General features: G+C 46.1%; 2 protein-coding genes and 1 non-coding gene across 6 annotated transcripts; 1 reads left to right on the plus strand and 2 right to left on the minus strand.

Moving 5' to 3' along the window:
• The first annotated feature begins 241 nt into the window (after positions 1-241).
• FBXO10 (F-box protein 10) lies at positions 242-103,171 on the plus strand. Of its 3 annotated transcripts, none has more exons than XM_016188566.2 (11): positions 242-414; positions 46,423-47,013; positions 54,707-55,540; positions 59,434-59,583; positions 72,161-72,297; positions 80,375-80,445; positions 84,717-84,869; positions 87,263-87,532; positions 92,815-93,128; positions 96,542-96,723; positions 101,234-103,171. In XM_016188566.2, the coding sequence occupies exons 2-11, from the start codon at positions 46,429-46,431 to the stop codon at positions 101,406-101,408; spliced, it is 2,871 nt and encodes a 956-aa protein (XP_016044052.1). In that variant the 5' UTR covers positions 242-414; positions 46,423-46,428; the 3' UTR covers positions 101,409-103,171. The 3 variants fall into 3 exon arrangements, with proteins under 3 accessions (XP_016044052.1, XP_060055137.1, XP_060055136.1); XM_060199153.1 differs by lacking the exon at positions 242-414 and adding an exon at positions 45,252-45,359; XM_060199154.1 differs by lacking the exon at positions 54,707-55,540 and having other exon boundaries at positions 307-414.
• TRNAP-AGG (transfer RNA proline (anticodon AGG)) lies at positions 78,143-78,214 on the minus strand. Its single transcript has one exon. It is a non-coding gene; the product is annotated as a tRNA-Pro (tRNA).
• A 9,145-nt stretch (positions 103,172-112,316) lies between the features above and the next one.
• POLR1E (RNA polymerase I subunit E) lies at positions 112,317-137,475 on the minus strand. 2 transcript variants are annotated; one of them, XM_060199166.1, is made up of 12 exons: positions 137,290-137,475; positions 136,634-136,737; positions 134,918-134,994; positions 133,532-133,617; positions 126,737-126,795; positions 124,798-124,942; positions 120,733-120,840; positions 120,041-120,137; positions 116,410-116,543; positions 115,388-115,469; positions 114,257-114,388; positions 112,317-112,793 (listed from the first exon to the last, which is right to left on the minus strand). In XM_060199166.1, the coding sequence occupies exons 1-12, from the start codon at positions 137,363-137,365 to the stop codon at positions 112,634-112,636; spliced, it is 1,260 nt and encodes a 419-aa protein (XP_060055149.1). In that variant the 5' UTR covers positions 137,366-137,475; the 3' UTR covers positions 112,317-112,633. The 2 variants fall into 2 exon arrangements, with proteins under 2 accessions (XP_060055149.1, XP_060055150.1); XM_060199167.1 differs by having other exon boundaries at positions 136,634-136,784; positions 137,290-137,423.
• Between the last annotated feature and the right edge of the window lie 5,356 nt (positions 137,476-142,831).

Consider the following 142,831-nt stretch of genomic DNA (forward strand, 5'->3'; position numbering starts at 1 on the left):
CCTGCTCGGACAGACAGCTCAGAAGGCTGGAAGCCTCCTACACTGACCCCAGCATTCCTCCCTGCAGTTTCCACCCACTGCATCTATTTCTGCCCCTTCTGCTGTGCAGTGCGCGCCCCCAGCCCATCGCCCCCTCCGCTCGCGTCTCGCAGGAGCTCTCTCCCCTCCCCTCCGCGTCCCGGGGGTCGCCCCCTGCCGCTCCTGCCCCTCTGCGGGGGTCGGGAAGCTCAGCCCCGCAGCCCGCCCGAGCTCCCGGCATCCCCCGCCTCGCAGGTCACGTGGCTCCGCCCGCCCCGCACCAGCCGGGCGACCGGCCACCCCCGGGCGGGGTTCGCGGGGCTCCACCCGCCCCTGGCCACGCACCGCAGTGCTCGCGGCTCGGCTGCCCCGGCGCCCCCGACAGCTGCCCGCGAGGTAAGAGGCGGCCGGCCGGCGGGGTCTGCGGACAGTCGTTCGGCCCGCGTCTCCGCGATGGCGGGAACCGGGCTGGGACTCGGCCCAGGGAGGGCTCGGGGTGTCGGGGTGTTTCCCCGGCCGGGCGGCCGTAGGGGTGGCGCTCGCTGCCCGCCCTCGGGCCGCCTGCGCACCCGCGCTCCCGCGCTCTGCGGGCACCTGGCGGCTGTGCCTCGGTTTCCCCGCCTGAGCCCCGGCCGGGAAGGTGCATCCCCGCGGGTGCCTGCGAGGGTGTTGGTGGAGTCCAAGAGGAAGAAGCAGACTCTTAGGATGGGGAGAGCGGGTGTCTGGGGGCCGGGCACCTATTAGGTGTCATCTGTATTTTGTGCAAACCGGCCAGCCTCTCGGAGACTCCTGATCTCTCCGTCATTTATGAGTAAAGGTGCCCTGCCCTCCCTCGTAAGTCTACAGTGAAGAACAGGTGGGAGGTAGGGGGAATAAAACATTTAAAGAGCTAGAACTCGGGGGTCAGTCTGACCTGGGTTCAAGTGCTAGTTTTTGCCACTTGCTGGCTGTGTCACCTTGAGCCACGTAGAACCTCTCGTGTTAAAACGCTCAAAGTGTGTCGTTATGTGGAAATCTGGGAAATGTTATGCATGTACAAACTATTGTATTTACTGTCGACTGTAAAACATTAGACCCCCCCCCCCATAAAGAAAGAAAGAGAGAAAGAAGGAATTAAAAATGTTAATAGTGATTTACTAGTGAGGTTGGTGTAAGGGTGGCGGGTGAAGGGCTTAGCACGCTGTCTGGCAGACAGTGCGGTTACTGTAAGCATGGTTAAGGAGTAAACTGCAGATGCCTTCTCACGAGGGGGCTGGAGTCAAATCACACTTCACTTTCTGTACATTCAGTCTTTTAAACAGTTCTGTTTTGGTTTCCTACAAAAGGAGCCAAGCGTGGGGCCCTTTGCCTTCTCCTTTTCAATTGGCATGTGAACCTGCTGTTCCTACCGAATGAGCCAAGCAGGATGGGAACATGAATTTGCTGGAGCAGATGGGTATCAGATTCCCTCTATAAGGAGAGAAAAGTGCCAGGCATGTGCTGCCACCAAAAAAAAAAAAAAAAACAGTACAGCCATTGACTGTCAGAGCAGGGAGATGCCTGGGAAGCCGGCTAATCCAGTTCTCTCCTTTTGCAAAGAGAGAAACTGGACTCAGGACCAGAAGACGTTGCTTTTTGCTTAGGACCCTACAGAATGTTGACACTGGGTGGAAAGAAAACACACCAGTTACTAGACATTGTGCCTTCCCTGAGTTCTAAGCTAATTGTTTGTTTGACAAGTTTTTAGAGACCACCTGCAGTGTGCTTCAACACCTACTAGGATCTGGACACTTTTAAATACATGCATATGCATTCTCAGGACATTGTATAATAACAGTAAGTTCCAGCTCCCAGCACGCTTGCTTGCTTCATAGCAGCTGCCTCAAGGGAAAGAAGCACACAGAGACACCTGAGTCAGAGACCTGAATCCCTCCATGCTCAGTTCCAGCAGTTCCAGAGCCCTTGTCACCAGTGAGACGTAAGAGATGGAGAAAATGCTGCTTTGTCAGGGCTTTTAGGAAACGATTTCACTCTGGCCTGGAACACTTGGATTTCTTTGTCTTTCTGGTTTCAGGCTTCTTACTTTTTTTAGAGTTCTGGAGGAGAAAAGATTAAAAAAACAACAACACCCTCACTATAGTGCCTTCATTTTTGGTTTCCATGGTTACAAGGGGAATTGCATTTTTATGATAGCACAGGTCGCTGTTAAGCAGTAGGTGGTCAGACAGACCCTCCTTCTCTGTGGGTTTCTGTTTTCTGGTGGTGATACTGTTTTGTTTTGTTTTGTTTCTAGTCGCAGTATATATTATCTCTTGCCTCCCTCCATCACTCCTTTTTCTTTCTCTTTCTGTCTTGCTCTCTCCCCTTTTCTTATTCTCACGCATGCACTGGTGGCAGGGCCAGGCAGAGTAGAAACCATGAAAACAGATTTTTAGAAAATCATATATAGGGGCCAGGCGGTGGTACACCTGGTTAAGAGCACACACTACAGTGTGCAGGGACATGGGTTCAAGCCCCTGGTCTCTGCCTTCAGGGGGAAAGCTTCAGGAGTGGTGAAGTAGAGCTGCAGGTGTCTTCCTTGTCTCTCCCCCTCTCTATTTCTTTCTCCCCTCACAATTTCTCTCTGTCTCTATCCAATAATAAATACATTAAATTGAAAAAAAAATCATACATTCACTGCAGACCACTGGGGAGGTTCGCAGCAGATGGAGCACAGGACTTGAACTCATGAACCCCTACGATGATCCCCAGCACCACATAGGCAGGAGTGCTCCTCAATGCGTAAGTCTTTAAAATCAGATCATTTGTAGACTCTAGCTTAGAGACTTCACAGTCTTGGAATAAACTGAGGGCATTGCCACATGGCACATCAGTGGGGCTCTGATGATGTAGATGGGGCGTCAGCAGGAGCTCTCTGGTAAGAGGGACAATGTTGGGCTGCCAAAAATAAGTCATATACTGAGGTGCTTTTCAAGGAGGATGCTTCCTTTACATATCTCAGTCACCCTGTAATAATAGATGGTAGAAAGAGCACTGTGTCCTTTCAGTGTGCCTTCATGAACCTTTTCTTGAGTCACCCGTCATGGCCTTTGTTTGAAATACCTGCTAATTTCTCTCATAACCCTCTTTCTGTTATCTTAGTGATATGTGTAGTATCCTGTTCATACACATGATGTTGGCTACATAAGGGTAGAGAGACATTGGAGTAAGATTTTGTCGATTTCACTTCATCACTGATTTTATTTCATTGTATTTTATTTTACTTATTAAGAGAGACCAGGAGGTCAGATGGTGGTGCACCCATTTAAGCAAACATATCAGCAAGTGCAAAGGCCTAGGTTCCATCCGCTGCTCCCCACCTGTAAGGGAGATGCTTCATGAGTGGTGAAGCAGGTCTGCAGGTGTCTGTCTTTCCCCTGCTCTGTCTTCCCTCCCCTCTCAATTTCTCTCTGTCCTGTCAAATAAAAATAGATGGAAAAAAGGAAAAATGGTCACCAGGAACAGTCAATTCATAGTGCAGGCACCGAGCCCCACTGATAACACTGGAGGCAAAGAGATAGAGGTATAGACAGACAGACACACACACACACACACACACACACACACACACACACACACACACACACACACCTTCGTGTGGTGCCAGGGCTGGAGCCCAGGGTCCCCTGCATATAAGATGCATATAAGGCATGAGCTCTGTCACTTAGCCACATGTCCTCTGTCCCTGTCTATTTTTTGCCTTTTTTTTTTTTTTGGTCTATTTTATTATTTTAAAACATGCTTATTTATTTGTTAATGAGAAAGGGAGAGGGAGAGAACCAGAGCATCACTCTGGCACATGGGATGCCAGGGGGTTGAAGTTGGGACAGTGCCACCTTCTGGGTCTCTTGTCTATTTTATTTTAGATGTTTAGCCTGTATGTGTCACTCATTTAATCAATGGGGTTCTTTTTTTTTTTTTTGCCTCCAGGGCTATCACTGGTGCTCAGTGCCTGCACTACGAATTCACTGCTCCTGGAGGCCATTTTTCCCATTTTGTTGCCCTTGTTGTGGTTGTTATTGTTATTGCTGTTATTGGATAGGACAGAGAGAAATCAAGAGAGGAGGGGAAGACAAAGGTGAGGAAAGACACCTGCAGACCTGCTTCACCGCTTGTGAAGTGACCCCCCCCCTCAGGTGGGGAGCTGGGGACTCAAACCAGGATCCTTACACTGGTCCTTGCACTTTGTGCTTTGCGCCCTGTGCGCTTAACCTGTTGGCGCTAGTGCCCGGCCCTCTCAATGGGGTTCTTTATTTTTGCAAATAATCTCCTAAGAGTTTTAATGTTCTTACTAGTGAGAATTCCTATGGCTCCTTTCACATCCAAGAATCCCAGAGGTTTAAACGGTGCAGAGAGGTCACCTTCCGCTCTCCAGAGGAGACAAAAGCACAGTCTGGGAAGTCCACCCACGTCGTTATTTGGTAGCGTTGTTATTTTTGTGTGGTAGTTACCGTTGTAGGGTGGTACTATTGAAGCACTGCCCTGCTCACTCCAAAGATGAGTAGTCACTGCAGCTTAAACACCCTTATTGGATCAGGTCCCAGTCAGCTTGGTTCCATGCCTGGATTCCAAGGTTAGAGTTTTTTCAGTTTATGTGCATATGTTTAGTCATTCTTCCCAAAGCACCACACTCTGGGCCACGTGCTTGACCTATTGCCAGTCTGGGTACCCCCTATAGAGTCCTATGGGGGGTACCCATATATATATATCATTCACCTATAGAGTTCTCTTTTTTTTTTTTTTTTTGAGGGGGGAGGCACATTTGGGGCAGGATCACCCTGGACCACCCAAGAGATTTTGGTTGTTTAAACCTTTTTTTAAAAAAAGTATTTTATTTATCTTATTTTTGAGAGAGATGCAGAACGAGAAAGACACACAGAGAAACACCAGAGCACTGCACAGCTATGGTTTATTGCGGTGTGAGGGACTGAACCTGAGACTTTGGAGCCCCAGGCACGAGAGCCTCTTTGCATAACCACTGTGTTGTCACTCCCCAGTTGGCGGAGGCCAGGTGGTGGTGCACCCAGTTAAGTGCACATATCACCGTGCACCAGGACTCAGGTTTGAGCCCTCTGCTCCCAACCTGCAAGGGGAATGCTTCACAAGTGATGAAGCAAGTCTGCAGGTGTCCCTTCCTTTCTCCCTCTCTATCCCCTCTCCCCCTCTCAATTTTCTGTCTTGTCAAATGAAAAAAAAAAAAAAATGGCTGCTGGGAGCCATGGATTCACTGTGCTGGCACCAAGCCCCAGCAATAACCCTGGTGTCAAAACAAACAAACCTTTATTGGAGTTCAACCCCTTTCCGTCTTCCTAACCCTAATCTAAGACCTTTCAGCAAATTGATTCTGCTGCCTCTCCAGGATTCTGCTTGCTGGGAATTCTCAATGAGAATTCATTAAGATTGCTCACTAAGGGCTTTGAGTGTCTGTTCACCCTTTTCTTCATGTGTAAAAGGGGTCCTCTGCTGACTCTTGACAAACCGTAGATCTGCTCACAGGAGGCTGTCTTTCCGTCTATACTACTGAGAAAAGTAGGCATTATTTATTGACGTTGTCTTAAGCATGTTCTCTGCTAGAGGTTGAGGGGAGAGGCAAGGTTTAAATTTTACATGAAGATTATTCCATCAATATTGATAAGAATCAAGCAGTAGTCAGTATGTTTCTTTGTTTCCCTTTAAGTTTTAAGAAATGGTGTGTTGGTATGCATGAGACCCCTTCTGTTTCATTTGGTTTAAATCCCCCCTGCTTAACACTATTCTATTTACATAACCACTGTTAATAAGTTCCACCCTCCCTCCAGGGCATTGGTGGTTCAGTGATAGGATTCTCGCCTGCTCTGCCCCCTCTTTGTCACACTCTGATTTTCACCAGTCACTTTTCTCTCCACCCTCTCTATGTCACATTCTGTTTCCACCCTACTTGGCAAGTATATATAAAGACAGCATTGTGAGTAGTACTGTACTTTACCTTGAGTTTAGCTCAGCTCGGCTTAGATTGTGCTGCGTCCTGCATGAATAAAGAGATACTGCCTACAGCTCAACCATGAGTCCCTGGTCGTCTGTTACCCGCCTGTGAAGCCAGCCCGGCGAAAACAACAATGGTGTATAAGAATAATGCAGGGGGGGGGGGGAGGGGAGCCAGGGTGGAGACACAAGGTCCATAGTTCAAGCCCCAGGTCCTCTTCTGCAGAGGGTGGAAACTTCACAATCAGTGAAGCAATATTGCAGGCCTGTCTGTCTGTCTGTCTGTCAATCTATCTATCTATCTATCTTTCTGCCAGAACACTGCTCAGCTCTGGTTTATGGTGGTGTGGGGGGATTGAACCTGGGACTTTGGAGCCTTAGGCATGAGAGTCTCTTTGCATAACCATCGTGCTATCTACACCCTGCCCGTGTCTCTGCCTCTCTATCTCCCTCTTCAATTTTTCTCTATCTCTACCCTAAAGAAATAATAAACATTAATAATAAAAATGCAGAGGGGGAAAACCCCCCCACAAATATTTTTTCCTAAGGGAAATGCACTTGTAACTACCACCCATGCCAAGAAATGGAGCATTTCCTGTACTTAGTAGCCCATCATTTCCAAATCACAGCCTCCTTCCCCAGAGAAAACACTGCCTTGTGTGGTCAGGAGGTGGTGCAGTGGATAAAGCACTGGACTCTCACATGTACCAGAGTAATGGCTCGTTTTTTCTCTCTCTCCTTCTTTCTCATTAATTAATAAATAAAATATTTTTCAAAAAACTGCCTTGACTATTGTGATAATGGCTTTTTTTTTTTTTTTTTTGCTTTCTTTGTGGTCTTGTCACCTTTATTTGCACCCCTGGACAATGTATTTTTTTAATATTTATTTATTTTTACCTTTTATTGCCCTTGTTTTTTATTGTTGTAGTTATTATTGTTGTTGTTATTGATTTTGTCATTGTTAGATAGGACAGAGAGAAATGGAGAGAGGAGGGGGGAGAGAAAGATAGACACCTGCAGACCTGCTTCACCACTTGTGAAGCGACTCCCCTGCAGGTGGGGAGCCGGGGGCTCGAACCGGGATCCTTATGCTGGTCCTTGAGCTTCCCGCCATGTGAACTTAACCTGCTGTGCTACCGCCCAACTCCCAACAATATATTTGTTTAAGGTTTATTTATTTGTTTATTATTTATGAGGGTGAGGGGAAGGGAGAGAGAAACAGAGGATCCCTCTGGCATATGCAATGCAGGGGACTAACTCAGGACCTCATGCTTGCAAATCTCGTGCTTTATCTACTGTGCCAACTCTTGGACTGCTTTGCTAGGTTTTTTTTTTTCCATGTCATATTTAGAAACATCCTGTGTGTATTTTGTTCTGCATCTTTTGACTGTCTTGTTTGCGAACTGCCTCCATCTGGTGACCTCACTTACCTGCATTGCTGATAGCGTTTCATTGGCTGATGGTGATACTGTGTATTTATCCATCTTGTAGATGAAGGTTAACTGTGTTGTTTAGAGTTGCTGACTACCGATCCCTGGCACCATACGGAAGTGTCACGGTGGCATGCAGAGGAAGCTCTGGTGTTCTGCTATCTCTCTTTCTCTCTCTAAATGAAAAATTGACACAGGCTTGGTGGCATTGCTCCCCTGACTCTGCAGAACAAATAAATAAACAAATGCAGGTTGGAAAAACTAAATCACTGAGCAGGGCTTGTGCTCTGCCATGCATGTGACCCAGGTTTAAGCCCTGGCACTACATAAGAGGGTGCCGTGGAACTGAGGGAAGATCTGGTGCTGTTCTCTCTCTCTCTCCCCCTTCTTCCCTCACCATTTGAGTGCAAAAGTGGCCTGGGAGCAGTGAAATTGTATATGTGCCATTTTTACTCACTTTTTTAAAAAAATATTTTATTTACTTAAAGAGAAAGGGAAGAACCAGACATCACTCTGGACCACTTTCATTTACTTTGATTGTTGGCTGAGTACAGAAATGCAGAAGTGAGAGAACTAGTGTCGGGTGGTTTAGTATGGAAACGTGGAAGCACACAGGACAGGAGAGATAGCGTAATGGTTATGCAAAAGACTCTTCTGTCTGAGATGCCAGAGTTCCCAGGTTCAATTTCCATAAGACAGAGGTGAGTAGTGTTCTGTTAAAAAAAAAAAAAAAAATTCTAAGAAGTGTGATCTGGAGACAGGAATGGAGGCATGCTGTTGGGATTTGGGCGAAACTGTGTTGATGCAGGAATGACACAGGCCTGCTTTTGTAAAAACAAAAACTCGTCCTTTCTCTCTCTCTTTTTTACAAGTTTGTTTTTTCCTCCAGGGTTATTCTTGGTTCTCAGTGCCTGCTTCTTCTTCTTCTTCTAGCGTTTGCCCTTCTTCCGTAGCCAGTCAACAGCGTCAGGTTGAGCCTGATGTAAAGTTTCGAGACCTCCTTTGAATCTGGAGAGGTGGCAGTCGTGGACTATGTGGGTCATAGTCTGTCTGGAGCCGCAGGGGCAGTTCGGGTCGTCTCTGGCTCCCCAGCGATGGAACATAGCGGCGCACTGGCCATGGCCTGTTCCATAGCGATTGAGGAGGGCCCGATCATAACGTGCTAGGTCAAAGCTGGGTTGACGCTTGCAGGGGTCTGTGATGAGGTGTTTGTTCTTTACCTCAGCTGACTGCCAACTCTGTTTCCAAGAGTCTGGAACAGAGAAGTTCAGTGTAGGCGTAGGGGACCAGATTGGGTGACGAGACGTCAAGCGTTGGACAGGGTGGGCGAAGATATCCGCGTATATTGGCAGGTCCGGTCGAGCGTAGACGTGGGAAATGAACTTAGATGATGCCGCATCCCGACGAATATCTGGCGGGGCGATGTTGCTAAGAACTGGCAGCCATGGAACCGGGGTGGAACGGATGGTTCCAGAAATGATCCTCATGGAGGAATATAATTTGGAATCGACCAAGTGGACATGGGGGCTACGGAACCATCCTGGGGCACAGTATTCTGCAGTGGAATAGCATAATGCCAGAGATGATGATCGTAGTGTGGAAGCGCTCGTGCCCCATGAGGAGCTGGCCAGTCTTGCAATGATGTGATTCCTCGCGCCCACCTTTGCTGCAGTTTTTATGAGATGTTTGTGAAATGACAGAGTGCGATCGAGAGTAACGCCAAGATAGACTGGCTGGGCTTCATGCCGGATTCTCGTATCGCCAAGCTGCACATTAAGCTCACGCGAGGCCGAGGCATGGTGTAGATGGAAAACAGATGATACCGTTTTTGCAGTGCTAGGGATTAGTCGCCATTTTTTACAGTAATCAGTGCCTGCACTATGAATCTACTCCTCCTGAAGGCTATTTTTGTCCCTTTTGTTGCCCTTGTTGTTTATCGTTGTTGTTTTTATTATTGTCATTGGATAGGACAGAGAGAAATGGAGGAGGGGAAGACAGAGAGGGAGAAAGATAGACACCTGCAGACCTGTTTCACCACTTGTGAAGCAACCTCCCTGCAAGTGGAGAGGCAGGGACTCGAACTGGGATCCTTACACTGGTCCTTTGCACCATATGCGCTTAACCCGCTGCACTACTGCCTGCTCTGCTTTTTTTGCCTCCAGGGTTATTGCCGGGGTTCAGTTCTTGCACCACGAATCCACTGCTTCTGGGGACCATTTTTCCCCTTTTGTTGCTCTTGTTTTATCATTGTTTTGTTTATTATTATTGTTGTTGTTGTTGGATAGGACAGAGAGAAATGGAAAGAGGTGGGGAAGACAGAGAGGGGGGAGAGAAACATAGACTCCTGCAGATCTGCTTCACCGCCTGTGAAGCAACCCCCCTGCAGGTGGGAGCCAGGAGCTCGAACCAGGATCCTTACAGCGGGTCCTTGCGGGTCCTTACGCTTTGCGCCACGTGCGCTTAACCCTCTGCGCTACAGCCCGACTCCCCCAGCCCCCTTCTGTACAAATTGATTTTAAAAATTTTATTTGATAGGACACAGAGAAATTAAGATGGGGGGCTAAAGAGGGAGAGAGACAGAGACACCTGCAGCCCTGCTTCACCCTTTGTGAAGCTTTCCCCTGCAGATGGGGACTGAACAATGTGTACTTTCAACTAGGTGCATCGCTGCCCAGCGCTTCCACAACCCTTTCTAAAAGGAACTTCTACGTCCATACCAATCCTGCTCATGCCGGGGTAGTTTCAGACAACCATGTTTCTTACCATAATGTGCTCTCCTCTCTGTCTACCCCTTCATCAGATTTTGCTAGACCAGGAATAGATATCAGACCTTAAAACAGGAATAGACCAGGAATAGATATCAGACCTTAAAAACAGCTCATAGGTGTATCAGGGATCAGGAATTCTGTCTTAGAAATTTGAACTGGGGTGGGGTTAGATAGTATAATGGTTATGCAAAGAGACTCCAAAGTCCCAGGTTCAATCCCCTGCACCATCATAAACCAGAGCTGAGCAATTATCTGGTAAAAAAAAAAGGGGGGGGAGGGGGCAGGTGGTAGCTCAGCTGGTTAAGCACACGTGGCGCTAAGCGCAAGAACCCGGGTAAAGATCCCGGTTGGAGCCCGGGGCTCCCCACCTGCAGGGGAGACGCTTCACGGGAGATGAAGCAGGTCTTCAGGTATCTGTCTTTCTCTCCCTCTCTCTGTCTTCCCCTTCTCTCTCCATTTCTCTCTGTCCTGCCCAACGACGACATCAATAATAAAACAACAATAGCAACAAAAGGGAAAATAAATAAAAATAAATTAAAAGGGGGGGGGCCTAGGGTAGATTGCATAATGGCTATGCAAAGAGATTCTCATGCCTGAGGCTCTGAAGTCCCAGGTTCAGTCCCTCGCACCACCATAAACCAGAGGTAAGCAGTGTTCTGGTGTTTCTCTCTGTGTCTTTCTCTCTCTGTATCTCTCTCAAAATTAAAAGAAAGAAAGAAAAGGGCAGAGGGTAGATAACATAATGGTTATGCAAAGAGACTTTCATGCCTGAGGCTCCAAAGCCCCAGGTTTAATCCCCTGCACCGCCATAGACCTGAATTGAGCAATTCTCTGGTAAAATAAAGGAAGGAAGGAAGGAAGGAAGGAAGGAAGAAAAAAAAGGAATGGGGGGGGTTGTACAGAGGAATACTTAGCTACAGAAATTGAATATTGTGTATATAGAGAATTATGGGATGTGGTCTTTGAGGAGCCGTGGACTAGCTGACTCTATGAAGAAGCAGAAGCCATGAGCTAGGAGAAAGTTTATAAATCAGAAGAGCAGGGAGGAGCCCAGCGGTGAGTGGCTGGCTGCTCATTGATGAGTGAAGATCAGCAGCCAAGGGCTTTGGGGGTACTGCGGACCCACCAGACCTTTTACTCCGCACTGGAGAGATCTAGCTGTGCTGGGACCCTAATTCCTGGACCGCCATCAAACCCCATGCCCATCACAGTCCATATCCTTCCCTTTGTCTGCACTTGCAGTCAAGACTCACTTGGAAAGATATTCAGAACTTGGGGGCTGGGGGAGAGCCTACATGAATGAGTTTCTGTTGCAGTCAGTGCTATTCCAGCTGTGCCATTTTGAAAAGAAAATGTATTCTTCCTTCCTATCGCCTCCATCTCCGAGTTCTGTTAACAGAGTTCCAATAAAGAACTCTACTCCCAGGGAGTCGGGCGGTAGTGCAGCGGGTTAAGCACACGAGGCGCAAAGCACAAGGACCGGCATAAGGATCCTGGTTCAAGCCCCCGGCTCCCCACCTGCAGGGGAGTCACTTCACAGGTGGTGAAGCAGGTCTGCAGGTGTCTGTCTTTCTCTCCCCCTTTGACTTCCCCTCCTCTCTCCATTTCTCTCTGTCCTATCCTACAATGATGACAATATTAACTACAACAACAGTGAAAAACAAGGGCAACAAAAGGGGAAAGAAATAATAATTAAAAAAAGAACTCTATTCCCAACTGGTGTGGTACAAGTGTCTACATTGTAGACCAAAAAGAGGAGCAGACACACACACACACACACACACACACACACACACACACACACACACACACACACACACACACACACATCTCCTTGTCCTTGCCTCAATACAGAAAACCCTAACATGGGCCAGGTGGTGGTGCACCTGGTTGAGCACACACGTTACAGTGCACAAGGACCCAGGTTCAAGCCCCCAGTCCCCACCTGCAGAGGGAAAGATTCTTGAGCAATGAAGCAGGGCTGCAGGTGTTTCTCTGTCTCTTCCTTTCTGTCCTGTCATCCCTCTTGATATCTGGCTGTTTCTACCCAATAAATAAAGATAATGTAAAAAAATTAAAATATTAGCTAGATGCAACCCCCCCCCCCCCAGAATGTGGGATGGTCCACTCAAGTACAAGATAGAAAGAAGAGAAAGGAGCATAGGGAAAGAGTTATAGGAGAGAGAGACTTCATCACCATTTGTTAATGTGTTTACTGTGTGCTCTGGACAGTGTTAAATGATTTCCATCTATTCTCTCATCTCCTCCTCACCGAGGAGTCCCTACGGTATTATTATCCTCACGTTTACAGATGTGGAAGCTGAGACAGGAGAGTTTGACTCCACTGGTTGTATAATTTCCAGTGTAAAGTAACAATCACCTGGTGTGGAATCGCCTCAAGCTGAGAGTGATTAAAGAGAAGCAGAGCGTGGCTGAGTAGGAGGCAGGAGGTAGTGGGAACAAGGCACTGATCCAGTCGGTCCCCAGACCAAATTGCCTGGGAGGAGGCTGCCCAAATATCTGGGTGGGCTGGGGTCAGCTGCTGCTGGAGGTCCATGTTCAGACTTTTTTTTTTTTTTTTTGCCTCCAGGGTTATCACTGGGGCTCGGTGGCTGCACTACAAATCCACTGCTCCTAGAGGCCATTTTTCCCATTTTGTTGCCCCTGTTGCCATTGTTGTTGTTGGATAGGACAGAGAGAAATGGAGAGAGGAGGGGAAGACAAAGAGGGGGAGAGAAAGACAGACACCTGCAGACCTGCTTCACTGCTGGTGAAGTGACCCCCCTGCAGGTGGGGAGCCGGGGGCTCGAACCGGGATACTTAAGCCAGTCCTTGTGCTTCACACCATGTGTGCTCAATCTAGTACACTACCACCCAGCCCCCCATATTTATACCTTATTATTTCTTTTTTCTCTCTTTCTTTCTTTCCTTTTTTTTTAAAAATTTTTTATTTAAGAAAGGATTAATGAACAAAAACATAAGGTAGGAGGGGTACAACTCCATACAATTCCCACCACCCAATCTCCATAACCCACCCCATCCCATGATAGCTTTCCCATTCTCTATCCCTCTGGGAGCATGGACCCAGGGTCATTGTGGGTTGCAGAAGGTAGAAGGTCTGGCTTCTGTAATTGCTTCCCCGCTGAACATGGGCGTTGACTGGTCGGTCCATACTCCCAGTCTGCCTCTCTCTTTCCCTAGTAAGGTGTGTCTCTGGGGAAGCTGAGCTCCAGGACACATTGGTGGGGTCTTCAGTCCAGGGAAGCCTGGCCAGCATCCTGGTGGCATCTGGAACCTGGTGATTGAAAAGAGAGTTAACATACGAAGCCAAACAATTTGTTGAGCAATCATGGATCCCAAGCTTGGAATAGTGGAGAGGAAGTGTTGGGGAGGTACTCACTGCAAACTCTAGTGTACTTTTGCTTTCAGGTATATATTTTGCAGTAGTTTATGGATACGTGTGCACATAAGCTCTCTCTCACAGAAACTGGTGTATATCTAGGTTATGGGACTTTGTTAGAAAGTGAACTACCTGAGATGAAATTAGAGTGTACTATAAAAGGAAAGGTCTCACCCGAGTAATGAAGCTGAAGGGTTGTCATTCCACACGTGAAGTCTCTGGACACAGTCTGAGGTGAAGCATGTTGAGGTGGCAATCGTTGCGTTGGTTAGGTTGTGATCGGCAGATGCAATATTATTTGGTTTGGATTGGGAGATGCATACGGGAAAGTGGGCCCTATCCAAGGGTTCCAGGACTGGGGGAAGTAGGGGCTCTATAGTGGAGATGTGATGTTCCTGCTGTCTTAGGGTTCAAAAAGACAATTTGATATGTGGACTCTCTCAAAAGCCTAGACCAAGTAGATTAGAAGCATCCAATAACACAGCTATATACAAGATACTGGATACTGTAGAGCAAACCATAACAAAAGGACTTTTCAAAGTTAACCCAATTAACAAATAATGTGATGATAACATTAACTATCGATTGTCTTTTTTTTTTTTTTTTTTTTTTTACCAGAGCACTGATCAGCTCTGGTTTATGGTGGAGAGGGGACTGAACCTGGGACTTCAGAGCCTCAGACATTAGAGTCTGTTTGCATAACCCTTATGCAATCTATCCCCGCCCTATACAAGGGATAACCCTGAAGGCAAAAAAACAACTTTTTGTGACCTTTTGTGTAAAGCAAATAAACTTTACAGATATGGAAAAAGAAAAAGTGCCCGTTTCCCTATTACCCTCAGCTACCCTAATGCATAATGATTACAGGATTAGATTCACTCCTATTTTATCATCTGTGAGTTTTTCTGTCTCTGATGGCTTTTTAGTTTTGTTTCTTTTAAAAATAATTATTTATTTATTTATTCTCTTTTTTTTTTTTTTGTCTCCAGGGTTATCACTGGGGCTCGGTGCCTACACTACGAATCCACTGCTTCTGGAGACTCTTTTTTCTTTTTTGTTGCCCTTGTTTATCGTTGTTGTTATTATTGTTATTATTATTGCTGTCATTGTTGGATAGGACAGAGAGAAATGGAGAGAGGAGGGGAAGACAGAGAGGGGGAGAGAAAGACAGACACCTGCAGACCTGCTTCACCGCCCGTGAAGCGACTCCCCTGCAGGTGGGGAGCCGGGGGCTCGAACCGGGATCCTTACGCCCGTCCCTGCGCTTTGCGCCACATGCGCTTAACCCACTGCGCCACCGCCCGACCCCCACGAGAGGCTTTTTGCTGCACCATCTTGCCATTTTCCCAGCCCGCCCCTTTTTGGTCTTTTTTTTTTCTAACCAGAGCACTGCTCATCTCTCATATGGTGGTTCAGGGTATTGAACCTGGGACTCTGAAGTCTTAGCCCGAAAGTCTTTTTTGCATAAGTATGCTATCTCCTCTGGCGTCTTGTCTGTAAGGGAGAAGTTCATTCCTTTATTGCTGCACAATCTAGACACCTCTAAACTTCAAGGGCGGGGGAGTTTACTGGGAAGCAGGCTGTTGTAGTAGAAAGAACAGGGACTTTGTACTCAGTCCACATAGGAACTCCAGCTGCGTTGCTAACAACTGAAAAAAAAAAAAAAAAGAAAGAAAAAACCAAAATAGCTGTCCCCTAGAATTGGAGATGATAAGAAGGCAGCTACTTCTTGGATTGTAGAAAGTGCTCATTGAGATGACATACAAAAACACACTGATTCATTGGGTTATCAGAAAAGTCATGACATAATTTTTCTACACAAAAATGCATCATGAGTTTTCTGATCTCAACATTCCCCTCAAGGTCACCCAGGGGACTTGTTAGAATCACAGTTAAAGCCCTGGGATGTCTTGAAATTCTCAACCCAGTGTACTTGCTAAATAAATCCCAATAATCAGGCAGTACAGTGAAGGAGGGAGAGAGGGTCTCTATGGCTGTGACCCACACTCAGAAAGTACCACATATGCGTAAGAACACAGGCTCCTGCAACCCAGGACGTCGGTACAGTGGGAGAGCTCTGGGCTTGCAGGCATGAAGTCCTGAATTTGGTCCCTGACATTATATATGCCAAAGTGATAACCACACCTCCTCCTTCTCTCCTCTATATGTATCTTGAAGTAAAGCAAATCTTTTTTTTTTTTTAATGCAGTATTGTGGCTTATCGCATCAGATTTCAAAGCTGAAAATAAGAAACAGCTGTTTATTTCTCATGCTAAAAAATGCTTGAGGTTTGAGGAAAAAAATTGCTTCAAACCCTGTTTTTTTTTTTGTCATCTTCATTTAAAAATTTGTGTGATTTTTTTTTTATTAATCTGGGTTCTTGAATGGTTTAAATATTTTATTTAAATGACAGAGATACAGAGAGAAAGGTGGGAGAGAGAGATACCAGAGCACTGCAGAGCTCTAGCTTATGGAGGTGCAGTGCTAGAGATTGAACATGGGATCTTACAGCCTTGGGCATGAGAGTCTTTTTATTTATTTATTTATTTCCCTTTTGTTGCCCTTGTTGTTTTTAACATTGTTGTGGTTATTGATGTCGTTGTTGTTGGATAGAACAGAGACGAATGGAGAGAGGAGAGGAAGACAGAGAGGGGGAGAGAAAGACAGACACCTGCAGACCTGCTTCACCGCTTGTGAAGCGACTCTCCTGCAGGTGGGGAGCCAGGGGCTCACCGGGATCCTTAGGCCGGTCCTTGCGCTTTGTGCCAAGTGCGCTTAACCTGCTGCACATTTTACATAACCATTATGCTTTCTCCCCAGCCCTGTGTAATTTTAAATATTGTGTGATTATATATATATGTCATTCATGGTTCAAAGTAGTTTACTCTCAGTGTAATTTCAAGCTAGAATTCACAAAATTCCAGGAAAATTTACTTTTGAGTTGAAGGAAGATTTCTTTTTTAATTTTTAAAATTTATTTTCCCTTTTGTTGCCCTTGTTTTTAATTGTTGTTTTAGTTATTATTGTTGTTGTTGATGTCATCATTGTTGGATAGGACAGAGAGAAATGGAGAGAGGAGGGGAAGACAGAGAGGGTAAGAGAGTAAGACACCTGCAGACCTGCTTCACCACCTGTGAAGAGACTCCCCTGCAGGTGGGGAGCTGGGGGCTCAAACCAGGGTCCTTACTCTGGTCCTTGTGCTTTGCGCCACGTGCGCTTGACCCGCTGCGCTACTGCCCGACTCGTTTGAAGGAAAATTTATCCCCCCCCCCATAGTTGCTCAATTAATAGATTGTAGTAGTGTAATGTTACAATATGGCGATTCAGGTCTGTGTTAATATGCTTCATAATGTAGGAGGAAAATGCCCTTTTACTCCTTTGTTAGTATTCAGGTACATTAGATCTTTTCATCCCCTTGCCTTTTTTTAATATTTAATATTTTAATATTTTCATTAATCTTAAAATATTTATTTATTCCCTTTTGTTGCTCTTGTCTTATTATTGTAGTTATTATTGTTGTTGTTATTAATACCATTGTTGTTGGATAGGACAGAGAGAAATGGAGAGAGGAGGGGAAGACAGAGAGGGGGAGAGAAAGATAGACACCTGCAGACCTGCCTTACCGCCTGTGAAGCGACTCTCCTGTAGGTGGGGAGCCTGGGCCTCGAACTAGGATACTTAAGTTGGTCCTTGCGCTTTGTGCCGCGTGCGTTTAACCCGCTGCGCTACCGCCCTCACTCCCGCCCCCCACCTCGTCTTTTATTGAGAGCAAAGTTCCCCCTGCTCCATACTGGTTGGCCTCTCCTAGGTGATTTGTACATATATAAACATGGCACAGGAAAGCAGTTACTGAGTCCTCCGCTCTTAAAATTAGCAGCAAGGGAGTGGCACAGGCCCTGCCAGAAGTTTGTTGAGTGCTTTTTATCTGGGTGATTTTGGCATAGGGTCTGGCTTTTTGTGCTGGGGCCCCTAACCCAAATTAACTGGAAAATACTGTTTGAGATCATCCAGACTGCCTTTGTTTCCGGCCCCTTCAGAATCCCTTCAGAAGCAACTTACTGTCTTAAGGCTGACTGAGCCTTGCTACCTAGGTCTTTTGCTGACAGTTTTCCCTCTGCCTGCAGTCACCTTTCTTCCATTCTCTCGATAGCCCAATCCTGCCCCTCCCTTAGCATCTAGCTCTTTTGTGAAGCTTGACATAGTGGTTAAGAACCCAGTCTTAGGGGGTGGGTGGGGGGGCTGGTTTTATTTTAGGTATTGTATTATTCTTTTAAACTCTGGGGCTCAAGGGAGTAGATAGCATAATGGTTATGCAAAGAGACTCTCATGCCTAAAGCTCTGAAGTCCCAGGTTCAATCCCCCCGCACCACCATAAACCAGAGCTGAGCAGTACTCTGGTTAAAAAAAAAAAAAAAAAGGGAGCAGGCGGTGGCACACCTGGTTAAGTGCCTACATTATAATGCACAAGGACCCAGGTTCAAGCCCCTGGTCCCCACCTGCAGGGGGAATGCTTCACGAGTGGTGAAGTAGTGCTGAAGGTGTCTCTCTGTCTCTCTCCCTGTCTATCTCCTCTCCTCTCAATTTTTCTCTGTCTCTATCCAAAAATAAATAAAAGAAAAAGAAAATTAAACTCTGGGGCTCAGTGCCTGCACTAGGTATTTACTGTTCCTGCTGGCCTTTTTTCCCCCCTTTTATTTGATAAGACAGAGAGAAATTGTTAGGGGTGAGGAAGACAGGGAAAGAGAGAGAGACCTGATATGTGGTAACTTGTGTGCTCCGTTAAGTGTGTCACCTCCCAGCCTCCCAACTGAGATGTGGATTTAAAGGGAGACTCTGCTGCTCTCTCGCAGAGTGATTGGAGTAAGTCGTTGGTCACGTCCACTCTCAGGCTTATTTCGTCATCTATAGCAATGAAAGCATCACTTTAAACCAGCACATCCCAAAAGGATGGTGTCAGTTTCTGACCTAGCAGGTCTATGAGGTGATGCCAAGAGCTGGTATTTCTAAACTGCTCCTAGTTCCTGGGAACAAAATTCTAAGTTGTAGGACTTTGGAGAGAGGTTGGGAGAAGATGAAATAATGCATGAAGAATGCTTATTAGGGGGCCTGGGTGGTGGCACACCACACGTGCACGCACTTAGTATGAAGCACAAGGACCCCCTCAAGGAACCCACCTCAACCCAGGCTCCCCACCTTCAGGGAGTTGCCTCATGAGTGATGAACAGGTCTGCAGGTGTCTATCTTTCTCTCCCCCTCTTGATCTTCCTCTCTCAATTTCTCTCTGTCCTATCCAAAAAATATTTGAAAAATGACTACAGGAGCAGTGGATTTGTAGTGCAGGCACCGACCCCCAGCAATAACCCGAAGCAAAAAAAAGAAGAAGAAATTAAATAGATTTAAGAAAAGAGAGTGTTTATTACTGTGTCCATGAAATAGTTGTGCTTCGTCAGTGGTAGCTGCTGCTGTTTTGCTTCTTCTGTTAATCTGATGATCTGATTACCCTGGCTGGAGGCCACATTTATATTCTTTAAACAAGAACTTTCTTTTATGGGACTAAGTGTGCTCATTCCTCCCCCCTCCCCCCTTGTACTGTGTTTTTTGGTTTGTTGTTTGTTTGGGTAGAAATACAGTTGTCTCCTACCAGAGGAGGGGAGGGCAGAAACTTTATCTGATTCCTAACTTCCTCTCAGTGCTTAACAGGCAGTCTCACACAACGGGAATGTTGAATACATACTGGGGTTTTATTTACTTGGATTTTTCTTTCTTTCTTTCTTTCTTTCTTTTCTTTTTTTCCACAAGGATCTGTGTCTCACAGTTGGGATTCTATAGTTAACAGTTCAGGTGGTCTCAGGTATACCATTTTTTTTTTCTTTTAAAAACTTAAGTAGTGATTTAATAATGATTAACAAGATTGTATCAGCTGTACTATGATACCTGATAATGGCGATGGCAAGTATCCATCCATTTAGTAAGTTCATTGAGCACCTGCTATGAAGCAGGCAGACTTCTAGGCACAAGACAAAACAGCGATACAAAGTTTCCGCACTTTTGTGTTTCCGTTTTACTCAGCGCAGGCACACAAGAAATAAAAACATATGTGGTCTGGGAGGTGGCGCAGTGGATAAAGCACTGGATTCTCAACCATGAGGTCCTGAGTTCGATCCCCGGCAGCACATGTACCAGAGTAACGTCTGGTTCTTTCTCTCCTCCTATCTTTCTCATGAATAAATACATAAATTCTTTTTAAAAAATTAGTAAACCTATAGGGCAGAGAATATGTCGAATTCACCACATCCTGCCTCACTTTTCACAGTCCCCTTAGTGCAGCATTTGTTCATTTGCTCTCTTTTTCTTCCCTTTTCTTTCAGATTTATTTATTAGTGGGACAGAGGAGAGAGAGAACCAGACCATCTTTCTGGCACATGTGATGCCAGGGATCAAATTCAGGACCTTATGCTTGAGAGACCTTAGGCCTCATCCACTTCACCACCTCCTGGGCTGCCATGTTATATTTCCTCATGTCTTCTTAGTCCACCCCACAAATCCACTCGCAGAAAAAAAGCATCAGTAAGAGACTGGGAAGGGAAGGGGCACAGCCAGTTGAGTGCACATGTTATCAGGCATGAGGACCCAGCTTTGAGACCCCAGTCCCCTCCGGCAGGGAGAAGCTTCACAAGTGGTGAACCAGGTCTGCAGGTGTTTCTCTTTTTCTCTCCTTCTCTACCCCCCCCCATTTCTTTCTGTTCTGTATAGTAAAGAGGAAAAGAAAGTGTGTGTGTGTGTGTGTGTGTGTGTGTGTGTGTATGTGTGAGAGAGAGAGAGAGAGAGAGAGAGAGAAGAAAAATGGCTACTAGGAGTGGTGGATAACCCTGGTGGCAAGAAAAAAAATCAGGAAGTTACACAGGTGTCATTAGAGATCTTACTACCAGTTACTGACAAACTAAAGGGCTCTCATAGAACCCACCTTTTCTTAGAACCCACCTCTTCTGACAGCAAAACAAAACCAAGTGGGAGCTCCACTTCCTGCATTTCCAGTGACCAGCAGTCAGTCCTACGTGTGCTGGCTACAGTTTTTTCTTTATCAAATGCTTTCCCATCCCATGCCCGTTAGATGCTCCCTGGCAAGGTCTCACTCATCAGACATCTCTCTCTTTGCTTTTTCTCTAGTGACCTCATTCCACACTGTGACTTTAAATGTCAGTCAGGTCTCTGTTCAAATGTCACGCCCTCAGAGACTTGTCTTGACAACACACACACACACACACACACACACACACACACAGTTTGTCTGCTTTTTTTTTTTTTTTTCCCCTCCGTGGCTATTGCTGGGACTCAGTGCCTACACTACGAATATAATGCTCCCGGTGGCCATTTTTTCCCATTTTGTTGCCTTTGTTACAGTTGTTATAGTTGTTGTTGTTGGATAAAATAGAGAGAAATCGAGAGGGGAGGGAAAAAGGAGAGACAGACACCTGCAGACCTGCTTCACCGCTTGTGAAGCAACCCCTCTGCAGGTAGGGAGCTGGGGGCTTGAACCGGTGTCCTTATGCCGGTCCTTGCATTTTGCACCATGTGCGCTTAACCCAGTACACTACCTCCCAGCCCCCACTTTATCTGTTTCTATTTAAATTTATTGTATACCTTTGAAGGACTTCTGTTTTTCTGCTTGTCAGCACGTGAAATAGTGCCCAGCACATAGTAGATAATCAACAAATATTTGTTGAATAAATGATATTTTTGAGATATTTATTTACTGAGAGAGAGAACACCAGAGCACTGCTCAGCTCAGACTTGTGGTGCTGAGGATGAAACCTGGAACCTCAGAGACTCAAGCATGAAAGTCTTTTCTTTTGCAGAAACATCATGCTGTCTCCGTAGCTGAAGGTTGTGTTGTTGTTGTTGTTTCTTATGGGGCACACTGGAGGGCAGCCATCATTCATCTGCTTACTGACGAGGAGAGGTGTAAGTAAAGATTTGCTTCAATTCTTGAGGCTAGGAAGCAGTAGAGCCTGCTTGTCTGGGGCCTGGGCTCAGGAGATTCACTTCCCAAGAGGGTGGCCTCTACCTTGCCCAGTGAAGCTAGGGCTACCAGATGCCTGGAGGCATGTGAGTACTCCAGTGGGCGTTTAAGACGCTACCACACAGAAACTGAGTGTCAGGCTCATGGGAACAAATCAAACAAGGAAGCAGCTTGGGGCCTCCCTAACCCTCCTGTCCCGAGCAAGTTCCCACTGTTGTTCTTGCCTTTCTTCACAGGCATCACACTCCAGGTGCACAGGCCCTGTGGGACATTCGTCACTTTTAATTCCATGGCTCAAGGCCCCAGTGGGGAAAAGGAAAGGCAAAACTTGAATGTATTATTATCTTTTAAAGTGTTACTTGGTTATAAGAATCCCTGTTGCTCCTGGGTTCCCTATGGATTAGCATAGATACAGTAAATAAAGCAAGTAGAACAAAAGGCACTGAGACATTTGAATAAAAGGAAATCCTTGTCTGAGTTTAGAGCATCCTGGAGGGGAGAATGGCCGACCTTGTCTTAGTCTCATTCCTGGCCATGGCACCTAGAGCTGAGGACACGGCCAAGTTTCCAGGAAGGCAAAGACTGAAGGATGCAAAAACTCTACTAAGAATCCTTCCTTCTTCTAGAGGCCTCCTACAAGACCATTTGCTTCTCACCGTTGGAGGGCTTTTTGGAACCCCAAGAAATCTGAAATCCCTGGGCTGGGCAGACAGCATAATGGTTATGCAAATAACTTTCATTCCTGAGGCTCCAAAGTCCCTTCAATCCCCAGCCCCACCATAAGCCAGAGCTGAGCAGTGCTCTGGTAGCTCTGTTTGTATCTTTCTCTCTGTGTCTCTTTTGTTAAAAATAAGTAATTCAGGGAGTTGGGTGGTATGTAGCGCAGTGGGTTAAGCACACGTGGCGGACCGGCACAAGGAGTCGCTTCACAGGCCCTGAAGCAGGTCTGCAGGTGTCTATCTTTCTCTCCCCCTCTCTGTCTTCCCTCCTCTCTCCATTTCTCTCTGTCCTGTCCAACAATGACAACATCAATGACAACAATAATAACTACAACAATAAAAAAAAAGGGCAACAAAAGGGAAAAATAAATAAAATATAAAAAATACTTTAAAAAGGCAAATCAAATATTAAAAAAAGAAAGCTGAAACCCCAGTAGTTTATGTTAGGCACATTTGCTTATCCTCTACCCTCTCTCCCCCAAGACCCACACATCATCCTCAGGGAAAGAAATCTACAGAGTTGTGTATCTTTGCCTCATTACTCACCCAACATACCTTTCCTAGGTGGATCTCTTTGGGGAAAAAAAAAATAGCACTAGGATCAGTAATATTTCACCTTAGGTAGGTCTTTCTTTGTCTCCCTTTCTGAAATAAAAAGAATGAAAAGTTGGTCCAGGAACAGTAAAACCATACATATGTGAGGCCCTGGTGCTATCCACCCCCCAAAGCTCTGTAACATCCTGAGAAAGTTATAGTAAACAGAGTTCAGGCTTCTGAGTTTGGCATTCAAAGCCTATAAGCAGAAATGTCCCATGTCAGAGCAGAATTTCTGATGACACCAGGCACATTCAGGTGGTGTGGCTTTAGCAAAGACTACAAAATCTCAGTGGTTCCTCGAGGTGGAATTGACACTCACTGGGGAAATAAGATTTAGATTTCTGCTTGAGACTGGGGAAAACACTGATTACTAGAGACTAGCCATGGGATAGGCGGTCTTAGGGTTTACAGAGGCTTTATAATACTGTCTTTCAGTTTCCGTGCTCTGAGTCAGGAATGGACAGGTTATGCAGTCATAACGAACAGTCCTTTAGTCTACGGCCTTAACCCAAAATCAAGGGATCATATTTCACCCATGGTGTGTGTGCATTTGGGGCTGGCAGAGGGACTCTGTTTATCCTCATCACTCAAGGACCAAAGTACCTGAGTAGCTGTCATCTCAAACGTTGCCAGTTGCTATGCTAGAGAGAAAAAGAAAAAAGGGAATTTTGGATGATTCTGCATAGATAGTGTAGCTCCAGGCAAAGGTAGCACACATCTCAAACCTCATTGCTTAGTGTAAGTCATGTGGCCTGACCCATCACAACAATCCTTCGGGGCTAGTCAGAATCTCTAGTCTGGAGCCAGCAAGATAGCTCACTGGTTAGTACACTTGCTTCGTTACGCACACGACTCAGGTTCCAGCTTGGTCCCGCACTGCAGAAGCTTTAGTGCTGTGGTGTCATCTTTCCCTCTATCTCTGAAAAAAGTCAGTTCAGAGTGTTAAAGCCTTGGCAATAACAGCAACAAAATTTTGTATCTGAGGAAACCAAAACCCAGAGTGACTTGTCCAGGTCTTTTATTATTATTATTTATTTATTTATTCCCTTTTGTTGCCCTTGTTTTTTATTATTGTAGTTATTATTGTTGTTGTTATTGATGTCATTGTTGTCTGATAGGACAGAGAGAAATGGAGAGAGGAGGGAAAGACAGATAGGGAGAGAAAGATAGAAACTTGCAGACCTGCTTCACTACTCCCCTGCAGGTGGGCAGCTGGGGGCTCGAAACGGGATCCTTACGCCGGTCCTTGCACTTTGTGCCACCTGCGCTTAACCCGCTGCGCTGCTGCCCGACTCCCTACATAGGTGTTTCTATATAGAAATGCAGCAAACTTGTGTAAGGGAAGAAGGATCCTTGAAACTGTTTATATTGCAACTTAATAGAAGGTTATGAATATGTTCATTATTCACCTAAAAAATTGGGATGAGGACATAATTGCAAATTGACCTCTGTTTATCCTTGCAATTAAACACGCAGTTATTCAGTATCTACTGTGTGTTTGATATTAGCTCATCTATTTGGTTCTTGCTTTCATCTCTTTAATTCAGTTGTGGCATCTATTGTTGGGCTGCTATGGTGACTGTGGCAACTCATCTGGGACAGAAGCTGGCAGTGCTGGATGCTGTGGGATGTCACATGAGGCACCCAACAGACTGGCTGAGTTGACTGCTGTTATGTAGTGTATTGAGTTCGAGTTGGTATCGAGGCAAGATGGAGTCGTCAGAGTCGATGGTTCTCACTTTGGGTAGTTGTGATCTGGGACTCTGACATTTCTCTTGAGCGTTGAATAGAGACCGTTAGCAATAAGTGAAGCAGGTCTGCAGGTAACAGTCTTTTTCTCCCTCTATCTCCTCTTCCTCTCAATTTCTCTATGTCCTATCTAATAAAAGAAATTAGGAAACGGGGTCGGGCGGTGGCACAGCGGGTTAAGTGCATGTGGTGCAAAGCGCAAGGACCGGCGTAAGGATCCCAGTTCAATCCCCCGGCTCCCCACCTGCAGGGGAGTCGCTTCACAGGCGGTGAAGCAGTTCTGCAGGTGTCTGTCTTTCTCTCCCCCTCTCTGTCTTCCCCTCCTCTCTCCATTTCTCTCTGTCCTATCCAACAACGAACAACATCAACAATGGCAATAATAATAACCACAACGAGGCTACAACAACAAGGGCAACAAAAGGGGAAAAAAAATGGCCTCCAGGAGTGGTGGATTCATGGTGCAGGCACCGAGCCCAGCAATAACCCTGGAGGAAAAAAAAAAAAAAAAAAAGAAATTAGGAAACAAGAAAAAAAAAAAGGCTTCCAGGAAAAGCGGATTTGTAGTGCTGGCAACAAGCCCCAGTGATGATCCTGCTGGCAAAAAAAAAAAAAAAGAGAGAGAGAGAGAGTGAGAGAGTGGAAAGTGTATGGGTCACAGTGTGATCAAAGGGAGCATTTAGTACATAGGAGGAAGAGATAATAGCTGACTTCGTTACTAGAAACAAACTCTGTGAAGGGTCAGGATTAGCTGCAAGAAAAGACACATGCAAAGTCAAGGAATTGAGAGAATCACGTCCAGGTCATCAAGACCTTAAGAAGAGGCATCAAAATAGCTGTTTTTATGACCTCATTGGTGAGGTGAGCCAAGAACATCGTTGAAGAGGACAGCCTGAGACAACTGCATTTAATCCGGTGGATTGGAGAACTGCCTTTGGGGCTCCTTCCTCAACTGAATGGTACTGTACTGAGAAGGGAGCATTCAGGAGTCATTTGAGGCATTTGGAAGGGTCTAGGTGGGGAGAAATTTGGGAGGGATGTGGAGTTTCACAATACGAGATGGTGAGAGAGCCTACGAGTTGTGCGAGAAGTAAATACAAAGAGCTACATTCATCTGCTCTGATTTACTTACTAGTGTCATTTTCTGAAAGAACCAACATCCTGGAAGACAGCAAAATCCCACTTATGTCACAGAACCCAAGACAAGGGGACCTGGCATTTTTTTTATCTTTTCTGTTGCCCTGGAAGTTTGGAAAGAGAAGGAGTAAATACCAGGTGTTGTGTCTTCAGAGATCAAAAATAGCCATCCACCTTGTGGTCCGGGAGGTGGTGCAGTGGATAAAGCATTGGACTCTCAAGCATGAGGTCCTGAGTTCAGTCCCGGCAGTGCAAGTAGCAGAGTGATGTCTGGTTCTTTCTCTCTCTCTCCTATCCCTCTCATTAATAAATAAATAAAATAAAAAATAGTCATCCTTGTCCCAAAAGAACTTATAGTCTAGTGCAGGAGGCAAAAGATCACAGAAAAGGGTTAGGAAAAGTGACTAAACCCCTGTAGAAATAAACATTTCTCTTTTTTTTTTCTTAAATTAAAAAAAATATTTATTCCCTGTTGTTTCCCTTGCTTTATTGTTATAGTTGTTATTGTTGTTATTGCTGTCGTCATTGTTGGATAGGACACAGAGAAATGGTGAGAGGAGGGGAAGACAGAGAGGGGGAGAGAAAGACAGACACCTGCAGACCTGCTTCACCGCCTGTGAAGTGACTCCCCTGCAGGTGGGGAACCGGAGGCTCGAACCGGGATCCTCATGCTTAACCTGCTGCGCATTTCTTGTACCTGGGTTGTGGGCTTGAAATATTACTTCCATTAAAGTAAACCAGAACAAAAATATATTTGACTGGGTTTTCCCCTTCTCCTCCTTCTCCTTCTTCCTTTTATTTTCTGTTGGGACTTTTGTGCCTCTGCAGTTCCACTGCTTCTGGTGGATTATCTCCCACCCCTGTCAATAGCAGGCAGAAAGGGAAAGACAGAAAGAGAAAGAAAGATACCATACACCGCTCCACCACTTGTGATGCTCCCCTGTGCCTGGCATTTCCGTGCAGTGCCATGGGCTCCAACCTGGGTTCTTCTGCATGGCCAGAGTGTGTACTTTACCAGGTCAGCTATCTCCTGGCTCCTGTTCAACTGATTTTTCAAACAAGTATAAAAGCAAGTCAGTGGAGAAAGGCCAGCCTTTTCAACCAGTGCTTGACCAAGAATAAAAATTAACATTACTTGTAAAAAAATGAATTTCAAACTAAATCTTAGACCTTAAAAAAAAATTAGCTCGGGAGTCGGGCAGTAGCACAGTGGGTTAAGCGCATGTGACGCAAAGCCCAAGGACCAGTTTAAGGATCCCGGTTCGAGCCCCCGGCTCCCCACCTGCAGGGGAGTCGCTTCACAGGCGGTGAAGCAGGTCTGCAGGTGTCTGTCTTTCTCTCCCCTTCTCTGTCTTCCCCTCCTCTCTCCATTTCTCTCTGTCCTATCCAGCAACAACAATAACAATAATAACTACAACAATAAAAAAACAACAAGGGCAACAGAAGGGAATAAATAAATAAACATTTTTTTTTAAATAGCTCAAAGAAAACAGGCTTAAATGCATGATGTAAAACCATGGAACTCTAAGAAGTGAAAAGGAAAGAAAAGAGAAAGGAAAAGATCTTCTCAGCTGATAGGTCGATGTAAAGGGTTCTTAGAGACTTGACACCAAAAACACGGTTCCTAACAGGAAAAAAAAAGTGTTCAAATTGTGACAGTAGTGTGGTACTGTCAGAAAGACTGACCAATAGATAAAGGAAATTGAATAAACAGCCCAGGAACAATGTTCAGTCCCTGCCACCACCTTAAGCCAGAGTTGAGCAGTGCTTGGTAAACAGTAAAAATAAATCCACATTACTGTCATTGGAGTTTTGATTAAGACACCAAAGTAACCCTATAGGGCAAGGTGACTCTTTCCAACAAATGGTGCTGGAAGAACTGGATATTCATTTAGAAAAGAAAGAAAAAGAAGGGGAGTCGGGCTGTAGCGCAACGGGTTAAGCGCACATGGCGCGAAGCACAAGGACTGGCCTAAGGACCCCGGTTGGAGCTCCCAGCTCCCCACCTGCAGGGGGGTCGCTTCACAAGCGGTGAAGCAGGTCTGCAGGTATCTGTCTTTCTCCCCCCCTCTCTGTCTTCCCCTCCTCTCTCCATTTCTCTCTGTCCTATCTAACAATGATGACATCAACAACAACTACAACAACAATAAAAAACAAGGGCAACAAAAGGGAAAATAAATTTAAAAATTTAAAAAAGAAAGGAGGAGGAGGAGGTGACAAAAGAGGAGGAAGTGAAAGAAGAGGAGGATGAGGATGATGACTGCTACTACTACTACAGCCATCTCCCCCAACCAAAACAAATTATATAATTCATCATGGAGCACAGATCATACTGTGAAAGTTAAAGTCACAAAACTTACAAGAGTTTGTTGAGGTAACTCGGTTTGTATATGTTTTAGAAGTACAGTTTCATGCCTCTTCAAAATATGTTCTCATACCACACTCATGACCCAAGTACCAATATCCACATTCCCTTTTATCATCCTGAACATGATTATGCTTAATTAATTATTTCCTTTTTGGGAAGGAGTGGAAATAGCACGACTCTAATTGCTATTATTTATTGTTTGTAAATAAAGCCAACATATGATAATCTTTTTTTTAGAATTTCTGTAAGAAATCTTTGCCCGGGAATAGGGCGATAGTGCAGCGGGTTAAACGCAGGTGGTGCAAAGCGCAAGGACCCGCCTAAGGATCCCGGTTCAAGCCCCCGGCTCCCCACCTGCAGGGGAGTCACTTCACAAGCGGTGAAGCAGGTCTGCAGGTGTCTATCTTTCTCTCCCCCTCTGTCTTCCCCTCCTCTCTCCATTTCTCTCTGTCCTGTCCAACAACAACAACAACAACAATAAAACAACAAGGGCAACAAAAGGAAATCAATAAATATTTTTTTAAAAATCTTTGCCCAAAATTTGTAGCAACTTAATTTTTTTTTAATCAAGAGACTATTCCATACTGAACTCTTCTCAAATTATAGCAAAGAGTTATAGTTAAATATGGTAATTGTAAATCATTTCTGTTCCTTGAGGGGTTAAGAGGGCTTATATTTATCCTCTTTCTAGAAGTTTGAGTTTGAATGAAACCTTTTGTGTCTTACCAACCTCAAAGTTCACTAGGAATGGAAGTTTAAATTTGCCCTGATAGCCTACAAAAGGAACTTCATAAAGAAAGAACTAAAAGTAGTTTTAAGCTGTATGGACTATGTCTAGTATTAATTGTAAATACATGTTTAGGTTCTTCTTTAAAAAATTTTCATGAAAGACCAGAGACCAAAGCATACCTCTCCAGCTTATTCATTGCTTGGGAGCAGTCCTGGGGTCTCACGTATGCAAGTGCTGTACTCAATCTGCTGAGCTGCCTCCTTGGCTATTAAACTTTATTATTATTATTATTATTATTATTATTTCATTTACTTTGAATAGAGACAGGTTTGAGAGGGAAATAGAAAGGGAGAGAAAAAGGGTACTTGTAACACTTGCTTCATTCTTCACAAAGCTTGCCCCTGCAGGTGGGACTGGGGACTTGAATGCCACTAAACATTTCTTTAATTGTTTTATTATCTTTGTTTATTTATTGGATAGAGACAGCCAGAAATCAAGAGGGAAGGGGGTGGTAGAGAAGGGAGAGAGACAGACACCCACAGTCTTGTTTCACTACTTGCAAAGCTTTCCCTCTACAGGTGGGGACCAGGGGCTTGAACCTGGGTCCTTGAGCATTGTAACATGTGTGCTCAACCAGATGCACCACCACTTGTCCCCCCCCCCCCTTTTTTTTTGCCTCCAGAGTTATTGCTGGGACTTGGTGCCTGCTCGATGAAGCTACTGCTCCTGGAGGTTATTTTTTACTGTTATCCTGAAGTAAATGATGTATTTGTTTTACTAGACGTATTCCAAGAAGATCAGAGGAATTGACTTCAAATCCATGTGGAATAATTTTCTAGTGTATTTCTTTCAGAATAGCCCAAAAGCTACCAAGGACATATAATAATAATAATAACAACAATATCATCATCATTATTATTATTGGACAGAGGCAGAAATGGAGAGCGAGAGACAGAGAGATACCTGCAGCTCTTATTTCACCACTCATAATGCTTTTCGCCTGCAGGTGGGGACCAGGGACTTGAACCCCAGCCCTTGAGCACCATAGTGTGTGCTCTTAACCAGGTGTGCCGCCACCTGGCCCCCAGACATAATCTTTAGACATCTGCATCTGTCAGTCCAGACTGGGTTGAACATCAGGGCAGCTAGGCTAAATTAAAGACACATGCGGGTTTTGGTGGTTCCTGTCCTACAGCTTCTGAGACTTTAGCACAATGTGAAACATGGTCAAATCTGTGAACTGAAGACGACCCACTGGGTAGCATGTGTACTCATTACAGGGCCCAGTGCTAAGTACATTGAAACCTAACAACAGCACAGCTAACACCTGCTATATATATGATGCATACACATAGCATACATGTGCACATACACACGTACATGGTCACATATACTTGATAGAGGCACTGCCTGGGCCAGGTGCCTAGGGGCCTGCAGAGCTGGCTGGTGAGCTCTGTGGGAGGGGGCCTTTCCCCGCATGACAGCTCAGCTGATGCCAGGACATGTAGTGAAAGCTCCAGACACTTGAAGCCCAGCTGGGGGCGGCCAGCTGGGGACCTCGGGTCTTTCCCTTTGCCCCTTGACGTGGCCTGGTTCCCCCACCCCCACCCCCATGCTCTGTGACGTGTCCCAGGACCGCCACCAGCACCGAGTGACCAGTGCGTCCGTGACTGGAGAGGAGTGGGGGAGCCAAAGAAAAGGGGGGGGGGGCTCCTGGTTTCCAGCTGGGGTCTCTATGGGCAATTTTCTCAGCCGGCTCTACCTCTTGCGCCAGCGCCCCTTACCTCGCCGGCGCCCTCCGCTTCCCCTCCCGCGCAGTGCGGGCCCTCCAGCCCGGGGCCACCCCGCAGCTCCGGCGCCCGCCCCCGGCCGCGGCCACGGGCCAGCCCGCGGGACTCGGGGGCCACTGCCTGCCACCTTTCACATCACACCTAAGAGGCGCTATCCTATTCGGCAGGACAAGAGCTACCCGGTGGGGCTCCTTCCAGCTGTGTGGGAGGCTCAACAGAAGCCTGTCCTTTCTGCCCAGAATTCAATGATGTGTGGACCCTCCAGAGGTGTCAAGATCCCCTCTCTAAGGAGAAGATCGAGGCTCCAGTGTTCTCTACCTGGGCTTGCAGGCAGGGCTGTGGAACAGCTACCAGCCAGTCATCTCCTCCCATTCCCTCCCTCAGAGGAAAGTGAGGCCAAGCTTCACCAGGAGTCCACACTGGCCAAGGCGCAGGAGGTTCCTGTGGCTGCCCAAGGTGGGGATGATGGAAACAGGAGCCCCACTGGGGGTAGGCATTTGCCATCCAGGGATATTTTCCCCTTTCCACAGACCATTGTAGTGTGGACCAGAGGCATCCTGCAAAAACGGTGGTCCCTGCTAGCCCATTCACATGCTAACTCTTTGCACCACCCCCTCTGCCCACACTTGGGTTCAATAATGATTAAACAGCAGACAGCCTCTCTCTCTCCTTTGTGGTTCTTTTTTTTTTTTTTTTTTTTTAATTTTTAAAAATATTTATTTATTCCCTTTTGTTGCCCTTGTTTTATTGTTGTAGTTGTTATTGTTGTTGGATAGGACGGAGAGCAATGGAGAGAGGAGGGGAGGACAGATAGGAGGAGAGAAAGACACCTGCAGACCTGCTTCACCACCTGTGAAGCGACTCCCTTGCAGGTGGGGAGCCGGGGGCTCAAACCGGGATCCTTCTGCCGGTCCTTGTGCTTCATGCCACGTGCGCTTAACCCGCTGAGCTACCGACCGACTCCCTCCTTTGTGGTTCTTATTACACTATCCCACGCCAGGACTTCTACAGCTTGAGCACAGCTCTAGAGGTAGCACCTTCACACCTGCCTTTGACAATGACACAGAAGCTGTGAGTACCACACCTCCTTCCACACAGTCACCTATCAGTCTCCTCCTGTCTCCACAGAAAACCACTTCCCGATTTACATGGTTGTTGCCAGCTCAGAGAACACACCATCTACTAGCAGGTTGCCTCAACCCATGCCTCTACCACCCTGCCTGTGAATGCAATCATCCCACCGATCAGTTCCCAAGCATGGGAACTACTAGCATGGACCATCCTTCAACCCATCTTTGGGACAACTTTCCCATGTCTAAGGAACCAGGAGTGAGCCTGTCACCACCACGTGAGAGCAGCATGGAAGAAGGAAAGCCCACAAGCAGTGTTGCGTCTCTTCTCTTTGTGTGTGGCTGTCTTCCTCTGTTCTTCTCATTCTAAAGAAAAGAAAGAAGAAGAAAAAGAAAATGAATCCACTGGGAGTGATAGAATTATGCAGGCACAAAGCTCCATTGAAAATCTCTGGCAGAAAAAAAAAAAATCCTTAAAATATTTTTCTGATGGGCTGGGGAGACAACATAATGGTTATGCAAAAGCCTTTCAAGCCTGAGGCTCTTCTTCTAGCGTTTGCCCTTCTTCCGTAGCCAGTCAACAGCTCAATCCCCAGCCCCACCATAAGCTAGAATTGAGCAGTGTTCTGGTCGTTCTCTCTTTCCCTCTGGATTTATACTTTCTCATTAAAATATAAACTAAATAAAATATTTAAAAATATATATATTTTTCTGAGACCTCAAATAAATCCCTCTCTCTGTTGTTACCAGTCATCTCTATCAGGAACAAAAATAGACCCCATTATGCTGTCTCCCAGCCCTTAAGTTTTTTTTATTGGATAGGACAGAGGAAAATTGAGAGGAGAGGGGAAGATAGACACCTGCAGACCTGCTTCACTGCTTGTGAAACATTCCCCCCTGCAGGTGGGGAGCCAGAGGCTGGAGCTGGGATCCTTATGCTTCACACTATGTGCATTGAACCCGTTGTACCACTGCCTGACACCCCCCCCCCATAGCATTCTTCAAGGACATAGAACAGTTCTGAACTTTTTTTTATATTTATTTATTATTTATTCCTTTTTGTTGTCCTTGTTGTTTTATTATTGTAGTTATTACTGATGTCATTGTTGTTGGATAGGACAGAGAGAAATGGAGAGAGGAGGGGAAGACAGAGAGGGGGAGAGAAAGATAGACACCTGCAGACCTGCTTCACCACCTGTGAAGCGACTTCTCTGCAGGTGGGGAGCCGGGGGTTTGAACCGGGATCCTTAAGCCAGTCCTTGAGCTTTGTACCATATGCACTTAATCCACATGCGCTTAATCCACTGCACTACCACTCAACTCCCAGTTCTGAACTTTTCAATGGGAGCTGGGCAGTGGCATCTGTGGTTGAGCTCAGTTATAACTATGTGAGAGGGACTGTAAGTCAAGCTCCCACTCCCCACCAGCAAAGGGGAAGCTTCACAAGTACTGACACAGTGCTGTAGGTGTCTCTTTTTTCTGTCCCTCTTTAGCTCCCCCTTCCCTCTCAATTTCTCTCTGTCTCTATTCAAAATAAATCTGCCGGGATAGCCTGAGGGTACTTCTTCCCGAGCTAGTGCTCTCTGGTTTGGAGAGAACTCAACTGGAGCCGATCTAGGCTGCTGCGTGGGAGAGGGATCAGGAACTCGTGCTGCACTAACTTCCGCAGGAGATACACTCTGGAACTCTCAGAGCAGGAAAGCAATTTCCAAGTGTCTTTAATCAGAAGAGCAGCTGTTTTTATACTCTCCAAGTAGGGTGGAAACAGGATGTGATATAGAGAGGGTGGAGAGAAAATTGACTGGTGAAAATCAGAGTGTGACAAGGAGGGGGCGGAACAGGCGAGAATCCTATCACTGAACCACCAATGTCCTGGAGGGAGTGCTTTATGTAAATGTAAAAGTGATTTATGTAAATAGACCAAATCTTTGAATGGGATCAGTAAATCCCTATATAGGCATATGGTTAAGCAGAAGCCAGGGGGAGGTGGCATACTACCCAACATCTCCCCTTTTTAACTATTTGCCATAGTATCAGGAGTGCAGGGCACTTTGTGAGGCAGGGAGACTGATAAGAGGCACACCTTTTTTGGGGTTCTACTGTCCCTCCTTGCTCAACCTCTCCGTGGAGAGAGAGACTAACAGGATTGACACACCCCTCAAGCTCAAGCCCTTCCAAGCTCAACCATATCCTCACAATTCCCCAACATCTTCCTCTTACTTAATGGCCATATATAACTGGGTCAATGTCTTTAAAAAGCTTCATCTCTGTCAGGGGAATAGCAGTGTAGGGGTGAACGGAAACCTGTTGGGAAGAAAGCAGAATGATAGTGTGTAAGTGTCTTCAAAAAGAACTAGCACAAGACAGGGAGGGACAAGTAAGAGTAGCAAGAGACAGAGTGAGCCTGATGGGTAGAGGAGTGGGGGCCTGATAAGCCGAGGGGCTAGAGGGGTGATCTGGCATTGCAAAATCCCGAGTCAGCTGGCGGAAAGTTCTATGAACTGCGACAGTCATTCTTCAAGAAGTCCAGCAGTATAAAAGGAGTGTCCAGCAAGTTCTATAGAAGCATCAGTCCAATGTCAACGGCCAGGAAATAAATGCCACACGTCTATCTTGATGGAGGAGGATGGCCACTGGAACTTTTCTTCTCTGAAGAGAGTGACCTGGAACCGCCAAAACATGGTGGGCAAAACAGAAGCAGGAAGAGCAGACACCAATGGTTGAAAGGCAGTAGGAAAGTCTTGTCCTTTGGAGTCTGTGAATCAGGTTCTCCAGATCGTGTCAGGTCACATCATGGGTTTTGGGGGATGGCTGTAATTGTGGGTGATGTCAGAGGTCAGGGGTCCAAGATGGATTTCTGGGGATTCTATATGAGCAGATGCTTCTTTATGCGAAGGCTTGTCATAGCTGTAGTCAATTACTTATGAAAAAAATTTGTAACAAATTAGAAGTTTACTACAATTGATAACTCAATGATTATAATTGGTTTAGGTATCTTTATAATTTCATGTAAAGGTCATCTTATGTGACCTCATGTAGCAGTCTATATAGCAAAATTTTCATACCGAATTTAAGTCACATATATTGATTCTTAACTATTTTTACATTGAGTTTTTAAGCAAACTCAGGTTACTAGAGTTAACACATTTTAGTGACTTTTTTTTTTTTTGGTACATTTACAATATCGGATTGATGCCAAATTTGTTGTGGATTAATTTCCACAAGATAGCTTACAGGACATTTTTGGGGGCCCTCCAAAAATGTCCTGTATAGAGGATTTGTATTTTAACTTAGGAGATGATGAATTGTCACATTGAATATTTAGAGTTTTAGCTTAAACACTCAGTTACTTAAATGAATTGATTTTACCTCTTCTCGTAAAAATGTAGCTTCGAAGTTACAATTTAACTGTTAAGTTAATGTTTAACAAACTTGAAACACGCATATTAAACATATAGTTTATAACACACAGGAGAAGAAAAACTTGTAAATAAGACATATTATTTCAAATGTGAATTTAGATCTACTGTCATAGTTGAACCATCTTTACTCACACAGTTTAAGACTAAACATTTCATATTGATATCAAGACTTAAAAAAGAAATCAAAAGGGGGAATGAACAATTTTTGGACTGTTTCTGGACATCTCCAGAAACCATGGCTGCGTCCAGCCGTTTTATATAAAGTCAGTTAACTTTTAGAGTACTCTGAGCACAATGGGTCATACAAAAATTTTGGTCACTCAACTCACTCAATTTTTTTTTTTCACTCACTCACTCACTCACTCACAAAACACAACTGGCCAGTCATAGCATAAGACATTCATTCGGGGGGGGGGGGAAAGAGTTCTGTGAATCAGATTTTTTTTTTTTGATTCTGCTATGCTGTATTTGGATCCTGGGGTGCATCCTGTAGCCAGTCCTCTTGCAGCCAGTCTTCTTGCAGTGTTTCTTGTTCTTCAGGGATATCAGCGCCATCATGTGGGTATTTCCAGACATGGCGGGCAGGAACCCAAACAGGCTTGGAGTAATTTTGTGGAAAAATACATGCGAAACCCCTCCCCATAGTCAACAGGGGGTCAGGTCCTTTCCAAATTTTATCAAGTGGGTCTTTCCATTTGACTTTAATAGCTGGGAGGGTGGGTGGTGTTTGCCAATGAAGAATTATAGGAGGTTGGTCTGAGTTTTTGTAAATATTAAAGAGATTTAATGTAGTTAAGGCTTTTGCCAGCTGGATATTATGGGGGTACATTTCCCCTTTTTCTTTATTTAATTGAGCCTTAAGAGTTTGATGGGCCCTCTCAACAATGCCTTGTCCCTGTGGATTATATGGAATGCCTGTAGTATGAGTAATGTTCCAGAGGGAACAAAAATCTTTAAATTGTTTGCTGGTAAAAGCAGGTCCATTATCCGTTTTAAGTTGAAGAGGTAAGCCCATTACAACAAAACAGGAGAGCATATGGCTTATAAGCTTTTTTGAGTTTTCTCCAGTCTGAGCTGTAGCCCACATAAACTTAGAGAAGGTATCAATTGAGACGAACACATATTTTTGTTTGCCAAAGTTAGGTATGTGGGTAACATCAATTTGCCAAAGAGCGTTGGCTTTTAAACCTCGAGGATTGACCCCCAGAGTCTGAATAGCAGGTGTTTTGATTAGACCTGCACAGGAGGAACATGTAGCAAGAATACGTTTTAACTGTGGCAGAGGAATATCAGGAAATTGAGCTCGAAGACCTTTAAGATTAACATGGGTTAGGGAATGAAAGTCAGCAGGATTAGAGACAGAGGCTAGGAGAATTCCTGTGGAGGCAAGGTGGTCGGCTGCAGCATTCCCTTCGGACAGGGGACCAGGAAGAGGGCTGTGGGAACGTAGGTGCTGAACATACAGTGGATGGGTTCGAGAACAGAGCATAGAGGCAATTTGAATTAAAAGAGGAGAAAGTGGGTTGTCATCAATTCTTACATAAGATCGAGCAAGCCATGGAAGTAAGTTAACAGTATACACACTGTCAGAAAAAAGGTTGAAGGATTCTGGTACAGCTTTTAATGCAAGGAAAACAGCATAAAGTTCTTTGTACTGAGGGGAATTATCAGGAAGTTCAGTAAAGAGAGGTTTGGGGTATTGCTGGTCTGGATAATATATAAGGGCAGCAGCTCCCTTTTTTCCACCATCAGTGAACACTGTAGGAGCAGAGGGGATGGGATCTCGAGAGAAAAGTTTAGGTACTAGTAGAGGCAACAGAGGTAAAGAAGCTATCAAATTATTAGAGGGAAAATGATTATCTAATTGTCCTGGAAAACCCATTAAACTTATGGCAAAACGAGAATGGTGGCATATGAGCCATTCTGTATCTGTGAGAGAAAAGGGAAGAATGATTGAATCTGGTTCCCTTCCTAAGACCTGAACCGATCTGTTTCTTCCTTGGCGAACCATAAATGCTAAGGCATCAATCTCGGTAAGGAGTCTTGGAGCTCCGCCTACTGGCGTATGAAGCCATTCGAGAACGCCATGTTTCTGCCACAATGCCCCCACTACCGTGGGGGTGGAGTTAAAGATTAGAAGATTTACTGGAGAGGAGGGGGAGAACCGAACGAGGTGCATGTCCTGGAGAGCCTGGTTAACTTTTTCCAGTGCCAAGGAGGCTTCGGGGGTTAACATACGCTTTGAGGAGGGCTGTTTGTTTCCTTTTAACAGATCGAACAGTGGTTGCAGGCGGCTTGTAGGCAGATAAAGATACTGCCTAAGCCAATTCAAATTTCCAAGAAAACTTTGTAAAGAAGCAAGAGTGAGATTAGAAGGAAAAGTAACACAAGGTTTTAAAGGACGAATCTGCGTTAGGGAAATCTCTGAGCCTAAGAAAGATATTGGAGGGATTAGCTGTATCTTCTCAGGAGCTACATTAAGTCCACTTCTCTTTAAGGCAGGGATTAGAAAATCATGTAGGGCGGAGAGATCTGTATCTAATTCTCCCCATATTAACACGTCATCCATATAATGAAAAACCTTAAGGCCCTTATGAATATATGGAAAAAGGGCAGATTTAACAACCTCTTGACAAATAGTAGGACTATTAGCCATGCCCTGGGGCAGTACCACCCATTCAAATCTATCGGCAGGGCTGGCATTATTAATAGAAGGAACAGAGAAAGCAAAACGTTTGCAATCTTGTGGGTGTAAGGGAATAGAGAAAAAACAATCCTATATATCAATAGCTATGATTGGAATTCCTGTGGGAATTGCGGAAGCAAGAGGCAAACCCCTTTGGGGGGAGCCCCAAACCTGCATGGTTTTATTAACTGCACGAAGATCTTGGAGGAGGCGCCATTTTCCTGAGCGCTTTTTAATCACAAAGACTGGAGTATTCCATGGGCTCCGAGAATGACGAAGGTGTCCCAAAGATAACTGCTCTTGGACGAGTTCTTTTAAAATTTCTAGCTTCTCCCTAGGCAAAGGCCACTGTTCCACCCAGACAGGCTCATTAGAAAGCCAATCTAAGCAGGGAGTTCTGTTACGAACAGTGGCAGTTAGTATTGGGGGTGCTGGTTGGGTCTAGCACTCTCACAGGAGTGAGTGTGGTGTCCTGCAGAGGTGTCTGAGGATATCACTACATCTAAAGATTCCAGCAAGTCTCTTCCCAATAAATTGGTGCTTATATCAGCTATTAAAGGCTGAAAGCATCCGGTAGTCCCTTCTGGATCTTCCCACACAAGGGAATCTCGTGTGCGGAATGCCTGAGTCAATCCTCCAACACCATGTAAGCGTGGTCCTGGGAGGAGTTCCCAACTCTGGGGAACCTCTGCTTGTCTTAATGTTGTCTTATCTGCTCCCGTGTCAATCAAACACTTAAAAGGAATATTACCAATCTTTACTGTCATAGTTGGGTGACCCTTTTCTAAAAAAGGGGTGGTCCATAAAATCTTAGGCTCCAAATTCGAGCTGTTCTCTTGCTCCAGCCGGTTATTTCTATGCTGGAAGTTCCCACATACCGCGGGTTCCTCCTTCTGCTCACCCTCTGTTACTGTTACTTGGCGTGGTGGGTGTAGTGATGGATTGGGTCCCAAGCTGGGCTTCTGTTTGTGGAAGAAGGGCACAGCACCAAGCGGGCGACCTGCTTCATTCCCTCTTGGGGGCGGGGCTAAGGGAAGCCCCACACCTAGTTTAAATCCCTGTTTACATTTGGCAGAGGTGTGCCATTCCTATGGAACCTTGACCAACAATCTCTCCTCCAGTGAAATCCTTTCTGGCATCTGGGACAAGGCATTCGTGGTCTCTGGTTCCCTGTCTGGAGGCGGGGTCGCCCTGACTGGAGGCGGGGTCGCGGTCTATTTTCTGGACATTGGTTACGCCAATGCCCTTGGCGACCGCACTGAAAGCAAGCCCCTTTTTGCTTATGTAAGGTAGCTGCATAGGCTTGTAACATAGGTCCTTGAAAAGAGCTTGATCTGAGATCCTGTGTAGCTACAATCCAAGTATCTGGGTGTTCGTTTTTAAGAGTGATACAGGCCTGTCGAAAATGTGGAAGCATTCCATCCCAGACTATGGATTCGCAGGAGGAGAAAACGAGCGTCAGGATTATAAATCTTCCTTTCCAAACTCGACTGGACCCTGGCAATGAATTTAGCGAGGGATTCATCAGGTTCTTGTTGAAGGGAGAGAATGGGGGCTGAGGCCACTCCCATGGGTGGTGTTAATCGCTCCCATGCTTTTAATGCACACAGGCGTACCTGATCAAAATACCCCGGTGGAAACTTGGCTTCCGCCTGTTGAATCCCTGTTTCTAATTGGCCTGTTCCGAACAATGCATCAAAATTCCCCTCTGGCTGATTTTGAATATTTTTCCGCGATTGTTGTAAACATTCGTCGCTAAAGAATGCCTCCCATTGCAGGAAGAGGGGGCCTGGGAGCGTAGCACGAGTTACATCCCTCCAAACTTGGGGGGTATTAAGGTTCTGAAGCAGGCCTTGTAAAATAGACCTGGTCCATGGGGCATGAATACCGTCACCCATGATCGCCTGGCGTAGTTCCTTCAGGTCTGTGGCAGAACATGGATACCAGGCCTGAGGTTTTTGTCTATTGGGGGCAACATTGACCGGAAATGTGTGGACTTGCTCTGATAAGTGTGTAGCTGTAGGAGGAGTCACCGAAGTGGAAGCTTCTGGACAAGTGGCCAAAGAAGTGGTTTTGGAGGCTACAGGAGAATTTGGACATGTGTCTGTCAAAACAGGGGTGGGCGAAGAAGCAGCCGTGGAGGCAGCAGGAGGTTCTGGACACGTGTCTGCCAAAATGGGGGTGGCCGAAGAAGTGGCTGTGGAGTCCAAAGGAGAATTCGGACACGTGTCTGCCAAAATAGGGGCCTCAGGGCAAGATGCAGAGGAATTAGGGTGGGTCAAGATCACGACAGGCCTTTGCTTCTTCTTGTTTTTAAGGTGCTGGTTAAGTTCTATGATCACTTCCTTTATCTCTTGGACCCCAGCCTCTAGGTCCTTAAGCCTTTTGAGAGGTTGCCCTATATATCCCTTAAAAGCTGCTATGATGATCAACAGGATATAAGGTGAAGCCCCGAGAAAAATGTCCCAGATATATAAAAATTGTATACTGGAAAAAGAATGCAGAATTTGGAAAAGATTTTCCATGGTGGAGAGATCTCAGGAAAACAATAAGAAAGAAAAAAAAATCACAGTGCCTTAACACAATATTGCAGATACCCAAAAGGTGTGTACTTATCTAAGATGTCTTCTTGTAAATCTGCTGCTTACGTGTCCCTGTTCTGGGCGCCAGATGCCGGGATAGCCTGAGGGTACTTCTTCCCGAGCTAGTGCTCTCTGGCTTGGAGAGAACTCAACTGGAGCCGATCTAGGCTGCTGCGTGGGAGAGGGATCAGGAACTCGTGCCGCACTAACTTCCGCAGGAGATACACTCTGGAACTCTCGGAGCAGGAAAGCAATTTCCAAGTGTCTTTAATCAGAAGAGCAGCTGTTTTTATACTCTCCAAGTAGGGTGGAAACAGGATGTGATACAGAGAGGGTGGAGAGAAAAGTGACTGGTGAAAATCAGAGTGTGACAAGGAGGGGGCGGAACAGGCGAGAATCCTATCACTGAACCACCAATGCCCTGGAGGGAGTGCTTTATGTAAATGTAAAAGTGATTTATGTAAATAGACCAAATCTTTGAATGGGATCAGTAAATCCCTATATATGCATATGGTTAAGCAGAAGCCAGGGGGAGGTGGCATACTACCCAACATAAATCGATAAAACAAAAACTAAAATATTTTTTAAATGTGTATGCAAAGCAGAACTTGGACTGGAGTTGGTGTATTGCACCAAAGTAAAAGACTCGGGAGTGGGGGGGGGGGGTTGTTATAAGATCCTGGACCATGATGGAGGAAGAGGACCTAGGTGGAGGGTTAGAATGTTATATGGAAAACTGAGGAATGTTACACATGTATAAACTACTGTATTTTACTGTTGACTGCAAACCATTAATCCCCCCAATAAGAAAAAACAAAAACAAAAAAAACGTGTGTATGGGGCCATAGATGACCCTGCATAGTCTTAACAATTCTGAGGTGAAAGAAAAGTATTGAGGTGTCATGTTCCCTGACTTTCCATGACAATGCATAGTGATCACATTAATTAGTACAAAGTGGTATTGGAACAAAACCAGGTACACAGACCAATGTGATAGAGAGCCCAGAAGCAAATCTACATATATATAGACATCTAAATTATGACAACAGTGCCAAGGTACTGGGAAAAGTGGACAGCCAGATGCAAAAAAAGAAAAGGGGGGGTGGACTAGATCCCTACCACTGTACACAAAAACAAATTCAAAATGGATCAAAGACTTCAATATTAAAACCAAAGCTATAAAAAACAGAAGAGTGGTCTGGGAGGTGGTGCAGTGATAAAGCTTTGGACTCTCAAGCATGAGGTCCTGAGTTTGATCTCTGGCAACACATGTGCCAGAGTGACGTCTGGTTCTTTCTCTCTTCTGTCTTTCTTATTAATAAATAAATAATAAATAAATAAAACGGTCAGGCATGAAATTCTTTTAAAAAAACATAGAAAAGAACACAAGTGGTATATGTACTCTGGAACCTTTGCAGTAGGGATGTATTTGGAGACTCAGCTCCCCTGACAAGGGAAACAAAAGCAAGAACAAATGAGACTACGTCAAATTAAAGTTTTATGTTTCAAGAGGAAACTATCACAAAAGTAAAAAATAAAAATAATAAAAAAGGCTGCCTGGCAACTGGGAGATACTTGCACAGCAAGGAGTTTGCATTCAAAATACATAAAGAAATCATACAATTCAACAGAAACAACCCACAGTGCTCTGAACTCTACATTTACTCCTGTGCTGCTTTTAGAAGACAGTGATCTAGCTATTACTGTAAAACCTAGTGAAGGCCAGAAGGCTGTGCTTGATATTTGAAGAGAAAGCACGGGAAAAGACCTTTTATTGAGAGAGTGAGGACAGTGTGGGATGAATGTTAAAGATGAGGATAGAGAAATAGACTAGCTCATGGCCTGTCATTGCTAGGCTTTATCTGGCAGTCACAAGGAGACACTAGGAAATTAAAAGAAATTTTTTTAAATATTTATTTATTTTCCCTTTTGTTGCCCTTGTTGTTTTATTGTTGTAGTTATTATTGTTGTTATTGATGCCGTCGTTGTTGGATAGGACAGAGAGAAGTGGAGAGAGGAGGGGAAGACAGAGAGGGGGAGAGAAAGATAGACACCTGCAGACCTGCTTCACCGCCTGCGAAGTGACTCCCCTGCAGGTGGGGAGCCGGGGGCTCGAACTGGGATCCTTACGCCTGGCCTTGTGCTTTGTGCCACCTGCGTTTAACCCACGGCGCTACCCCCGCCCCCACTCCCGACACTGGGAAATTTTAAGCTGACAAGTAGCACTGCTCGATCAATTTTAGAAACACCCCATGACAGCTGTATGTCAGATGGACTGGATGGAGGCGGAACTGGTTCCAGGGAGGCCATTTAAGAATCTCTTGTAGGAATTTAAGCTGAATATAGTGAGGCCATAAATAACACAGTGACAGAGAGGGCAGAGCAGGAAGGACTCCGTTGAGAGAACATAAGGAGTCAGAAACACAGGGCTTTACTGGGAGAAGAGAGGAGAGAGAAGATAAAGAGGTTTCTTTACCTGGAGCAGCTAAGTGGAAGATGGTGTTGCCTTGACTCGGGTGGTAGAGCACATAGTGACAAAAGGGGTGGGAGAAATGGTAATGTGCTATTTCTTTTTTAAATATTTATTTCCTTTTTGTTGTCTGTGTTTTTATTGTTGTTGTAGTTATTATTGTTGTCATCGTTGTTGGATAGGACAGAGAGAAATGGAGAGAGGAGGGGAAGACAGAGAGGGGGAGAGAAAGACACCTGCAGACCTGCTTCACCGCCTGTGAAGCGATTCCCCTGCAGGTGGGGAGCCGGGGCTCGAACCGGGATTCTTGCGTGGATCCTTGTGCTTTTCGACATGTGTGCTTAACCCGCTGCGCTACTGTCCGACCCCTGTTTTTTTGTTTTTTGTTTTTTCTCAGGCTAGGTATTTTAACTTCAGAGCACAGCCAGTTTTCTCAAGTGACTAGTCTTTCATGCTTCTACCAACAATGTAGAAAACTTGTTATTGCTTCACATCCTTGTTGCTTGGTTATTTTTAGCATTTTTTACCTTATTGGGTGGATTAATGGTTTGTAGTAGACCGTAAAATACAGTTGTTTGTACATGTGTAATATTTCACTTTTCCACATAATAATTCCACCCCCTTTAGGTCCTTCTTTGATTTTTAGTACTTTTAATCTTAGCCACTTTAATGTTTATGAACCATTAACATCTACCTCATTATAGTTTTTTTATCAATTTAATTTAATTGTTTTATTATTTATTTCCTTTTTGTTTTCATTGTTGTTGTAGTTATTATTATTGTTGTTGATGTCATTGTTGTTGGATAGAACAGAGAGAAATGGAGAGAGGAGGGGAAGACAGAGAGGGGGAGAGAAAGAGAGACACCTGCAGACCTGCTTCACTGCCCAGAAGCAACTCCCCTGCAGGTGGGGAGCCGGGGGCTCAAACTGGGATCCTTACGCTGGTCCTTGCGCATTGCGCCACATGTGCTTAACCCGCTGTGCTACCGCCCGACTCCCAGGTTTTTTGTTTTTTTTTTTTTTTTTACCGGAACACTGTTCAGCTCTTGTTTGTGGTGGTGGGAAGGATTGAACCTGGAACTTTGGAGCCTCCAGCATGAGAGTCTCTTTGCATAACCATTATGCTATCTACCCCACCCCCTCATTATAGTTTCCATGCAAAATAATAACAAATGCTCATGATAATGAACATCTCTTCATGAACTTGCTTCCTTCTTTCTATTATTATTATTACTATTAACTTTATTTATTGGATAGAGACAATCAGAATCTAAGAGGGGAGGGGGAGATAGAGAGGAAGAAAGACAGAGAGACACCTGCAGTCCTGCTCCACCATTTGTGAAGCTTCTCCCTGCAGGTGGAGACCAGGGGCTTGAACCCAGGTCTTGGTGTGTTGTAATGTGTGTGCTTAACCAGGTGTGCCACTGCCTGCCCCCCTCCTTCCTTCTTTCTTTGGCCACTGGGGCTTCACGCCTACACAATTCCACTACTCCTGGTGGACTCTTAATTTCTTTTTCTAAATACAGGGAGAAAGAGACAGAGTAAGAAGAGAGAAACCACAGCACTAGTCCGCTACTCAGGAAGCTCCCCCTGTCCATGGGGCTCCCATGTGGTGGTCAGGGCCTCAAACCTTCTTAAATGGTAGTGTTTCCTCTACTGAATGAATTGTCTCGTTGTTCCTCATTCATTTTCTTTGGCTTTCTCTTTCTCAGCTGCTTCTGTCTCTACTCATTCCCGCCTCACTCTGTTGCCATGGGTTTTATTCACCAGGTGGGAACCTGGCTGCCCGGAGTTCTGAATGCATGTATGCATATCCTTGTAGTGTCTGACCGCAGACAAGAGTCTCCCCTACCCTGTCCAGGTAGGAAACCCCCACAGAGAGATGCCGGCTAAGGGGGTGATTTCTGTGATTAGCTGGACGTTGCTCACTGGTTTACCTTTGATGTCAGGAGATGGTAAGGAGTTTTTTTTTTCTTTTTTAACCAGAGCACTGCTGAGCTCTGGCTTATGGTGGTGCAGGGGACTGAATCTGGGACTTTGGAGCCTCAGGCATGAGAGTCTGTTTGCATAACCATTATGCTATCTACCCTCCGCCCATAAGGAGTATTTTTTTATAAGCCATTTTTTAAATTTGCGATTAATAGTAGTATAAAAATGTTAAGATTACATATATATGTAGTTCCACATAGCCCACACCACCAAAGTTCTGGGCTCTCACCCTCCCAACAATAACCAGTGTATTTCTCAGAGTTTTAGAGACTCTCTACTTCTGTTTGATTTGTTTGCAGATTCGTGAGTTTCATTTCTCTCGACTCCACATACGAGTGAAGCCATCTAGTAGTTGTCCTTCACCTCTTTTGCCATCAACTCCAGTTCCAACCATTTTGTCTAAAGGACACAGTGTCATCTTTTTTGATCACAGAGTAGTAAGTAGTCCGTGGAGTCATATCTCATAACTTCCTTTTTTTTTTAATTTATTTATTTTGCCTCCTGGATTATCTCTGGAACTCAGTGCCTGCACTATGAATCCACTGCTCCTGGCAGCCTTTTTTTTTTCTTTTCGTTTTATTTGATAGGACAGAGAGAAATTGAGAGGGGTGTGGGTGGGAGATAGAGGGAGAGGGCAAGGTAGACATCTGCAGACCTGCTTCACCCTCTGTGAAGCATCCCTGCTGCAGGTGGGGAGCCAGGGGCTCGAACTGGGACCTTTGCGTGGGTCGTTGCACTTAGTATTATGTGCACTTAACTAGGTGTGCTGCCTCCTTGCTCCCTACCCCCCCAACTCCTTTTTTAAATTTATTTTATTTATTTTTATTACTGGATAGAGACAGAGATAAATTGAGAGAGGGAAAGAGACAGAGAGACATCTGCAGCCCTGCTTCCACCACTCATGAAGCTTTTCCCCTGCAGGTGGGGACCAGGGGCTTGAACCTGGGTCCTTGTATAATGCGTGCGCTTAACCAGGTGCGCCACCGCCTGCCCCCCGCCTTCCATAACTTCTTTAACCAGTTATCTGTCACTGGGTACTTAGGCTGTCTCCACTCCTGAGCTTTCGTGAATAATGCAGCTATGAACATAGGGGTGCTTATGCCCCCTTTGGATTAGTGTTTATCTGTATGTCCTTTGGGTAAATGCCTAAGTATTGCTGGGCCATGCCTACTTCCATTTTTTATTTGTTTAAGGACTCTCTAGACAGTCTTCCCAAGGGGCCGCTGTAGCACTTTGCATTCCCACCAGTAGTGTAACATCATCCCTTTTTCTCCACAACCCTGCCAGCACTCTTCATTTCCTGTTTTGTTGATGTAGGTCATTTTCACAGGTGTGAGATGGAGTCTCCGTGTACTTTGAACTTGCATCTCTCTAATCATAAGTGAAGTGGAGCATTTCTTCACATGTCTGTGGGTCACGGGCATTTCTGCTAAGGAATATGGTTAAGAGGGAAACTGTATGCTGAGTGGATAGAAACCTTGTTTCCCGTCTGCTTCCCAGGTGACTATGGAGGCTGGTGGGCTGCCCCTGGAGCTGTGGCGCATGATTTTGGGCTACTTGCACCTTCCGGACCTGGGCCGTTGCAGCCTGGTGTGCAGGGCCTGGCACGAGCTGATCCTCAGTCTCGACAGCACCCGCTGGAGGCAGCTGTGTCTGGGCTGCCCCGAGTGCCGCCACCCCAACTGGCCCAACCAGCCTGATGTGGAGCCCGAGTCGTGGAGGGAGGCCTTCAAGCAGCATTACCTTGCCTCCAAGACCTGGGCCAAGAATGCCTTGGACTTGGAGTCCTCCGTCTGCTTTTCCCTGTTTCGCCGAAGGCGGGAGCGGCGTACCCTCAGTGTTGGGCCAGGCCATGAGTTTGACAGCCTGGGCAGTGCCTTGGCCATGGCCAGCCTGTATGACCGGATCGTACTGTTCCCGGGTGTGTACGAGGAGCAAGGAGAGATCATCCTGAAGGTGCCTGTGGAGATTGTAGGTCACGGGAAGCTGGGCGAAGTGGCCCTGCTGGCCAGCATTGACCAGCACTGCTCCACCACACGCCTGTGCAACCTGGTCTGCATGCCTGCCTGGTTCTCCCCCTTCATGTTTAAGGTAGGTGAGTGTCCTCATCAGAAAAGTGGGCTTTCCAATCCTGAGCCTAGGATTTGGGGGTCTCTTCTCAGGGGACTGATGTCTCCTCTTTGTTATCCTTGAGAGTTTTGTCATTGTTCCTACACACACTGACATCTGAGATCTGTTCCAAGTGAGAAATAGGCAGAAGTATCAGCAGAGATCAACAGTCTGCTTGCTGTTTTCCGACAAGGTCGTTCATATTAGACAGCGAGCCTTAGACACAAGGCCAAAATTTCTGTGTACTTCTTCCTCCAAACTGGAGCACAACAAAAAAGCCAGGGTCCGGGAGCATGCCACATAGTGGCAGGAAGCAGAGGGCTTGTTGGCTGCTCCTGGCAGCATGCCCACACAGCCAAAGAGAAGACGCGTTGTGCAGACTCAGTGACCTTCTGCACTTGAATCCCACCCTGTGGAGGTCAAGGTAGGTCAGGCTTTTACTAGGAGTAGTTACTTCTCAAAGGACACTAGAAAGAAGGTCAATAAATACTAGTTAACTTGGTGGTGGGAGTGATGTGGAACTAATACCAATACCTCTTTTAACTTATAAGTCACTATGTCAGGAAGAAAAATGATGGTTAGCATTGGGAGAGCAGGGCACAGACCTTTGGTGGTGGGCATAGTGTGGAACTATGCACTGTAATCTTATAATCTTTAAACCATTATTAAATTACTAATAACTTAAAAAGAAAGAGAGAGAAAAAAAATACTATGATCAGTGTATGCCAGAACCTTACTTCTCCACAGCCCTACCCCACTAGGGAAAGATAGAAACGGGCTGGGGGTGTGGATCCACCTCCCCAATGCCTGTCCAGCCAAGAAGCAATTACAGAAGCCTACATGCTGAGCCCTATAAAGAATTTTGGTCCATAGTCCCAGAGTGGGAGAAGTGTTAGGGGAAGATGACCGGAAGTCTCTAAACTCCAATTCCATCAAGACCCAGAGAGAGAAGAAAAAAGGAAGGGGCGTTTGGGAGTAGCAATAGGTGTAAATGTGACTTAGAAAGGAGTAGAAGGCAGGGTAATATGGGGTCAGGCGGTAGCGCAGCGGGTTAAGCACATGCGGCGCCAAGGACCAGTGTAAGGATCCCGGTTCGAGCCCCCCCCCCCCAGCTCCCCACCTGCAGGGGAGTCGCTTCACAGGCAGTGAAGCAGGTCTGCAGGTGTCTATCTTTCTCTCCCCCTCTCTGTCTTCCCCTCCTCTCTCCATTTCTCTCTGTCCTAGCCAGCAATGAATGACATCAACAACAATAATAATGACAACAAGGCTACAACAACAAGGGCAACAAAAAACAAAAGGGGGAAAAATGGCCTCCAGGAGCAGTGGATTCATGGTGCAGGCACTGAGCCCCAGCAATAACCCTGGAGGCAAAAAAAAAAAAAAAGGCAGGATAATAGAATAAATGGGAAAATATACATAAATATAGATAGTTATAGAAATAATAGACCTTCCACCTTCTGCACCCCATAATGATCCTGGGTCCATACTCCCAGAGGGATAAAGAATAGGAAAACTATCAGGGGAGGGAATGGGATATGGAGATCTGGTACCCCTCTTATCCTATGGTCTTGTCAATATTTCCATTTTATAAATAAAATTATGTAAATAAAAAAAGAAATAATAGTCAGCCCCTATCTGTGACCTTGGGAGAACTACTGTAGTTTCCAGTGGAAGGAATGGGGACACAGAGCTCTGGTGGTGGGAACAGTATGGAATTATACCCCTGTTACCTCATAATTTTGTAAATCAACATTAAATCACTAATAAGAAAGAGAAAGAAACACTAGTTCAACATCTTCATTCCATTAATGCAGCATAAAAGTGATGTTTAAAAGAAACCATTTACTGACTTTGGTATCTCAGTCCAGAACAGTATGTAGCTTCTCCATTCCCTAAAAACTGATGGCAATACCTGCATTATGTAGTTAGTCCAGCAAAGTTATGTCGCCACCCATACTATCCCTAGCAACTTCACTGTCTCTTGTGTTTGTAGTGGTCATCCTACCACCAGGCATCCACAGTGCACCTAATGTGTTTTACAGTCAGTGCTTTACAGCCATTCTGAAGAATGGCCAGAGCATCTGCATAAGTGGCACACCAACGGTCTCTGTGCTACCAGTTAAGGAATAGGCAGAAGGATCAGTATTGATCAGCATTCTGCTTTATTAAGGGCCAGACTTCGTTAAGAGACAGAAGTAAAATCCAAAGCCTATACTCATGATCTAGGGGACTTTCCGCCTGTGACTTCATGTGGTCCACAAGTCTGTGGACTTTCATAGCTTGGAAATGCTGTGTGGCTTACTCAAGTGGGTAATCAGCAATTTTAGGAGGCAGATCCAATTTTTCTGGTTTTCTGAGCAGTTTTGGAATTAGATTTTGCTGGATTCCTTGGAATCGTAAAGGGCTGGTTTTAGAATGATTGAGAAGGACTAACGAGATCTTGCTGGGCTGCTCTGCAGACCCAAAAGGTTTTTGTTTGTTTGTTTGTTTGTTTGTTTTGAGATTCTTCACATTTCAAAAGACATTTGTTTATTTATTTATTTATTTATTTTTATTGCCACCAGAGTTATCTCTGGGGCTTGGTGCCTGCACAGCACCTGGAAGCTATTCTTTCCATATATATATATATATATATATATATATATATATATATATATATATATATATATATTTAACTCGACAGGAGAGAAATTGAAAGGGAAGGGGAGATAGAGAAGGGGACAGAAAGAGAGACACCTGCAGTGCTTTGGGAGGTGGCACAGTGAATAAAGCATTGGACTCTTAATCATGAGGTCCCAAGTTCAGTCCCTGGCAGCACAGGTACCAGAGTGATGTCTGATTCTTTCTCTTTATCCTCCTTTCTCATTAAATCTTTTTTTAAAAAGAAGGTAGGGGTAGATAGCATAATAGTTATGCAAAGATAGTCTCTTGCCTGAGGCTATGAAGTCCCAGCCAGGTTCTATCCCCCACAGCAACACAAGCCAGAGCTGAGCAGTGCTCTGGGAGAGAGAGGGAGAAGGAGAGGGAGAGGGAGAGGGAGAGGGAGAGGGAGAGGGAGAGGGAGAGGGAGAGGGAGAGGGAGAGGGAGAGGGAGAGGGAGAGGGAGAGGGAGAGAGACCGAGAGACCGACCTGCAGACCTGTAGACCTGTTTCACTGCTCATGAAATGTACCCCCTGCAGGTGGGGACTTGGGGCTAAGGCTCATAGTATTTTTATTATAATTTGAGAGAGAGAGAGAGAGAGCAGAGCACTGCTCAGCTCTGGCTTATGGTGGTGTTAGGAATTGAACCTGGGACCTCAGATGCTCAGGCATGAGACTGTTTCATATAACCATTTTGTTCTCTCCCCAGCCCAACACTCATTCTTAGAACAATGTTTCCTTCCCCACTCCCCCACATAAGTACGGGCGCGGATTCTTGAGGATGAGGTCTGGTCACATTCTTCTTGGTAGCCCACTGATTGGCTTGGTGCTCAGCAGATGGTGGTGCTTAGTCCATGGTTGTCTAGTATCTAATAAGGCACAGGAGTATAGGATGACAGAGGCCAGGCGATTTCACCGCAGCTTTCTGTGACTTTATTTATTTATTTATATTAATATATTTCTCTTTATTGAGGGGATTGATGATTTACAGTCAAATACAGTATTTTGTACATGTGTAACATTTCTCAGTTTCCCACATAATAATTCAACCCCTTCTACGTCCTCCTCTGCCATCCTGTTCCAGGACCTGAACCCTCCCCCCGGCACCTCAGAGTCTTTTACTTTGGTGCAATACACCAAACCCAGTCCAAGTTCTGCTTTGTGTTTTCTTATTTTTCAGCTCCTCTTTTTTATTATTAGTGATTTGATACTGATAGATAAGATTGTGGGATAAGAGGGGCACAGTTCACACAGCTCCCACCACCAGAGTGCCAAATCCAATCCCCTCCACTGGAAGTTTCCCTATTCTCTATGGAGTATGGACCAAAGATCTCTATGGGGCGCAGAAGGTCGGAGTTCTGGCTTCTGTAATTGCTTCTCTGTTGGGCATGGATGTTGATAGGTCCATCCATATCCTCAGTCTGTTTCTTCCTTCCCTAATTGCGTAGGGCTATGAGGAGGTTGGGGTTCCAGGACACATTGTGAAGTCATCTGCCCAGGGAAGGCAGGTTGGCATCATGGTAATATTTTTCAACTTCTGGCTGAGTGAGATCATCCCATATTCTTCCTTTTGCTTCTGACTTATCTCACTTAGCATGATTCCTTCAAGCTCTATCCAAGATGAGGTGAAGGAAGTGAAATCACCATTTTTAATAGCTGAGTAGTATTCCATTGTGTATATATACCACAACTTATTCAGCCACTCATCGGTTGTTGGACACCTGGGTTGCTTCCAAGTTTTGGCTATTACAAATTGTGCTGCTATGAACATAGGTGTACACAGATCTTTTTCGATGGGTGTGTTTGGTTCCTTAGGATATATGCCCAGGAGAGGAATTGCAGGCACATAGGGAAGGTCTACTTCTAGCCTTCTGAGTGTTCTAGCCTTCCAGACTGTTCTCCACAATGACTGGACCAATTGACATTCCCATCAGCAGTGCAGGAGGGTTCCTTTGTCCCCACAACCTCTCCAGCATTTGTTGTTGCTGTCATTTCTGATGCAAGACATTCTCACAGGAGTGACGTGGTATCTCATTGTTGTCTTCATTTTCTGTGACTTCTGAGGAGACCTCCTGGCAGTGGTTTTACATCTCCAGAGAGTTGTTGCTTATCTATGAAAAGGGCTAGCTAAGAGAAGATACCCTTAAATTGCAGTCAGAAATGAAGACAAGAATAACAACTTGGGGCCAGGTGGTGGCACACCTGGTTGAGCACACATGTTACAATGTGCAAGGACCCAGGTTTGAGCCCCCAGTCTCTCTACCTGCAGGGGGAAGCTTCACAAGTGTTGAAGCAGGTCTGCAGGTGTCTCTCTGTCACTCTCCCTCCTGATCGCCCCCTTCTCTTAATTTCTGACTGTCTCTGTCAAATAAATAAATAAATATAAAGGTAATAATAAAAGAATAACAGCAACTTGATTCACCTTAAGGAAGAACTTAGGTTACGTTCTGTGAGTTAACTTCTAGGACAAACTTTCAAGGGAGGTCACTGCTAATAGTTTAAGAAATTGGGGGTGGAGATCGACAACCATGAGGAAAACCATTAACCACCCTCCAATAAAATGGAAAAAAGTTGAGGTGGGGGCTGGAAAAAATAGTTCATTTGAATTTGTGCTGCTTTGTCATGTGCATGATCCAAGTTCAAGCCCAGCTTTTACCGTATCGAAGGCTTCCTTTGGTGCTATGGCACCAAAATTATTTTATTATAATAATTTTGTAATCGTAATATAATAATATTACTATTATTTACTGGATAGAGATAACTTGAGAGGGAAGGAGGGAAGAGAGGAAAAGAGACATCTGCAGCCCTGCTCTACCACTCAGGAAGCTCCCCCCACCTGTGGTGGGGACCGGGGACTTGATCTTGGGTCCTTGTGCACTCTAATATGTATACTTAGCCAGGTATGCCCACCACCTGGTCCCTCTGTCTATCTATCTGTCTGTCTGTCTGTGTATATATGTATGTCTCTATCTATCTAAAAAAAATTAAGGGATGCCTGGTCCAATGGACTCTTTTTTAATATTATTTATTTATTTATTCCCTTTGTTGCCCTTGTTGTTTCTTTTTATTGTTGTGGTTATTATTGTTGTTGATGTCATTGTTGGATAAAACAGAGAGAAATGGAGGGAGGAGGAGAAGACAGAGAGGGGGAGAGAAAGATAGACACCTGCAGACCTGCTTTACTGCCTGTGAAGTGACTCTTCTGCAGGTGGGGAGCCAGGGACTTGAACCAGGATCCTTATACCGGTCCTTGGGCTTTGCGCCACATGCTCTTAACCCGGTGTGCTACCGCCCGACTCCTGGTCCAATGGACTCTTTTTTTTTGTTTGTTTTTGTTTTAATATTTTATTTTATTTATTCCCTTTTGTTGCCCTTGTTTTAGTTATTATTGTTGTTGTCGTCGTTGTTGGATAGGACAGAGAGAAACGGAGAGAGGAGGGGAAGACAGAGAGGGGGAGAGAAAGATAGACACCTGCAGACCTGCTTCACCGCCTGTGAAGCGACTCCCCTGCAGGCGGGGAGCCGGGGTTCGAACTGGGATCCTGATGCCGGTCCTTGTGCTTTGCGCCACCTGCGCTTAACCCGCTGCGCTACAGCCCGACTCCCCAATGGACTCTTAAGACATCCCTCATGTTATGATTCAAATCCGTCTGACCAAATGTGGCGTGAAACCTATCAACAGTCATTATTAGAAATATGGAGCATAGACCCAAAGAGCTACAAGGCTCAGGTGAGCTGTGCCATTGAATGCAGTGCTCTCCTAGCCCACTCTGGAGGAATATTCACACCCAGCTTCGTGCTTAGCTCTGTGCCTTGTGCCCCCCCTTTTTTTTGGCTAGTAAGCTCCGTTCTGCAGACAAGGAAACTGAGGCTTAGAGAGATAAAGTCATTTATTCAAAGTAACATCCTTGATTTCTTCTTCCTTGCCCTCCTTCTTTTTCCTTCTTCCTTTACTCATCTTCTCACCCTGGTTTATAGTGGTGTAGGAGATTTGAACTTGGGACCTGGCATCCTCAAGCATGAAAGTCTTTTTTGCATAACCATTATGCTATCTCCCCAACCCAGATGATATCATTGAAAGACACAGAGATAGAAGGTATGCCAAGCATACTCCAGAGCCTATCTTAACCTCAGCTCAACACTGCCCAACCCTGACAGCATACCCTGTCCCGCTCTTTGGGGCTATGTCCTGCCTTCTCTTACTGTGTCCACACAAGCACAAGTTGCCAGACTTTCCCCACATCTGTAGCAAGACCTTCCCCACTGCCTGCCCTGCCCTGCCCCAGATGAAGCCCCTCCTGTTCTCCCTTTGGGGCCATCCCTCAAGATGTCTGCCTACCTCTGTCCTGGGTTTGAACTCCAGGCTGGTGCTCTGTGGTGTGTTACGAGAGAAGATTTGAATGAAGGAGAGAGTTGTGAAGGGGTGAGGCAAGAGAAAGGACGCATGATCTGGTACCTCAAGCTGAGATCCCCACCCTCTCCCTCCACAGGTGAGAGCTTACAGCCCAGCCCATTACCATGTTTGTGAATATTCACAGCTCTTTCCCGAGTATCTGCTCACCCCTAGAGTGAACCTCTCCTGCTTTGCCTCCTGTATTAATGTGTGTCAATTCCATTTTACCCAGCAGCCCTTGAGCATCCTTCTCCCCCTTCCCTACTGCCTCCCTGAAAAATATCTTCTTCTCAGTAATCACTTCCTGAGTATAGGAGCCTTTGCTGGAGACCTGAGGTTTTCAGAAAGGGTTCCGCTGCAGTGCGTGAACGTGTCTGTGGTACTGCATGTCCACTTCCAATCTCCTTTGGGAATGGAAGGAGGTACAGGCAGGCAACTCTGAACTGTCTTCGTCTGTGGCACAGCTGCTCGCTAGTTCCTGCTGGGACCAACTAACACATGCCTGGTGGGGAAGGGAATCGAGTCAGTAGGACAGATGACCTCCCTGTGCCCTGCCCTTCGTAAAGAGCAGTTAGGATGCTTACTGACTGGCAGAACAAGTCTCACCCTACTGGGTTCTTTCTCTCATTTTCACTTCCCAGACCTCATCGGGTCACGTCCAGTTTGACAACTGCAACTTTGAGAATGGTCACATCCAGGTCCACGGCCCAGGCACTTGCCAAGTGAAGTTTTGTACCTTCAAAAACACCCATGTCTTCTTGCACAACGTGCCCCTGTGTGTTCTGGAAAGTTGTGAGTTTGTGGGCAGCGAGAACAACTCTGTGACGGTTGAGGGCCACCCGTCGGCAGACAAGAACTGGGCCTACAAGTATCTGCTGGGGCTCATCAAGTCCTCTCCCAGCTTGCTCCCCACAGAGGACTCTGACGCTTTGCTGTCCCTGGACCTGGAGAGCAGGGACCAGGCCTGGAGCCCAAGGACTTGCGATATTGTGATCGAGGGCAGCCAGAGCCCAACCAGCCCAGCCTCTAGCTCCCCAAAGCCCGGCTCCAAGGCTAGCTCACAAGAGACAGAGGTGGGCAGCGATGGGGAGCGGGTGGCCCAGACCCCAGACAGTAGCGATGGAGGCCTGAGTCCCAGTGGTGAGGAAGAGGATGAGGACCAGCTCACATACAGGCTATCTTACCAAATCCAGGGCCCACGCCCTGTCCTGGGGGGCTCCTTCCTGGGCCCGCCACTACCAGGAGCATCCATTCAGCTGCCCAGCTGCTTAGTGCTGAACTCCTTGCGGCAGGAGCTGCAGAAGGACAAAGAGGCCATGGCACTGGCCAGCTCCGTGCAGGGCTGCCTCATCCGCAAGTGCCTCTTCCGGGATGGAAAGGGAGGTGTCTTCGTGTGTTCCTACGGCCGAGCCAAGATGGAAGGCAACATCTTCCGTAACCTGACTTATGCAGTGCGGTGTATACACAATAGCAAGGTGCCGTGCGATACTCTTCAGACTTGTGAGGCCTCATTGGGCCACCAGGCACATTTTTCCCCTTTATTGGGGGGATTAATTGTGTGCAGTCAACAGTAAAATACAGTAGTTTGTACATGTGTAACATTTCTCAGTTTTCCACATAACAGTGCAACCCCCTCTAGGCCCGCCTCTGCCACCATGTTCCTCACCCACACCCCAGAGTCTTTTACTTTGGTGCAATATCCAGGCACATTTTTCAGTTTTATTTACTTATTAATGAGACAGAGGAGGAGAGCAAGAGGACCAGAACACCACTCCGGCACATAGTTATGCTGGCAATTGAACCTGGGACCTCATGCATGAGAGTCAAGTGCTTTATCCACTGTGCCACCTCCCAGGCAGCAAAACAGAAACTTCTACTAGTGAAAGGTTCCTCTACAGGAAGGTTTTGATGAGAGCAGGTGTGTTCAGGGTGGTGTGACCATAGACCGTACAGGAAGGTTTTGATGGGTCTGTTTTGTGCTTTTGTTTTATTTTGTCAGAGGGCCTCGAGCATGTGTGGTTTCACAGCTCTGGGCTATTTCTTCATTCCAATAGGCAGAGAGAGGATAAGACCCCCTCTCAGTGCTTCCCACGGGCGCCACAGCTTCTCCCTGGGCCTGCGCTCCCGGCAAGGCATGTGTCCTTCCGTGAACCATCTCTCCAGCTCCTATTTTGCATTTTCTGAATTATCTTTTGCCAAGGCTAGAATCACATTTGCCTCAGATTCATCATCTGATTTGAACAGGGGGAAGCCATTCTTCCCATTTCACAGAGGAGAAAACAAGCCTCAAGAATGAAGGCATCTTGTTCAGAGACCTGTGGCAACCCAGAACTAGGACTGAAGCCCTGATCCTGCGCCATCTTTCACTATATCACACTGCCTCTCACACAAGATGCCCAGGTCCTAGTAGAACAAACAAGGGCTCTTTTTCTTTTTCTTTTCCTCTTTCTTTCTTTCTTTCTTTCTTTTTTTTTTTTTTTTTTTTGGCCTCCTGGGTTATCGCCGGGGCTCGGGGCCTGCACTACTAATCCACTGCTCCTGGAGGCCATTTTTTTTTTCCATTTTATTGAGAGGGGAGGGGAAGATAGAGAGGGGGGAGAGAAGGCAGGGGTAGATAGCATAATGGTTATGCAAAGAGACTCTCATGCCTCCAGAGTCCCAGGTTCAGCCCTCTGCACCACCATAAGCCAGAGCTGAGCAGTGCTCTGGTAAAAAATTTAAAGTGAGAGAGACACCTATAGACCTGCTTCACCGCTTGTGAAGAGACCCTCCCTCCCCTCCCTCCGTAGGTAGAGAGCCAGGGACTTGAACCAGAATCCTTGAGTAGGTCCTTGTGCTTCATACTGTGTGCATCTAACACAGTGTGCCATTTCCCAGCCCCTTCTTTTTTTGTATATATATAGAGATAGAAATTGAGAGGGGAAGGGGAGATAGAGAGGGATAGAGAGAGACACTACAGCACTGCTTCCCCACTCTTGAAGCTTCCCCCCATCAGGTGGGTATGAGGAGCCTTGCACATGGTCGTGTATGTCTGTGCTCTGCCAGGAACACTGCTCTACCTTCTATGATCAGGTTTTATCCTCGTGTAATATGGTTAGCAAAACACATAACTTACCACGCTGTGTTTATTAATAGATACTTAAAGCAATATAAATACATTCTAAGTTTCTTTTTTCATTCTAAGTTTTTTTTTAATCATTTAAAAAAATTTTTCTCTTTTGTTGCCCTTGGAGTTATTATTGTTGTTGATGATGTTGTTGGATAGGACAGAGAGAAATGGAGAGAGGAGGGGAATACAGGGAGAGAAAGACAAACACCTGCAAACCTGCTTCACTGCCTGTGAAGTGACCCCCCCTTGCAGGTGGGCAGCTGGGGGCTCAAACCGGGATCCTTACGCAGATCCTTGCGTTTGGTGCCACATGCTCTTAACCCGCTGCACTACTGCCCGATTTCCACATTCTAAGTTTTTAAACATGAAAATGACAAAGCATCCCCTTGCTATGCTGGGTGCTGGGCTATGGTTCTGTGTTTGAAGGGAGACTTCCTTATGCCGATACTTCTTGGTATTGCGAGAGATAGGAGAGAGAGAAAGAAAACCAGACATGACTCTGGTACATGTACTGCCAGGGACTGAAGTCAAGACCTCATGCCTGAGGGGCCAACACTTCATCCACTGGGCCACCTCCTGATCCACTAGATCAATAATTTTAATTATCCCTTAGTTTGGAGTCCCATTATTTTTTCCAGGATGCTACACCAAGAAAGACTCAAAATGAACCAGAACAGATCTTTGTTGTTGTTGTTGTTATTATTATTATTATTGACACTGAAGTTATTGCTGGGACTCAGTGCTGGCAGTACAAATCCACCAACTCTAGAAGCCATTTTCTTTCTTTCTTTTTCAGTTTCTTTCTTTCTTTCTACTTTATTGGATAGGACAGAGAGAAATTGAGTGGGATGGGGAGACAGAAAGAGAGAGAAAGATAGACACCTGCAGACCTGCTTCACCTCCTGTAAAGTGCCAGCCCCGGCTCTCAGCTCTTTGTCTTACAATGGGAAGGCAGGGGAAGAAGACCCTATGCCAGATACTTTCTCAGGCGTGTGAATGTCAGCACAGGCACCTGTACAAGTGCTGGGTCTAGAACTTGATGCCTTCCCGAGTAGCCACGCCCCGGCATCCCTGGGCAAGTCCTCAGGCAGCTCCCAGCTGTAGGGTTTAAGGCTACTAAATCCTAGCTTTTCTGAGGGTCCCTTCCATTCCACTCCTCAGTTGCTCTGCCTACATGTTGTGAGTATGAAGCACAGGGCCAAGCTTCCACTCAGGTCTAATCAGAGAATGGTTGTGAGGTAGGTGGGGAGCCTGTAGGGCAGAGCCAGGAAGGCTGTGAGGGAGCTCTGTCTCAGCCAGAGGCTGTGCTGGCTCTGACGCTCCCCAGTTGAGGAGCACAGACCAAATGGGAAGGAAAAGACTCAGCTGTTCTTTTAACCGCCAGGGTTTCACAATTACTTGATCCTACCACTCCTGGCAGGATTGACTTTTCTTTCAACGAGAGAGAGAGAGAGAGAGAGAGAGAGAGAGAGAGAGAGAGGAGAGGGAGAGAGAGAGACTGACCGAGACCACAGCACTGCTTCACTGCTCCAATGCTGGTGAAGCTTCTCCTGTGCTCCTATATGGTACCAGATTTCAAACCCAGGTCTTTGCATTAAAAAGTGTGAGTCTGTGAGGTGAGTTACACACACACAGACACACACCTAGATTTTTAAAAAAAACTTTATTTATTTATTGCCGAGAGAGAGGACACACCAAAGTTTCATTCTGGCACGTGATGCTGGGAATGGTCTCCATGCTTCTATGTCTAATGCTGTAGCCATGGTGCCACCTCCTGCCTGGGCCAGCCAAGTTTTTAGAGAAAATATGTAGCCAGGGAGATCTCTCTTTCTCTCTCTCTCTCTGTCTCTCTCTCTCTCTCTTTTTAAGATTTTTTAAACTTTATTTAATTTGATAGGACATAGAAAATTTGAGAGGGAAGGAGGTTGGAGAGGGAAAGACACCTGCAGCACTGCTTCACACTTGTGAAGCTTTCCTCCTGCAAGTGAGGACTGGGGGGGCTTGAACCTGGGTCCTTGTGCACTTAGCCAGGGGTGCCACCACCTGGCCCTCCAGAGAGGTATCTAGGTGGTAGAGCACAGAACTTGCGTGCAAGAGGCCCCAGGTTTATTGTTTATTCCCTGGCTTTGTATATGCCTGAACTGAGTGGTGTTTCTCTCTCTCTCTCTCTCTCTCTCTCTCTCTCTCTCACACACACACACACACACACACACACACACACTTGCGCATAAATACAAATGCTTTCTCTCTTCTGCTCAGATCGTCATGCTCAGGAACGACATTCACCGCTGCAGGGCGTCAGGCATCTTCCTGCGCTTGGAAGGCGGAGGTTTGATTGCCGGCAACAATATCTACCACAACGCAGAGGCTGGTGTAGACATCCGGAAAAAGTCCAACCCACTCATCCTGGTATGTCTGGTGTCTTCATGCATTTTTAGGGGGACTCTGGATTCCTAGAAACATTTCTGAGGATCCTGAGATACGTTTTGAGTGTATTTTACTTCCTGTTTGCTGTGGTTCCTGCCCTTTTCTCTGTGTGTCCCTCTGATACTAAGCTCCTCTTTCTCTGTGTAGAGACAGTCACTTGAACTAAATGACTTTTTTTTTAAAATTATCTTTATTTATTTGATAGAAACAGCCAGAATACAAGAGGGGAGGGGGATAATAGAGAGGGAGAGAGAGACAGAGAGACACCTGCAGCCCTGCTTCACCACTTGCAAAGCTTTGCCCCTGCAGGTGGGGACCGGGGGCTTGAACCTGGGTCCTTGTGCATTGTAACATGTGCACTCAACCAGGTGCGCCATCACCTGGCCCCCTTAAATGACTTTTTTAAAATATATATTTTGTTTAGTTTTTATTCATTGCATAGAGACAGAGAGAAATTGGGAGGGGATAGGGAGATAGAGAGGGAAAGAGACAGAGAGACCAGCAGCCCTGTTTACCACTCATGAAGCTTTCCCCCTGCAGGTGGGGACCAGAGGCTTGAATCTGGGTCCTTGCACACTGTAGTGTGTGCATTCAACCAGGTGTGCCACCTTCTGCCTCTAAACTAAATGAATTTCCTAAAGTCTAGTCAGTAAGAAATTGATGGGTGGGGGAGTAGGTAGCATAATGGTCATGCAAAGAAATTCTCATGCCTGAGGTTCCAAAGTCTCAGGTTCAGTCTTCTGCTCACCATAAGCCAGAGCTGAGCAGCGCTCTGGTATAAAAGTCAAATAAAAATAAAAATAGACTGAATTAGACAGAAATTTCTCTTTTTTTCCCTTTTGTTACCCTTTTTTTTTTTTTTGTAGTTATTATTGTTGTTGATGTCGCCGTTGTTGTTAGATAGGACAGAGAGAAATGGAGAGAGGAGGGGAAGACAGAGGGAAGAGAAAGACAGACACCTGCAGACCTGCTTCACCGCCTGTGAAGCGAACCCCCTGCAGGTGGGGAGCCGGGGGCTCGAACCGGGATCCTTACAACAGTTCTTGTTTTTTGTGCCACGTGTGCTTAACCCGCTGTGCTACCACCTGGGTCCCTAGACAAAAATTTCGTATCCTCAACCCAGATATGCTCTGGTTGGCTTTGAGGTGTGTGTGTGTGTGTGTGTGTGTGTGTGTGTGTGTGTGTGTGTGGTGTGTGTGTGTGTGTGTGTGGTGTGTGTGGTGTGTGTGTGTGTGGTGTGTGTGTGTGTGGTGTGTGTGGTGTGTGTGTGTGTGTGTGTGTGGTGTGTGTGTGTGTGTGTGTGGTGTGTGTGGTGTGTGTGTGTGTGGTGTGTGTGGTGTGTGTGTGTGTGTGTGGTGTGTGTGTGTGTGTGGTGTGTGTGGTGTGTGTGGTGTGTGTGTGTGTGTGGTGTGTGTGTGTGTGTTGTGTGTGGTGTGTGTGTGGTGTGTGTGTGGTGTGTGTGTGTGTGTGGTGTGTGTGTGTGTGGTGTGTGTGTGTGTGTGGTGTGTGTGTGTGTGTGGTGTGTGTGGTGTGTGTGTGTGTGGTGTGTGTTGTGTGTGGTGTGTGTGTGTGGTGTGTGTGTGTGTGTGTGTGGTGTGTGTGTGTGGTGTGTGTGTGTGTGGTGTGTGTGTGTGGTGTGTGTGTGTGTGGTGTGTGTGGTGTGTGTGGTGTGTGTGTGTGTGTCGTATGCTTTACATTGGTTTGTTCTAGCCCTCCCCTGCCAAGAGAATTGGGTCAGTCCTGTTAATTTCTCGGGCCTGCTTGGCCCCGCCCCAAGGAACCCCTAGAGAGGGGTTCCTGAGTGAGAGAGTTTCAGGGTTACAGAGTAAGAGGGAGTTCCACAGTGGAAGAGTTTCAGAGGGTTCCCCAGTACAGAGTTCCAGCTGTGAAGCTAGACCAGCCCGGCCAGCCAGAGCCTTCCGAAATTTTAACAACAAATGGCGCCCACGTGGACCTGACCTGCGCATCTCTCAGATAAGTAAAGACAATTTGGCTACCTACGCACTATGGCCTTCTCTTCTGCTTGTGAAGAGATCTCCAAAGGCCTCTGCTCTTTCTTCACGAGACTGTTTTGCTGTTTCTGGAACATTTATCTCTGGACCACTCTGGTTCCCACTCACTTGGGCGAACTCAGAACATCCAGCGGGAAGAGCCAGCGGGCGGGAGGCGAGGCGCGGAGCTGCCGTTTCCACCTGGTTAAACAGCCAGCCAGCCGGCTGCACCCAGACAACCCCGCGCACCATGCCCGCAGCCCCGCAGCCCCACAGCCCCGCAGCCCCGCAGCCCCGCAGCCCCGCAGCCCCGCAGCCCGCAGGAGGCTGAAGCCAGCACACAAGAGCCCCTGGAGCCCGAGGCCAACACGCAAGAGCCCGAGGCCAGCCCACAGGAGCCGGCTCTCCACCGCGTGGCGCAGGGCACTGGACTCGTGATCCCTCCACGCTGCTCGGCCACTGCGAACAGGGCAGCAGACATGGTAGGGCCATGGGGCAGGGCCGCAGCGGCCTATTATGGCCGCCACCCCTGGGCACCTAGGCCCACGCCTTCTACAAAACTGGCCTGCCTGCCCTCTTTCTATGAATTCTGGAACCATCCCGGGCCTCCTGGACCCCCGGGCTCCCTGCCGAAACTGGGCACACGAGGTCTCCAGCCGCCGGTCCGGTCTGAAGGCAGACAAGCTGGAGTACGCAGAGATTTGTGCAGAGATCGCAACCTGCAATTCCTAGAAGTGGAGCTGCGCGGGAAGCCACCTCCGAATGGTGACCCCCCCCAACCACTAAGACAGTACAGATTTAAATTCGTGTTTAAAATGACATGTCTTCGTAACAAAGGTTTCTCTCCTAGTGTATTAATGACCATGTTTATGTGTATGTTTAAAGTTTGGTAAACAATAGCTCTAAGGCTAAATTCTTACTAGTCAAAGTTAAATGAAAAAGGTTTTCAATATAATTCTCATAAAGATAAAATTAACTTACATTTAAAGTCTAAGGTAAAAATTAGTTAACAATCAATATATTTTAACTAAGTTAGTCTAAACAAAAGGTTAAATAGACTTGTTGATATGTAAAACTCTCCATTACCTTCTCTATTAGAAATGGTAGATTGCACAATGGCTATGCTAATTATTCTCATGCCTGAGGTTTCCTCTCCGGCCCACACCTAGGGTGTGTCTCCATCTTGAATGGGTGTAACAAAAGGTTAAAAGACGTTGTTGATATGTAAAAGTCTCAAATTCCTTCTCTATTAGAAACGTTGGATCGTGCAGTAGATATGCTAATAACAAGTTTTGTTTCATAGTAAGTAAGTTGCAGCCAGCTGCCTGTGGGACTCTAGGCCATTCCCCGCCCCCATGCAATTGCCCGTCGAGGCAAGTAGCCCCCCCAGAGGCAAGAAATGTTTTTTTTTTCAGATATGGCCCCCTCAGGCCTTCCCTTGGCAACATGCTGGTTTTTGTTATATATGTTTCTGTTCACCCCACACCCTTGATACTATAGTCATTTAGTTAAAAAGAAAAGGGGGAATTGTCGTATGCTTTACATTGGTTTGTTCTAGCCCTCCCCCGCCAAGAGAATTGGATCAGTCCTGTTAATTTCACGGGCCTGCTTGGCCCCGCCCCAAGGAACCCGGAGAGAGGGTTCCTGAGTTCCAGAGTTCGAGAGTTTCAGGGTTACAGAGTAAGAGAGAGTTCCAGTGTGCCAGAGTTTCAGAGGGTTCCCCAGTATGAGAGTTCCAGAGTTCCAGAGTAAGAGAGAGTTCCTGAGTTCGAAAGTAAGAGAGAGTGCTTGTGCCGCCGCAAAGAGACAGCAGAGTTCTGTTTGGTGATTAGTTTGTCTTAGTTTGTGAATCGTTGTTCCTGAATAAAGAAATACAGCTTCCCTGCCAGGCCGTTGTCTCCGCGTCTCTGTTACCCGCCCGTAAAGCAAGCCAGCCCGGCCAGAGCCTAAGAAATTTTAACAACATGTGTGTGTGTGTGGTGTGTGTGTGTGTGTGGTGTGTGTGTGTGTGTGTGTGGTGTGTGGTGTGTGTGGTGTGTGTGTGTGTGTGTGTGTGTGATGTGTGTGTGTGGTGTGTGTGTGTGTGTGTGTGGTGTGTGTGTGATGTGTGTGGTGTGTGTGTGTGTGGGTGTGTGCAGGTGTGTGTGTGTGGTGTGTGTGTGTGGTGTGTGTGTGTGTGATGTGTGTGTGTGTGTGTGTGGTGTGTGTGTGTGTGTGTGGTGTGTGTGTGTGTGTGGTGTGTGTGTGTGTGGGTGTGTGCGGGTGTGTGTGGTGTGTGTGTGTGTGGTGTGTGTGGTGTGTGTGGTGTGTGGTGTGTGTGTGGTTTGTGTGTGTGTGTGTGGTGTGTGTGTGTGATGTGTGTGGTGTGTGTGTGTGGGTGTGTGTGTGTGGGTGTGTGTGGTGTGTGTGGTGTGTGTGTTGTGTGTGTGTGTGTGGTGTGTGTGTGTGTGGTGTGTGTGTGTGGTGTGTGTGTGTGTGTGGTGTGTGTGTGGTGTGTGTGTGATGTGTATGTGTGTGGTGTGTGTGTGTGTGTGGTGTGTGTGTGTGTGGTGTGTGTGTGGTGTGTGTGGTGTGTGGTGTGTGTGTGTGGTATGTGTGTGTGTGTGGTGTGTGTGTGTGGTGTGTGTGTGTGTGTGGTGTGTGTGTGTGGTGTGTGTGTGTGGTGTGTGTGTGTGTGGTGTGTGTGGTGTGTGTGTGTGGTGTGTGTGTGTGTGTATTAGCAAAGCATTGCTCAGCTCTGGCTTATAGTGGTGCGGGGGATTGAGCCTGGGACTTTGGAGTCTCAGGCATAAGAATCTCTGCATAACCATTATGCTATCTACCCCTACCCATTGGTTTTTTGTTTTGTTTTGTTTGAATGGTTGGTTTTTATTTGTTTTAATCATCAGGATTATCAATGGACTCCATACTTGCATGATACCACTGTTCCCAGTGGCCATTTTTCCTTTCTTTTTTTTTTCTTTCTTCCTTTTGATAGTGAGAGACATAGAGGGTAAGAGGGAGAGAGAGACAAAGAAAGAGAACTGAAGCAGTACTCCACCATCCATAAGCTTCCCCCCTGCAGGGGGGATCAGGGACTCGAACATGTGTAGTTTACCAGGTAAACCACCACCAGACCTCCTATTATTTCCTATTTTTTTTCCCATGAAGATGTTGAGGCACAGATTGGCTAACATCTTGTCTAGAATCGCTAGTGACCTAGCTGGGATTTGAATCCAGGCAGTCTGACTTAAGGTTGATGTTCTCAGCCTATTCTATCTAGACTGTCCTTATAAGTGCAGGGAAAGGGGAAGCCCGGGGGCTGGGAGAGCCAGGGCGGTGGTGCACCTGGTTAAGCGCACATAGCACAAAGCTCAAGGATCCAGGTTTGAGCCCCTGGCTCCCAACATGCTGGGGGGAAGCTTCACAAGTGGCTAAGCAGATCTGCAGGTGTCTGTGTTTCTCTCCCCTACTATTTCCTCTCCCCTATCAAAAACAAAACCAGAAAAAGATAGCCACCAGGAGCAGTGGATTTGTAGTGCTGGCACCAAGCCCCAGTGATAACCATGGAAGAAGAAAAGAATAAAGAAAGAAAGAAAAGGGAAATTCCTGGGAGTCGGGCAGTAGTGCAGCGGGTTAAGCACATATGGCGTAAAATGCAAGGACCAGCTTAAGGATCCCAATTCGAGCCCCTGTCTCCCCACCTGCAGGGGAGTCGCTTCACGGGCGGTAAAGCAGGTCTGCAGGTGTCTATCTTTCTCTCCCCCTCTCTGTCTCCCCCTCCTCTCTCGATTTCTCTCTGTCCTATCCAACAACGACATCAATAACAACAATAATAACTAAAACAATAAAACAACATGGGCAACAAAAGGGAATAAATAAATATCAAAAAAATTAAAAACAGTTTAAAATAAAAGAAAAGGAAAATCCCTCACTGTATTTAAAAAGAAATGCCTAGCCAATGGCCTCCACCAACCCCTTCCTGTCACTTTATGCTGCCATGTAGCTGGTATTTTACACATGGCCTTAGCTTAAGGAATTATTGCCGCTGCTGCCAAAGAAAAGAGTTTTTCTTCCCAGAGAAAGAGGGGGACAGGCCACGTTAGCAGGTGGGGCGAGAAAAGAGGGTGGATGGGAGGGTATGATAGGATGGAAAAACCTTGCACACACACCTTCCTTCAAGCTTTTCAACCTAGTGAGGGACTTCTGCTGAGGCTTCCCTTGTGAGCCTGCCAGGTCTCCAGAGAAAATCTGGAAAGTGAGTAAAACTAGAAGAGCTGTGGCTGTGTGGAATATTTTAAAGCAAACTCAAACTTTGTTTCTGTGAAATCATTTTGGAAGAGACAACTAACTTCCTGGCATATGGATGAACTTGGATTTGGACTGCAAATGAACAGTTAGGGTGAAACAATGTTTGTTTTTTAACTTTTTAAATATTTATTTATTTATTTTCCCTTTTGTTTCCTTTGTTTTTTTTCTTTATTGGGGAATTAATGTTTTACATTCAACAGTAAATACAATAGTTTATACATGCATAACATTCCCCAGTTTCCCATTTAACAATACAACCCCCACTGTGTCATATATCATCCTTCATGTACCTGTATTCTCCCCACCCATCCACCCACCCCAGAGTCTTTTACTTTGGTGCGATATGCCAATTCCATTTCAGGTACTACTTGTGTTTTTGTTTCTGATCTTGTTTTTCAACTTCTCCCTGAGAGTGAGATCATCCCATATTAATCCTTCTGTTTCTGACTTATTTCACTTAACATGAATTTTTCAAGGTCCATCCAAGATCCGCTGAAAACGGTGAAGTCACCATTTTTTACAGCTGAGTAGTATTCCATTGTGTATATAGACCACAACTTGCTCAGCCACTCATCTGTTGTTGGACACCTGGGTTGCTTCCAGGTTTTGGCTATTACAAATTGTGCTGCCAAGAACCTATGTGTACACAGGTCTTTTTGGATGGATGTGTTGGGTTCCTTAGGCTATATCCCCAGGAGGGGAATTGCAGGGTCATAGGGTAGGTCCATTTCTAGCCTTCTGAAAGTTCTTCAGACTGTTCTCCACAGAGGTTGGACCAATTGACATTCGCACCAGCAGTGTAGGAGGGTTCCTTTGACCGCACACCCTCTCCAGCATTTGCTGCTGTTACCTTTTCTGATGTATGACATTCTCACAGGAGTGAAGTGGTATCTCATTGTTGTCTTGATTTGCATTTCTCTGACAATCAGAGACTTGGAGCATTTTTTCATGTGTTTCTCGGCCTTTTGGATCTCTTCTGTGGTGAATATTCTGTCCACGCCCTCCCCCCATTTTTGGATGGGGTTATTTGTTGTCTTGTTGTTGAGTTTGGCAAGCTCTTTATATATGTTAGTTATTAAACTCTTATCTGATGTATGGCATGTAAAGATCTTCTCCCATTCTGTGAGGGGTCTCTTGGTTTGGGTAGTGGTTTCTTTTGCTGTGAAGAAGCTTTTTAATTTGATGTAGTCCCATAGGTTTATACTTGCCTTAGTCTTCCTTGTAATTGGATTCGTTTCATTGAAGATGTCTTTAAAATGTATGCGGAAAAGAGTTCTGCCAATATTTTCCTCTAAGTATCTGATAGTTTCTGGTCTAACATCCAAGTCCTTGATCCACTTGGAATTTACTTTTGTATTTGGTGAAATACAGTGATTCAGTTTCATTCTTCTGCAAGTTTCAACCCATTGTTTCCAACACCATTTGTTGAAGAGACTCTGCTTTCCCCATGTAATAGTCTGGGCCCCTTTGTCAAAGATCAGATGTCCATAGGTGTGGGGCCTCATTTCTGGGCTCTCAATTCTATTCCACTGGTCAGTGTGTCTATTCATGTTCCAGTACCAAGCAGTTTTGATGACAATGGCCCTATAATACAGTTTGAAATCTGGGAGTGTGATGCCTCCGGTTCTGTTCTTTTTTCTCAAGATTGTTTTGTCATTTCTAGGTCTTTTCTGGTTCCATATAAACATTTGTAGCATTTTTTCTATTCTCCTAAAACATGTGCTTGGGATCTTGATGGGGATAGCATTAAATTTGTATATGGTTCTGGATAGTATATTCATTTTGATGATGTTAATTCTCCCAACCCATGAACATGGAATATCTTTCCACTTCTTTGTGTCTTTTTCAATTTCCTTGAATAGTGACTCATAATTTTCAGTATACAAGTCTTTCACTTCTTTGGTTAGATTTACTCCTAGATATTTTATTGTTTTTATTGCTATAGTAAAAGGAATTGATTTCTGGATTTCAATTTCTTCTAACTTAGTGTTTGCATAGAGGAATGCCACTGACTTTTGAATGTTAATTTTATAGCCTGACACCTTACTGTATTTCCTGATGATTTCCAAAAGCTTCTTGCTGGATTCCTTAGGTTTTTCTGTGTATACTATCATGTCATCTGCAAATAAGGAGAGTTTGACTTCTTCTCTTCCAATCCTTAAGTTCCTTGCTCCTGCCTGATTACTATGGCAAGAGCTTCCAACACTATGTTGAATAGTAATGGTGATAGTGGGCAGGTGATCCCTGTCTAGTACCTGATCTGAGTGGAAATGCTTCCAGTTTTTCACCATTGAGTATGATGTTGGCTGTAGGTTTGCTATATTTAGACTCCACTATCTTCAGGAATTTTCCATCTATTCTCTGAAGGTTTTGTAGAATTCATTTGTAAAATCATCTGGTCCAGGACTTTTATTTTTGGGGAGATTTTTGGTAACTATTTCAATTTCATTAGCTGTGACGGGCCTGTTCATGTTATCCACTTCCTCTTTACTTAGTTTTGGAAGTTGGTAGGTATCTAGGAAATCATCCATTTCTTCCAGGTTCTTTAGCTTGGTGGCGTATAGTTGTTCATAGAAGCCTTGCATGATATGTTGAATTTCTGCAGTGTCTGTTGTGATAAATCCTTTTTTATTTACTATCCGATTTATTTGGGTCTTCTCCCTTTTTTGTTTTGTGAGTCTGGCTAAAGGTTTGTCGATTTTGTTCACTCTTTCAAAGAACCAACATTTACTTTCGTTGATCTTTTGTATGGTTTTCCTATTCTCAATGTTATTTATTTCCGCCCTAACTTTAGTGATTTCTGTCCTTCTGGTTGCTTTAGGGTTCCTTTGTTATACTTCTTCTAGGTCTTTAAGATGTGCAATCAGGCTGTTAATTTGTGCTTTTTCTTGTTTCCTAATGTGTGCTTATATAGCTATGAATTCCCTTCTTAGTACTGCTTTAGCTGTGTCCCAAATATTTTGATAGCTTGTGTCTTCATTTTCATTGAATTCTCGAAACATTTTGATTTCTTCCTTGATTTCCTTTTTGACCCAGAAGTTGTTAAGAAGTGTACTGTTGAGCTTCCACATTTTGGGACTGTTACTAATCTTTTGTTGATTGTTAAGTGTTAGTTTAATTCCACTGTGGTCTGAGAAGATGCTTGGGATGATTTCAATGCTCTTGAATTTGCTGATGCTGTCTTTGTGGCCTAACATGTGGTCTATCCTTGAGAATGACCCAGGTGTATTTGAGTAAAATGTGTATTCCAGTTTCTTGGGATGAATGACTCTGAAAATGTCCAATAGTTCTAGTTTATCTATGTCTTCATTTAGCTCCATTATGTCTTTATAGATTTTCTGCCTGGATGATCTGTCAAGTTGAGAGAGTGGGGTGTTGAAGTCCCCTACTATGATTGTGTTGCTGTTAATATATTGCTGTAGCTCTTTCAGTAGAAGTTTGATGTATTTAGATGGCTTCTCATTGGGTGCATAGATGTTAATAATTGTTAAGTCCTCTTGATTGACTGACCCTCTGAGCATTAAGTGGTGTCCACTCCTATCTGTTTTAATCTTATCTATTTTAAAGTCTTTGTGGGCCATTGGCTTGTATGATAGTTTTCCATCCTTTCACTTTAAGTCTGTGTTTGTCTTGTTGAGTTATGTGGGTTTCCTGTAGACAGCATATTGTTGGGTTGTATTTTCTGATCCATCTTCCTACTCTGTGTCTTTTAATAGGTGAATTCAGGCCATTGACATTTATTGATATCATAGATTGAAGATATTTTGACGCCATTCTTGTAGAGCTTTAGAGTGTTTTGATATATATCCTATTTACAGTGGTCTGATTGTTTATAGGAGACCTTTCAGAAATTCTTTCAGGGAAGGCTTGGTGATAGTTGATTCCTTCAATTGTTGCTTGTCTGAGAAGGTTTTGATGCCTCCATCTAGTCTGAATGACAGTCTAGCAGGATACAGTATTCTTGGTTGAAAGCCTTTCTCATTGAGCACTCAATAGATATCTTGCCATTCTCTTCTGGCCTGTAGTGTTTGTAAGGAGAAATCTGCTAATCTGATGGGTTTTCCTCTGTAGGTGACTCTTTTTTTTTTCTCTTGCAGCCTTCAGGATCCTTTCTTTATCCTTATTCCTTTCCATTCTAAGTATGATATGTCTTGGTGTCTTTAAGTCTGGGTTAATTCTGTTTGGGACCCTCTGGGCTTCTTGAATCTTTATGTCTTTGATGTTGTTTAGAATAGAGAAGTTTTCAGCTATTATGGCCTGGATAATGCTTTCTTCCTCCCCTTCTCTTTCTTCCTCTGGTATGCCAATAATGCATATATTGTTTATTTTGAAGTCATCCAATAGGACTCTGTTGTTGTTTTCAGCATCTCTTAATCTCTTTGTGAGATCTCTTACTTCTTTTTTAGTTGTCTCTAATTCATCCTCAATCTTGCTACTTCTGTCTTCAGCCTCATTGATTCTATTCTCTCTGCCCTCTACTGTTTTCTGGAGTTCATCTGTTTTGTTGCCCTGTTCTGATACTGTTTTAGCTTGTTCAGCTAGTTGCGTTCTTACCTCAGCGATTTCAGCTTTCAGCTCTCTAATAACCTTGAGATAATTAGTATTTTCTTCCAGAGTCTCATTTATTGTTCCTGTATTTCTGATTACAATTCTTTCAAACTCTTTACTCACTCCTGTGATTATTTCCTTAGCTAGTGTTTGGATGTTGAACTCGTTATTTTTTGCTTCACCCTCTGGGGGACTTTTAGCTGGACTCTTGTCCTGGTTCAATTCTCCAATATTTCTTCTTGTTGTTTTAATCATTTTATATATTATGTTATGAGTTCCCTTTCTCAGTACTTTTCAAATTACTGATCACTATTGCCTGGATTGACTTGTGTCTAAGTAAGGTAATTAAAGGGTTCACAGTGGTGGAAGTTAACAGTTGTTTCAATAGTATTTTAATCCCTGAGTTGGAGCTCAGTGGTTTTTCCTCTGTAGGCTGTGGGAGCCTGAGGGCTTTTAAACTATCAATAGGCTTCTTACCTTAATCACTGACTCCTGACCAAGAGATAAGGCAGGGTGTGGCAGAGATAGTCTGGTGGTTATGCAAAGAGACTTTCACAGCTCCTCAGCTATGCCACTGAGGTATAGGTCTTCTCCTGAGTTTCCTGGTTAGATCTCTGTCCCCTGGTGTCCCTCCCTGTCGCTGCTCCAGATTCTGAGGGCAGTAGCAATGGAGACTCAGAGTTGCACTTGGTGAGTCTCTGGGGAGTCCTCTCCTCCCTTCAGCTGTCCCTTTGTTGGTGGAGCAGACTGGAAGTGGTGTCTCAACTGATAAACTGCTGGACTGTTAGCAGTCACTTAATCTCTCCCTGTGCTCCTCTCTCCTCTCTGTCACCAGCCACACGTGTTTGTACTTACCGGTGATTTAGTGGCTTCCTGTGGTCATTCGAGTTCTGTCTTGTTTCAGTCCCAGGTGGTCTCATTTGGTATTCCTAGTTGATCCGGGAGCGTTTTTGTTGTTGTCTATTGTTGTGGTAGTAGTTGTTGTTGTTATTGATGTTGTCGCTGTTGGATAGGACAGAGAGAAATGGAGAGAGGGGGAGAGAAAGACAGAGGGTGAGAGAAAGAGAGACACCTGCAGACCTGCTTCACCGCCTGTGAAGCGACTCCCCTGCAGGTGGGGAGCTGGGGGCTCGAACTGGTATTCTTGACGCCAGTCCTTGTGCTTTGTGCCACCTGCGCTTAACCCGCTGCACTACCACCTGACTCCTGAAACAATGTTATTCTTATTTAGCTTATTAGATAGAGACAGGAGTTGAGAGGGAAAACAGACAGACAGACAGACAGACACACACACACACACACACAGAGAAATCGAGAAAGACCTACAGCACTAATTCACTGCTTGTGACACTTCCCCCCTTTAGGTGGGGACTAGGGACTTGAACTTGGGTCCTTGCACATGGTAGGTACCATGTGCCCTCAATCAGTTGTGCCACTCCACCCCATATTCTGATCATTATTTGAGCAACTAACTGAGAGACAAAAGTCAGGTGTGCAGTCTGGCAGGGAAGAACAGGACAGTGCCATGAGCCCTTCATCATGTCACGGACCAGAGACTTCCCAGTGATGTGTTTTCTGTAGCATGTCTGCTCAGCCAGGCACACCACCCGGCCCCTTTGGGATGTGCTCTCTGTACCTCACATCTTGACCGGGCTGTGTAGGCATGGAGTGAGCACAGTACCTCTGCTGGTGTGTCTTACCTGTCTGTTATAGCATCTCTTTATTTGCAGTGTAACCAGATCCATCATGGCCTTCGCTCTGGAATAGTTGTCCTTGGCAATGGGAAAGGTGTCATCCGGAACAATCAGATCTTTTCCAACAAGGAGGCTGGTATTTATATCCTGTACCACGGGAATCCAGTTGTGAGGTATGCGCTGCTTTATCCACCCTGCTCAGCTCACATGGACTCCATTCTCCACATTCTACTCCCTATTCTTTTTTTTAAACTTTATTTATTTATTCCCTTTTGTTGCCCTTGTTGTTCTATTGTTGGAGTTATTGTTGTTGTTATTGATGTTGTTGTTGTCGGATAGGACAGAAAGAAATGGAGAAAGGAGGGGAAGACAGAGAAAGAAAGAGAAAGACAAACACCTACAGACCTGCTTCACCGCCTGTGTAGCGACTCCCCTGCAGGTGGGGAGCTGGGGGCTCGAACCAGGATCCTTAAGCCGGTCCCTGCGCTCTGCGCCACATGTGCTTAACCCAATGCGCCACTGCTCGATCCCCCCTTTTTTTTTTAAGATTTTATTTATTTATGAGAAAGATAGGAGGAGAGAGAAAGAACCAGACATCACTCTGGCACATGTGTTGCCGGGGATTGAACTTGGGACCTAATGCTTGAGAGTCCAGAGCTTTCTCACTGTGCCACCTCCCAGACCACTGAATCTACTCTTCTTGGTGACCAGTGTTTCTTTCCCTACTCCTCCTCTTCCTCCTTTTTCTTCTTATTCTTCTTCTTTTTTTTTTTTACTTTTTCACTTTTTCACTTGCTATTTTACTGGGTAGGGCAGAGAGAAATTGAGAGAGTCAGATAGAGAGAAAGATAGATATCTGCAGACCTGCTTCACTGCTCGTGAAATATCACCACTGCAGGCGGGTGGGGGCCTCAAACCCAGGTCCTTGCACATGGAGGCACATGTGCTCAGCCGGGTGTGTCACTGACCAGCCCCCCAGCGTGACCTTCTATATCCTCATGACAGCCTAGCCCTTCCATGCAGTACAGTGGGGATTTGAGTGAGGGGGAGGAAACAGAGAGAAAGCTTTGGGCCAGAAGACATTCTTAGACTAAGCTGAGGCAAGTGAAATTTATTCTCTTCAGATATTGGGGATTGAACTGAGGGCCTCATGTTTGAGGGTCCACACTTTATCCACTGTGCTACCTCCCTGGCTGCAAGCATCTATTATCTCAGTGCTATAGACAGCATACTAAGAACGATGAATTGTCACAGAATTCATCTTTCATCCTTTGTGGTATTGCCTTTACTAAAAGTCTGTGTTTGTATTATGCATGTTATTCACACAGTGCACGTGTAGGTGTGTGTGTGAGAAGAGCACAGGGATGTGGTAGGTGTGTCAGAGCCTACTACATCCCTGCGCTGTAATGTCTGGAGCAATGGTGACAAATGTGGGGTGTCTGGACAGAAGATGTCCAGGGACTTGACTAGAAGATCCACCTACAGAGGCAGCTTGTTGCTGGAGCTCAGAAAACCTCAAGTGCCAGGTACAGCAAATGGAAGGAATCCTGATCCTTCAGAATCATCCATGTCTTTGTCCTTGGGACCTCTGACTATTTGTTACCTTTTATTTTTTTAAAATTTTAGTTGCTTTTCCTTTTGTTGCCCTTGTTTTTATTGTTGTAGTTATTATTGTTGTCGTTGTTAAATAGGACAGAGAGAAATGGAGAGAGGAGGGGAAGACAGAGAGGGAAAGAAAGACAGACACCTGCAGACCTGTTTCACCACCTGTGAAGTGACTCCCCTGCAGGTGGGGAGCCAGGGGCTCGAACCCGGATCCTTACGTCGGTCCTTGCGCTTCACATCACGTGCACTTAACCTGCTGCGCTACTGCCTGACTCCCGACTGTTACCTTTTATAGCACAGGAGACTTTGCAGATGTGATTAAGCTGAGGACTTTGAGATAAGACAAGTGGCTTTGATTATCCACATGGGCCCAATCTGATCACAGTAGAAGGGGAGGCAGGAGGATCAGAATCAGAGCAGAGGAACTGACATCCAACGCAGTGGTCAGATTGGTGTGGCCATAGGCCAAGAAATCTGGACAGCCTCTTGAAGTTGAATAGACAGAAATTTTTTTCTCTTTTCCTCTCCTCTCCTCTCCTCTCCTCTCCTCTCCTCTCCTCTCCTCTCCTCTCCTCTCCTCTCCTCTCCTCTCCTCCCCACCCCTCTCCTCTCCTCTCCTCTCCTCTCCTCTCCTCTCCTCTCCTCTCCTCTCCTCCCCACCCCTCTCCTCTCCTCTCCTCTCCTCTCCTCTCCTCTCCTCTCCTCTCCTCTCCTCCCCACCCCTCTCCTCTCCTCCCCACCCCTCTCCTCTCCTCTCCTCTCCTCTCCTCGTTTCTCTTCTCCTCTCCTTTTTTATCCTCTCCTCTCCTCTCCCTTTTTCTCCTCGCCTCTCCTCTCTCCTTCCTTCCTTCCTTTCTTTCTCCAGGGTTATCGCTAGGGCTTGGTGCTTGCACTACAAATCCACTGCTCCTGTGGCCATTTTTTTTTTTTGGGGGGGAGGTGGATAGGATAGAGAGAAGTTGAGAGAGAAGGGGGAGATAGAGAGAGAAACAAAAGGATAGACACCTGCAGACCTGCTTCACCACTTATGAAGCTGCTCCCCTGCAGCTGGGGAGATGAGGGCTCGAACCCTGATCCTCGCACAGGTCCCTAACACTTTGTACTATGTGTTCTTAACCCAGCACACCACTGCCAGGCCCCTGTGGGTTTCTTTCTGTAGCCTTCATATCTGGGAAATAGCTCGGCAGGTAGAGTACAGGAACAGCGCTTGGTGCCTTTCTCCTCTTTGTCCGTCTCTTCCTCTTTCCTCTCTAAATATACAGAACTTTAAAATGGAGTTAGGGAAGCCCCTTGTAACATGCATACATGAGCACCTGATTCATTCCTTGGAGCCTCATAAAAAATAAACCTTTCTTTTTTTAATGATTTTAAAAATGTTCTGATTATCTTTATGTATTTGATAAAGACAATCAGAAATTGAGAGGGAAGGGGGAGATAGAGAGACAGAGAGACACCTGCAGCACTGCTTCACCACTTGTGAAGCTTTTTCTCTGCAGGTGGGGACCGGGGGCTTGAACCTGGGTCCTTGTGCATTGTTTTTATTTATTTATTTATTCCCTTTTGTTGCCCTTGTTTTATTGTTGTAGTTATTATTGTTGTTGTATTGATGCCATTGTTGTCTGATAGGACAGAGAGAAATGGAGAGAGGAGGGGAAGACAGAGAAGGGGAGAGAAAGACAGACACCTGCAGACCTGCTTCACTGCCTGTGAAGCGACTCCCCTGCAGGTGTGGAGCCGGGAGCTCAAACCAGGATCCTTACGCCGGTTCCTGCGCTTTGCGCCACACGCGCTTACTGCCCATTTTGTAACAGGTGTGCTCAATCAGGTGTGTCACCACCCGCACCCCTTTTTTATAGGGCTTTTTTTTTTTTTTTCCCCTTTTTGTTGCTCTTGTTTTATCGTTGTAGTTATTATTGTTGTTGTTGTTGTTACTGATGTTGTTGTTGGATAGGACAGAGAGAAATGGAGAGAGGGAGGGGAAGACAGAGAGGGGGAGAAAGATAGACACCTGCAGACCCGCTTCACCACTTGAAAAGTGACCCCCCCCCCGCAGGTGGGGAGCCGGGGGCTCAAACTGGGTTCCTGTGCCAGTCTTTGCACTGCACTACCGCCCAACCCCCAATAAACCTTTCTTTAGTCCTGTAAGTCCTTTAGATTCTAATCTCTTGAACTGGAAGATAATAAATTTGCATTGTTTCAAGTCGCTCACTATAGTGATTTGTTACAGAAACAATACACCAAGCTGGAAAATTTGAGTTTCTACCTGCTGAGAAACTGTTAGGGGGGTGTGGGTTGGGTGGTGGTGCACCCAGTTAAGTGAACATTAGTACTAAGCACAAGGACTTATACCAGGATCTGGGTTCAAGTTCCTGGCTCCCCACCTATGGGTGGATGCTTTACAAGTAGCAAAAGAAGTCTGCAGGTGTCTATCTTTCTCTCCTCCTCTCTATCTCCCCCTCCTCTCTCAATTTTTTTCTGTCCTATCCAATAAAATGAGAAAAAAAAAAAAAAAAAGGCCGTCAGGAGCAGTGGATTCAGAGTGCCAGTACTTCTTCTTCTAGCGTTTGCACTGAGCCGAAGCAATAATCCTGGAGGCAAAAAGAAAGAAACTGTTAAAGAGTTTGCACAAGGGGATCGGGCAGTAGTGCACTGGGTTAAGAAGCGCACATGGCATGAAGCACAAGGACCGGCACAAGGATCCCAGTTTGAGCCCCCGGCTCCCCACCTGCAGGGGAGTCGCTTCACAAGCGGTGAAACAGGTCTGCAGGTGTCTTGTCTATCTCTCCCCCTCTCTGTCTTCCCCTCCTCTCTCCATTTCTCTCTGTCCTATCCAACAACAATGACAGCAATAATAACAATAACGATAAGCAACAAGGACAGCAAAAGGGAAAAACCATCCTCCATTATCCAACAACGATGACATCAATAACAACAATAACTACAATGATAAAAAAAAACAACAAAGGGAACAAATAAATAAATAAAAATAAGAGAAAAAAAAAGGCCTCCAGGAGCAGTGGATTCATAGTGCCCGCACTGAGCCCCAGCGATAACCCTGGAGGCAAAAAACAAAACAAAACAAGGACTATTATTAGATTAAAATAGCTCACCTTGTACCAGGACCCAGGTTCAAGCCCCTAAACTTCACCTACATAGCAGGGGGAAACTTCACAAAAAAGTGAAGGAGTGTGACAGGTGTTTCTCTTTCTCTTTCCCTCTCTATTTCTCTGTTATACAAATTAAAAAGAAGAAGAAGAAGAAGAAGAAGGTGGCCTCTGGGAGTAGGAGTACTGGAGTGCTGCAGACACTGAAATCCAACAGTAACCCTGGTGGCAAAAAGTTTTTGACCATGGATTTAGGCTTTTTAAAAAGTCATTTTGAGAAAGTAGATCGTGCTTTTATTGTGTATTTCTTTGGGATGGAATGTGGGAGCTGGAGGAAGGCAGAGCGTGAGGTTTGACATCCCTAAAGTGAGCAACATCAGGCAACCCACTTTTTTTTTTTTTTTTGGCCCCGTGAAAGTTATATAACCTATTGAGTTCCTTTTTATTTTTACATTGTTTATTTGTTATTAATAGTGGGTTACAATTTTTTCATTTTTTTCATTTATTTATTCCCTTTTGTTGCCCTTGTTGTTTTATTGTTGTAGTTATTATTCTTGTTGTTATTGATGTCGTCGTTGTTGGATAGGACAGAGAGAAATGGAGAGAGGAGGGGAAGACAGAGAGGGGGAGAGAAAGAGAGACACCTGCAGACCTGCTTCACCGCCTGTGAAGCGACTCCCCTGCAGGTGGGGAGTCGGGGGCTTGAACCGGGGTCCAATCCTTGAGCTTTAGCGCCACCTGCGCTTAACCCACTGTGCTACTGCCTGACTCCCTACAGTATTTTTAAAAATATTTATTTACTTTCTTTTTGCTGCTCTTGTTTTTATTTTTGTTGTAGTTATTATTGTTGTTGATGTTGTTATTGTTGGATAGGACAGAAAGAAATGGAGAGAGGAGAGGAAGACAGAGGGGGAGAGAAAGACAGACACCTGCAGACCTGTTTCACCGCTTGTGAAGCGACTCCCCTGTAGGTGGGGAGCCAGGGGCTCGAACTGGGATCCTCACACTGGTCCTTGTGCTTTACGGTAGGTGTGCTTAACCCACTATGCTCAAGATCATTTTCTCCTAGTCTGAGACACCCTGCAAGGCTGTCTTTTCTGCCTGTTAAAATGCAACCCTTTGACTCCAGTCTTCTCACGCTCAGCAGCTGAGGCTAAGCCCTCATACTCAATTTAGCCTCCGAGGAAAGATTGGAGTGTACACAGTCCACAGCTGCTGGGGAGACTGGTCCTCTCCTTCAGTAAGGAGACCATCCTTGACTCTGCTTTTCAAAGGGCAGGTGAATGCAGAACAGGAAAAAGAAAAGCTAGGGCTCGTCCGGGATTTGAACCCGGGACCTCTCGCACCCTAAGCGAGAATCATACCCCTAGACCAACGAGCCACAGCTGCTTACTCCCGACTAGATGTGCCTTCTTTGCCACATCACTAGCAGCTGAAGCTTGTGGTTTCTGGAGGCAGCCTCTGGCTCCATCCAGACTGGCCAAGTGCCCCATTTGGCTGCTCTCCAGCAAACCTCAGCCACCTTGGAGCCACTCAGATGCTTGGGATTCCAGACAGAGCCACTCTGCCCCCTGCAGGCCAACTCCCCCCCCACCAGGGCTGCCAAGAGGAGACAGGGTGCTGCTGGGGGACCCGTTCCAGCAAGCCCCCTGCCCCAGGGAGCCCCAGGCCTGAGTGATTTTTCAGGACTGAATTCCTTTTAATGCTTTATTTATTGAGGACAGGAGATGGCTTACTTTCCTGTGTGAAGACCTGGGTTCGAGCCCCTTGGCCATTATATGGGACCACCTGCACGGGGGAGGCTTCAGGAGTAGTGAAGCAGTGTCTCTCTTCTCCTCTCTGTCTCTCACTGTGTCTAAAAAGGGAAAAAAAAAAAGGCTACCAGACATGGAGAGTGATGGAATTATGCAGGTACAGAGTCCCAACAATAACCCTGAAAGCAAAAAAATTAAAACACTAAAAAAAAAAAAAAATTACAGTTTATAGTTGCGCACCACACCCACCACCAAAGTCTGTGTCCCCACCCTCTCTCCACCCAGCGATAACCACCACAGTTCTCACAAGTTTTAGGAAGTTTGCTTGCCTGTGTGTGTGTTTCCCAGCGAGAGTCCTATAACCTAGTGAGTTTTTCTTTTTTGCCTTGGCTGCAAACAATGACAGGCTTCCAGCCGTGCTCATCTGCAGTGCATACCTTAGCCTTGGTTCTTGGTACAATGATCTGCCCCCTCTTTTCTAGATGTTTTCCTATACCTCCTCCATCTTGATTCTGCTCGCCCTATAAATACACACATGCATATCCTCTAAGTGGCTATTGATCCTTTCTGGGAATAAATCACATATGTACTGAAAACATACCAGTCACACATTTACTGCTCTAGTACAACACGCAGAAATGGGAGAGGGGTCACCTCCATCCCTCCCACACTGCATTTGACTGAACTCTGGAACCCCTAGACCCCTAGTAACCACCAGCTGACTGATTTGTTAACGTAGCAAAACAAACTCTTCAAATCTGTCTGTGGGAAAATAGGGTTTTGTTTGTTTGTTTGTTTGTTTGGAGGCTGGCACTTGCACGCGTGTGATTTCACCGTTTTGGAACAGTGTTCTCCTTCAGATAGAGAGAGAGAGACCAGTGTCGTCCGGTGCCATGGCATCTCTCCTATTATTGGGTGCTGGGGTTTGAACCTGAGTCACATTCATGGCTAGACACACGTCCTGTCTAGAGAGCTAGCTCTCCACCCCTGTATAGAGGCTTTTAAAAAAATATTTATTTATTTATTTTCCTTTTTGTTGCCCTTGTTGTTTTTATTGTTGTTGTGGTTATTATTATTGTTGTTGATGTCGTCGTTGTTGGATAGGACAGAGAGAAAATGGAGAGAGGAGGGGAAGACAGAGAGGGAGAGAAAGACACCTGCAGACCTGCTTCACCGCCTGTGAAGCGACTCCTCAGCAGGTGGGGAGCCAGGGGCTCGAACAGGGATCCTTGCGCTGGTCCTTGCGCTTTGCGCCACGTGCACTTAACCCACTGCGCTACCGCCGGACGCCCGGTGGCTTTTTTTTTTTTTTTAAAGAATTTATTTATTTATTCAGGAGAAAGATAGGAGGAGAGAAAGAACCAGCCATCACTCTGGTACATGTGTTGCCGCGGATCAAACTCAGGACCTCATGCTTGAGAGTCTAGTGCCTTAGTCATTGCACCACCTCCCGGACCACTGTATAGAGGCTTTTAACAGATACTTCTGCTCAAGCAGCTCCAAAGTACATAGTGTAGTTGCAGTTAACACTTGGCTTCCTTAGCAGTCTACTTAATTTGCTGACTTTTTCCTCCCGGGGGAAGTGGGCTATTTGACTCTTTCCTAGGAGATAGGTTCAGTCCCCTGCACCACCATAAACTAGAGCTGAGCAGTGCTCTGGTAAATAATAGTAATAATAAATTTAAATTTGAAAAGAAGAGGAAGGCATTCCCCTTGGATAGGCATTGTCTTTGGCATGTGACTGTGGCCTCGTCTCACCTCTTCGTCTTCTTTTCCTTCTATTTTAGTGGGAACCACATCTTCAAGGGCCGTGCAGCGGGCATAGCAGTGAATGAGAATGGCAAAGGTCTCATCACAGGTAGGATGGAGACCACCTTGGGACCAGCCAAGCACCAACAGCCACGCTAACATCTCAGCGTAACCCCTGAGCAGTCTTCCACCTTGACAGACTGACCTCGCCTACATGGCAGGAGGGCTCTTGAGGGCCCAGCAGGGTGATGCCTGCTCTTTTCCAGGACTTGCATAACACTGTGGAAACACAGATACCACAGACTGTCTGAATTCCTCCTCTGGGCTTTGATACTGGCCTGCTCTGGAGACCCATCTGCATTCTTCCCTGCCTGGCCCACTCCCCTGTCTCTTCTTCAGGGAAAGCTACCCTGACTACACTTTATTCTTTTGTTTATTTTCTTGGAATGGCCAGATTGCTTCACCATTCCTGAGCCAACTTCCATTTGTAGCCTGACTTTTTCAGATAGAGAGAGAGGGAGGAGAGACACCACAGCACCAATGCTTCCCACATGGCCATAGTACTCCCGTCCGGTGTAGCAAGGGCTCAAACCTAGGTCACAGACATGTTGAAGCAGGCACCCTTCCAGATGAGCTATCTAACGGACCCCCTGTGTTACACACTTTAAAAGCTTATATTATCCAATCCGCCTGCTTTGCAAGAAATATTACTTAACTTTGTACCAATCTGTTTAATGCCAGTTTCCTTTGCTGTATAAGGTGGCCAGTTCTATAAGGTAAAGGTTAGGGGGCCAGTGGTGGCATAACTGGTTAAGTGCACACACCACAGGGTAAAAGGACCCAGGTTCAAGCCCCTGGTCCCCACCTGCAGGGTGAAGCTTCACAAGTGGTGAAGCCAGACTTTAGGGGTCTCTCTATCTCCCCTTCCCCTTCCAATTTCTAACTATCTCTAACCAATAAATAATTAAAAAAAATAATTTTAAAAAATATAAAAAAAGGTTAAGTCTTTCTTGTACTTCAGTTTAGCCTCAGCACAGAATGAGTTCCATAATTGAATCTAGACTTTTTTATTCATCATTTATTGACCACATGCTGTATATAGAAGTTGGAATACAAAATGAACAAAACAGGGCCAGGCGGTGGTGCACTGGTTAAGCACACATATTACAGTGTGCAAGGACCCAGTTTCAAGCTCCGAGTCCCCACCTGCAAAGGGAAAAACCTTCACAAGTGGTGAAGCGGGGCTGCAGATGTCTCTCTGTCTCTTTTCTCTCTGTCTCCCCCTCTTCTCTCAATTTCTCCCTGTCTCTATCCAATAACAAACTGAGCAAAACAGACACCAGCCCTTGTCAGTCAAACTGACAGCCCTTGTCAGAAAACTGACTTCAAGGAAAAAAAGGTTTTTTTAATGGGGTTGGCAGATAACTCACTTGGTAGAGGGCACATTTTACTATGTTCAAGGGCCCAGGTTTGAACCCCTGGCTACCACATGGGAACATCTACCAAAAGAGGGGTAACTTTACAAGCAGAGGGTTAGAGCTTTGGGGGTCTCTCCTCTCCTTGTCTCTCTTTCTGTCTCTGTCTCTCACCTGCTACCTTAAAGAAAGAAAAAATGGTGGGGGGTGGATTCCATCAGAAATAATGGTATCTTTTTTTTTTAATTTTTATTTATTTATTTTCCCTTTTGTTGCCCTTGTCTTTTTTTATTGTTGTTGTAGTTATTATTGTTGTTGTTATTGATGTGGTTGTTATTGGATAGGACAGAGAGAAATGGAGAGAGGAGGGGAAGACAGAGGGGGGGAGAGAAAGATAGACACCTGCAGACCTGCTTCACCGCCTGTGAAGCGACTCCCCTGCAGGTGGGGAGCCAGGGACTGGAACCCGGATCCTTACGCTGGTCCTTGCGCTTTGCGCCACCTGCGCTTAACCCACTGCGCTACCGCCCGACTCTCGGAATAATGGTATCTTATAGTTTCCAGGTCCCAAGAAAATGTATGGCTGCAGAATAAAAAGATACAGATATTTTAAAATGTATTTCATTACACAGAGATGGGGGGAGGTTGGGTAGTGGTGCACCAGGTAGAATGTAAATGTTACAATGTGTAAGGACCTAGGTTCAAGCCCCCAGTCCCCACCTGCAGAGGGAAAGCTTTGTGAGTGGTGAAGTAGGGCTGCAGGCGTCTCTCCGTCTTTCCCTCTTCCTCTTAATTCCTGAATGTCTCTATCCAATTAATAAATTAAAATTACATATATGGGAGTCAGGCGGTAGGTAGCGCAGCAGGTTAAGCGCATGTGGCGCAAAGCACAAGGACCGGCGTTAAGGATCCCGGTTCCAGCCCTGGGCTCCCCACCTGGAGGGGAGGCGCTTCACAGGTGGTGAAGCAGGTCTGCAGGTATCTATCTTTCTCTCCCCTTCTCTGTCTTCCCCTCCTCTCTCCATTTCTCCTCTGTCCTATCCAACAACAATGACATCAATCACAACAACAATAATAACTACAACAACAATGAAAAACAAGGGTAACAAAAGGGAAAATAAATATAAAAAAAGATTTTTTTTAAAAAATTACATATATACTGGGAGTCGGGCGGTAACGCAGCGGGTTAAGCGCACGTGGCGCAAAGCGCAAGGACCGGCCTAAGGATCCCGGTTCGAGCCCCCGGCTCCCCACCTGCAGGGGAGTCGCTTCACAAGCGGTGAAGCAGGTCTGCAGGTGTCTGTCTTTCTCTCCCCCTCTCTGTCTTCCCTTCCTCTCTCCATTTCTCTCTGTCCTATCCAACAACGATGACAACAAGAATATCTACAACAATAAAACAACAACAAGGGCAACAAAAGGGAATAAATAAATAAATTTTTAAAAATTACATATATATAATAGAGATGGGCTGGAGGGGAGGCGACGAGAATAATCAGCATCACTCAAGCATATGCAGAGCCAGGGATTGAATGAATCTGAGAGCTTGTTGGTCCGCAGCTCTATAAATGTGCTCCCTCTGGGGCACAGGAACCAACATTTTAGAAGGGGGAGAAAATAAAGTGTACATACGTAAGCAAGAAAGGCATGTGCATGGGTGATGAATGCTCTACAAATAACTAAAAGTACACGATAGAGGGACTGTTCTAAGCATTTTAAGATTGTGGTCAAGGCAGCCTTTTCAGGAAGATGACATGTGAACCAGAACCTTGTTGTTAAAATTTGGCGGCTCTAGCCGGCCAGGCTAGCTTCACGGGCGGGTAACAGAGACGACCAGAGACATACGGCTGGGCAGGGAAGCTGTATTTCTTTATTCAGGAACAACGATTCATAAACTAAACCAAACTAATCACCAAACAGAACTCTGCTGCCTCTTTCCCCATGGCGGCGGTGCCAGCACTCTCTCTTACTCTGTAACTCTGGAACCCTCTCTCTGGAACCACAGAACCTGAATGATAGGAAAGAGCCTGGGAAAAGAACTAACCCCACCCGGGCTGCTCACAGGGGCAGGGCCTAGAGAGCAGGGAGGTGGCTAGTGTAAGCTGGGTGTTCAGCAGGTGGAAGGACGTGATGTGTGGCCACAAGCAGGAAGGGGCTGTGCCCCGGGGCCTTCTGAGCCACTGCTCTTGGTGCCAGAATCGGGCAGTCTGCCCTGCCCTATGACTTGCGATTCTTTTTTTTTTTTTTTTCCTCCAGGGTTATTGCTGGGGCTCGGTGCCTGCACTAGGAATCCACTGCTCCTGGAGGCCATGTTTTCCCTTTGGTTGCCCTTGTTGTTCCATTGTTGTTGTTGTTATTGATGTTGTCGTTAAAGACAGAGAGGGGGAGAGACAGACACCTGCAGACCTGCTTCACAGACTGTGAAGCGACTCCCCTGCAGGTGGGGAGCCAGGGGCTCGAACTGGGATCCTCGCTGGTCCTTGCGCTTCCTGCCACATGCACTTCACCCACTGTGCCACCACCACCAACTCCTCCTGGAAAGGTATCAGAGGAGGAGCCGGAGGCATTGTGTGGTCAGAGTCCGGAACTGAGGTGAGGGGACAGCTGGTACCTCTGAGGGTTGTCAGGGAGGGGACAGGCTGGAGTCTGCCTCTGAGCACACCTGGAATAGCTCCCCAGTGGTTAGTCCCTGTGGTCCAGGGACTGGCAAGTCTGTTTATGTTCAGTCAGCAGTCCTCAAGGCCACTGGTGACAGTGGGTTGGTTCTAGGGTCATAGGGTAGCACAAGACAGTCACAGAGCTTGAGAAAGCAAACAAGTTTATAAAATTGCGAACACTTGGCAAGATCCGGGACCCCAGCTGCTGACAGGGTAGGGTCTGTGTGTCCTTTCTTTCAGCTGTCTGAGCCCTCCTTTGCAGCACCGGGCATGTGCCTTGGGTATTGACCCTCTTCTGCCTTTCTCCACAGAGAACGTCATCCGGGAGAATCAGTGGGGAGGTGTGGACATCCGACGCGGAGGTGTCCCAGTGCTCAGGAGCAACCTCATCTGCTTTGGCTACTCAGATGGGATCGTCGTGGGAGATGAAGGCAAAGGGCTGATAGAAGGAAACACCATCTATGGTGAGGGGCCTGTTCCCAGGAAGAGGGGCCTGCGGACCCACCCAGTCAGGGAGGCAGGAAGTCCAGATTCTGTTGCCAGTTTGCAGCCCCTGAGAAAGTCACCATCTTTCCCTGGGTATCAGACACCTCGTCTAAAAACAGACTAGATCTGGCCTCATGGGACCAGCGAAGCAGAGAGCTTTTTCTGCAGTAAAAGAACCAAAAGCAGAAGAAGTCATATCTTATGTAAGGACAGGACCATTTAAGTTCTGGCACTTGGGCGTCCAGCTCCTCTTATCCTGTCTTTTGATTCAGAAAACTGGAAATATAATGGGGGGAAAATAGGGTAGTCATAGAAGGAAAATGGTTCTTACTATCTGCAGCTTTGGGTAAAGTCTTTTTTTTTTTTTGCCACATTGACTGGTGGCTGTTTTTTTTTTACTCCAGGGTTATTGCTGGGGCTTGGTGCCTGCATTATGAATCTACTGCTCCTGGAGGCCATTTTTTCCCTTTTGTTACCCTGGTTGTTTTACCATTGTTGTGGTTATTATTATTGTTGTTATTGATGTGTTGTTGTTGGATAGGACAGAGAGAAATGGAGAGAGGAGGGGAAGACAGAGGGGGGGAGAAAGATAGACACTTGCAGACCTGCTTCACCACCTGTGAAGTGATTCCCCTGCAGGTGGGGAGCCGGGGGCTCGAACCGGGATCCTTGCGCTTTGCGCCACGTGTGCTTAACCCACTGCGCTACCGCCCAAACCCCTGGGTGAAGTCTTAATCTCTGAGTCGTTGTCTCTGAAGATGATAACAGTATTAGTAATAATAGCTAATATGTACTCCAGCCCTTTTTATGTACTGTCATATTTAACCACCATGACACTGCCTTCTGAGGTAGGTACAATTACTAACTTCACTTCATTGTGTATGGGGGGGTACTTTTTTTTTTTTTGTCATTTGATTAGGGAGGTTATGATTTACAGGACAGTTGGTTGGTATGTATTTACCCTTTTTTTTTTTTTTTACCATTTCATTGGGGGGAAAATAATTCCACAGTACAGCTGTTGAGACATGGGTACCATTTCTCACCTTCCCATAAGTGCCTACAAAGCACCCCCATCCTAGGTCCTTTTCCCATCATGCACCAGGACCCACAGCTCCTCACACTCCCAAGTCCCCTACCTGCCCTCCCTCCCCAGCATCCTTTGCTTTGGTGCTTGCTTCTTTTTTTATGCAGCACTGTGTAGTCATTCAAGGCCCTTGTGCATGAAAGGTATGTGCTCCACTGTTCAGCCACCTCCTTGCCCCACTTTTTAAAATAGGTATGCGTGTGAGGGAGAAAGAAAGCCGCCAGAGCACTAGCTCACCCTCCATGGGATTCCCCCTACTTTGTCTTTGTTGCTCTCTCATGTTATACTAGGGGTTGAACCTAGGGCCTCATGCATGTAAGGGACACATGCCACCTCTGAGCCATGCCTCCCATGCTAGTCCTATTAGCCCATTTTAAAGTGAAGGAAACCAAGGCTTGTGGAGGGTTGGTTGCTTGTTTTGTGAAGAAAAAAAAAAAAAACCTGCCCCAGGTGGTACAGCTGGGATTCATGCTACCACTGCCTCCATCTGTGTGCAAGGAAGGCTGGGGCTGGATGAACCCCGAGAGCCTCTCTGGCGCTGTCATCATGGGCTCAGGCTCCTGATCCACACCCCCAGCAGTATCAGAGCACTCTCACTCCTGTGGAAAGGCGCTAGTTGTGGGATAGAACTGGTTGTCACTAGGGCGTCGGGCAGTGGCGCAGCGGGTTAAGTACAGGTGGCACAAAGCGCAAGGATTGGCGTAAGGATCCCAGTTCGAGCCCCCGGCTCCCCACCTGCAGGGGAGTCGCTTCACAGGCGGTGAAGCAGGTCTATAGGTGTCTATCTTTCTCTCCCTGTCTCTGTCTTTCCTTCCTCTCTCCATTTCTCTCTGTCCTATCCAACAATGAACAACATCAACAACAATAATAATAACCACAACAAGGGCAGCAAAAGGGGGGGGAATGGCCTCTAGGAGTAGTGGATTCATGGTGCAGGCACTGAGCCCCAGCAATAACCCTGGAGGCAACAAAAAAGAACTGGTTGTCACTCTTGCTCTTGTAGGAGGGAGAAGCCTGCAGCCAAAGCTACAAAGTGACTCTGGCTTATGGTGGTTCTGGGGATTGAACCCAAGACCTGAAAGCCTCAGGCATAAAAGTCTTTTTTGCATAACCACTGTGCTAGAGAGCAGCCCTGCTAAGGGGACTATGAGGAAAGGCTATGAGCAAATCAGACTGTCTCCCAGGCTGGTGCCTTCTGTGCCCCCCTCCTGGGGACAGTGGCTGCTGCAGTGGCTGCTGCCTCACCTGCCTCCCAGTGTCAGTGACCAGCTCCTTTCACTGTCCCAGCTAATAAGGGCTGTGGTGTGTGGATGATGTCATCCAGCCTGCCCCATGTCACCAGCAACCATGTCAGCTACAATGGCCTATATGGAGTGGCAGTGTTCAGCCAGAAAGACGGCTCCAGTGACTTCCCTGGAGGCCATGGGGCCCAGGAGAACTTCAGTGAGGATGGGGACGCCATCCTCTGGGAGACGGAGTTGGAGAAGGACGACGATCCACTGCGCCGGCCCGTCACCACCACCCTGGTTGAGTCGAACAGTATTAACCACAATGGAGGTGAGTGTGCCCCTCGCTGCCTCCCTGCTGTGTGTGGCGGATGAGAGGGGGTGTCGGGGTCTGTGCTCTTACTTGCACAGAATGACATTCCAGTCCCATCAGCCACTGAGCTGACTGACTCTCTAGTCCCCTGCATCCCAAGTCTCCTGCCCAATCTCCACCCCTTCCCACCGGCCCCCAACGCCCCCGCCTCCTGACACTGCTCACACTGTTTCTCTTGCCTGGAATTCCCTTTCTTCCATCCTCTGCCTGCTGCTCCTTCTGCCCCAGAAGAACCCGGCCCCACACCTGCCACACACATGTAGAAATTCTGCTTTGTTTGTTTGTTTGTTTGTTTGTTTACCAGAACACTGTTCAGCTCTGGCTTATGGTGGTGCAGGAGACTGAAACTTTGGAGCCTCAGACATGACAGTCTGTTTGCACAGCCCTTATGCTATCTCCCCTCTGCCCCATGTCTAATAAATTCTGAGACATTTTCTCACATCTAAGTGTCTGGTGGTAGGCATCTTGCAATTGGTGGCATATTAGTTTTTTGTTTGTTTGTTTGTTTGTTTTTGCCTCCAGGGTTATTCCTGGGGCTTGGTACCTGCACTACGAATCCACTGCTCCTGGAGGCCATTTTTCCCATTTTGTTGCCCTTGTTGTAGTTATCATTGTTGTCATAGCTGTCGTTGTTGTTGGATAGAAAAAGAGAAATGGAGACAAGAGGGGAAGACAGAGGGGGGAGAGAAAGATAGACACCTGCAGACCTGCTTCACCGCCTGCGAAGCGACTCCCCTGCAGGTGGGGAGCCGGGGGGCTTGAACCAGGATCCTTATGCTGGTCCTTGTGCTCTGCACCACGTGCACTTAACCCGCTGCACTACCACCCGACTCCCAGTTGTTTTTTTTTTTTTTAAGATTTACTTTGAAGATTCACTTATCTATTAATGAGAGAGAGAGAGGGTGTGAGAGTGAAAGCATCTCTCTGGCACTTTCGATGCTGGGGCTCAAACTCAAGACTAGTAAATTTTGCAAGTCCAGTGCTATACACACTGCACTGCCTTCCAGGCCGCGGCCTAAGGGATTTTGATTGGGCTTATTTGTATTTCTTAGAGATATAGAAAACAAAAGTGTGTTTTAAATCCATATTATCTTTTTAAAAAAATTTTCTCAAGTAGTCTGGGTGTTTTTGTTTGTTTGTATTTTTTATTTATTTTTGGGATGGAGACAGAGAAACTGAGAGGGAGGTGGGAGATAGAAATACTTGCAGCCCTGCTTCACTGCTCATGAAACTTCCCTTTTACCCCCAAGGTGGGGACCAGAGACTTGAACTTAGGTCTCTGCACATGGAAATGTGTGCACTGTATCAGTTGTGCCACTGTATCCTTGCACATAGTACTATGTGCACTAGCTGGGTATACAACCACCCAGCCTGTGATTTCTGACTTTCTCTCTCCAATAAAGATAATTTTTTGGGGAGTCGGGCTGTAGCGCAGCGGGTTAAGCGCAGGTGGCGCAAAGCACAAGGACCGGCATAAGGATCCCGGTTCGAACCCCGGCTCCCCACCTGCAGGGGAGTCGCTTCACAGGCGGTGAAGCAGGTCTGCAGGTGTCTAGCTTTCTCTCCCCCTCTCTGTCTTCCCCTCCTCTCTCCATTTCTCTCTGTCCTATCCAACAATGACAACAACAATAATAACTACAACAATAAAACAACAAGGGCAACAAAAGGGAATAAATAAATAAAATAAATATTAAAAAAAAGATAATTTAAAAAAATGCTGGGGGGGGCTTGGGCGGTAGCACAGCGGATTAAGTGCAAAGCACAGGGTTGACGCAAAGCACAAGGACTGGCATAAGGATCCCAGTTTGAGCCCCCAGCTCCCTACCTTCAGGGAGGTCGATTCACAAGTGGTGAAGCAGGTCTGCAGGTGTCTGTCTTTCTCTCTCCCTGTCTGTCTCCCCCTCCTCTCTTCATTTCTCTCTGTCCTATCCAGTTACAACAACATGAATGGCAACAATAACAATAATGACAACAACAAGGACAACAAAATGGGAAAGAATGGCCTCCAGGAGCAGTGGATTCTTAATGCAGGCACCAAATCCCAGCAGTAACCCTGGAGGCAAAGGGGGGAAAAATGCTAGAATTTCAGTGTGTATTAAATTGGGGAAAAAAATGAATATGAAATGCCTCTAACTCCAAGGCTCCCAAATTTGATCACCAGAACCACTGTTAAAAAGAAATTTGTGGAGGTCCGGGAGGTGGCGCAGTGAATAAAGCATCGGACTCTCAAGCATGAGGTCCTGAGTTCAATCCCCGGCAGCACATGTACCAGAGAGCTGCCTGGCTCTTTCTCTCCTCCTGTGTTTCTCATTAATAAATAAATAAAATCTTTTTTTTTAAAAAAAAAGAAAAGAAATTTGTGAGGGGAGTCAGGCGGTAGCGCAGCGGGTTAAGTGCAGGTGGCGCAAAGCGCAAGGACCGGCGGAAGGATCCCAGTTCAAGACCCCGGCTCCCCACCTGCAGGGGGAGTTGCTTCACAGGCCATGAAAGAGGTCTGCAGGTGTCTATCTTTCTCTCCCCCTCTGTTTTCCCCTCCTCTCTCCATTTCTCTCTATCCTATCCTAACAACGACAACTTCAGTAACAACAACAATAACTACAATAATAAAGCAACAAGGGCAACAAAAAGGGAATAAATAAATAAATAAATAAATAAATAAAAAGAAATTTGTGGGGGCCAGGTGGTGGTGCACCTGGTTAAGTGCACACATTACAGTGTGTAAGGACTTTGTTTCAAGCCTCTGGTCCCCACCTTCAGGGGAGAAGCTTCATGAGTGGTGGAGCAGGGCTGCAGGTGTCTATCTCTCTCCTTATCTCCCACTTCCCTCTCAATTTCTCTCTGTCTCTATCTAATAGTAAATAAATAAAATTTTTAAAAATTTCCTGTGTTCTGATATATATATATATATATATATATATATATATATATATATATATATTCCCATTTATTAATGAGAGGGATAGGAGGAGAGAGAAAGAAGCAGACATCACTCTGGCATCTGCTGCCGGGGATTGAACTCAGGAAACCTCATGCTTGAGAATCCAACGCTTCATCCACTGCACTACTTCCCGGACCACCTGATCAGCTTATTTCTTTGTGATGAGTAGAAGGCTGGGAAGAGCCAGCAGCCCCAGAAACTTTTCTAAGAAAGGGCTCTGCCTCTTCAAGCCCAGGTTTACTCCAGGCAATTCAGCTTTCTGTTAAAACAGATGACATCACATAAATCCACAGATAACTTGATTTCTTTTTTTAAATATTTTTTTAAATGTCAGCTCTACTGACTTTTCAAAAAAATATTTATTTATTTATTCCCTTGTGTTGCCCTTATTGAAATATTTATTTATTAAGAGGGATAGGAGGAGAGAGAGAAAGAACCAGACATCACTCTAGTACATGTGCTGCCAGGGATTGAACTCAGGACCTCACGCTGAGAGTCCAATACTCTATCCATTGCACCACCTCCCGGACCACAGAGAGCTTGATTTCTTTTTTGCTGTTCTCAGCCAAGTAGCAGAAACCCTAGGCAGATGCCACCAAAAGGCTCGAACTTACAGACTCATGGCTCCCTGTGTGGCCCTCGGCATTGGTCCTCCCCACAGCACTGCCCCGGGGCCTCTTGCTCTTGTGGTGAGTGAGTATCACTGGGGAGAGGGGTCCTCTTCCACACATCTGGTCCCCCTGCCATGCTTTTCTAACCAAGTCTCATGGCTCTAAGCCTGCTGACTTGGTTCCTTTTTTACCACAAACTTGACAGAGCATTTCTAGGGATGCACAACTCAAGACCATTTTTTTTTTTACAAAATGTCTGACACCTTTTTATTTTATTTATTTTTAAAAAATATTTATTTATTCCTTTTTGTTGTCCTTGTTGTTTTATTGTTGTAGTTATTATTATTGTTGTTATTGGTGTCATCATTGTTAGATAGGACAGAGAGGAATGAAGAGAGGAGGGAAAGACAGAGAGGGAGAGAGAAAGACAGACACCTGCAGACCTGCTTCACCGCCTGTGAAGCAACTCCCCTGCAGGTGGGTAGCCGGGGGCTCGAACCAGGATCATCACGCTGGTCCTTGCACTTTGCGAATAACCCGCTGCACTACTGGCCAACTCCCTCTGACGCCTTTTTAGATTCATATAATTTGCTGTATATTCAGAAATGACATTTGGGCGTGCAGGACAGCTCACCTGGATAGTGTGTCCACTTTGTCATATGCTTGACCCAGGTTCAAGTCCAGCCCCTCTGCACTGGAGGAAGTTTCCATGATGTGGTATATTCTCCCCCTCCCCCAGCTTTCTGTCTCCCCCTCCCTCTCTCTCTCTTTCTCCTCTCTCCCTTTTTCTCTTCTGTCTGGAAAAGCTGGCCCATAGCAGTGAAACTCCAACAATAACAACAGCAAATTATATAATTTCCCTTAGTGAATAATAGTAAGGAGGCAGATTCCAGCTCAGTATGGGGAAGAAAACAAAACAGCTTGTAAGCAGGGAACTGTCTAGGTAGAGGTGGGACAGGCGGCCTTCAGCAGGGAGTGAGTGCACACCCCAGGTGGAAGCCCAGGAACACTGAGAACTGTTCTTTTTGAATGACGTCCTTCATCAACCATGCCAGGGTGCTGACACCACAGCAGATATGCCGACCCAGGGGGAGAGACAGACCAGGTGACCAGCCTAAGGATGCTTCTCTCATCGCATGTCCCTGGCGTTGTTCACCAGGGACTTCATTCAGAGGGAGCAGGCTTTCCTTCTTGCTCCCGGGTCTCGCTCTAGGGCTGCCTCTTCTCCCCCACCCCTCTTTCCTGGGGTGTGCAATTCCAGGAAGCCTTCTCCTGCTAGGTATGTTCAGAGCTGACCCTAGGACCACCCTGTGCTTGCTTTTTTTTTTTTTTTTTGCCCCCAGGGCTATTGCCGGGCTCGGTGCCTGCACCACAAATCCACTGCTCCTGGAGACCATTTTTTCCCCTTTTGTTTTTATCATTGTTGTGGTTATTATTATTGTTGTTGTTGTGTTGTTGTTGGATAGGACAGAGAGAAATTGAGAGAGCAGGGCAGACAGGGGGGTAGAGAAAGAAAGACACCTGCAGACCTGCTTCACAGCCTGTGAAGCGACTCCCCTGCAGGTGGGGAGCCAGGGGCTCGAACCGGGATCCTTATGCCGTTCCTTGTGCTTCACACCACGTGCAGTTAACCTGCTGCGCTACTGCCCGACCCCCCACCCTGTGCTTTCTCTACCTGCCCCCTCCCCCAGCCTCAGGACTCTATGTCCAGAGCAGCGAGGCGCTGCAAGTCATCACCAACGTGATCCATGCTAACGGGGACCGAGGCATCACTGTGGCCCAGAGCAGCCAGCTCACCCGCGTGGCCAACAACAGCATCTCCTGCAACCGTCAGAGTGGCGTCAAGGTGGAGGCCCCGTGCAAGGTGGAGCTCCGGGGCAATGGGATCTATGACAACAGGGGCCACGGCGTCATCACCAAGGGTGACAGCACAGTTGTCATCGAAAATGACATCATTGGCAACCGGGGCAGTGGGCTACAGCTGCTGCCCAGCTCTGACACTAAGGTGTGTATATGTGTGTGCACGTGTGTGCGCGTGTGATCTGTGGTGCCAGCATCGATTGTGGCCCTGGGAGAGCTCTTGCCCCATCTCACTGAAATGAACATTATGGGGCTGGGCAGTGGTGCACTCGCTGAGCTGAGCACATACCTTACAGGCCCTAAGCCCCACCTGCAGGACAGAAGCTTCACAAGTAGTGGAGCAGGGCTACAGTCTCTCTCTCTCTCTCTCTCTCTCTCTCTCTCTCTCTCTCTCCCTCCCTCCCTCTCTCTCTCCCTCTACCTCTTCCTCTCTCTCTGCTTCTCTCTCTCACTCCCTCTACCTCTTCCTCTCTCTCTCTCTCTCTGTTTCTCCCTCTACCTCTTCCCTCTCAATTTCTCTCTGTCTTATCCAACAAAAGAGGAAAATATAAAGGAAAGAAACAGCTGCTAAAAATGGTGAATTTGTCCTGCAGGCGCTGAACCCCAGTGAAAACTCTGGTGGCAATAAAAAATAATAAAAATATACATCTTGGGGAAAAAAAAAAAGAGGGCAGAAGGTAGATAGTATAATGGTTATGCAAAGAGATTCTCATGCCTGAGGCTCCAAAGTCCCAGGTCCAATATCCCATACCACCATAAGCCAAAGCTGAATAGTGCTCTGGTAAAAAAAAAAAAAAAAAAAAAAAAAAAAAACTTAAACAATCATGCTTCAAAGAGACACCATTCCAGCTGTACCAAAAGAAAAATCACTGAGATCTTTCTTTTTATACCATCACCGAGAAGGAAAGGAATCAGTAACATTAAATTTTTTTTTTGTACTGTAATTTATTTGATAGAGACAGCCAGAAGTCAAGAGGGAAGGGGATGATAGGGAGAGACACCTGCAACACTGCTTCACCACTCAGAAAGTTTTCCCCCTGCAGGTGGGGACTGGGGGCTCAAACCCCACCCACCCCCAATCTTTGAGCATTGTAATACATGTGCTCTGCTCTAGCAGGTGCGCCACCACCCAGCCCCAGAACGAGAATCTGGAAAGCACAAGAGGAAGTCAGACACTTGTTTCTCTTATCTAAGAGAGAAGAGGAAAAAGGAAGGACATTCAGAAGTAGTAATAGGTATAGGTCTGACATAGGAAAAAAGCGAAGGCAGTGCCATAGAAGTAAATAAAGGGAGTCGGGCAGTAGCACAGTGAGTTAAGCGCATGTGGCGTGAAGCACAAGGATAGGCTTAAGGATCCTGGTTCGAGCCTCTAGCTCCCCACCTGCAGGGGGGTCCCTTCACAGGTGGTGAAGCAGGTCTGCAGGTGTCTATCTTTCTCTCCCTCTCTGTCTTCCCCTCCTCTCTCCATTTCTCTCTGTCCTAACAACTATGACATCAGTAACAATGACAATAATAACTACAACAACAATAAAAAAAAACAAGGGCAAAAAAAGGGAAAATAAATAAAATTTTTTAAAAAGAAGTGAATAAAAATAGAATATATAAAAATTAACCTGTATATAGTCAACCTGTCTCTGTCACCTTGGGAGAATTCTGGCAATTTCTCCTGGAGGGAGATGGTGACACAGAATTCTGGGGGTGGGAATGATGTGGAATTATACCCGTTATCATAATAATTTTGTAAACCACTTAAAAAAAAAAAACAGAGTTGGGCAGTAGCGCAGCAGGTTAAGCACATGTGGCGCAAAGCGCAAGGACTGGCATAAGGATCCTGGTTCAAGTCCCCGGCTCCCCACCTGCAGGGGAGTCACTTCACAGGTGGTGAAGTAGGTCTGCAGGTGTCTCTCTTTCTCTCCCCCCTCTGTCTTCCCCTCCTCTCTCCATTTTTCTCTGTCCTATCCAACAAGAGTGACATCAATAACAACAACAATAAAAAACAAGGGCAATAAAAAGGGAAAATAAATATTTACAAAAAAGAAAAATCAGCCTCAGAGATGCCGGCAGTGTTCCAGGCCTGTCCGCTCTGCTTCCCTCACAGGAGCATCTCAAACAACCTGGTCTGCAGCAGGTGCATAGTGAGGAAAGACATTTTGCTTCTAGGCAACACATGTCCTTATATACCCGGAATTCTCACCCATCCTCACCCTGACCCGCACCCTACAGTTTGGGTCTTCAGGACAAACCTCCCTCAGCCATTTCAAGTACTCCGAAGTCCCTGTCTGCACTTCCAAGGAGCTCGTCCCATCTGCACCTCGCAGAACACGGTCGCCACCTGAGCTCTGAGCTTCCTTTTTCTGCAGAACTTTGCTGTTGTGCTGAGTGGTGGCTAGGGCTTCAGTGTCAAGGCAGACAGACCTAATCCCTGCTCTTGGGAAATTACAATCCCAAAGCCTCTTTCTGTTTTAGGGCTTAGTACAGACAAAGTTTAAGTTTATTGGATAGAGATAGAGAAATTGAGAGGGGGAGTTGGAGACAGAGAGGGAGATAGAGGGTGGGGGTAGATAGTATAATGGCTATGTAAAGAAACTCTCACACCTGAGGCTCCAAAGTCCTGCGTTCAATCCCCCACACCACTGTAAACCAGAACTGAGCAGTGCTCTGGTTAAAAAAATTAAAAAAAAAAATAAGGAAGGAAAAGAAAAAAGGAGGAAAGAGAGAGAGTCCTTCAGGTGGGGACCAGGGGCTTGAACCTGAGGTCCTTGCATACTGTAGTGTGTGCGCTTCCCCGGGTGTGCCACTGGCCCCCAAGAGCCGCAGAGTACTGTGTGAGCAGCCTAAGGGAAAGAGGACTGTGTTTTGGGTCTCCACAGGGATGCCAATAGGCCTGGCTTCTAGCTCCACTTCCCTAGGCCTTTGCACTGTTTCTTTCTTTAATTTTTTTATATTTATTTATTCATTCCCTTTTTTGTTGCCCTTGTTGTTTTATTGTTATTATTATTGTTATTGATGTCATTGTTGTTGGATAGACAGAGAGAAATGGAGAGAGGAGGGGAAGACAGAGGGAGAGAGAAAGATAGACACCTGCAGACCTGCTTCACCACCTGTGAAAGAACTCCCCTGTAGGTGGGGAGCCAGGGGCTTGAACCGGGATCCTTACGCTGATCCTTGTGCTTTGCGCCACGTGCGCTGAACCCGCTGCACTACCGCCCGACTCCTGTACTTTCTTTTTCCCGGCACTGTCCTGCTTTGCACTTGGTGAGCTCCTACAGCTTACCCCTCTCCTCCTCCAAGAAGTCTTCCCTGACTTCCCATCCCTTTCAGCTGGTCCTGATGTCCCTTCCCTCAGTTCCTGTGGCTCAGTGTTGACTCACCAAGCATCTCTTGACCCCTTAGCTTTTGTTTGCCACACAGGTTATTGCTGGGGGCTCTGCACCTGGATAGCTACTCCTTCCAGCCCCCAGCCCTCGGAGCTTTTGTGATTCTGTCCCATGACTTCCCCACCAGCCTGGGATTCTCCAGGAGTCCCTGAGGTATAACAAGTTCTGGTCCCTGTCCCAGGTAATAAAGAACCGAATCCATTCGTTCCGGGCCTATGGCATTGCCGTGAGGGGCCGCGCCAAGGCCTTGGTGCAAGAAAACGTCATCTTCCAGGGCAAGACCAACAAAACCATCTTTCAGCAGATTTCAAACAACCAAGAATGCATCATGCAAAACAACAAGTTCTTGGTCTTCAAGAAAAAGTAAGTGCCAGGGGCCAGGTGGTGGCGCATCTGGTTAAGCGCACACATTATAGTGAGCAAGGACCCAGGTTCAAGCCCCTGGTCCCCACCTGAAGAGGGAAAGCTTCGTGAGTGGTGAAGCAGGGCTGCAGGTGTCTCTTTGTCTCTCTTCCTCTCTATCTCCTCCTCCCTTCCTCAATTTCTGTCTCTCTCCAATAATAAAATTTAATAAAATTAAAAAAAGAAAAAGTAAGTGCCTTACCATGCACAAGGACCTGGGTTCAAGTTCCTGCTCCCCATTTACGGTGTGTGGGGGTACGCTTCACAAATGGTGAGACAGATATGCATGTGTCTCTCTTTCTTCCTCTCTGCCTCCCTCTGCCCTCAGTTTCTCTCTATCCTATCCAATGAAATAGAAAGAAGAAGAAGGAAATAAAGAGGCCGCTAGGAGTGGTGAATTTGTAGTGCCAGCCCTGAGCCCCAGCAACAGCCCTGGTAGCAAATAAAAACATAAAAAAAAAAAAAAAAGGAAAGAAGGGGAAGAGAGAAAGAAATAGAAAGAAAGAAAAGAAAAGAAAAAAAGAGTCAGTGTCTTGTGATGGCCTGAACCAGTCTAGACACATGGTGAGGGCCTGGGGAAGCCGGGCCCATCGACTGCAGCTGCCTCTCCTCTCTCCTGTCCAGCAGCCTGCAGCACCAGTCAGGTAAAGCCCTGTGCTTGGGCTCTGCATCTTTTTTTTCCCCTTGCCTCCTGGGTTATTGCTGGGGTTCGGTGCCTGCACCACAAATCCGCTGACCCTGGAGGCCATTTTTTTCCCTTTTGTTGCCCTTGTTTTATCGCTATTGTGGTTCTTATTGTTGTTGTTCTTGATATTGTTGTTGGATAGGACAGAGAGAAACGGAGAGAGGAGGGGAAGACAGAGAGGGGGAGAGAAAGACAAAGACACCTGCAGACCTGCTTCACCGCCTGTGAAGTGACTCCCCTGCAGGTGGGAGGCCAGGGGCTCGAACTGGGATCCTTATGCTGGTCCCTGCGCTTTGCGCCACGTGCGCTTAACCCGCTGCGCTACCGCCCGACCCTCTTCTGCATCTTTTTTTATTCCTCTTTCTCCTGCCCCCCCTCTTTTTTTTTTTTTTTTTTTTTTAGTCAGAGCACTGCTAAACTCTAGCTTATGGTGGTGCTAAGGAATGAACCTGGGACTTTTGGTGTCCCAGGCATTAAGGACTTTTTTCATGACTACTCTGCCATCCCCCCAGCTCCTCACTCCTATATTTTTAATACCACTGTCCAGTTGTAGCAGCTTCCTGCCTCCTCTTCCTGGCCTTGGCCTCCGCATTCTGCCCTCCACCTTCTTCTGTAGCCTGTCTTAAGCATCCTGCCAGATCAATCTTTCTAAAGCAGAGCTCCACTGTAACAACAACAAAAAAAACAACTTTATTCATGAAAGAGAGCTACAGAGAGCAAGATACACACAGAGAAATACCAGAGTTCTGCTCAGCTCTGGCATATGGTGGTGCTGGGGATTGAAAGTGGCACTTTTAGTGCCTCAAGCATGGCAATCTTTTTGCATAATCACTGTGCTATCTCCCAAGCCCTAATCTCCACTTTCTGTAGTAATCTTTTCCACTTTTTATTGTATACACTCTCAGTAATAATTTTTAAAAAGTTCTAGAGCTGGAGAACTAGCTCAACATTCGAGCACAAGGCTTACATGGCCCTAGACTCAATTCCCAGCACCACTCACTGTATGCTAGAGCCGAACAGTGCTCTGTCTACCTACCTCATAAAAATGACGTAAATATTTAATATAAGGTCAGGAAAACAAAACCATTAATCATGTAACAGGTTTTCATGTCTGAGGTCCCGTGTTCAATCCTTGGTACCACCATAAGCCAGAATGGAAGAGTACTCTGGTTAATAAGGTTTTTTTTTTTTTTTTTTTTTTTTTGAGGTTAATTCTTTTTTTTTTTAATTATCTTATTTATAAAAAGGAAACACTGGGGAGTCGGGCTGTAGCGCAGCGGGTTAAGCACACGTGGTGCTAAGCGCAAGGACCGGCATAAGGATCCTGGTTCGAGCCCCCCGGCTCCCCACCTGCAGGGGAGTCGCTTCACAGGCGGTGAAGCAGGTCTGCAGGTGTCTCTCTTTCTCTCCCCGTCTTCCCTTCCTCTCTCTATTTCTCTCTGTCCTACTCAACAACAACAACATCAATAACTACAACAATAAAACAACAAGGGCAACAAAAAGGAAATTTTAAAAAATCCAAAAAAAAAAAAAGGAAACAGAACCATAGGATAGGAGGGGTACAACTCCACACAATTCCCACCACCAGAACTCCTTATCCCATCCCCTCCCCTGATGGCTTTCCTATTCTTTTTTTTTTTTTTGCTTTCACTTCATTTTTTTTTTTAAATAATTTATTTCTTTATTGGGGAATTAATGTTTTACATTCAACAGTAAATACAATAGTTTCTACATGCATAACATTCTCCAGATTTCCATTTAACAATACAACCCCCACTATGTCATTTATCATCCTTCATGGACCTGTATTCTCCCCACCCACCCACCCACCCCAGAGTCTTTTACTTTGGTGTAATACTCCAATTCCATTTCAGGTTCGACTTGTGTTTTCTTTTCTGGTCTTGTTTTTCAACTTCGGCCTGAGAGTAAGATCATCCCATATTCATCCTTCAGTTTCTGACTTATTTCACTCAACATGATTTTTTCAAGGTCCATCCAAGATCGGCTGAAAACGGTGAAGTCACCATTTTTTACAGCTGAGTAGTATTCCATTGTGTATATATACCACAGCTTGCTCAGCCACTCATCTGTTGTTGGACACCTGGGTTGCTTCCAGGTTTTGGATATTACAAATTGTGCTGCCAAGAACATATGTGTACACAGATCTTTTTGGATGGATGTGTTGGGTTCCTTAGGATATATCCCCAGGAGGGGAATTGCAGAGTCATAGGGTAGGTCCATTTCTAGCCTTCTGAGAGTTCTCCAGACTGTTCTCCACAGAGGTTGGACCAATTGACATTCCCACCAGCAGTGCAGGAGGGTTCCTTTGACCGCACACCCTCTCCAGCATTTTCTGCTGTTACCTTTTCTGATGTATGACATTCTCACAGGAGTGAAGTGATATCTCGTTGTCTTGATTTGCATTTCTCTGACAATCAGAGACTTGGAGCATTTTTTCATGTGTTTCTCGGCCTTTTGGATCTCTTCTGTGGTGAATATTCTGTCCAAGTCCTCCCCCCATTTTTGGATGGGGTTATTTGTTGTCTTGTTGTTGAGTCTGGCAAGCTCTTTATATATGTTGGTTCTTAAACTCTTATCTGATGTATGGCATGTAAAGATCTTCTCCCATTCTGTGAGGGGTCTCTTGGTTTGGGTAGTGGTTTCTTTTGCTGTGAAGAAGCTTTTTAATTTGATGTAGTCCCATAGGTTTATACTTGCCTTAGTCTTCCTTGTAATTGGATTCATTTCATTGAAAATGTCTTTAAAATTTATGCGGAAAAAAGTTCTGCCAATATTTTCCTCTAAGTATCTGATAGTTTCTGGTCTAACATCCAAGTCCTTGATCCACTTGGAATTTACTTTTGTATTTGGTGAAATACAGTGATTCAGTTTCATTCTTCTGCAAGTTTCAACCCATTGTTTCCAACACCATTTGTTGAAGAGACTCTGCTTTCCCCATGTAATAGTCTGGGCCCCTTTGTCAAAGATTAGATGTCCATAGGTATGGGGCCTCATTTCTGGGCTCTCAATTCTATTCCACTGGTCAGTGTGTCTGTTCATGTTCCAGTACCAAGCAGTTTTGATGACAATGGCCCTATAATACAGTTTGAAATCTGGGAGTGTGATGCCTCCGGTTCTGTTCTTTTTTCTCAAGATTGTTTTGGCAATTCTAGGTCTTTTCTGGTTCCAGATAAACATTTGTAGCATTTTTTCTATTCTCCTAAAACATGTGCTTGGGATCTTGATGGGGATATAGCTTTCCTATTCTTTATCCCTCTGGGAGTATGGACCCAAGGTCATTGTGGATGCAGAAGGTGGAAGGTCTGGCTTCTGTAATTGCTTTCCCACTGAACATGGGCATTGGCAGGTCAATCCATACTGCCAGCCTGCCTCTCTCTCCCTAGTGGGGTGGGGCTCTGGGGAAGTGGAGCTCCAGGACACATTGGTGGGATCATCTGTCCAGGGAAGTCTGGTTGGCATCATGGTAGCATCTGGGACCTGGTGGCGGTGATTTGGTGGGTCTCTGAAGTCGATTTAGTCCTGCCTTTCTGCGGTCCCAGGTGGTCTCCTCTGGTGTTCCTAGTTGACCCGGGAGAGGAGAGAAGAGAAACAGCTGCTGCTGCTCCATAGCCCCACCTCCGGAACCGGTTCATACATTTTTTTTTAAAAAAATCTATACTCGCTTTTAAAGACTTATGATCCAGTGGTTTTGACCAATTATAGGTTATCTAGCAAATGCTCTAGACTCACAAATTGTTCACTATTTTATTGTTCTTACCTCTCCAGGTCTGATACATGGCGCCTAGTGAACCCCCCAGCACGGCCTCACCTGGAAAACTCTCTCCGTGGCCCCTCTGTAGCCCACAGTGGGCAGAAGGTGGCGGCCATGGCCACCAGGATCACAGCCCGTGTGGAAGGTGGTTACCACAGCAACCGAAGCATCTTCTGCACCATCCTGTAAGGGTGGAGCTCCTTGAGGAGGAGCAGTCCAGGGATAGTCCAGAGGCTTGAGAAGCCACAACCCCGTGTTGTGCTGACAGACTCAGACTTTGACGGGTACTCAGCCAAGTTGGGGCAAGGCCTTTGGGATGGAGCGGTGCCCTCTGTCCTCTTACAACCCAAGAAAACAGGCTCTCAGGCTTCCTGGGGGCGGGGGGGGGGGGTAAGAACAAAGTACCTTGAAAACCCTTTGGCTCCACAACTGTCAGCAGAAAGGACCTTGGAAGTGATTGTCAAGGAGGAAAAAAAAAGAATAGAAGTTGGTGAGTTTTTAATCACTCGAGGTCTGGTGGACCTTGTGAAGAGCTGGGGAGAATCTGTGGTGAAGCCTGGGTCTGGGTTTTGTTTGAGTTCCAGGGCACTGCGGTTCACACGCACCACACCCAGACTCTCCTCAGGTAAGAAAGAGCAGACATGCTCTCGAGGAAGGGCAGAGAGGTGGGAAGAGACGGCTACTCCCAAATGTTCAGCTCTAGACCTCTCCAGACCTCTCCACTGACACCACCACACCCTCCCAGCTGCTTGTGGAGGGCTGAGAAGTTGAGTCTGGTTTCCTTGAGGACAGAGTTTTCTGAAATGTGGATGTGAACCTGTGAAGAAAGGAAGGAAGCTGTGACAAGAAATGTGCCTTGAACGGCGGCCCCAGGGCTGACGAGGGACATGCTCAAAGTACAGGGGCCCGTGGAGGCTTCCTGGGAGCGGCTGAGCTGTGCAGGGTGCACACAGCTCCACTCTGACCCTCTCGAAGCTCCCAGACTCAGGAGGACACTCACTCCACACCTGCTACCAGGACTCAGATCCCCCTGGGCACACCCACACCAGCTGCCCCTCTGGGGGCACCAGACTGGTGGGGACAGAGGTACCTGGGGGCCCTCATTGGTGTCCGTGGATACCCACCTGCCTTTACTGGCCCTACCATGGTTTCCCACTCTGTGCCTTGGCTCACGCTCTCCCCTCCCCTTGGCATGACCTCTGGCCATCTGCACATGCCCAAGCCACACCCTCTCTCCCAGGTCCAGCTGCCACACTGCCATGTCCATGCCACACCTCCCCTCCCCCAGGTGGCAATGCTCTCCCCTCTCTGAGCCTCCTCTGCCCCTTCTCTTCCCCATCTCAGGTACTAAGCACTTTCTGCCTTGCTTTACAGTTCTCCAGGTCCACCTCTGCCCCACTCACCTGCCTGGGAGCTGAGGGTTGGACCACATCTCACAGACTGTCTCCACTAGCCAGCCCAGGGCAGGAGCAGGGTTGACCTGGACAAGGAGAGGAACAGCAGCTCCCAAGGGCTTTTCTGAATTGTACTGTGAATGTGTCAAGGTTCCAGAGCCAGGCGGTCTCACACCCAACTGTTTGAGGAAGGAGGCTGGATGCAGGACCAGCTCCCTTCCCACTCGACTGTTCATGTGGGGCCTTCGCCAGCCTGTAGGGGTCGCTGTTGCGCACGCTGCGGATAGCTTCCCAGGCTGGCTGCTAAGGTCCTGGGTGCTGCTCTGTGGGTGGGAGGGGACGGAGGGAACCTGGAGCATTTTGGGCGCAAGAGCACCGGCCCCCTCCCATCCCCAGCACTGTCTTTTGCACTTCTCTAATGGCCTCGTTGTGAATCGCTGTAAAAATGCTGCCTTTATAATTTTGTAAAGAAATGACTTCCTGTGACTCAAACGCTTATGGGAATCTCAGCAATCAAAATAAAAGTTCTCTATTTTAAAAGAGGCAGTTTGGGGAGGCCTTTCCTTGGTCTGGGTTTGTGCTGCAGTTCCAGTCAGTTGGGAGGAGGCCCAGCACTGCTCCGCCTTCCCCAGGCACCAACTGCTTCACTGAAGAAGGCAGGAGCGGGGCAGAGGAGCAGCCTGTCCGTGCAGCTTGTTCCCACAGCTTCAGGTTCCAAGATTTTACCAGCATAGGGGGCTGGGCAGTGGTGCACCCGGTTAAATGCACTTATCATCTTGTGCAAGGACCCGGGTTCGAGCCCTCGATCCCACCTGCAGGGGGAACGCTTCACGAATGGTGGAGCAGGTCTACAGGTCTCTCTCTCCCTGAGACTTCTCTCCCGTCAATTTCTCTGTCCTGTTAAATAACAATAGAAAGGAAAGAAAAGGGGAGTTGGGCGGTAGCACAGTGGGTTAAGTACACGTGGTGCAAAGTGCAAGGACTGGCGTAAGGATCCCGGTTCAAAACCCTGGCTCCCTACCTGCAGGGGAGTCGCTTCACAAGGGGTGAAGCAGGTCTGCAGGTGTCTTATCTTGCTCTCCCTGTCTTCCCTTCCTCTCTTCATTTCTCTCTATCCGATCCAACAACAATGACATCAAGAACAACAATAAAACAACAAGGGCAAAAAAAAGGGGAAATAAATAAATATTTAAAAAAAGGAAAAAGTGGCTACCAGGAATGGAAGATTCGTAGTGCAGGCACTGAGCCCCAGTGATAACCCTGGTGGCAAAAAATAAATAATAAAATAAAAATGAATATCAGCACACATAGTTCCTGGTGTGTATGACTTTGGCCATCTGAAAAGGGGTTCGGATCCACAAGCACTCTGTCTCCTGACCCTCACTCACACTATCTTATAGTTCTGTTTTGTTGCATGAGGGCCTACACATGAGCGATGTGATTTGACGTGGCCAATGAACATGGACAGGTGTATTTAAGTGTCACTTCTGAGCAGAAAGTCAGAGAGTCAACAGGTTTGCACCATCCCTGCTGGCAGGCCAGCCAGTATCAGATGAGGCTGTTGCATGCTGTCTCTGGGTCCCAGCTACCTGGTGGCGGTTGTGTACCACAAGTAAAGAAACGTAGAAACCATACCTTTTGGGGCTGTTTGCACTTTGGCTTCATCAGCATAACCTTACATATTTTAAGAGTCTAGTGCCTTAGCCACTGTGCCATCTCCCCAACCACCCTCACACTGTAATATACCCCATGCCAGTAAAACCATCTGATATTCCATCGATGCTTATAGACACCGACTTGCTAAGCTCATTACCACAGCTCTCCTAGAAAGAACTGAAGTTCTGAGTGGAAATGCCTATGAAGGCCCAATAGATGAAACTTCACTATCAAATGTTAAGAGATTACAGCACGGGAGTCGGGCTGTAGCTCAGTGGGCTAAGCGCAGGTGGTGCAAAGCACAAGGACCAGCATAAGGATCCTGGTTCGAGACCCGGCTCCCCACCTGCAGGAGAGTCGCTTTACAGGTGGTGAAGCAGGTCTGCAGGTATCTGTCTTTCTCTCCCCCTTTGTCTTCCCCTCCTCTCTCCATTTCTCTCTGTCCTATCCAACAATGACAAATTAACTACAACAATAAAACACCAAGGGCAACAAAAGGGAATAAATAAATATTAAAAATAATAATAAAGTCATTTTAAAAAAAAAGAAATCACAGCACAAGAGGTGGTTGTACAGGTGTTAGATACTTGGGCTGTCGAATATGAGGCCCTGAGTTCAATCCCCAGCATCACATGTGCTCTCGTCTTCATATCAACATTGCTTTTTTTTTTTTTTTTTTTTTTTTTAGACAGCAGGGGTGTCTAGGGTTTCGGTTGCAGAAAAAGGAAGAGCTGGCACACCCAAAATGTGCACCACCCCTTCCAAGCTGTTTGGAGGCCAGTGTGGGAGCAGACAGCCACACCTCCAAGTAGCCTCTCCCTGCAGACCGGACGCCCCTATGGAACCTGTGCCATCTGACTGGATTTTCCTATAGCCACTTCTGTGTTCTCCTGCCCTGATGACTCTCTAAACTCAGCAGAGAGCAAAGTTCCCAAGTGTTGGAAGGTGGATGGACAGATGGAGGTGTATCATGGTGTATGTATGTACATCTAGCAAAAAGAAATGTGTGTCTTGAATCTATCTATTATTTGATAGAGAGAGAAATCAAGATGAAAGCAGACACTTGCAGCACTGCTTCACCACTTGCAAGCTTCTCCCCTGCAGATGGGGACTTAGGGCTTGAACACACATCCTTGCATGTTGTAATGTGCGCTCAGCGAGGTGCCACCACCTGGCCCCATGTATCTTGAATCTAAACATGAAACACCTGGCAAACCCAAGTGAAGACCTTACAAAGTAACTGACCTGGGCAGGGGAGATAGCATAATGGTTATGCAGAGACCTGTGCCTGAGACTTTGAAGTCCCAGGTTCAATCCTCCTCTGGTATCCTAAGCCAGAGCTGAGCAGTGCTCAAGAAAGTCAAGGGTTGCGGCCCATTTTAGATTAAACAAGAGCTAGGAGATGTAGTGGTCAGCAGAATTTGAATATGAACTGTGGGCTAGGTGACACAGAATTTTTTTTAAAACTTTTTTTTATATTTATTTTATTTTTTCCCTTTTGTTGCCCTTGTTGTTTTATTGTTGTAGTTATTATTGTTGTTGTTGGATAGGACAGAGAGAAATGGAGAGAGGGAGGGGAAGACAGAGAGGAGGAGAGAAAGACAGACACCTGCAGACCTGCTTCACCGCCTGTGAAGCGACTCCCCTGCAGGTGGGGAGCCGGGGTTCGAACCGGGATCCTTATGCCGGCCTTTGTGCTTTGCGCCACCTGCGCTTAGCCCGCTGTGCTACAGCCCGACTCCCTGTGACGCAGAGTTTTATTATCGTCCTGTATTCTACTTTTGATAAATGCATTGTGGCTGAAGAAAAGCCTCCAGGGTTTCCGCCGGGGCTCAGTGCCAGCACTATAAACCCACTGCTCCTGGTGGCCTTTTCTTTTCTTTCATTTTATTGGACGGACAGAGAGAAACTGAGACAGGATAGGGAAATCGAGGGGGAGAAAGACAGACAGACACCTGTAGACCTGCTTCACTGCTTATGATGCACCCCCCCTGCAGGTGGGGAGCTGGGGGCCCAAACCAGGATCCTTGAGCTGGTCCTTGTACTTCATACTATGTGCACGTAACCCGGTGCATCACTGCCTGACTCCCGAGACTCCTAATCCTTTTTTTAAAAACATTTATTTGTTCCCTTTTGTTGTCCCTTATTGTTATAATTATTGTTGTTGATGTCATTGTTGGATAGGACAGAGAGAAATGGAGAAAGAAGGGGAAGACAGAGAGGGGGAAAAGACAGACACCTGCAGACCTGCTTCACCACTTGTGAAGCAACTCCCCTGCAGGTGGGGAACCTGGGGGCTTGAACTGGGATCCTTAAGCCAGGCTCTTGTGCTTTGCGCATGTGTACCTAACCCACTGCGCTACCGCCCGACTCCCATCCTAATTCTTAACAAACATACACTGCATTACTCATAGATGAAAGGATGAAAGGGTATGCTACTTCTTAGAAATAGTACATACACATGTATGTACAACAAATAAATGAGACACTATATTAGCAGTTTGAGAATTTGGGTAAAGGACACACAGAAATTTGTTGTACAATTCTTGAATTTTTTTTTTTTACAAATAAAAAATTATATACAAATTAATTTCTTTATTTATTGGAAAGAAACAGCTAGAAATGAAAATGGGAGGTAGAGAGGGAGAGGGAGAGAGACCTACAACCCTGCTTCACCACTCACAAAGCTTCCTCCTGCAGGTGGAGACTGGGGCTTGAACCTGGGTCCTTGTGCACTGTAACATGTGCACTCAACCAGGCTGCGACCACCTGGCCTCTATATGAATCAATTTTTTAGATAAAACATTTTATTTTTATCTATTTAGTTATTTCCTGGTTCCAGTCTCTTCCCTCACCTCACAGGTTATCGCTGGGGCTCAGTGCCTGCACTACGAATCCACTACTCCTGGAGGCCATTTTTTGTTACCCTTGTTGTTATTGTTGTTTGATAGGCCAGAGAGAAATTGAGAAAGGAGAGGAAGACAGAGAGGGGGAGAGAAAGACACCTGCAGACCTGTTTCACCGCTTGTGAAGTGACCCCCCCTGCAGGTGGGGAGGGGGAGGGTTGAACTGGGATCCTTACACCAGCTCCTGCACTTAGTGCCATGTGCGCTTAACCTGCTGCCCTACTGCCCACCCCCGTTTTTTTTTTAATTGGACAAGAGAAATTGAGAGGGGAGAGACGATAGAAAGGGAGCGACAGATATCTGCAGCCCTGCTTCACCACTCATGAAGTGTTCCCCATCCAAGTGGGGACTGGGGTCTCGAACCTGGGTCCTTGTGAACTGTAATGTGTGTGCTTAACCAGGTGCACCACCACCTGGCCCCTTTATGTATTTATTATTGGGTAGAGACAGAGAAATTGAGAGGGGAGGAGATGGGGGGCAGGCGGGAGTGCACTGGGTTAGAAACAGTCTGAAGCACAGGACCGGCACTAGGATCTCGGTTCGAGCCCCCAGCTCCCCACCTGCAGGGGGTCACTTCATAAGCGGTGAAACACAGGTCTGCAGTTGTCTTTCTCTCCCCCTCTGTCTTTTCATCCTTTCTTCCTCTCCCTTCTCAATTTCTCTGTCCTATCCAAGAAAAACTGAAAAAAAATGGCCACACTGGAGGCAAAAAAAAAAAAAAGAGAGAAAGGGAGACACCTGCAGCCCTGCTTTACCACTTGTGAAGCTTTCCCCTTGCAGGTGGGGACCAGGAGCTTGAACCCTGGACCTAGCACACTGTAATGTGAGCACTTAACCAGGTAAGCCACTACCCAGCCCCAAGTCTCAACTTTCTTGAAAGAAAAAACTCGAGAAAAGAAAAAAAGAGAGCATTATGGAGTAGGGGAAAAACCTAACTTGGCAGGATGAAGGTTAAATGTATTAGTAAAGAAATATCTTTTAGGGAGTCAGGCTGTAGCACAACAGGTTAAGTGAAGGTGGCGCGAAGCGCAAGGACCAGCGTAAGGATCCCAGTTTGAGCCCCCAGCTCCCCACCTGCAGGGGAGTCGCTTCACAAGCGGTGAAGCAGGTCTGCAGGTGTCCGTCTTTCTCTCCCCCTCTGTCTTCCCTTCCTCTCTCCATTTCTCTCTGTCCTATCCAACAACGACATCAACAACAATAGCTACAACAACAATAAAAAAAATAGGAAAAGAAATGTCTTTTAGGGGCTGGGTAGTGGTGCAGCTGGTTAAATGCACACATTACAGTACACAAGAACCTGGGTTCAAGCTCCCGATTCTGCAGGGGTAAAGCTTCACAAGTGGTGAAGCAGAGCTGCAGGTGTCCATCTCTTCACTTCTCTCTCAATTTCTCTGTCTCTATCCAACAATAATAAAAATTAAAAAAATATATCTTTTAGAGAATGTGGGTCCATGCTCCAGAGAAGGGGAAATGTCAGGGAAAGATGACTAAAGGACTCCGAAATCCAATTCCATCAGGACCCAGAGAGAGATGAGGAAAAAAAGGACATTCAGAAGTAGTAATAGGTATAGGTGTGACTAAAAAAGGAAAAGAAGGCAGGACCATAGGAAAAAATGGGCAAAAAGATAGATGACAGACAGACAGTTATATAAGTAATAGTTCACCATTATCTGTGATCTTGGGAAAACCAATGCTGTTTCCAGTAGAGGGAATGTAGACACAGTACTCTGGTGGTGGGACCAGTGTGGAATTGCAAATCATTAATAATAATCATAATAATAAAAAAGAAAGGTAAGTCTTTTAGAAGTAGAATACAAAAAAAAAAAAAAAAAGCATGACAGCATCCTGTAAGTGTCCACTGTGTGAGTGAATGAAGTGTTCCCTGAAGGAGTCTCTCCTGTGACCCACTCCTTGGACACTGTTCAGAGGTGGCAGGAAGTTCCCGCCCTGTGACTCATTCCACAGACACAAGAATTACATGATCAAGTGCTGTGCTAGGTGCTTTCATCAAACTTCTGCACACTGTACAAGGGCCCCACTTTGAACCCCGTGACCAGCAAACCCCTTGATGAGCAGAGATCTCCTTTTTAGCCGTCCCCCCAGAGTACAGGCACTATATTTAATAAGGTACCCAGGACAACTATTTCCATTCTAGACTTCTTCCTCTCAGTGTTACCCCACGTTGCATAACTGAAGACAGGCTTACTCCCCTAGGACTGAGGAGATATCCAGAAAGGCCTGGTCACATGGGACACTCAGCTTTAAACTGGCAAAGCATCCGAATCTAAAGAGAATTCACGGACGCACATTCTAAACATAAGCATATTACAGACTGTTGTCCCAGAGACAGACTGGGAGTATTAACTTACCTGATGCAGAGCCGCACACTCAATTTTCTCTACGGCTTAAAGAAAGAAAACAAGAACCATGTAGGTTTCCTACTCCTATGCCCGCAGGGAGAACACAGTGCTATAAATGCCTGCCCCACAGGACCGGAGACAAGTAGCAATATACCACGGGAAAGCATGGCCTTGCCTCCAGAAAGGGCTCTGATAGAGGTCAGGTGGTGGCGCTCCTGGTTAAGTGCAAACATTATAGTGCGCAAGGACCTGGGTTCAAGTCCCTCTTGATCTCATCTCAATTTCTGTAACTGTCCAGTAATAAATAAATGGTTCTGATAATAGCAACTCAGAAATCGAACAAACATAAGGACCATTTGTCCCACATGAGTCACCCATGTCTTCCTTTTTTAAAAAAATGTTTATTTATTTATTTATTTCCTTTTGTTACCCTTGTTTTATTGTTGTAGTTGTTACTGATGTTGTCCGTTGTTGGATAGGACAGAGAGAAATGGAGAGAGGAGGGGAAGACAGAGAGGGGGAGAGAAAGATAGACACCTACAGACCTGCTTCACCGCCTATGAAGCGACTCCCCTGCAGGTGGGGAGCCAGGGGCTTGAACCGGGATCCTTACGCCAGTCCTTGCGCTTCGCGCCAACTGCGCTTAACCCACTGCGCTACCGGCCGACTCCTACCCATGTCTTCCTTAACAGATCACCCAGCTGCTGTAAAAATCATTTTGATGGGGGAGGGGGTGGCACTCAATTTGGAGCCAGGTAGTGGCGCACCTGGTTAAGCGCACACACTAGTGTGCAAGGATCCAGATGCAAGGCTAGTCCCCACCTACAGGGGAAAGCTTAACGAGTGGTGAAGCAGGGCTGCAGGTGTCTCTCTCCCCCCCCCCAAGTTGTCTCTGTCTCTATCTAATCATCAACCAACCGATCCATCAATTAGTAAGAGCTCAAGCCTATCCTCTATCTCTGTTCCTTGCTCTCAGCACTGCGGCCCCAAGACTCACTGCTTCACAAGAACCTTGAAGAGCGGAGCCTGGCATTCAATTAGCCACCTACCTCCCAAAGTCCGTGTTATAGTCTATTTCTCATATACCCTTCTGAACAGACTTCTTCACCCCCACAGACAGGTAGCTGGAGAGAGTTGGGCGGTAGCGCAGCGGGCTAAGCACACATGGCACAAAGCTCAAGGATGGGTGTAAGGATCCCAGTTCGAGCTCCCAGCTCCCCACATGCAGGGGAGTCGCTTCACAGGCAGTGAAGCAGGTCTGCAGGTGTCTGTCTCCCCCCCACCCCCGTCTTCCCCTCCTATTTTCTCTGTCCTATCCAACAACAACATCAGTAACAACAACATAACTACAACAATAAAAAACAACATGGGCAACAAAAGGAAAAATAAATAAATATAATAAAAAAATTTTTTTTTTAAAAGGTAGCTGGTAATCAGCATCCGTTCCTCTCCTGGAATGGCTTTCTGTACCTTGGTGGTAGAGAGCTGACACCTATTCCCAAGACTCTTGCTGCGAGGATTCCACAGGCAAGTTAGCTTCCTCCTCTCTCTCAATAGGAAGGAAGCAAGATGCTCAGCTTCTTTTTTTTTTTTTTTTACCCTCCAGGGTTATTGCCGGGGCTCAGTGCCTGCACCATGAATCCACTGCTCCTGGAGGCCATTTTTTTCCCTTTTGTTGCCCTTTTTTTTTTTTTAATCATTGCTGTGGTTATTATTGTTGTTGTTGCTGTCGTTGGATAGGACACAGAGAAATCAAGAGAGGAGACAGAGAGGGGGAGAGAAAGATAGACACCTGCAGACCTGCTTCACCACCTGTGAAGCGACTCCCCTGCAGGTGGGGATCTGGGGGCTCGAACCGGGATCCTTATGCCGGTTCTTGCACTTCACGCCACATGCGCTCAACCTGCTGCACTACCGCCTGACTCCCTGCTCAGCTTCATTTTTTGGCTGTGTGCTACCAAGCAAGAAGGTAGACATGTGGCATTAAAAGCATGGGGGGTTGAACTCATCATCCCAGGTTACCAGCATCATGAGTTCAAGAAGCATCTGTGGAACAGGAGATGCCTTCTGATGCCTATATGGCACCTCCTCTATGATCTTAAAGCCAAGCAGTTCCGGGGGCCGGGCGGTAGCGCAGCAGGTTAAGCGCACATGGCACGAAGCACAAGGACCAGAGTAAGGATCCCAGTTCGAGCTCCCGGCTCCCCACCTGAAGGGGGGAATCGCTTCATAATCAGTAAAGCAGGTCTGCAGGTGTCTTTCTCTCCCCCTCTCTGTCTTCCCCATCTCTCTCAATTTCTCTGTCCTATCCAACAACAATGGCAACAAGGGCAACAAAATGGGGAAAATGGCTTCCAGGAGCAGTGGATTTGTAGTGCAGGCACCGAGCCCCAGCAGTAATCCTGGAAACAAACAAAAAAAAAAAAAAAGTTCGTGTCAACCTCCTAGGTCCATTCTTATCACCCTTTGTGATTTTACAGTACTGTAAACCTGCATCAAACTCCTTTCTAAGATCTCTATAATAATTTATCTTCCATACTAAACTCTGATTCAGCCACCCCTCAAAAACTGTGGCTTTCAGAGCTGATCTCTGCCCTGTGTGTGGCTGGAGTCACAGCACCTGGGATAACCACTGCTTCCCCCCCTCCTCCAACTTTATTAGCTTACTTGGGGACACCTGCACACCGGTGACCTGAAGTGTCCTCTTCTGGCCTTATGGGACTGTGGCCTCCTTGTATGTATTTCCCCCATCTTCTCAGACATAAAGATGGCACTTCACAATTCTTTTTATTAGCCTTTATCCACTTGCATCAGTCTGGTGAGATTTCTTTTTTTACCTCATTTCCACAGGCATCAGCCTCCCACAGCCCCACATGTGAACCAAGAGCAGAAACGCGTCTCGTCTCTATTAACAGCAGCACTGCAGGAGGGCAGTACAGTCCATTTCCTGGGTCTGCTCCTGACAAGTATGCCAGAGATGCTGAATTCCGGCTCACACCCGTATCAGTGCAAGGCTTCTCTTCTCAACTTTTACAAATAGAATGGAAGGGGATGAGGGCCATCATTACAATATGGCCCAAAGTGATGTCTGAAAAGCTCTAGGTGATTCTCCTCCTCTTAGGCTGGCGCTCTGTGGTCTGTGCCAGAGGCAGTGGGGTGACTAGAGTGCCCAGTCTGTGATCCTCCTCCACGCCAACGGCCCGGGACACTCTCCTTTTAGAAATCTTTAGTCTCATGGCTCTTGCTATCTCAAGCATCCTAAGGAAAAAAAGCACACAAAAGTGAGTGAGTGTCTCCTCTATTAGGACTGCTCAGAGAGACCTGGCAAGAAGGAACAGCAGACTCTATTCACGGTCAGGATGACGAAATAAGTTTCCAAAGGAAACAACAGGAGCAAAGCCTGCATTAAAAAGAAAGGACAGACAGACAGATACACACACGCTTTCCAAAATTAACACCAGGAGCAAAGCCCCCATTAAAATCACACACACACACACACACACACACACACACACACACACACACACACACACACTTGCTCTCTCTCCTTCCAGAGTTGCATCAGAAAATATTCATACAGGTGATAGAAAACTAGGTTATCTCTACAAGTAGAACCTGAACTGGAGTTGGTGTCTTGCACCAAAGTAAAAGACTCTGGGGTGGGTGGGTGGTTGTGGGGGGAGAATACAGGTCCAAGGACGATGACAGAGGACCTAGTGGGGGTTGTATTGTTATATGGAAAACTGAGAAATTTTCTGCATGTACAAACTATTGTATTCACTGTTGAATGTAAAACATTAATTCCCCAATAAAGAAATTAAAAAAAAAAAACAAAACTAGGTTATCTGTTACTTCCTATAACCAGGATAGAGCACCTGCTAGATTTTATTTTATTTATTTTTTTAAATTTATTTATGAGAAAGATAGGCAGAGAGAAAAAGAACCAGACATCACTCTGGTACATGTGCTGCTGGGGATTGAACTCAGGACCTCATGGCTGAGAATCCAGTGCTTTATCCACTGCGCCACCTCCCGGACCACTGCAACCGTTAGATTTTACAGGCTACAAGTATGTTCGACTGCACTGTCTGTAGGAACACAATTATTGTGACTAGTTCTCAGAAATAACCCCTCCCTGAACTACTAGAGAGTTCAGGGGCTGGGTGGTGGCACATCTGCCTGAGCACATGTGTTACAACGCACAAGGACCCAGGTTTGAGCCCCTGGTCCCCACCTGCAAGGGGAAAGCTTCATGAGTGGTGAAGCAGCGTTGCAGGTGTCTCTGACTTATACTCTCTGTCACCCCCTTTCCTCTCAATTTCTGGCTGTCTCTATCCAATAAATATGTAAGGATAAAATAAAAATAAAAAGAGTTCAAGCAAGGGTGTTTCTGTTTTCTACTGGAACATCATCAGGGTTCTTGGATGACAGATGTACTGGAATCACGAAGTCAACAGACCCCCACAGTTCAAGATCTGAGGAAGCTCTACCCCTATTCAATCCTCAGGTGGGAAGACAGCATAGTGGTTTTGCAAAAACACTTTACAGCCTGAGGCTCCTGAGCTCACAGGTTCAATCCCCAGCACCACCATAAACCACAGATTAGTAGTGCTCTGGTAAAAAGAAATAAGAAACTGCCCTGCGGTGCCCAGGACCCTAGGCCCTGCTTCATGTTCTCCAGTGCTACAAGAAGCACATTCAGGCTTTTAACTCTGGCTCACCTTTTCTCACTGAGCTTCAAGTCCCTCTGTAACACCGTCAAGTCAATCTGGAAGTCATTTATATGCAAAGCGAGTATGACTATGTACGCGGTAATCTTTGCCTTCATAGAACCCGAAATTAAATTCCGTAAGCTGCAAAATCAGTAGCGGGAAAGAAGAGACAACATTAGATTTCAAGCTGATTTCTCAAAAGCAAGACAACAACACTGTCTTCCCATCTTGGGAAGAAGAGAAGGAACTCAAGCAACGCCCTGTTGTCATGGTGCCTAAGCCTTCACCCACAGTGAGCCAGGCCCAGTGTTCCCTTAGTGAAAACAGAGAAAACCACACTGTCCTTTCCAAGGCCTGGTTATGCCGTGTGTTGGCAATGACCGTCCGAGCCTGCTCCATGGATTTTACCAGAGCTACAATGGAAGAAGGCAGCCCAGCCGCACGGCTTAGGGGTTTACACTGGCCTCTCCTCTGTGACACTGCCTTTCCAGTTAGCTAGCTGTGTGGAGCCTTTGGGTGGGCTCCTCTCAAGAAGTATGTGAAGTGAAGTGGGGGCCGGGCGATAGTGCACCGGGTTAAGCACACATAGTATGAAGTGCAAGGACCTGCACAAGGATCCTGGGTCGAGCCCCCGGATCCCCATGTGCCGCACGGTGTGTGTGTGTGTGTGTGTGTGTGTGTGTGTGTGTGTGTGTGTGTGTGGTGTTACTTCGCAAGCTGTGAAGCAAGTCCATAGGTGTCTTTCTCTCCCCCTCTGTCTGCCCTTTCCCTCTCAGTTTCTCTCTGTCCTATCCAACAACGACAACAATGGAAAAAAGATGGCTACCAGAAGCAGTGGATTCGTACTATAGGGACCGAACCCTAGTAGTAACCCTGGAGGCAAAAAAGAAAAAGTGTGTGTGAAGTGAAGCATGGCTGTTATAGAACTTCTCAGGGCCTTTAGTGTACATTTCTGCAAGGGGATAGCTTATAAAATTATAAAATGTAGAATTTTTGAACTTACCTGGCCCCAGAACCCTTCCAAATGGCAGTCTTCTCTTCAGCACAGGAACTCAGTGTATATGAACATAATCCAGGCACCACCTCCCCACAGTATTTCTCATTTATAGACGGAAAAGCCCTCCAACTCAACCCACTGACCTGCCATTGTTGTAAGTCAGGCAGGTAAAGTGCTTCAGCAGTTTCGTGTTGATTATGTGTGGAACTTCAGGCCCCAGGGCACCTACAATACAAGGCTGAACTGAGTCATTTTCTCTCAAAACCCTCAGGCCACAGTGTTCATCCATCAGCTGAGAGGAGAGGTCCCCGTTGAGCCACTGTGATGAACAGAACCATGTGGCAAGAGAAGCAGACTCAGGAAGCTCAACAGTCATCTTACAAAGAAAATTCACCCTGCTGTGCTTTGGTGTGCAGATTGCACACAAACAAGAGACATCTGATGGGATGGTGACGAGAAAGGGAAACTAGACTTCAATGAGGCCTTGTTCTACGAAGAAGAATTCATAAGATGCTAGAATGTGCAATAGACTGGAAACCCTGGGGAGAAGAATGGAGCCGGGAATATGAAAATAACCGAGCACATACTGAAAACATGCATGTATTAGGGACCCAAACACAGCGTGCCAAGAAGCAAACCAACAACTGCATATACCTTGTGCCTCAAGCTACAGGTACCACAATGTGGGCTTTCAGGTCTGGATGTGACCGTGTGGCAGCTGCCATGGTAACGCCCCCCTCACCACTTCCCTGCCCCAGGTTGATGTGGGGGTGACCAGCACAAGCTGACACCGCTCTCCCAGCCAGAAATAAACTGACAACACAGACCCATCACTAGTAAGGCTAACCACCCGCCACCCGTGTGACTAATGTTGGTTTAACGGTCCCTTTAAACTTCCATTTGATTTGACTGGCTACTATGCTTCATGCAGAGGAGAAGCGGTGAATGTTAGCGCCCGTCATCACAGTCCAACCTGTCTCTTTTTAGCTGGGGAAGAATATGCTGAGACCTCTCAGCATGTCAACAAGAACAGCAGGAATCTTACTGTTACACTGTTAAAAATAAAGACTTACACAGATACGTCCTTGTCTCATAGCTGGTTTAAGAATTACAGGCAGATAATGAACTGGAAATAAATAGAGTAAAATGTCTCTCTTGGACTCACTTTTCCGCTTAATCACTTTCTGTGCTCGGAATTTGATGAGGGTATCCAGAAACCATATGCATCGGGCCTGGCGGTCTCGACTCTCCACATCTGATGGCAGAGACTTCAATGCTTCTATGACAAAGCAGCAGTGGCTGAAACAAGGGGTGGGAGGGGTGAGTGCACCGGGTAGAGAGTGGCTGTCTAGAGCTTCCCCTCCCAATAAGAATAGACACCCTGGCACCTTAAACGTGCAACATGGTGAAGGGCTCCCCCACCACTTCTACTAATAAAAGAAGTGCAGGAAGTCGGTGGCAGTGCAGTGGATTAAGCGCATGTGGTGCAAAGCGCAAGGACTGGCGTAGCAAGGACCGGCATGGCGCAAGGCTGGGCGTAAGGATCCTGGTTCGAGCCCCCGGCTTCCCACCTGCAGGGGAATTGCTTCACAGGTGGTGAAGCAGGTCTGCAGGTATCTATCTTTCTCTCCCCCTCCTCTCTCTATTTCTATCTGTCCTATCCAACAACGATGACAACAATAACTACAATAATAAAACAACAAGGGCAACAAAATGGAATAAATAAATATTAAAAAAAATTAGTAAAGTCATGGGCCCCTTGGAATATACTTAAAATAGACGTACTAGCTTTTTCCAAAATGGAGACCCCAAATCTCATCTGCTATATTCTTACCTTTTGGTTTCTGATTATTATACAATTTTTTCTGCTTTATATCTTAATGCTTTTTCAGCCACCAAGTTGCAGATGCTACCATGACGCCAAGCTGACTTCCCTGGGCAGACTACCTCACCAATGTGCCCTAGAACCCCATCTCTCCGGAGCCCTACCCCACTAGGAAAAGAGAGAGACAGGCTGGGGGTATGGATCCACCTGCCAATGCCCATGTTCAGCAAAGAAGCAATTACAGAAGTCAGACCTTCCACCTTCTGCACCCTATAATGACCCTGGGCCCATGCCCCCAGAGGGATAAAGAATAGGGAAGCTTCCAATGGAAGGGGTGGGATATGGAATTCTGGTGATGAGAACTGTATGGAACTGTACCCCTCTTATCCTATGGTCATGTTGATATCTTCTATTTTATAAATAAAATTTTAAAAATACAACAATAATGCAAGTCTTACATGAGAACATTTGCCAGCAGCTGTGTGGCACTGGGGCCTCGGGCATGTGTGATTTCACTGCTCCAGAACAATTTTTCATTCACAGAGAAGAACCACAGTACTGGAGGTATCCCCAGTGCCACTGCAGAGCTTCCCATGTGGTGCTAGGGCTCAAACCTGGGCCACACGCATGGCAGGCCCCCGGCCTGGTGGAGTGTTTCTTCGGCCCTCATGTAATTATACTGTTCACCACTATCAGAACTCTGGATGTGCAGAGGTAAAATGATTCTTGGGGATCCTCTCCTAGTGGCCTCACATGAGGAAAGACAGGAAGACTGAGGTTCAGAGAAGAAAGGTCACACAGTTTGTCATCCGGAGCTCAGAGACCCAGCCCTCCAGAGCCCATTCCTAAACCTACCTCTCAGCCTAGTTAGGTTAAGATGACTAGGAGCTGGCAACAAGTTCTTTATTGGAAATGGATCTCTGGTATTTTCCAAAACTTTAGATTTCACTGTACTCCGATAAAACTTCCAAACAGAAATCAGAGGCTAGGAATAGTTCAGCAGTAATGTGTATGTTTTGCATGTATGAAGTTCTGGGTTTAACCAATGACCAAAATTTAATTAATTAATTAATTAATTAAAGGAAACCAGAGGAACCAACCGAAGGGTGATGAATTTTTACTTTTCAGTAAGTGACTTTTTAATATTTATTTACTTATTTATTTCACCAGAGCATTATTCAGCTCTAGCTTATGGTATGGGGGATTGAACCTGGGACTTTGGAGCCTCAGGCATGAGACTCTTTGAATAACCACTATGTGATCTATCCCCAGCCATATGAATTTTTACTCTTGATACAAAATTATTAAAAGAAAAAAAAAAGTAAAAGTAAGAAGAGCTGTCTTGGGGGCTGGGCGGTAGTGCAGCTGGTTAAACACACATAGGGCGCAAGGCGCAAGGACCGGTATAAGGATCCGGTTCACGTCCCCAGCTCCCCACGTGCAGGGGGATCACTTCACAGGCAGTGAAGCAGGTCTGCAGGTGTCTATCTTTCTCTCCCCGTCTCCTCCACCTCTCTTCATTTCTCTCTGTACTATCCAATAAAAACGACAGCAATAACAATGATAATAATAACCATAACAACAATTAGGGGGGTGCTGCATCTGCCAGAATCATGTTCTGCTTATTTCTCCTTCCCCCCCCCCCCCAGAGCACTGCTCATCTCATCTCTGGCTTATGAAGGTGCAGAGGATTGAACTTGGACTTATTATGCTATCTACCCTCACCCTATTTCTCTATTAATAAATAAATCTTAATATAAAGCTAGGTATGTATGTGTATGTTACATAGACATACACTCTCATTCTGTCTTCCCTCATACAAATGAATATTAAGTGGCTCAGGGGAAGACACGGCAAGCCTGAAGTCCTGAGTTCAATTCCTGCTATTGCGTATACTAGAGTCATGCTCTAGTTCCCTATCCCTCTTTGTCTACCTCTCTCATTAATTGATTCTCAGGTCGAGGAGATAGTATAATGGTTATGCAAAGAAACTCTCATGCCTGAGACTCTGAAGTCCCAAGTTCAATCCCCCTCATCAATATAAACTAGAGTTGAACAGTGCTCTGGTAAAATAAACAAGCATACAATTTTACTTGTAAAAAAGTTCACTAAGGGATGGGTGGCAGCGTACCTGGTTAAGCATACACAATACAGTACATAAAGACCCAGGTTTGAGTCCTCAGTCCCCACCTGCATGGGAAAAGCTTCACAAGTGGTGAAGCAGGGCCGCAGGTGTCTCTCGGCCCTTCTCTATCTGCTCTCCTTCTCAATTTCTTTCTGTCCTACTGAATTAAATAAAGTTAATTTTTAAAAAAAAAAAGTTCACTAAGTATATCATCACATACAAACCATCACTTCAACTGGTCCCTACTCACAGGCCAGCTCTTGGGTCTCCTCAGGGATAATTAGTATCAGCTCCAGTATCAACATGGGCAGCTCCATTTCCAGGATAAGATGGTAAGACTTTACCGCCCACTGCACAGTCACAAAGTCCATGAACTCAGAAGTCAGCTCATTCCCCTATATATCACCCACAGCCTGAAGAAACAGGGCTGGAAGCCCAAACATTCTAGAAAACACTGGCCTGGGGGCCAGGCAGTGGCATGCATGGCTGAGTGCACGTTACCATGCACAGCTTCAAGCCTCCGCCCCCCACCTGAAGGGGGGATGCTTTACAAGCGGTAAACAGTTCTGCAGGTGTCTATCTCTCTCTCTACACACTCTCAATTTCTATCTGCCCTATCAAATAAAAATGGGGGGTGGGGTGGGGAATGGCCACTGGGAATGGTGATTTTGTGGTTTTAGCACCGAGCCCCAGCAGTAACTCTGGTGGCAGTAAAAAACAAACAAAAAAGAAAACAGAAGCTCATTTGTGTTTAAATGCTGAACAGACATGTCCCCACTGGCGCAAAGGTTCAATCACTGCTGTGTCACACCAGCTCTCCTCTAGACACCCCATCTGTTCACCTACCTATTTTCTTCGGTCATCTTCAGTATTTCTTCTGGCGTGACATTCCGGAAAGCTTCAGATGGACTCTGAAGAGCATCATACTCCGCCGGGAAAAGAACTAGTTACAGGTTAAGACAATCTGATCAAAATGAAAACATTCAACTAGTGCTGTCATCTCCCAGTGACCTTGTTTTAGAGACGGGAAAACAGTCTCAGACAGGGATGGCCACACAGCAAAGCAGGGGATTCCAACCCTCTGGACTCCCAGAGTTTAGACCTCCTTCCATGTCTGGATTTTTCTGCCTTCTGCTTTTTACTGCATGGTCACTACAGGTAGTTACCACCTGACTAGAGATACAAGTGGGGAGATTTCATGCCCTAGCTCTTCCTTTCCCTACATCACTCTGATCTATGCTTTGAGCAGAGGTCAACATAAAGGTCATATTCTGACTACTCAGTGACTGTCAGATGGAGCTGTGGATATCTGGCATTTTGCTCCCCAAGTGGTTTGCAGCCCAGGTACTGAGAGGTCATGGATGAGTACATCTCTCAGCTCGTGAGGCAGTCTAGACAATTTTCCAGCAAAGGCACTGATGCAGCCACAGAGGTCTGAATGTAGCTTCTGAGAACACTAGGGGAGCACCAAGACCCTCACAGAGTCTGGCTGTGTCACTGTAAGAAGTAAGCTGGTTTTCCTAAAGCAAGAAGGATACTGTCTTCAAACCTATACACATCCTCGGGCTTGTCTGCATCAGCGTGGCAAGGAGGAAGGTAGACGGAGTCATCTTGCAAGTCATCATGAATCGCATCACTGACCAGAGCTTTGAAGGAAAGAAAGACTCAGTGTCAGTATATGTCATCCTCTTTGTCCCAACACTCAGTGCAACCTCCGTGGTGTGAGATTATAACTGATTCACAAAGCATGATCTGAGAGCTTCTGTGCAAGTGCCCCAATACCCCAGCAGGCTGACAGATTCAGGACAAGGTGCAATCATGACATAAACCTAACTAACCAGCACCAGAGAGGGTAGACACAGCACTGGCATGCAAAAAAACCATGTACCAGTTAAGTATGCAACGAGATGAAATGAGAAAGGGGGAAATTGGGAGGGAGGGTTGACATAATAATGAAGATCCCCTGGAAGAAAAAGCATATTGGTGGTCCAGGAGATGGTACAGTAGATAAAAGCATTGGATTCTCAACCATAAGATCCTAAGTTCAATTCCCGGCAGCACATGTATCAGAGTGATCTCTGGTTCTTTCTCTCTCTCCTATATTTCTCATGCATATGTGTGTGTGTGTGTATATATGTATATGTATTTTTTTTTTTTTAAAGGGAGAGGCGGGCAGTAGCTCAGCAGGTTAAGTGCACATGGTACGAAGCACAAGAACTGACATAAAGATCCCAGTTTGAGCCCCCAGCTTCCCACCTGCAGGCCAGTAGCTTCACAAGCGGTGAAGCAGGTCTGCAGGTGTCTATCTTTCTTTTCCCTCTCTGTCTCCCCCATCTCTCTCGATTTCTCTCTGTCCTATCCAACAACAACATCAATGGCAACAATAAAGACAACAAGGCAACAAAATGGGCAAAATGGCCTCCAGGAGCAGTGATCCATAGTGCAGACACTGAGCCCCAGCAATGACCCTGGAGGCAAAAAAAAAAAAAAAAAAAAAGGAATGTAGTCAAGTAATACAGAAGACTGTGTGTGTGATCACATCCAGGACTTGCACGTGTGAGATTTTACTATTTGCAGGGTGGTTTTCTCATTCTTTCTATCTCAGAGAAAGACGAAGAAGACACTATAGCACTGCGAACTCTCGCCCACCCGGCTGTGGACCTCTCTTGTGCTGCAGGGACTGCAACCTAGACTGAGGCATGACAAGGCACACAACATGCCAGATGAGCTTTCTTCTGACCCAAAACTTTTTTTTTTTCCACTTTCTTTTCTCATGAATTTGTACATTGGCTTTTTTTTTTTTTTTTCCTTTTACTTTATCCTTGCTGAGCTCTGGTAGTACAGGCCTCTGGTAGTAACAACGACTAAAGCTGGGATCCTTGGCGCCTCAGCCATCCAAGTGTTTTGTATAACTACCATGCTATTCTCCCTAGCCTTGTTTTTTTAATTTTTCATACTGTGCACAAGTGCAAAAGAGGAGGTTAGGAGAAAGCGAGAAAGATGGGGGTGGGGGAGGGGAGGGGCAGTGGGGACAGAGGTCAGAGTACTACCCCTCCATTTTATACGACACTAGGGGTTAAACGTAGGACCTCACACAGGCCAGGCCTGTGTCCTATTGCTGAGACATCTATCTGTCCAAGTCTGGGTCTAGCACAACACTCCACCACTCCCAGAGGTCATTTCTTTCCTCCTCCTCCCTTCTTTCTTTCATTTGATATGACAGAAATTGAGATGGGAGGGATACATATATATGTGTGAGGAGGACCTGAAGCACAGCTTAATCGCCAGTAAAGCCCCGACCCTCGCAGGTGGGGGCCAGGAGCGTAAACATGGGTCCCTGTACAAGGTAATGTATACCTCAACCAGGTGCATCACTGTCTGGCCCCCAAAGATGACTTTAAAAATATTTATTTAGGGGGTCGGGCAGTAGCGTACCAGGCTAAGCGCACATGGTGAAGCGCAAGGACCGGCGTAAGGATCCCGGTTCGAGCCCCCAGCCCCCCCCCACCTGCAGGTGAAGCAAGTCTGCAGGTGTCTGTCTTTCTTTCCCCTTCTCTGTCTTCCCCTCCTCTCTTGATTTCTCTCTGTCCTATCCAACAACAACAACAATAATAATGACAATGATAAACAAGGGCAACAAAGGGGAAAAATAGCCTCCAGGAGCAATGGACTCGTAGCGCAGGCACCAAACCCCAGCAATAACCCTGGAGGCAAATATATACATATATTGGGGGGGGGCCTGGGGAGGCAGTATATTGGATAAGCATTAGACTTTCATGCCTGAGGCTCTGAGGTTCTGAGGTCCCAGGTTCAATCCCCAGTACCACCATAAGCCAGAGCTGAGCAGTGCTCTGGTCTTTCTCTGTGTATCTTCCTCTTTATCAGTCTCTCTGATTTTAAATAAAATAAAGTAAAAAATATATGTATGCTTTTGTGTAAGAGAAAGAGAGATCAGGACACTGCTCAGCTATTTCCCCAACCCTCAAAGATGACTTGTTAAATCATCTTACAAAAGGGAAAGATGGCGTAGAGACCTGGGAAAACTTTAATTAGGTCAGTATCATTTTTTGTGTGTGTGTGGGGGGGAATCACGTAAGATTTAAATGTGGAAAAAAAATGAAATAAGTATAAAAGTAGTAGAAGAAAGTGTCGGAAAATATTTATTATATACATGGGGCATGCGAAGATTTTTTTCTAAAAATCATTAAAATATCAATGTAACAGAAAAACTGTTATTGTAAAACTCTTTGTTTGTCTAGTACATGTGAATATTATATATATATATATATATATATATATATATATATATATATATATATAGTTAATATTATTTTATTATTTTTACCAGAGCACTGCTCACCTCTGGCTGATGGTAGTGTGGGAGATTGAATGCAGGTCTTCAGAGCCTCAGGCGTGAGTCTCTTTGCATAACCATTATGTGATCAACCCCCCCACCCAATGCATACATTTTGAAGTAATACAACTAAACACTCAAACTATAAAGAATTTAGGACCAGAAGGGTAGAAGAAGGCACTGAATCCCCAGTGAAACACTTTCTCTAGAGGTTCAGTTTACTACTACCACATCCTTTTTGACTAAAGCTTCCTGGAGTCAAAGACTCGAGTCTTCTCCCTCCTCTCTGCTGTACAGGCTCTGACTCTGGCTCCACACTCACAGTATACACGTAAGTAACCCCATGCCTGCCTCTCTTTTTTTTTCCCCTCCAGAGTTATTGCTGGGGCTTGGTGCCAACAATACAAACCCACTGTTCCTGATGGCCATTCCGCCCCCCTCCCCCTTTTTTAACTGGATAGGACAGAGAGAAATTGAGGAGGGAGCTAGAGAAAGAGAAAGGTAGATACCTGCAGACCTGCTTCACTGCACGTGAAGCAACCCCCCTGCAGGTGGAGAACTGGGGGCTCAAACCAGGATCCTGGAGGGTCCCTGCACTTCGTACGAAGTGCGCTTAACCCAGGGCATCACCGCCCTGCCCCTCTTCTTCTTTTTACTTTTTTCAAATAGGAAGAGAAAGACAGAAAGGCAGAAGGAGAGAAATGAAAATACTGGGGATGCGTGGCAGCACACCTGGTTAAGTGCCGTGGACAAGGACCAGGGTTTAATTACCCCCAGTCCCCACCTGCAAGGAGAAAGTTTCATATATAGAGAAGCAGGGCTGCAGGTGTCTCTCTCTCCATCTCTCTCAATTTCTCTCTGTCCTATCAAGATAGATAGATAGATAGATAGACAGACAGACAGACAGACAGACAGATACCACAGCGCCAAAGCTTCCTTCAGTGCCATACGGGCCAGGCTCAAACCTGGTTCACACACCTGGTAAAGCAGTGCCCGTGCAAGGAAGCAATTTCGCCAGCCCACCCCAGCCCACCCCATGCCTGTCTCTTCCACTTAACCTCGAGCTCACTGAGGCGAGGGCAAGCTCTGATGTTTCTTACTTTTTCCAGAGTCTGTCCCCAAGAAGGCCCTCAGTGTGAGGTGGAGAGAATGAAGCCCTAAGGTCCATCCCTTTCATCTGTGAGGCTGATACCAGAACCAGAAGAAGCTGTATTCACACCCAGTTCTAAGCCAAAGTCCAGCCACTCACCAGTCACGCCCTTTGTATCAATGATGGCCTCTGCAGCTTTAGCTACTGCACGATTCAAAGATTCGCTGCCAACACTGTTCATTCTCCTCGAGTTCAGGGCCCGCTTCTGTTTGGTGGTACCGAAGGCTTCAATGCACGAGTCCATCTGTGCATGAGACAAACTTGGTTACCGAGGACATACGGGGCACTGCTAATCCCAGCTGTGTGAAGACGTAGGAAATTACAGGGCACTGTCAGCCCCTCCAATTCATCTTCACCTGTAAGTCAGGCTAAGCCATGCCTAGCTACCTTAAAGGCTTGTTGTAAGAGTCAGATGATAGAAACAGATTTGGAGTGTTGCTTTATCATGTGCTACAAGGTTATTCATCAAAAAAGAAAAAATCTGGGGGTCTGGGTGGTGGCACACCTGGTTGAGTGCACATGTTACAATGTGAAAGGCCCCAGGTTTGAGTCGCCAGTCCCCACCTGCAGGGGGAAGCTTCACAAGTGGTGAAGCAGGGCTGCAGGTGTCTGTCTCTCTTCCTGTCTATCCCTCCCCCTTCCCTGTTGATTTCTGGCTGTCTCTATCCAATAAATAAAGATAATAAAAAGTAACATAAAATAAAAACCAAATCCGCAGTGTCTCCATTCAGAAAAGGAGACAAGCTGAAAGACTAAGTACCATAAAATCTGTGGCACACAGCTGTGTTCAGGAGTCTCCCATCCTCCGCTCAGACCAAAGACAGACTCTTCACTCTCCCCCCGAAGCTGAAGGGAGTCTCACGTCTCTCTCCTCAGCATGTGGCTCCAGGCAGCACTCCAGAGTCAACTATTTTGCCATTCTGGGGTGGCATGACCTTTGTAGAAACTTTCTGCACTGAAATCCTAAAATTTATTTTGTTTTAATGGGAAAGCCTCCATGCTACAGTTGATATTTTTCCCTTCTTACAACAGTACTTTAAAATATAAACCTAAATCAGAAAAGCAAGGTCATGCCCAGAGAACCAGAGCCCAGCACTGCAAAATGCTGTACACAGCTGCAGAACTGGACTTCTTTCTTTTTTTAATTTATAAATACTTTATTCCCTTTTGTTGCCCTTGTTTTATTGTTGTTGTTCTTGATGTCGTCGTTGTTGGATAGGACAGAGAGAAATGGAGAGAGGAAGGGAGACAGAAAGACACCTGCAGACCTGTTTCACCGCCTGTGTAGCGATGCCCCTGCAGGTGGGGAGCGGGGGGCTCGAACCGGGATCCTTATGCCGGTCCTTGCGCTTTGCGCGACGTGCGCTAAACCTGCTGCGCTACCACCCGACTCCCCAGAACTGGACTTCTAACCACTACAGACATAAGTTCTCTGGAGACACAGAGGTGAGCAGGGAGCAACCAGGGAGACCCCTCGTGCCCATATGGTTCATTTTACTGATTAAGAAATCCAAGCTCTCGGGAGTCGGGCGGTAGCGCAATGGGTTAAGCACACCTCGCGCAAAGCGCAAGGACAGGCATAAGGATCCCGGTTCAAACCCCCCGCTCCCCACCTGCAGGGGAGTCACTTCATAAGTGGTAAGGCAGGTCTGTAGGTGTCTTTCCCCCCTCTCTGTCTTCCCCTCCTCTCTCCATTTCTGTCCTATCCAACACCGACAGCATCAATTAATAATTACTACAACAATTAAAAAAAACAATGGCAACAAAAGTGAATAAATATAATAAAATTAAATTAAAAAAAAAAAAAAAAAAGAAACCCAAGCTCTCAAAGGGACTAGCTTTCATGGCTGGTAAAAAAAAAAAAAAAAAAAAAAAAACCTCACTTGAAGTGTGCTGCTTTGCCATGTGGGGCCAGGTTCAAGCTTGGCCCCACAACACTGAAGAAAGCTTCAGTGCTGTGTGATTTCTCTATGAGAGAGAAAAAGAAAGAAAGAAAAATGCTTGCTCAGACCCCATATCTCAGTTCTGTCATACTTACTTTTTCTCTGAAAGTTTTGGTCTGACTTGCCACTGTCAACTCATTCTCAGTTAACTCATCTATTAGAACAAAAAACAAAAGCAGTTAGGAGTAAGGAAGCAAACTGCCTCGTCTACAAATACAAATAGTATTTACTCAATACTTGTTTTTTCATTTAATCTTTTTTTTTTGGCTCCAGGGTTACTGCTGGGGCTTGGTGCCTGCACCATGAATCCACTGCTCCTGGAGAGGGTTTTTTGTTTTTTTTTCTTAATAAAAGAGTTTATTTATTAATTGATGAAGAAGATAGGAGAAAGAAAGAACCAGACATCATCTGGTACATGTGCTGCCAGGGTCTGAACTCAGGACCTCACACTTGAGAAACAATGCTTTACATACTGCACCACCTCCTGGACTATGAGACTATTTATTTTTTAATATTTATTTAATTTATTTATTCATTCCCTTTTGTTGTCCTTGTTGTTTTATTGTTGTAGTTATTATTGTTGTTGTTGGATAGGACAGAGAGAAATGAAGAGAGGAGGGGAAGACAGAGAGGAGGAGAGAAAGACAGATACCTGCAGACCTGCTTCACCACCTGTGAAGCTACTCCCCTGCAGGTGGGGAGCCGGGGTTCGAACCGGGATCCTTATGCCGGTCCTTGTGCTTTGCGCCACCTGCGCTTAACCCGCTGCGCTACAGCCCTACTCCAATACTATTTTTTTCCCCTTTTGTTGTCCTTGTTGTTTTATCCTTGTTGTGGTTATTATTATTGCTGTCATTGATGTTGCTGTTGTTGGATAGGATAGAGAGAAAGATAAGACACCTGCAGACTTGCTTCACCACTTATGAAGCAACCCCCCTGCAGGTGGGGAGCCAGGAGCTTGAACCAGGGTCCTTATGCCGGTCCTTGAATTTCACATCATGTGCGCTTAACCTGCTGCTCTACCAACCGACCCCCCATTTAATCATATTTTTTAAAATATTTTATTTATATATTACTGGATAGAGAGAGAGAAATTGAGAGGGGATGGGGAGACAGAGAGGGAAAGAAACAGAGACACCTGCAGCCCTGCTTCACCGCTCATGAAACTTTTCCCCTGCAGGTGGGGACCAGGGGCTTGAATATTGTAATGTGTGTGTTTGACCAGGTGCACCACCACCTGGCCCCTTTTTCATTTAATCTTAACCAAAAAAAAAGACTTCTGTTTAATGAAGCTTCCCTCGGGCAGTTGCTCCCATGTGGTGGCTGGGAGCTCAAGCCTGGGTCCTGTGCACGGTAAAGGATATGTTCTACTGGGTAGAACATAGCTCCCTGCCATTTACCTGCCCCCCCAAAGATTCCTTACTACAGTTCTTGCCAGAGTGAATACCGTAAACATATAGTATGTAACTTTAGTAGACAGAGGTCTTGAAAACTAAATTAAGGAGTCAATTAAAGAAGCCATCTGGGGCCGGGTGGTGATACACCTGGTTAAGCGCACGCATTACAGTGCGCAAGGACCCGGGTTCAAGCCCCCAGTTCCCACCTGCAGGGGGAAAGCTTTGCAAGTGATGAATCAGGCTGCAGGTGTCTGTGTCTCTCTCCCTCTCTATAGCCGCCTTCCCTCTTGATTTCTGGCTGTCTCTATCCAATAAATAAAGATAATAAAAGATTTTTAAAAAGAGCAGGGGTAGATAGCATAATGATTATGCAAACAGACTCTCATACCTGAGGCCCCATCAAGTCCCAGGTTTAATCCCCTGCACCACCATAAGCCAGAGCTGAGCAGTGCTCTGGTTATTTAAAAAAAAAAAAAAAGGCATCTAATTCAATCCATTCATTTTATAAATCAAGAAAATGAGGGTGCCGGATGAAGAAACTTGCCCCAGTACACTCCTAGCAAAATGTAGACATATAAATCAGTAGCTAATTAATAGGAGAGGGGGAAATCAACTGCATGTCTCAAAGTTTCTCAAAAGACAAACTGAATCTTTTTAATATATAGGCTATGTATTTGATATGCGGACTCTCTCAAAAGCCTAGACCAAGTAGATTAGAAGCTTCCAATAGCACAGCTATATACAAGATACTGGGTACTGTACAGCAAACCATAACAAAGGGACTTTTCAAAGTTAACCCAATTAACAAATAATGTGATGATAATATTAACTATCGATTGTCTTTTTGAACCCTAAGACAGCAGGAAGCTCACATCTCCACTATAGAGCCCCTACTTCCCCCAGTCCTGGAACCCTTGGATAGGGCCCACTTTCCCATATGCGTCTCCCAATCCATACCAAATAATATTGCATCCGCCGATCACAACCTAACCAAAGCAACGATTGCCACCTCAACATGCTTCACCTCAGACTGTGTCCAGAGACTTCACGTGTGGAATGACAACCCTTCAGCTTCATTACTCGGGTGAGACCTTTCCTTTTATAGTACACTCTAATTTCATCTCAGGTAGTTCACTTTCTAACAAAGTCCCATAACCTAGATATACACCAGTTTCTGTGAGAGAGAGCTTATGTGCACACGTATCCATAAACTACTGCAAAATATATACCTGAAAGCAGAAGTACACTAGAGTTTGCAGTGAGTACCTCCCTAACACTTCCTCTCCACTATTCCAAGCTTGGGATCCATGATTGCTCAACAAATTGTTTGGCTTCATATGTTAACTCTCTTTTCAATCACCAGGTTCCAGATGCCACCAGGATGCTGGCTAGGCTTCCCTGGATTGAAGACCCCACCAATGTGTCCTGGAGCTCAGCTTCCCCAGAGACACACCCTACTAGGGAAAGAGAGAGGCAGACTGGGGGTATGGACCGACCAGTCAACGCCCATGTTCAGCGGGGAAGCAATTACAGAAGCCAGACCTTCTACCTTCTGCAACCCTCAACGACCCTGGGTCCATGCTCCCAGAGGGATAGAGAATGGGAAAGCTACCATGGGAGGGGGTGGGTTATGGGGATTGGGTGATGGGAATTGTGTGGAGTTGTACCCCTCCTACCTTATGCTTTTGTTCACTAATCCTTTCTTAAATAAAAAATTAAAAAAAAAAAAAACTTGCCCCAGGTAGTTCACCAGATAGTGGTGAAGATTGGATTAGTAACCAAGCCACTATACATAGCCCAGGTTTAAGCCAGGACCCTGCTGCATTGAAGGGAGCTTTGGGTGTGTTAACCTCTCTCTCTCTACCTACTTCTATGTAAACAAAAAAGAAAAGACAAACCAAGACTTTGCAACCTTTTTTTTTTTTTTTTTTAAATCAGAGCACTGCTCAGCTCTGGTTTACGACGGTGCAGGGGATTGAACCTAGGACTATGGCACACCAGGCATCAGAGTCTGTTTGTATAACCATTATGCTATCTGCCCCCACCCGACCTTGCAACCTTTTGTAAAAGACCTGAAAGGAGAGGCCCCAGTGATGGCACGGCAGATGAGGCGTTGGGCTGTCAAGTATGATGCCCTGATTTCAGTCCCCAGCACTGCATCTGCCAGAGTAACGCTCTGGGTCACGCCCTCTCATGAATACTTGCTGAAAAGCCAAAACAAAACAACTGTGAGAGAAGACACACAGGTGCGATGTGTATTGTCTACATGCCACTCACACATGAATCTCCCACAGCAGTCAAGGGGCAGGAGAGCACCTGCTGGACAGCGGCACCAGCTCAGAGGAGCGACCTTGGTGGAGTTTAAGTCCTGGTATGTGTATCAGTTTCTGACAAATTCAGCGCCATGGCACTTCTGTCATCAATGGGAAAAAAAGAAAAGATACCTACCCCCAGGGGTCTGCTACTGAAGTAAGTAATGTAGTGCCCTGAGAGTTCTTAGAACAGTGCCTTGCACAAAGGACCCAAACATCTGTTTTTGAGTAAATATGTGTATATATGCTGCTTAGAATAAGCCAGTCTTTATGTGTCTTTTTCCATGTGAAAACAAGTACTCACTTAATCAACAAATTAGTGAATTATTTATTCATGCGTTGCCTCCTTGAAAGTTAGAAGAAAATTTGGAGAATAATTTAAATATAATTACATTGGTTTTTAAGGCAGGGAATCCTTAAGCAAGGAACTAGGCCTCTAGGAAACTCAAAGGTGAATTCTGAAGAGTCTTTTAAACTATATGTGAAAAGCCCTCCTAGATTTGTGCGTGTTTATGTATTTCGGAAAGTCAGAGCAGGTTCTTCTCAGATTCCCAAATGGGACAGGACTACTGTTTTGAAGAAATAAAGTAAGAGTTATTAGATAATCCCTCTGGAGGTTGTCAGCAGATTCCTAACCACACTTTCTATTCTAATGCCCTCACTAGTTAGTCAGAGTCCTTACTTAAGATTTAGGAAACAGGAGTCTGAGAAGTGAAAATACAATCTATCATTTCAGAAGACCCCCCCTTAGCTGCCAAAACAGAGAGGCAGTATAATCTCTTCCACTGGATTAGGAACAAAAGAGATGATCCTCAATTTATACAATGTGGAGATTTCACCAATATGAAAATTACTGTCCCGCCCAATTCAACTGGCATCACTTACCAGACTGCAAAACCTCTACTCCAACTAAAATGGTTAAGAATTAAGAAAAGGTGGGAGCCGGGCGGGCAATAGTGCAGCAGGTTAAGCACAGGTGGCACAAAGCACAAGGACTGGCTTAAGGATCCCGGTTCGAGCCCCTAGCTCCCCACCTGCAGGGGAGTCGCTTCACAGGCGGTGAAGCAGGTCTGCAGGTGTCTATCTTTCTCTCCACCTCTGTCTTCCCCTCCTCTCTCCATTTCGCTCTGTCCTATCCAACAAAAACATCAATAATAACTACAACAGCAGAACAACAAGGGCAACAAAAGGGAATAAATAAATAAATAAATATTCAAAAAAAAGAATTAAGAAAGGGTGACTGGGGAAGTGACTTAACTGGTAGATCGACTTTCCTGTCTGAGGTTCCTGGTTTCACCCCTAGAACCACGTGCTAGAGTGGTGCTCTGACTTGTCTCCCTCCCCCTCACGTGAAACTCTCTCTCATACGTAATAACCGGATCTTTAAAAATTATTAAGAGGGTTAGTGAAACAGCTGTCTTGGACAGCATACTGCTTTGCTAGGTGTACAATTCAGGTTTGAACCCAGTCTCTACCATATGGAAGGAAGCTTTGGTGCTGTGACCTCTTTCACTCTCTCCCTCTCTTGTCTCTATCTAAAAATAACAATAAAGAAAGGTGTCCAGTGGCAAAGAATATTATAATGCCCTCTAATATTCTGCTGTTTATTACTCATCCTGCTTAAATGACAGTTCGTTTCTGGGGGCCACACCCAGTTGAGCGCACACATTACCACAAGCAAGGACCTGGGTTTAAACCCCTGTGTCCCATCTGGGAGATGGGGGAGGAAGAGGAGGGGGGAAGCTTCATGAGTGGTGAAGCAGGTCTGCAAGTGTCTATCTTGCTCTTTCCCTTTCTGTTCTCCCATCACTCTCAATTTCTCTCTGCCCTATCAGGGAGGAAAAAAAAAAAAGGAAGGAAGGAAGGACAGTTGAGTTTCTGATTTATAAACACTGTGTGATGAGACCTGTATCTGTCTTGTTTACTGCTACATTCACAGCTACTCATTTGTACCCAGTACACAGTCACTAATAAATATTTATTCATAAAAAAAAAATTTAAACCTTTTCAAATAAAAACAATAAACCTGGTGGTCCGGGAGGTGGCACAGTGAATATAGAGCATTGGATTCTCAAGCATGAGGTCCTGAGTTCAATTCCCCAGCAGCACATGTACCAGAGTGATGTCTGGTTCTTTCTCTCTCTCCTCCTATCTTTCTCATAAATAAATAAATTCTTTAAAAAAAAAAAAAACCTGGTTGAAACTTATTAAAATATAACTACAGGGGGCCGAGCGGTAGCACAATGGGTAAGGCGCACATGGTAGGAAGCACAAGCATCCGCCTAAGGATCCCGGTTCGAGCCCGTGGCTCCCCACCTGCAGGGGAGTCGCTTCACAGGCGGTGAGGCAGGTCTGTAGGTGTCTGTCTTTCTCTCCCCCGTCTTCCCTTCCCCTCTCGATTTCTCTCTGCTCTGCCCCACGACAACAGCAATGGCAACAATAACAACAACAAGGACAACAAAAATGGAGAAAATGGCCTCCAGCAGCAGTGCAGGCACTGAATCACAGCAATAACCCTGGTGGCAAAATAATAAATAATAATAAAATAAAAAGTAACTACAAAATGTATTTTACTAATCAAACACTCAAACCAACTCATCCAATATGCCTAAAATATGTTCCTTTTTTTTAAAAAGAAAAGATGCATTTTAGGGGGCCAGGCGGTGGCGCACCCTGTTGAGCACACATAGTACTAATCGCAAGGGCCTGGGTTCGAGCCCCACCTCCCCACCTGAATCAGGGGCACTTCACGAGCGGTGAAGCAGGTCTGCAGGTGTTTATCTCTTTCTGTCCCTGCCCTCTCAGTTTCACTTTTACTGAAAAAAAAATGCGGAAAAAAGCTAAAGGAAAAATTGCCTCTGGGAGCAGTGGATTCGTAGAGCCAGCACCGAGCCCAAGCAATAACTCTAGAGGCAAAAGAAAAAAGATAAACTTCATTTCTAATGCTAGAGAGGAGCGAGAGAACCAGAGAACCACTTTGGTACCTGTGATGCTGGAGATGAAACTCAGGACCCCATGCCTATATATTCAGAGCTGCACTAAATGCATCACCGTGTGTGTGTGTGTGTGTGTGTGTGTGTGTGTGTGTTTGACCTGAGATTAAAGCTGGGACCTACAGTCCTCAGGTACGAAAGCTTGTTGCATAACCCACTCATGACAGCCTTCATCACTGGGACCTCACCTGAGAACAGTGGCTGCATGCTGAACAATTCAGCGTCGTACACTTCCATTTGGCCAGAGGTTTTATTCAGAATTCCCACAAAGTGCCTGAATAAGGAAGAAATAACACAGTGATTCAAAAGATAGTCTGCACTTCATTTTCCCTGTTTAAAAGTCCTCAACTTTCATGTCTGCCCCCATATACCTAAAGAACACATCCCTTGCTACTGAGTAAGAATCTTCTTCTTCTAGCGTTTGCCCACTGAGTAAGAATACTCCTTTACGACAGCTATTTTCCACACACGGAAGGAAAAGGACAGAAAAAGGCATAATGAAAAAGGCATATGGTGGCCTGGTCCTAGTAACTGATCCTCTGGACTCTTTCCAGGTGATGTAAAACACTATTGGGGCATATAGATATCTAAGAAATGGAGCAGAGAAATAAGTTGGCCAGGTAGGGTGTGTCCTTTGGATTATTACTTGTTTGTTTACTTGTTTATTTATTTTTACAACAGAGCACTGCTCAACTCTGGTTTATGGTATGCAGGGGGATTGAACCTGAAGCCTTGGGTATAAAAGTCAGTTAGCATATCCACTATGCTATCAATCAAACACTGACCCTACCCCCTAGCCCCCGGGTGTAGCCCAGGTTTGAGCCTTGACAGGAGGTACTGTGGTGCAGGAGGAAAACACATAAGCTTTATGGAGGCAAAGATAGATAAAAGCCTGCTAAGTCTGAGAAGACCAATCTCAACTAGAAAAATCTTTGTAAAGGGATCATGCTGTGCTCACATTAATCGAATAAACCCCTAAAAGGGTCATTCAGTGGGGACTCTCAAAAGGCTTTATTTGTGATCCATTGTTAAGTAATAGTATGTGGAAACTGTCTGCATTATGCCGAGCCCAAACAGAGACAGTTCAGGCTGTGCAATCTTTATTACACAGAGGCAGAGACAGAAGGTCAAGGACAGAGTTGTCCAAGTGGCACCATCAATGAGCAGCAGCGCTGGGTGGAAACCCTAAGACTGTGTCTCTCAGCTCAGAACCCTGACAATACCAAATCCTTATCTGCTAGTTAGTTCCAATGGGACACTTCAGGCAAACTATGGCTTACTGATCACACATTTCAAATTAGTAGAAACTGTCTTATTACTTTTGGGTAATAAGACAGTTACAAAGGATATTAGTCATTAATGAGAATTTTAGGAGACTCAACAAATATGTCATCTTTCCTGTTATGGAATGTCACAGGATTACTGGGAGAGGTCCCTTGAACTGGCAACAGAGACCAGCTAACCGCCTCTAGATTTCCTCCCACTACCCCCAAAATAAAGAGTGAGAACAGCAGTCCTAGTTCTAACGTTAATGCTAACCCTCTACTTTCCACAGTCCCTTCTCCCAGTATTACCTGCACAGAGTGTTGCATTTGAGGGCTCCAGCCCCAAAGTTGTTCCCCACGTAGGAAAGTCTGTCTGTTTCAGCTGCCTAAAATGCAGAGGGTAAAATGCATTTATAACCAATGCTGAAAGGCACAAAGCTTCTCATCTCCCTCTTCTTTTTTCACATTTACAAAATGTTTTAGAGTCCAGAACCACAGTGGGTTAGAAATGCAGACTCTCCAAACGATGATCCAGCCCCCAAATCTCTACATGAATCTGAGCTGTCTTTGGGGGAAAGGCAAGAGGACTTTTGAAAGGGGAGCCCAGATAATTCTGTCTTCTAGATAGTTTGAAATGTTTCTAGGGGAGTTGTAGCACAATAGAGAGGCCCTGTGTGAGAGATGGTTAGGTCTTCTCTTCCAAAGAACATGAATAGAACAACTGTTGAGTACAAAAACTCTGTTCTGAAACTGTTCTCTATGACCACCTGGAGCCAGTGGTTTTGTATTCTTTAGGTCAGCTCCTCGCAGTGCTTGCTAATCCTCCAGCAGAGACCCTCAGACTCTCTTCCTCCTCTCCTTATTTAGGGAACAGGGAGATTATGAGCTTTGAAGCCCAGCCCAGGGGTGAAGGAGACAGTGCTGCGTCAGGTATGAAAGACGGGAGAAGGGTGAAAGGCACGCGCTGCTGCCTGACGGCCACTGTTGATGGCTCACCCTTTTGCAAAAGAATAAATACCTTGGGAGTCGGGCTGTAGTGCAGCGGGCTAAGCATAGGTGGCGCAAAGCACAAGGACCGGCATAAGAATCCCGGTTCAAACCCCGGCTCCCCACCTGCAGGGGAGTCGCTTCACAGGCGGTGAAGCAGGTCTGCAGGTGTCTATCTTTCTCTCCTCCTCTCTCCATTTCTCTCTGTCCTATGCAACAACGACAACAACAATAATAACTACAACAATAAAACAAGGGCAACAAAAGGGAATAAATATATAAAAAAAAAATTTTAAAAAAAAGAATACCTTGCCTCAACTCATTTTCTGCCTTGACAAGTAATTTTAATTGGATGTTATTTATAACACCCAAGCTCCCAGCACTTCTAGGCATGCAAAATGTGGTTCCAGAGGCAATCTGTGGCACCCAAAGTCCAAGCCCTTCTTTGGTCCTCTCTGCCCACTGTCACTGATGGCTTTTATATGCCTGTAGGATCATGAAAAGGGCTTAATTTATCCCTCAGTCACACTCCTCTACTTGTCCCAGCTACCCCCTTCACCTAGAATGTTAAACCTCAGCTGTCAAAACCTCCCTCCTTTACCAGGGCTCAGCTCCAAAGCACCCTCCACCAGCAAGGCACTGCAGTAATCAGAGCCATCTTCCACTGAGTTCCCTGGTCCAAAATGTCAAAGGGCTTAGTTTGAAAAAACCCTGCTCTAGACCACGAGCTCCCTCCAAGGAGCCAAGTCTCATTTAGTTGTTTCCTTGGCAGCCTGTAGCAGATCAGGCAATGGCAGGTACTCAACAATTAACACTGTTGAAGGACCAAATGAGTAGTAAAAGGCTGCTGTTTCACCAAAACTACAAAACTCAACAGTTTTTCTGCGCAGTTGTTCCAAGCTGCTGAGACAGAGTGCTTCTGAGGCCCATTCATTGCTGCCCTGGCTCTCCCCTCACTTCCTCCCACCCCATCACGCCCAAGGGGCCGCCTCAGGCCTCAAAAGAGGAGTTAAATGGCCTGTGTGGTGCAACGCTTACCAGGATACGCTGAGTCCTCTTCCTGGGGTTGGTGGAGTCGTTGTTCTTGTACAAGGTAAAGCGCATGTTGCCTGGATTTTGCAGCCTCCCATTGGAGAACTGGACTGTAAGATTACAGGCCAAGAATGACATGCGAGCAGAAAGTGTCAGGCTACGGCGGGGAGGAACTGGACTGTCATTGGGAGGGAGCAACTGCAGGCACGAGGATGGCCAGGACGCCCAGGTCCTAAACTCAAGGGAGACTGAAGGAGGGAGGACCTGGTGCAGTTGGGAAGACGGGATGGGGAAGCAGGGGGAACTCTTGGGAGGGGATGTGACAACAAGGAATAACAAGAAGGAAATTGGGGGTTGCAGAGGTCATCTAGCGAGGCAGAAGGAAACTCTTCCAGGTGAAGACAAAGTAATGGGGCGGGGGTAGATAGCATAATAGTTATGCAAAGAGAGAGGAGGAAATGGGACAGATGAGACACCTGGAGATGACAGAGACGTGGTGACAATAAGATAGGGTGACAGAAGCGCCCTGGCCGCGCCCCAAGGAGAGGCGGAGACTGGAGGGGTCTGGGTGCAGGGGGAAGGGGACAGGGTGGGGGTGGGGACGAAGGACCACAGAGATACCCAGGCGGAAGGGAATCATGATCTGGCTCCGCAGTCTTTACCCAGCACAGCTCTCTGGTTCTCGTCGGGCTCTCCGCAGTACTGCCACCTCGCTCTCGGCAACTCCTCCGATGCCATCTAGCCCGTTCGGCAGCCAAATCCAGGAGTTAACATACACGCCGGGAGTACCTTTGCCTGCAGACACGCGGGCGCGCACAGAGCAGGCGGAAGGGGCGGGTACCGAGGGGCGTGGTCTCTACGGGCCCCGCCCCGCGCACGCGGAGACTAGCGGTTCCGGCCCAGAACAGCGCCCCGCCCAGCGACTTCCCACCGACTCTGCGCCCCGCCCCTCAGCGAAGCTGGGCGTGGTCTCTGTCCACTCCTTGCCCCGCCCCCTTCGCTCGCGCGATTCTTGGTGCGTGTGGGGCACCAGGGTCCCGAGCTCTTACCGGTCTCCCTGTGTTTAGTATTTACCACCACCACCGGACTAAGAGGCTATGTTTTTAAAAAATATTTTTATTTGTTTATTATTGGATAGAGACAGAAAAATTGAGGGAGGAGAAAGTAGAGAAGGGAAGAGACAGAGACACCTGCAACCCTGCTTCATTCACCATTTGTGAAACTTTCCCGCTGCAAGTGGGGACCCGGGGCTTGAACCTGGGTCCTTGAGCACTGTGATGTGTGCACCACCACCTGGTCCCACCCTTTTAGTTTTTGTTTGTTTGCTTTTGTGTTTGTTTTTTTTTATTTTTATTTTGGATAGAGACAGACAGAGATTATGGCACCACTTCCTTTAATGTGGTGGGGGCTGGGCTTGAACCTGGGTCCTGTATATGGCAAAGCAGTGCACTATCCACGTAAACCATTTTGCCAGCCTATATAATTCGTTTTATTTTAATGAGAGACATAGAAAAACAGAAGAGAGAGATGGAGAGAGACCCTGGAACACTGTTCAGTTCTGTATGATGCGGAGCACTGAATTTGAGACCTTTGGAGTCTGATGCATCACAATCTTTTTGCATCACCATTTTGCTATTCTGGTTTTTGCATTTCTACGCTTAACGAGGACTACATCTTGCTCGATCCTACTTACACAATTATATTTATACACATATCGTGTGCGTGTTGAATTATTGTTAAATAACTGAAAATCATATAGGCAGCTACCCTACTATTAACACTTAAACCTCCCCCCACACACACATGCACCCACACACTGTCACTTTGTATTCTTGTCCTAGGTAACTGGTATCTTTGCTCTCAGTCCTTTTTTAGAACTTACCACTTTGCCACTTGGCTACAAATCAGGTTCTTCCTCTTCGTCTCCTCCTCCTTTGTAACATATTTATTTGGGGGGGTCGGGAGCTAGTGCAACGGGTTAAGCACATGTGGCGCAAAGCGCAAGGACCAGCGCAAGGATCTCGGTTCCAGCCCCCGGCTGCCCACCTGCAGGGGGGTCACTTCACAAGCAGTGAAGCAGGTCTGCAGGTGTCTATCTTTCTCTCCCCCTCTGTCTTCTCCTCCTCTCTCCATTTCTCTCTGTCCTATCCAACAACAACGAAATCAATAACAACTATTAATAATAACCACAACAACAATAAAGAAAACAAGTGGGGGAAAACCCTCTAGGAGCAGTAAATTCGTGGTGCAGGCACCCAGCCCCAGCAATAACCCTGGAGGCAAAAATATATATGTATTTATTTTGAAAAGAGACAGACAAGTTAAGAGGGGAAGTAGAAGGGGGCCCGGCAGTGTTGCAGCATGTTAAGTGCATATGGCACGAAGCACAGGGACTGGCTAAGGATCCCTGTGCAACTCCCTAACTCCCTACCTGCAGGAGGTCGCTTCATGGGCGGTGAAGCAGGTCTGCAGGTGTCTTTTTCTCCCCTTCTCTGTCTTCCCCTCCTCTCTCACTTTCTCTCTGTCCTATCCAACAACAACAGCAGCAACAATAACAACAACAGCAACAAAATGGAAAGAATGGCCTCCAGGAGCAGTGGATTTGTAGTGTAGGCATCGAGCCCCTGCTGGATAACACTAGAGTCAAAAAACAAAAAACAAACAAACAAAAAACTCACACTCACAGACATCTAATCTTTGACAAAGGTGCCCAGACTATTAAATGGGGAAAGATGAGTCTCTTCAACAAATGGTGTTGGAAAAAATCTTTCTCCCTGCAGGTGGGAACCTGGGGTTTGAATTGGAATCCTTGGGCATTCTAACATGTCCACTGTACCAGGTGCACCACCACTTGGCCCTATCTTTATTTATTATTATATGGAATTTACTGACAGAATCATGAAAGCTGAGAAGGTTTACAATCTACCATCTTTAAGTGCAATTCAGTTCAATTGTAAAGGCCCCCAAATAAATCTAAGGAGAGATTGTGATAACTCCCTGCTTAAAGAGTCAGAGATGAGATGCCTACCATGAATGAGGCAAGGACAAAATGGGCTGAAAATGGTGAAGTCACTATTTTTAATAGCTGAGTAGTATTCCATTGTGTATACAGACCACAACTTGCTCAGCCACTCATCTGTTGTTGGACACTTGGGTTGCTTCCAGGTTTTGGCTATTAACAAATTGTGCTGCTAAGAACATATATGTACATAGATCTTTTTTAAAAAAAAAACATTTTATTTATTAATGAGAATGATAGGAGGAGGGAAAGAGTCAGACATCACACTGATACATGTGCTGCTGGGGGTTGAACTCATGACCTCATGCTTGAGAGTTCAGTGCTTTATCCATTGTGCCACCTCCTGGATCACATGTGTACACAGATCTTTTTGGATGGGTGTGTGGGGCTCCTTAGAATATATCCCCAGGAGAGGAATTACAGGATCAGAGGGTAGGTCCATTTCTAGCCTTGTGAGAGTTCTTCGGACTGTTCTCCGCAGAGGTTGGACCAATTGACATTCCCACCAGCAGTACAGGAGGGTTCCTTTGACCCCACAACCTCTCCAGCATTTGCTGCTGCTGCTACATTTTCTGATGTATGACATTCTCACAGGAGTGAAGTGGTATCTCATTGTCTTTATTTCCATTTCTCTGACAATCAAAGACTTGGAGCATTTTTTCATGTGTTTCTTGGCCTTTTGGATCTCTTCTGTGGTGAATAATCTGTCCATGTCCTCTCTCCATTTTTGGATGGGGTCATTTGTTTTCTTGTTGTTGAGTCTGGCAAGCTCTTTATAAATTTTGGTTATTAAACTTTTGTCTGATATATGGCATGTAAAGATCTTCTCCCATTCTGTGAGGTGTCTCTTTGTTTGGGTAGTGGTTTCTTTTGCTATACAGAAACTTTTTAATTTGATGTAGTCTCATATGTTTATATTTACCTTAGTCTTCTTTGTAATTGGATTTGCCTAATTGAAGATGTCTTTAAAATTTATGCGGAAAAGAGTTCTGCCAATATTTTCCTCTAAGTAGCTGATAGTTTCTAGTCAAACACCCAGGTCCTTGATCCACTTGGAATTTACTTTTGTATTTGGTGAAATATAGTGGTTCAGTTTCATTCTTTTGCATGTTTCAACCCATTTTTTTCCAACACGATTTGTTGAAGAGACTCTGCTTTCCCCATTTAATAGTCTGGGCACCTTCATCAAAGATTAGATGTCCATAGGTGTGGATTTTTTTTTTTTTTTTTTTTTTTGCCTCCAGCGTTATCCAGCAGGGCCTCGATGCCTACACTAAAAATCCACTGCTCCTGGAGGCCATTCTTTCCATTTTGTTGCTGTTGTTATTGTTGTTGTTGTTGTATAGGACAGAGAGAAATTGAGAGAGGAGGGGAAGACAGAGAGGGGGAGAGAAGGATAGACACCTGCAGGCCTGCTTCAACCCTTGTTTGGAAAGTAAGGAAAGGAGCAGCAGAGTCCTCCTTTCTTGGGGTAATATCTCCATCTGCTGGTATTTCAGGATATCACTAAATGAAGGCCTGAAAGCAATTTGCTACATACTTTGAAAGCTGTTTTTCCTGCTTCACAACCCTTTTCCTTCTGTTGTCTCACTCTCTCTTTTTTATATTTTATTTACTTAATTTTAAGAGAGAGAGAGAGAGAGAGAGTCTTGCTTTGCTCTAGCTGATGGTGGTGCTGGGGATTGAACCTGGGACCTTGGAGTCTTATTATGCTCTCTCTCCAGCACATTAAAAACATTTTTTTTCTTTTAATCTGTAAAATGGGTGTGTGCGAGATAGCATAATGGTTCTGCAAAGAGACTCTCCTGCCTGAGGGCTCTAAGGTCTAAGCCAGACCTGAGCATAGCTCTGGGGAAAAAAATAAGTAAAATTAAAAGTTAAAAAAAAAGAAAATGTATAGAATGTTAAAATAATTATCATTCTGTGTCTGAGGTCATCCATTTGACCTTTCTGGTCTAGGAGCCCTCCACCAGGGTTTCCAGAGAGAAAGTCCGAGAGGGGACATGGTGGGAGGGCCAGTCAAAGCCACATTCAAGATGGCGGCGTCTGCATCCCAAGCATGAGTTCCGCCACATTCCCTTTTTCTCTCTTTTTATGCTATTTCATTTTCCTTCATACAATTTAGACAGAATCTGCTTACATATCTACAGAATGGATTATTCTTTTTTTTAAAAAAAATTTTTTTTATTTATTCCCTTTTGTTGCCCTTGTTGTTTTATTGTTGTAGTTATTATTATTGTTGTTGTTGTTGTTGGATAGGACAGAAAGAAATGGAGAGAGGAGGGGAAGACAGAGAGGGGGAGAGAAAGACAGACACCTGCAGACCTGCCTCACCGCCTGTGAAGCGACTCCCCTGCAGTTGGGGAGCCGGGGGCTTGAACCGGGATCCTTACATCAGTCCTTGTGCTTTGCGCCACCTGTGCTTAACTCGCTGAGCTACCGCCCGACTCCCTGATTATTCTTTTTAAGGGAAGTTTTTCACTTTGAACAGGTTTTTCTTAAAAAAAAAAAAAGGGGGGGGGGGTCGGGCGGTGGCACAGTGGGTTAAGTGTACATGGCACAAAGCGCAGGGACCGGCGTAAGGATCCCGGTTCGAGCCCCCTGCACCCCACCTGCAGGGGAGTCGCTTCACAGGTGGTGAAGCAGGTCTGCAGGTGTCTCTCTGTCTCGCCACCTCTGTCTTCCCCTCCTCTCTCCATTTCTCTCTGTCCTATCCAATAAAGAGCGACATCAACAACAACAAATAATAACCACAACAAGGCTACAACAAGGGCAACAAAAGGGGGAGAAAAAAAAGCCTCCAGGAGCAGTGGATTCATGGTGCAGGCACTGAGCCTCAGCAATAACCCTGGAGGCAAAAAAAAAAAAATTAAGATTTGTGCTGGGGAGACAGCATAATGGTTATGCAAAAAGATGCTCATTCCTGACGTTCTATTGTTCCAGGTTCAATCCCCAGCAACACTGTAAGCCAGAGCTGAGAAGTGCTCTGGTGAAGACAGAGAGAGAGAGAGAGAGAGAAATAGAGTGGGAGGTGGGGGGGGGAGTGAAACAGAGTAGAGAGGGAGGGAGAGGGAGAGAAACAGAGTAGAGAGGGAGGGAGAGAGAGGGAGAGAGAGAGAAACAGAGTAGAGAGGGAGGGAGAGAGAGGGAGAGAGAGAGAAACAGAGTAGAGAGGGAGGGAGAGA

The sequence above is a fragment of the Erinaceus europaeus genome, chromosome 10, assembly GCF_950295315.1.
Source record: "Erinaceus europaeus chromosome 10, mEriEur2.1, whole genome shotgun sequence".
In the NCBI taxonomy this organism is placed as follows: domain Eukaryota; kingdom Metazoa; phylum Chordata; class Mammalia; order Eulipotyphla; family Erinaceidae; genus Erinaceus; species Erinaceus europaeus.

Bases quoted from the DNA above. Each gene is read 5' to 3' on its own strand.
- FBXO10 (XM_016188566.2), top strand. From the start codon at position 46,429: ATGGAGGCTGGTGGGCTGCCCCTGGAGCTGTGGCGCATGATTTTGGGC. The intron at 55,541-59,433 runs GTGCCGTGCGAT...TCTTCTGCTCAG, and splicing joins GGTGTATACACAATAGCAAG to ATCGTCATGCTCAGGAACGA. The intron at 93,129-96,541 runs GTGTGTATATGT...TCCCTGTCCCAG, and splicing joins TGCCCAGCTCTGACACTAAG to GTAATAAAGAACCGAATCCA.
- POLR1E (XM_060199166.1), bottom strand. From the start codon at position 137,365: ATGGCATCGGAGGAGTTGCCGAGAGCGAGGTGGCAGTACTGCGGAGAG. The intron at 134,995-136,633 runs GTAAGCGTTGCA...TCTGCATTTTAG, and splicing joins AGAGGACTCAGCGTATCCTG to GCAGCTGAAACAGACAGACT. The intron at 124,943-126,736 runs GTAAGTATGACA...TCTCATGCACAG, and splicing joins CCAAAACTTTCAGAGAAAAA to ATGGACTCGTGCATTGAAGC.